Source organism: Hypanus sabinus, chromosome 6, assembly GCF_030144855.1.
Source record: "Hypanus sabinus isolate sHypSab1 chromosome 6, sHypSab1.hap1, whole genome shotgun sequence".
NCBI lineage: Eukaryota > Metazoa > Chordata > Chondrichthyes > Myliobatiformes > Dasyatidae > Hypanus > Hypanus sabinus.
Genome location: NC_082711.1, coordinates 38022221 through 38154209, shown reverse-complemented (window position 1 = coordinate 38154209; position 131989 = coordinate 38022221). Strand labels below are relative to the sequence as shown.

The window sequence follows — 131989 nt, the reverse complement described above, 5'->3', positions numbered from 1 at the left end:
TCTCACTCAGAAAAGTTTTGAGTTAAAAATTATCAGATTGACTTCTTCCATTTATACATTATGTTCACAGCTGAGCTTAACATTCAAGCAGTTCCATAAAATGAAACATCCCATTCCTTTTGTTTATGTACATTTAAAATATTTTCTTTATTTTGACAGTGAGTGTCAACAGCATAAATAGATGCATTGGAAAAAGAATTCAGGCCAAGAATGGCAAGGAGCTGCTTTAATATGCATAGTTAGGAACTTGAAAAAGCATAAATTTAGAATAATAGCATATCATTATTCCATCATATTTATTTTCCTTCGAGGCTAGGGACATGAACCTTGAATTTTGGCATAGTTCCAACTTGTTCTTGAAACCCCAGAGTGTAATACTGCAGTTGCAACAAAACTGAATTTAAAAATTAAAATGTTGGAAATACTCAGTATCCATGGAGAGGTTAAAAAAGAGGCTAATTTTTCAAGTTGATGAGCTTTTATCAAAATTGAGAAAACTCAAAGACAAAACAAGTTTAATTTTGTGGAGAATGTGGGCAGGATACTGAGAGCCAAAGAAAATGCATGTGATAAAATGGAAGATGGTCAAAACTAAGTTCCTGTTTTGGTCCAAGTCAAGTAAAAGATTTGTACAAATACTTATTCTGCTTGTCAGCATTTCAAATTCCTTCAACTTTCTTTAGTCAAAAAAGAAAACAAGTGTGAATTTCCTTTTATTTGTCATTTACAGTGAAGATAAGGACCTGTCAGAACTTTAGGAATTCTCTATCCTGGAGAGTTGTCAAGGTCAATTCATTGCATATATTGAGTGCTACGAAAGACAGGTTTCTTGTACTCCAGATGAGGTATGTCATGTACCCCATGACCGGGTTAAAGAACCAGCAGAAATGGAAAACACATTGGAGTCTGGTATTACTATAAACTAATAGTGTTTATTAGTAACTATGCAATACAATACCATAAATGCAGATATATTTGAACAGATTAGCAGTGATAGATATATATACATGTAAGTGTGGAACTAGGAACAAAACTAGGCTCTTTCAAACCTAGGGGTAAATGGATACAGTCTTACGATGATGAAGAGAGTTCAGTTTGTGGTATTTAGTTGAGTAACGTTGGAGGGGGAGAGAGAGAGAGGGAGAGGGAGAGGGAGAGGGAGAGGGAGAGGGAGAGGGAGAGGGAGAGGGAGAGGGAGAGGGAGAGGGAGAGAGAGAGAGAGAGGGAGAGAGAGAGAGAGAGAGAGAGAGAGAGAGAGAGAGAGAGAGAGAGAGAGAGAGGTGGTGCCGTCGATCTTCCCATTGTGGTCTTCCGAAATCCCCGTTGTTCTCCAAATTCCTGTAGAGGTCACCGACTGTGACTATAATATGTGACCATTCTTCAGTGATGGAATTATCACCCAGGCGAGGGTGGACACAGAAATAATTCCCCACTGGTCACACCTTTTTTACACTGTGAGCGTCACTGATCGATTTCCCCGAATCAATCCTCCAAAACCCCTACCTTCCTGTGGGTGCAACAAAGCTTCTTCAGTGTCCGAAACCGTGTGCCTGTCTGTGTAACAGCGGACCTGGTTTTTAACTCCACATGTTGGACACCAGCTGTCAATCAACCTGCTCCGCCCTCCTCTCTCTGCAGGAACTTTTACAAGCAGGCAAGCGTCCTTGTGGAAAGGTAAACAACTTGCAGAGAAATCATAATCTCTCTCTCTCCCCCCCCCCCCACCACACACACACACACACACACACACACACACACACACAGTACATAGAGTCAATTCTGGATTCCAACACAAACTAGGATCATCCATGACAGATAAAGATTTTGGAAAAGAAGCAGGGAGGTGGAGTTGAGGCCAAAATCATCAGCACCAATCTTCCTACATAGTTAAGTTTGCCTTCTCCTGCTCCAAGTAGCTTAGGTTCCTCTACATTGAAAATTAGTCTTCTCAGAAATTATCCTTAAGAAAAATAGGCAAAAAATAGTCAATACCATTTGCTGGCCATGTGACAATATGGTGTTCCCAGCTGTTAACATCTGCAAGGCAAAAACAATTGTCTTTTCAAGCAGAATTTTACTTCAGAACAAGTATGAATGTCAAAACGTTAATTGACAAGCAAGTAAGCTGCAACTTAAAGTGTGATTCTGAAATAAAAACAAATAATGCTGGGGATATTCAGCACATTGTCTCTTCAGAGATGCTGCTCAGAGTTAACGTCCCTGGAAAATAACTCTTCATCAGAACTAATGAATCTCAGTTAAATTGCATAGTACTGAACATCCAGAGGGTAAAGATGAAGCCCAATTCAGGTGATCCTGAAACAAGGGCATTTGATCAGAAGGCCAAGACAGATGTGTACCTTCAAGAACTGAATGCAACATACAGTGCAGATGTCAGAATTTCCAATCAGTGACAAACTTACCTTACTCACATCCCACAGATAGAACTTTATGCAAGAAGTCAACTAAACTATCTGCTATATGACCCAAATCATTAAAATAAAACTACTATTGATAAAACTATGGAGAATTATGATTACAGAAATTAAAACGTGAGTTATGACAGGATAGGCACAGGAATGAAAAATTTTTCACTTTGACATTTTCAAGAGAGAATTAGAATCAGTATTGGGTTTGTTATCATTGCCTTATATGTTGTGAAATTTGTTGTTTTACAGTAGCAGTATAGTGCAAAGACAAAAAATTATTGTAAATTACAGGATAAATAAATAGTGCAATAGGAGGTAGTGTTCATAGACATTTTAGAACATGATGGTAGAACAAGATTTTATTGAAGCCTTACATGTATGGGCGTCTTAATGTTTTGTATTTATACATAATCTATGGAGGCAATACTTTGAAATCCAAGGGAAAATGACAAAATTCTTGTGCATCATAAAGTATATAACAGCATAGAAGAAAAAATGCATTTGCTTGCAGTTGGTCAAGAGAGATAATAAAGTAGCAATAATATCAAATAAATACAACACTCCCAAAACAGACTAGCATAAAGGTAATGTATGTTGTTGAAGTGAGAAATTACTTTTTAAATGTTCCCCACCTTGTTAAAGCACATTTGTTTGTAGTTCCAAACAGAAGTGTTCACAAAACCTCAATAATCAGCAGTGTGAGATCTTCAAACATGAGATGGAGGAACTGTAACATAAACACATTTTTTAATATGAAATATCTGGTGTCAAAGAAAATAAATCCATTGAATAGAAACTGAAACTCATATTTAAAACAACTGCCAACATATTAAAGGAATTTCCTACGGAAGATTATGAAGTTGTTTCCATGACTTTATTAGATACTGATTTCAGTCACTTTTGAAAAAAAAATCTGTACTTGCTCTCTTTTTGATGGTCATCTCACCTTCTACCACCACAAACAGTTGTCCTTTTAAGGTCTCCCAAAACAACCACTGGTTTTCTTATCTCTCCACAAATTTTAGGTACCATGTTCTAGGTAAAATGGAACGGAGACAAGAATCACTCAAAGGGGATGCAAAAAAAAATTCTGTTTTGCAGCAACTTCATTTAAGACCTTAAGAGTTTCTCTCTTCCTTTTTCATACCCACAGAAGCTGTTAATGTAATTTTAAGTATATTATTTGACTTACTTTTGTAGGTGTGTTGTGGAGACTACTGACTGGCTGCATCACAGCCAAGTGTGGAAATACCAAAGCCTTTGAATGGAAAATCCTACATAAAGCAGTGGATATGGCCCAATCCATCAGGGGTAAAGCCCTCTCCACCACTGAGCACATCTACATGAAATCTTGTCGCAGGAAAGCAGAATCTATCATCAGGGACCCCCACCATCCAAGCCATACTCTCTTCTCACTGCTGCCATAAGGAAGAAGGCACAGGAGCCTCAGGACTCACACCACCAGGTTTAGGAACAATTATTACCCTTCAACCATCAAGCTCTTGAAGCAAATAGTAACTCAACTTCACTTGCCCCTTCTTTGAAATATTCCCACAACCTATGGACTCATTGTTAAGGACTCTCCATCTCACGTTCCTGATATTCATTGCTTATTTATTTATTTCCTTTTTTTTAATTTACACAGTTTGTTGTCTTTTGTACTCTGGTTGAATGCCCAATTTGGTGTGGTCTTTCATTGATTCTATTATGGTTATTATTTTATTATGGATTTATTAAGCATGCCTGCAAGAGAATGAATCTCAGGGTTATATCTGGTGACATAGGTACAGTATACTTTTGACAAAGTTACTTTGAACTTTAGTCTGTCTTCTTGCTCTTTTTAAATTTTTGAGTCATACTTTCCAAAAAAATCTCTAAATTTTCCAGACTGCTACTAAACTTTGCAACATTGTATGTCTTTTTTTTTCAAACTTAATAGCAACTTAAACTTTATTGTTATCCACGGATGTTATATCAATCTCAGAAAAACTTCCTGGAGTTTATATTTTTATGAAATATCTCCTTGGTGCCTGCTGCTGATGATCTTTTCCCATACCTTTGATTTCTTTTCCCAATCTTCTTTTATCCAACATCTTTGGAATGGTCCTTATTTAATTAGGAGACCAGTTACATATGCAAATTTTCCATTCTCAAACTGAATCTGAATCTACCATGCTATGTAAATTATTATTTTACCTCCAGCCTATCTTTCGTACTCAATGTCTGTGAATACAACATTACTTTGGCAAGAAAGTGAACTATGTCCTTCATCCTATCCTATCAGCCCTATTGTGAATGTATTATCGCCAGAAAGAAAGCAAGACCCGCTTCTAAGCTCTGGGCAGCATCAATTCCAAGAATCTGATCATTACTCATTTATTATTATTTTTTGAAATATAGGGCATACACCAGGTGTATGTTAACCAATAATTCCCTGAACAATTCATGCACATGGTACTTTTCAAGGTATATTTTAAGCCTAGCCCTTTGACTGCATTATTTGGTATTGTTGGAGGAAAATACTTTATTTTGGAGACACATGATTTGCATATTTTGGCTTTTATTTCTCTTATAGCTAGGAGGGCGCTCTTGCTTAAATGGAAGGATGCTGTTCCACCTACTCACCCTCAATGGTTACAGGATTTTATGTCATGCTTAAATTTAAGGAAGATCCGATGTTCAGTTTTTGAATCTAGCCAAGACTTTTATACATTGTGGGGACCATTTTTGAGTTATTTTCAAAACCTTTGATTTGTTATACAAGTACAGATGGTGGCTAATAATACATTTTATTATATGATAAGGGTTTCCCCCCCCCCCCTTTTTTCTTGCTATTCCTAACAGTAGTTTGGTAGTGGGTTTAGATTTTTTTTTCCTGTATAACAAGATTATTATATTTCAATATTACAACTTAACTTAATTTGTATGAATACAGGGTTTTGTGATTGTAACTGTATTTTTAATATAATGTATTTGGTACTATTTTATTTTTTTCTTTTGACATATATTTTCTTGTACTCTGTATTCCTCTATAACCATATAACAATTACAGCACGGAAACAGGCCATCTCGGCCCTTCTGGTCCGTGCCGACGCTTACATTCACCTAGTCCCACTGGCCTGCACTCAGCCCATAACCCTCCATTCCATTCCTGTCAATATACCCATCCAATTTTACTTTAAATGACAATACTGAACCTGCCTCTACCACTTCTACTGGAAGCTCATTCCATGCAGACACTAATAAAAATATTGAAAGAGAACAATTCACGCACATTGTTTTATAACTTCCCTGTGTTAGCCTTTTCGACTGTGTTTCAAAGCCAATCATGGCAAGTAAATGACAACATATTTACCTTGAGTTGAGTCACACCCTGAGCACTACTACTGTATGTGCATTGTTACTCCTCAACATTCTTCAAATAAGCACATTTTAAATGCAGGGCAGGCAAGTGGTCTAAACAGCACATTTGTTCAAGAAAAAAATCAACTTTGAGCAATTCACCTCACATAAACATTCTGAAGAAGTGGACAATGATAGTAAACATACATACAATATCTGGGAAGATGCCTCACAATTCTATTAAAACTCAGGTGTATGGAAGTGTGATTTTGAAGCCGGTTGAAAATGGACATCATGAGGAGTAGGCAGCAAGTTAAATTTTGTCATGTTTTGGAGAGGTGCAAACATGCATCAATTACTGATTAAATTTTGCACACTAATATAACCCCATAGGAAATATATATTTTGGATATTTATTGGGTGGTATACAATACACCTAAACACCTTCTACCTTATGTTTATCCCTAGATATCTTGGATTTCAGATAAATGGTATCAACATAGCCCAGACTGGATCCTCCTTTCTTTCTATCAATAACATACTCCCAAAGAGACTGATACTACCATTTAATACATCATGGTTGATCTATGACTCAAGTATACATTGTAGCCTGCTCCCCTCATTATTGGACTAATTTAATCTTCAAATGTATTTCACAACCACCTTGTATGTACTCAGAGAATACTTCAGATACAGTGGGGGTGGGGGGGGGGGGGGGGAGGCAGAGGAACTACCAGGGAGAAGCTACAGTAAGCAGATTTCTGCCAGAGTCCATCTCTGTGGCTGAGAAGGGAAGGGGGAGAAGAGAAGTGCAATGGTGATAAGGGGTTTCCATAATCGGGGCAGCAGACTAGAGATTCTGCAGGTATGAAAAAGATGCCCAGATGATATTTTGCCTCTTAGGTGCCCAGGTCAGGAATGTCTTGGATCGGCTTCACAACATTTTAACGGGGAAAGGTGAACAGCCAGAAGTCACAGTCCAGAAAGGCAGGAGAATGGGGTTGAGGGGGATAATAATTCAGACTTTATGGAATGGTGGAGCAGACTTGATGGGCTGAATTACCTAGTTTTGCTCCCATGCCTTATGGTCTTAACACCAATGCACAGTATAACACAGAAACTAATTAAACTAGTATTTAAATGCCTAATTGAACATGTCTTTTGCCTATAAAATAAACATATATTCTCTGCACATTCATGTTCTGATCTAAGAGTTTCTTAAATGCCTCTGTTACTACCATCCCTGCCAATACATTCCAGGCATTTGCCACTCTGTGTAAAAAATTTATTTCTCACACCTCCTTTGAACTTACCTATTCACACCTTAAATGCATGCCCTCTGTTATTAGGCTTTTTGACCATTGGGAAAAGATACCACCTGCCTGCACTATCTTCAAATCTTAAAAAAATCGGGTTTCTCTGAGCGTCCACCACCCTAGAAAAAGTAAATAAAGTTTGTCCAGCCTCTCCTTATAATCTGTACACTCTAATGCAGGCAGCATCCTGGTAAGCTTTTTATGCACCCTTATCTGAATACTCCAGATATGACCTAAGCAAGTTTAATAACTTGCAACATAACTAAATAACTCGAGCTCAAATCTTTGACTAATAAATGCAAACATATGCCTTCTTCACCACCACAGCAACCTGTGCAACCACTTTCAGGGAGCTATAGACCCCATGTTTCTTCTGTACATCAACACTGAAAAGAGACTTGCCGTGTGTACTCCTGAACTGCATTCTCTCTCATTTGTCTGGATAAAACTCCACCTGCCATTCCACTTCTCTGCCAAGATCTGCAACTGATCTACTGTATATCCCACTGATTCCTTTGGCAATCTTCTACATTCTTGATAACACCGCTAATCTTTGTATCATCTGCATATATACTAACCCATCGATTCACATTTTCGTCCTAATCATTTACATACTGTACATGACAAACAGCAGAGGTCCTGGTATGGATCCCTGCGGAACCCACTCATCATTAGAATAAGTCCTCTTGACCACTAATCTCTGGCTTTTATGAATTAGCTACTTTTTATCCAAATAGCTAAGTCACTTTGGATCCCATTCATCCTACTTGTCGAATTCCAGCACCAGCAGCTTTGTGTTCCTGCTAAACACCCTCCAACAGCTGCCTCCACCTTCCTCTTTTTTTTGTCTGCCTTCATCTGTCATCTACCTGTCTCTATTCCCAAGACCTCTTCTCTCCCTCCCCTATCTGACTCAATCTGTCTGTCATTCTCCAACAACCCCTCGGTCTCCCAATCAACTCTATCATTCATCTCCTGGCTATCTTCATTCTGGCTATCTCTTCTCTCTCCATTCATCCTTTTTCAGGGTTTCAATTTAACATAGCAACAGTTCTTTCCCCTTCCCCACACCCCACAAATGTTACTCAACCTCTAGAGTTTCTCCAGCAGGTTGTTTGTTGCTCCAGATTCCAGCATTCACTGTCTCCTTTGTCTCTTTTACATAGAGTAATCTCTGTTAATGGTTGTGTAATTGGGGAGCTCCTTAAAATTGATGTAATTCTTGGCATTGACATTGTGTCATCAGATGAACCCAAATAATTGGGAAATACTGTTTTGTAAGGACTATATTCTTGAGCATCAATCCGAGATAAATGTTGTTCCTCTGACCTTTGATATGGGTGAAGTGGGTTTAATGGTCAATTGGCTGATTTCAAACTCAAGACTTCAATTGTTCCCTGGAATAATTTATGGCATAAATGTTCAATATTGCCATTCTCTTGTTTGTCACTTCAAATTGGGCTTTTCACTGGACTCAGCGAAAGATATTTCTGCAGCAATGGAGACAAGTCATCTATGCATCTGCCAGAATTAATTTCTAAGATAGTCAGCTTGATAATCAACCAACACGAGAAAATCTGCAGATGCCGGAAATCGAAAGCAACACAAACAAAATGCTGGAAGAACTTGGCAGGTCAGGCAGCTTCCATGGAAAAGAGTGAACAGTCGACATTTCAGGACAATACCCTTCATCAGGACTAATCAGTAAGACAACCTTCTACATTCTGAATAGAAATGAAGGCAGGTACATAGAACATAGAACAATACAGCACAGCATCAGGCTCTTTGGCCCATAATGATTAGCCAAACCAATTAAATTAGTAATCAAATGGTAAAATCAATTGTACAAGCAGTTCCTACAGAAACTGCCCATTGGTAGATCAGAAGTTGTGGTTTGTTATTGTGACAAAAATAATCCTTCACTCCTTTGTCTTCTCCACTTGAACACACTTTCCTTCTCCAACAGATGTCAGATGTCTGCCGGGATGGTATTACACTCAGCTGATTCCACTCTTCTCTGACCAGTTATCAGCAATGTTTTCTCCATATCTGCATTGTTAGCTGATGCATCTCAGCTCTCATGCCTGAGTTTAAAAATTCTTACTGTTGCCTCGCAATTCCTATGGTGTCAGCTTTAAATTTTCTCTGTTGGCTCCTCCTATCTTCTGTAAAAGGTGTCTTTCTCCAAAGTTGGCCTCTTGAGACTCCCTGAATTTAATTGCTCTACTTCATCAGCAATATCTTATGGTTTAAGACATTCAGGTCTGAAATTCTATTCCTCAAGTTCTCTATGTGTTTGAAGCTGTTTAATCAGAATCAGATTTATTATCACCGGAATGTGTCATAACATTTGTTAACTTAGCAGCAGCAGTTCAATGTAATACACGATAATATAGGAAGGAAAAAATAATTAAGTAAATCAGTTACAGTAAGTATATATATGTATATAAAATAGTTAGATTAAAAATAGTGATAAAAAGAAATAATATAAAAATGTGAGATAGTGTTTATTGGTTCAATGTCCATTTAGGAATCGGATGGCAGAGTAAATGAAGGAAAACTCTTTGATTAAACTTTTGCTGGACTGTCCTAATGCCTTTGTGTCAGAGTCAGTATCCTATTTTGATGTCAAAGTATATCAACTGAGGATGAGATGTTATGACCATAAGATATAGGGGCAGAAGTAGGCCATTTGGCCCATCAGGTCTACTCTGCCATTCAATCATGGACTAATCCAATTCTTCTAGTCATCCCTACTCCCCTGCCTTCACCCCATACCCTTTGATGCTCTGGCTAATCAAGAACCTATCTAACTCTGCCTTAAATACACCCAATGACTTGGCCTCCACAGCTGTTCGTGGCAACGAATTCCACAGATTTTTCCACCCTCTGACTAAATAATTTCTCCGCATCTGTTATACATGGACATCCTTCAATCATGCCCTCCTGTCCTAGAATCCCTACCATGGGAAATAACTTTGCCTTCTCTAATCTGTTCAGGCCTTTTAACATTCGGAATGTCATTGAGGGAGATGAAGCTTGTGGGGGAGGGAAAGTTGGAGATAGCGACAGAGACTTGGAAGTGATACCATAGACAACAAAGGGCTGCAGAATAAAATCTGATAAGGAAGGAAAGTGGTGAAAATTATAGACACAAGGGTCACAAGCGCTTGTGAATATGTCAGCAAGACCAGAGTTTGAGGCCTAGTGTTTGGGTTTTATCATTCACAAGTCCATAGTTTGAGGCCAGGAGTTTGGGATCTTCATCCTGGAACCCCATTGATGAGTCCTGGGATTGGTACCGAAGATTGAAGACCAAACTTCCATCAGAAGTCAAGGCCCAATGGCTGAAGCCTAGATCTGTAAGTCTCTGTAGTCTGCTGGGAAAGTCAAAGGACAAATGTCTACAAGCCCGAATGCACTGGAGGTTGCCTGTCCTTGGGTCAGAGCATGGTTTGTGTGTGTGTGTGTGTGTGAGAGATGGAGGGAAGGGGCTTGCTTGTTCTGCGGTTTGTTTGTTGGTTTTTGCCAACATGGTGAACACACTATGTTGGCACCGCAATGTGCAGCAACACTTGCAGGCTGCCCTCAGCACATCCTTAGGTTGTGTTGGTTGTTATCACAAATGGCACACTTCATTGTACGTTTCAATGTGCATGTGATGAATTAATGAATCTGAGAGTTGGAGTCATAGAGCAATACAGCATGGGTATAGGCCCTTCAGCCAATCAGATCCACACCAAACAAGGGCCAACAAGCTAGTTACAATTTCCTGTGCTCAGCTCATATTCCTCTAAGCCTCTCCTCTCCAAGTGCTTCTTAAATCATACTATTGTACCTGCTTCAACCACTTCCTCTAGGAGTTAATTCCAGAAATTCATGAACCTCTATGTGAAAAAGTTACCTCCTAGATCCATTTAAATCTTTCCCCTCTCACCCCAAATCTCATTTTGGACTACTCTACCCTGGTGAAATCTACCTTACCTATACTTAACATAATATTAAACATTTGTATCAAGTTGCCTCTCACTCTCCTATGTACCAATAAATAAAGACCTAGCCTAGCCAGCCTCTTCTTCTCAGGCACTCTGATACTGGCAACGTTCTTGTAAGTCTTTTCTGTATTCTTTAGGGTTTAACCATATCTTTCCTCAAAACAAAGTGACTAAGATCTGTAAACAATCATCCAAGGGCAGCCTCATCAGTGACCCTATACAAGCAACATCATGTGGCAACTCCTATACTCAGTGCCCTGACTGATGAAGATTGGCATGCCAGGTGCCCTTTTCACTGCCCTGTTAACTTGTGATGCTGTGTTCAACAAACTATAGTATGCATTTGAACCCCTAAGTGCCAGACTATTTATAATATAGGTCTATAGGCTGGTTTGACTTTCCAAATTACATCACTTCATTCTTATTTATGTTGAAATCCATTTGCCACTCATTGCTGTACTGATAAAGATCTCTTTGTGATCAAAGACATCCTTCTTCAATATCAACAACACTTCTTCATTTCATACCATCAGCATACTTACCGAACAAGCCTTATTATTTGCAAATAATAAACAACAAAGATCACAACACAGACACACTCCCGCCCTCAATCTTGTTTCTTTCTTTTTCCTTCCTGGGTCTGCTTCCATCTATCTGACACAGGCCAGCCCCACTCACCTCTCCTACCTAGCACTACTTACCTCATGAACCTCTACGTGAAAAAGTTGCTCTTCAGTCCACCAATTGCTTGGAATCCTTTCTTGCAACTCCCCTTCTTCTCTGTACACTGGTCATCTTGAATCTCCACTCTCAGCCCTGATGCAGGGTTTTGAATTGAAATAATGACAATTTCTTTCCTCCTGCAGATGCTGCTCATTGTTTGTATTGTATTTCTTTGTTCTACTGTGAATGCCTGGAAGAAAATAAATCTCAGAGTAGTCTCAGGTAATATATACTTACTTTGATAATACATTTACTTTGAACTTTTTACATTATCTTAAAACTAATAGAATTACAGTCATTTGAGCCAAAGTGCTCCCTGACTGCCACTTATGTTTCTTGCCCTGTCTCAATCCCAAAGAGAAGGTCCAGAATTGCTCCTCTACGTATGACTCAGGAAACTTCTGCCCTGAACAGACCCTTTGGGTAGCTATTAATTACTGAGGAAATTAAAATCTCCCACAAAGCCCAAATTATTATTTCAGCAATGAGCAATTTCTCTACATTGCTGCTCCTCTAGTTCCTACCGACTATTGGTGGTTCTATGATACAGCAATATAACCCCAACTGAGTGCTCCACCCCCAACTTGTTTCTAAGTGCCACGCTCTCCTCACTTACTCTTAGCCATGTTTCTCTTTTGGTTATAACATCCCAGTCCACCATCAGCTGATTGGACCAGATGAGCAAGGAACACTTGGGAGAGGTGTGGAAGTAGAGTGGCTGAGTCTGCAAAGTGGATGATAGGCAAATGGAACTAGGTAGGGCAGGGGAAAAAAACGGGGAAGCAAGGTGCTTGGGGGTAGGGAGGGAGTGTTGGAAAGAAGGGCATGCACAAGAGAATTTGGGTGGATAAGGAGGAAAGAGAGAGAGAGAGAGAGGGAGAGAGAGGGAAAGAGAGGGAGGGAGGGGGAGATTGATTGATTGTGGCCTGCATGATCACCAATCTCATGTGCTCCAATACCTCATGACTCTTCATCACTTATTTCAGAAATCAGCACCTTCCATATCTCAACATTGTCCAATCTGCAAAAGCCTCAAGACCCTCTGGGAAATAATAGCTGGTATGTGCTTACTCCCATGCACTTCCTTTACATACATAGCTCTCTAATTAATCTCAGAGAAGCATTCAATTACTGCTTCGCCTGTAGAATGGGCCATGCAGGAGGCCTCTAATAAGTCGCACTCCTGAAAGGCACAATAAACTGCAAATTGTTTACTGTGTTACCCTCGTGGTTTTGACGCCTTGCTGCTTTTTAAAAAAAACAATTTTTGAAGACTCTAAAAAGTAAATGACATTGAATGAAATAATTCAAAAAAAGTTCTAAAATTCTTTTTCAGTTTTGGTGCATTTAATAATAACAGGGAAATAAATAGTTGAAATAAACTAAATACAACTTTTTCGTGAACATCACTGATCGATTCACTCCGAGGAGCTGATGCTTGCCAGCACCCAGGCGGCAGCAGCAAAGTGTAGCTGCCTCCTTGCCCAAATATTAGCCTTTCAAAAATTTCACTGCTGCATTGTTTGGAGGTGAGATGCCTAATGACTTTGTCACTTCGCAAGTAATTAGTACAGTAAAGGAAACAATTGCACATTCAAATACATTACTGCAGATTTTACGAATAAAATATTTTTGAAAAATGATTGAATTCATTAAAAACTCAGAGGTATATAATTCAGTATCACAAAAGATGCTGTTGCAAACCAGAGCAATACACACAAAGTACTGGAAGATCTCAGCAGGGCAGGCAGCATCGATGGAGACAATAATCAGTTCCGGCAGTAACCATTCATCTGAACTTCAGTCTATTTGGTAATTACAAGAAGGCAGTGAAATCATTGTTGGCATTAGAAGCGAGTCCTATGTTAGAGTCGGTACTTTCCACACTGTTACAGCGCACTGAAAGAAACTCGGAACAGCAGAGGGCAGAATATGGAGATACCACCCATTGAGTAGATCAGAACATATTTTGGACCAGGATTTCACGCAATCTGATGAAGAATTGCTCATATAGGAAGATGAAATACATTTCATAAATTAAACTGAAAATAAGAGGCATCGTGTGTCCGATGGTTGCAAGGTTACAATAAATTAAATTTCATGGAAGATGAGCTGCAAATAAGCAAGATATAAATGGAGTGTATTGAACAACCATTAATTTAGCATATGTTAAATGCACTCCATGACCACCAGATGGTGCAGGTCCAAAATGAGAAAAGCATACATCTAATCATCTTTGAAATTGTTTTTGTAATAATAAAGTATAAAGAACTTGCATGACATAACTGAGAAATTGTATAAATTATCTCCGATTAGGTCTGTGCCACAGGCTGGCCGGTTAGCTCAGTTGGTTAGAGCGTGGTGCTAATAACGCCAAGGTCGCGGGTTCGATCCCCGTACGGGCCACGAGGTATTCATTTTAAATCCGAACAGTTCGACAAACGAATATACATTTATTTCACACAATTCTTACATCCGCAGTAACTGAACGTAGAAAACCTACAGCACAATACGGGCTCTTCGGCCAACAAAATTGTGCCGAACATGTCCTTAATTTAGGAATTACCTAGGGTTACCCATAGCCCTCTATTTTTCCAAGTACCTTTTAAATGGCCCTATCGTATCCGCCTCCCCCACCGTTGCCGGCAGCCCATTCCATGCACTCTCTGCATAAAAAAACTTACGCATGACATCTCCTCTGTACCTACTGCCAAGTACCTTAAAACTGTACCCTCTTGTGCTAGGCATTTCAGACCTGGAAAAAAAGCCTCTGACAATCTGCACGATCAATGCCTCTCATCATCTTATACATCTCTATCAGGTCACCTCTCATCCTCCGTCTCACCAAAGAGAAAAGGCCGAGTTCACTAAACCTGTTCTCATAAGACATGCTCCCCAATCCAGGCAACATCATTGTAAATCTCCTCTGCACCTTTTCTATGGTTTCCACATCATTCCTGTAGTGGGGCAACCAGAACTGAGCACAGTACTCCAAGTGGGGTCTGACCAGGGTCCTATATATCTGCAACATTACCTCTCTGCTCCTAAACTCAATCCCACGATTGATGAAGGCCAATGCATGTATTCCTTCTTAACCATAGAGTCAACCTGCGCAGTAGTTTCGTGGACTCGGACCCCAAGATCCCTCCGATTCTCCACACTGCCAAGAGTCTTACCATTAATACTATATTCTGCCATTATATTTGACCTACCAAAATGAACCACTTCACACTTATCTGATTTGAACTCCATCTGCCACTTCTCAGCCCAGTTCTGCATCCTAGCAATGTATCTCTAACCTCAGTATAATAGAAACATATATCTGATTATTCATTCTGTGATACAGAGTTTACAATCTGGTGAAGAACAAAAAAGCAGCCATCCAGGCTTTTGATTTGTTTTATTTTATATTTTATCTTACAATGCTTGTAAAAGTATTCAGCCCCAACCCTTTGTTCACATGAATGAGTACCACAGCTGGGGATTTTGTTCAATTTAACCAAGAATTGTTATTTTATTTGTGAAACTAATCAATAAGGTCCAGGACCTTGGCCTCAATACCTCCTTGTGCAATTGGATCCTCGATTTCCTCACTTGTCAGTTTGGATTGGCTACAACTTCTCCTCCACGATCTCCATCAGCACAGATGCACCACAAAGCTGTGTGCTTGGACTCCTGCTCTACTTGATTTACACTTATGACTGTGTGGCTAAGTACAGTTCCAATGCCATATTCAAGTTTGCTGATGACACCAGTGTTGTAGGACAAATCAAAGGTGGTGGAAATTGAAAGTCTGGCTGAGTGGTGCTACAACAACAACCTCTTACTCAATGTTAGCAAGACCAAGGTGCTGGTTTTTGACTTCAGGAGAAGGAAACCAGAGGTCCATGAACCTGTTCTCATCGGAGGATCAGAGATGGAGAGGGTCCTCAATTTTAAATTCCTCTGTGTTGTTATTTCAGAGGACCTGCCCTGGGCCAGCATGTCAGTGCAATTACGAAGAAAGCACGACAGCGCTATATTTTCTGAGGAGTTTGTGAAGATTCGGCATGACATTTAAACCTTCGACAATCTTCTATAGATGTGTAGTGGAGATATATTGACTGGTTGCATCACAGCCTGGTATGGAAACACCAATACCCTTGAATGGAATATTGTACTGTTACGTACCCCGTAACTGGGTGTCTGACCAGCAAAGATAGAAGTATCCGTTGGAGTCTGGTGGTACCAAACTAAAGGTATTTATTAGTAAACTACACAATACAATATCAAAAATGCAAATATACATATAAAACAAGATAGCAGTAATAAACCTAAAAGTGTAGGAATAATAATAAGCAATAATAAACAAGCTCTATCGATGTCTAGGGGTAAATGAATTGTCATAGGAAAGTATAGAGTTCAGTTCATAAATGCTGAAGTAGTTATTGGTTGTTGTATTGAAATCGATGGAGAGGGAGAGAGAGTGAGGAGCGAGATGTAACAGCAACTGTTGTGGCAGGCAAACCTTTTTGTGGCTTTCTTAATCCGTCGTGTCGTTGTGGTCATTCAGTTATGACCCCTCTGGTCTTCAGCTAGACTGTTCTTCTGTGGTGGACTCATCACTCTGGCATGAGTGGACACACACACAAGTCCCCATGGCCCTCCTGTAACACTGTGAGCTTTACTGACCGATCTCCTGGTTCAGTCTCCGAAGCCCCCACCTTTCTGTGGGTTCCCAACACTCAGTCAGTGTCCACTGGTGTGTCTGAAGGGTGTCTCTCCAGACCTGTCTTTTTATCCCCACTCACTGGGTCTAGGCTATCCATCAACTCTGAATGACCATGTCCATCAAATCAGGCCACTCCTGCTATATCCTGAGGAATGTTAACGAGCCAAGTACAGTCCTTGTAGTAGAAAGTAAATAATCCTTGTAGAAGTCATAATACAGTAAATCAACAGTCTCTCTCCCCTTCTTATCTGTAGCAAATGTTCTTGTCTGGGCTTTATCTCTCTCTCTCATGAGTAGCATAACAACAGCAATAGTTCGTAGTTCTCAGGAGGGGGTTGGGAATGGTTAACTCTGCACCCCATTGTCCATCAAGTCTGTTCATCACTCATAACTGTACAAAAAGTAGTGAATACAGCCATTGAGCACATCTATGTGAAACGCTGTCGCAGGAAAATGGCATCCATCACCAGGGACCGCCACCACCCAGAACAAGCTCTCTTCTTGCTGCTGCCATCAGGAAGAAAGTATAGGAGCTTCAGGACTCATGCCTCCAGGTTCAAAGACAATTACTACCCTCAACCATCAGGCTCTTTAACCAGAGGGGATAATTCACTTAACTTCACTTGTCCCACCATTGGAAAGTTTCCACAACCAGTGATCTCACTTTCAAGGACTCTTCATCTCATATTCTTGATATTTATTATTCCTTTCTATTTGTATAGTTTGCTGTCTTCTGCACTGTGGTTGAATGTTGCAGTCTTTTGCTGAATCTGTTATATTTATTATTCTATGGATTTATTGAGTAAATCCACAAGAAAATGATTCTTGGGATTGTATATGGTGACATCATGTACTTTGAACTTTGTTTATTTCCCACAGTAGTGGAGCAAAAAAAAACACAGAAAATTGTAGAACATGAAAAACTAAATGTTCAAAAACTTAAATGTCAGCAGTTCAAGTATTCATGCCTCCCCCTTTGCTCAGTTCTTTGTTGAATCAACTCTTGCTGCTTTTACAAACAAGAGAAAATCTGCGGATGATGAAAATCCAAGCAACACACACAAAATGCTAGAAGAACTCAGCAGGCCAGGCAGCATCTGTGGGAAAGAGTACAGTCGACATTTTGGGCTGAGACCCTTCAGCGGGTCTGGAGAAAAAAGGATAAGGAGACAAAGTTAGGGGGGGGGGGGTGAGGAAGAAACACGAGCCGATAGGTGAAACTGAGAGGGGGAAGGGCGAAGTAAAGAGCTGGAAAGTTGGTTGGTGAAAGAAATACAGGGCTGGTTAAGGGGGAATTTTCCAGTGGAGGGCTGAAGGCCATGGAAGTAAGAAACAGGGGAAAGAATTCCAGAGGGAGGTGATTGGCAGGCAAGGAGAGGGTTATAATAATACTTTATATAAACAAAGGGGTTGGGGGCTGAATACTTTTACAAGGGACTGTATATTTCCGGATGTCATTCATCTTCCTCTATTTCACTCACCTTCATTTCCAAAGAAATTATTCCTGTTGGTGTCAAATATCCTCTTTTTCACTCTGAACCTCTGCTTGTCTCTGCAACTTATGAAGTTTTTTTGAAGTGATTTTCTGGTGAAACGTCATTAATCTGAAATGATAACTGTTTCACTTTCCACGGAGGGTGCTTATCTATCAATGTGTTTCTATCTCATATATTTAATATCCAGTTTTTTTGCTTTCACATTGAAGCTCATGGTAGTTTAGGAAGTTATCAGACTTCAGAATCAGGTTTATTATCATCGGCATGAGACCAGAAATTTGTTAACTTAGCAGCAGCAGTTCAATGCAATACATGATACAGAAGAAAAAAACACAAAATAAAATAATAATAATAAATAACTAAATTACCTCTGGAACACATCATCTTAGAAAAATCTAACCAAATCTACCACTATCACTTATAATCTTAGTAAACTAAGGATCACTTATTTTTTATAAAATGTCCAGAAGGAAAGTTCAAGTGAAAAACATTGATAAACAAATGTGTCAATAAAGTTACTTCTCTCCAGCTTTATTGAGTCCTGGAGGTAGAGAAGCAGGCCCTTCAGCCCATCTAGTCTGTGCCTAGCCATTTAAGCTGCTTACTCCCATCAACCTGCAACGGGACCTCAGCTCTCCGTACTCCTACCATCCACATATCTATCCAAACTTCTCCTAAACATTGAAATCTAGCTCGCACTATGAAAGTGGATCTAAATCTATGAAAATACTGGTGTGGAACCTGAAAAAAGAAGATAGCAGAAAATACAATTCATAGAATTAGGGATCCAAGAACAAAAGTGATAAAAAAAACCTAAATGAAATTCAAGAAGCTTTTGAAGTGTCTTACAAAACTCTATAGTTTAAAGTTCCAGGGGGAAGCAGAACCCAAATTGACACCTTCCTGAATTCTCTAGAGTTACCCACTTCAAGCGAAGAACAAAATAGAACAATGACTGCTGACATAACTGAAGTTGAACTAAAAGCTTCAATTAGTAGGCTTAAATTAAGTGAGTCACCAGGATCAGATGGGTATACGGCAGAGTGGTACAAAGAATTTAAAAATGAGTTCATTCCTGTCTTACTCCCCACACTGAACTGGGCTTTAAAAATGCGCAAATGCCACCCAGCTGGAAGGAGGGGATAATCTCAGCTATACTGAAAGAAGGCAAGGATAATATGGAATTTGGGTCATTTAGACCAATATCTGTTCTGAATGTGGATTATAGATTATTTATCTCTATCATGGCCAAACAATAAGAAGAGTTCCTACCCACACTGATACATAATGATCAAACAGGTTTTATACAAAACCACCAAACACAAGACAATATACGAAGGACACTTCACATTATGGATCATATACAAAAAATAAAATCGAAGCAATAGTGATTAGCGTGAACACTGAAAAGGCATTTGATTTGATTAATTGGAATTTTCTTTACAGAGTTTTACATAGATTTGGTTTACATGACACAATTATTAAAACTATACAGGAACTATATGACAATCCTACTGCTAGCATGAAAATCAATGGATATTTATCAAATAGTTTTACCCTAGAAAGGGGCATGAGACAGGGCTGTGCATGGTCACCGCGACTCTTCACATTACAGTATATCTGAAACCATTAGCTCAATACATCAGACAAAATGAAGATACCAGGGGAATGACTATTAAAGGGACAGAGCATAAATTGGCTTGTTATGTGGATGACATTTTGATCTATCTAGGGCAGGGGTCGGCAACCATTAGCACTGAAAGAGCCATTTGGACCCGTTTCCCACAGAAAAGAAAACACTGGGAGCCACAAAACCCGTTTGATATTTAAAATGAAATAACACTGAAATAATGAAATAACAATGTTTTTTTTTGCCTTTATGCTATGTATAAACAAACTATAATGTGTTGCATTTATGAAATCGATGAACACCTGCAGAGAAAACGAAATTACATTTCTGCATGCAGCAAAAACATTTTGAACTCCGAAAAAAAGACGTTGGGTTGAAAGTTACTTTTAAGTAAAATACTCAATGTCTATTTGAGTCCTTCTTGTATTTATGAAAAACGCCGAACTTAAATTGTCCGCCAGCAGCAAACCAAAAATAACGCCAGCCAGCTGTCAACCTGAAAAATAAAAGGACTATTTCACTGAACAATGAAAAAAATATGAATATACATAAAATAATAGGCAATTAAAATATTTATCATACTTGGTTAATGGGATTTCTGCTCCTGGACCTCAGCACACAGCGTCTGCACATCAGGGCTGTATGATGTCACCTTCATCTTTACACAGGATCGCAAGCTGTCATCTGTGAGGCGTGCGCGATGTTTGTTTTTAATAAAGTTCATGTTGGAGAACACCTGCTCACATACATATGTGGATCCAAAGATCGACAGGACTCCAAGTGCATACTTTTAATGTTTACAAAAATGTCGGGGATAGCATTCCATGTTTCGAACACAAGTTTGTCCGGTTTGGGGAGGTTTTCAATATCACTCCATTTGTGATTCTGAGCAAGAACGGCCTTCTGACGGGCAACATCTTCAAGGTCTGCTGTCAAGCGTCTAAACTTGGACACCCATATGTCTTTGTCGGCTATGTCGGCCAGTTCCATCTTAAGATCAGGTTGACTCACACCTGCCAATACAGTCGTATTCAGCAGGGATGGATCGATGCTTAGGGGAGTGACCGGGAAGGATAATGCGTTTTTTTCCTCTCTGAACTCACAGAAGTGTTTCCCAAATGATGTTTGCATTGCGATGATTGCAGAATGTAAATACTCCGAATTTATCATGTCGTGAGCTTGTTTGAACTCTCTGAAATTGGGGAAGTGAGACAATGTGCCTTTCTGTAAATCTCTGGCAAGCACTGTCAACTTGCGCTCGAATGCCAAAACATCCTCCAACATGTGCAGGGCTGTGCGTCCTTTCCCCTGAAGAGCTGTGTTCAGCCTACCTTGGATCGAAAAATTAAAGAAATCGCGTACTGGTGGGTGTCAGGCTTTGGCAGTGGTGATGTATATTAATAGCGACAAAAAACACATTTTATTTAGATTATACAAGATCACCATAATCTGCAAATTTAGAATTACATTTCAAAAACTAACAAACTAACATAAAATACATTTTAATTAAATACTCATCATTTATTTTCCAAAGCCACTGGGAGCCGCAGCACAGAGATGAAAGAGTCGCATGCGGCTCTGGAGCTGCGGGTTGCCGACCCCTGATCTAGGGCAATCAACATACTTTTTACCTAAATTGATGCAATACTTTGAACAATATGGTCAATTATCAGGATACAAGATAAAACCCAATTACTTTCATATAACTATAGCCCACCAAGAGAAATTGAAAGTAGATATCCCTGGGCATGGCAAACAGAGTCTTTCAAATGTTTGGGCATCATTATACCAAAAGATTTGGCAAAATTGTCAGAATGCAATTATTCACCTATATATAGAAAAATTAAGGAAGCTATAACAAGATGGAATTTAATTCCTTTTTAATAGTCTTATTTCAAGGATTGAATCCATTAAAATGAATATACCGCCCACACTATTATATCTCATTCAGACTGAACCAATAGAAATTAACCAAAATCAATTCAATGAATGGAATAAAATGTTATCAAGATATATATGGCAAGGTAAAAGGTCCAGAGTTCCTTTCAAAATGTTGCAATTAGCCAAGGAAAAGGGGGATGGGGCCTACCTTCTCTTAGACATTATTATTTTGCAGCCCAGTTGAGAGCTGTGATATGTTGGCGTAACCCATCATATGATAATGGAAAAACCTTGAAGAGAGGATACTTTCCATCCCCATACAGGCAATTTTGGCTGATAACAACCTACAAATTTACATAAATACTATTGATAACACATGGGTAAAATGTACTCTTAAAATATGGAAAACTATTATAAAAGAATATAAACTAGAGGGAGATATTGCAATTCTTAAATGGTGAGCATATGATTCAGATTTTACACCGAATAAACTGGATGCTAGATTTATGGACTGGACAGCTAAATGAATAACAGTTCTTTGTAATATAATGAAAGAAGGAACACTGTTCAGTTTTGAAATGCTTAAAGAAAAACACTTATTAGAAAAACAAGACTTTTATTGGTATTTACAGATGTGACAGTATGTTAATAGGATGGTTAAAAATGTAATCAAGGCAAGTACATGTTTCATAGAGCTATTTAGAAAAGCATATAATTCAGATAACAGTAGTAGAATCATTTCAAGCGTGTATAAGGGTTTGTCAAATCTTAAAACTCATTCGACTTCATACATTAAAACAAAATGGGAGAAGGAAGGAGGGATAATTATATCTGAGGAAGAATGGACAATAATATGGAGGTATCAATGGAAGTGTACCAATTCACAGAAATGGAAGGAGTTTGGATGGAAAAACTTGATAAGATATTTTATTAAACCCTCTCAGAAATCCCATTCTGATGGTAAACCCCACATTTGCTGGAGAAATTGTGGAAGTCAAAATGTAAACCATTATCATATTTTCTGGGAATGCCCCATTATCAAAGACTATTGGAGTGGGATACACAGTGCCCTACAAGACTTCTTTAAAAGTGAAGTACCCTTAGAAAGTAAGACCATATATTTTGGGTATATACCTCAAGAATGGTTGGAAAGAGATAAATATTTAATGAATATACTATTGGTGGCTGGTAAAAAGACTCTTACCAGGAAATAGTTATCACAGGAGAGCCCAACCTTAAACACATGGATGGAAATTACAATGGGCATTTATAAAATGGAGAAGATAACAGCATTTGTTAATTATAAGTTGGAACAATTTGATTCATACTGGGAAAATTGGTTTAATTACATAATACCTCATAGGCCTGATTTTATTCGCACAAATCAGTGAATATGTTGTAAAAAAAATCACTCCCTACTTGTACATAGTTCTCTCCTTTTGTTTGTTCTTTCTTTCCTATCTTTTCTATAAGTGTATACCTCAGATAAGTATTATGTGGAGATTTGTGGCAAATATGTCTATATGATATAAATGTATAGTATCTGAAATATATCTTATGGAAATGTTTGTTTGATGATGAACTTCAATAAAAAATAAATTACAAAACAAAAAGAAATTTAGCTTGCATGTACCACTTGTGCCGGCAGCTTGTTCCATACTCTCATGATGCACTGTGAAGAAGTTTCCCCTTAAGTTCTCCTTAAACTTTTCACCTTTCACTTTTAACCCATGACGTCTAGTTGAAGTTTCACTCAACTTCAGCAGTAAAAACCAAAAGAAAGCCAAAAGCTTTCTATACAACCCTATCACTTATGATGGCAATTTCAATGAATTATTGACCTGTATTTCTGGTTTCCTTTGTTCTACCGCACTCCTCAGTGCCCTACCGTACATTGTGTAAGAACTACCTTGATTGGTCCTACCAAAGTGCAACATTTTGCACTTGTCTGCATTAAATTCTATTTGTCATTTTTCTGCCCATTTTTCCAAGTGGTCCATATCTTGCTGGGAGAGTTGATCGTCTTTCTTGCTGTCCACTACACCCCTATTCTTGGTGTCGTCCTCAAATTTGCTGGTCCAGTTAACAATATTATCATCCTGATCATTGATACAGATGATAAACAACAACAAAATCAGCACCAATCCCTGTAGTCACAGGCCTCCAGTCAGAGGGACAACCATCTCCTACCACTCCCTGACTTTTCCCACAACGCCAATGTCTAATCCAATTTACTATTTCATCTTGAATGTGAAGTAACTGAACCTTCTTGACCAAATCCCATGCAGGACCCGGCCAAATCCTTTGCTGAAGTCCATGTAGAACACATGCACTGCCCTGACCTTCATCCACTTTCCTGGGAACTTCCTCAAAAAACTCAATGAGATTGGTTCGTCATGACCTACCACACATGAAGTCATGTTGACTACCCTTAATCAGTCCATGGTTGTCCAAATACTAATGCATCTGGTTCCTTAGAATACCTTCCAATGACTTTCCCGCTACTGATGTCAGGCTTACTGGCTTATAATTTTCTGGTTTATTTTTAGAGCCTCTCCTAAACAGTGCAACAACTTTGGCTATCCTCCAATACTCTGGTACTTCACTTGTCGCAAAAGTATCTCTGCGAGGGCTCTGGCAATTTCTGCACTTGCCTCCTGTAGGGTCCAAGGGAACACCTTATTAGGCTCTGGGGATTTATACATCCTAATTTATCCTGAAGAGAGCAAAGTCCTCCTCCTTTGTAATCTGTTTTGAGTCGACCAAGTTGGTGCCGCTTTGCCTTACTTCTATAGACCTTGTGCCTATCTCCTGAGTAAATAGAGATGCAAAAAATGCATTTAAAATCTCCCACTTCTCTTTTGGCTCCACACATTGATGACCAATCTGATCCGACAGAGGACTAATTTTGTACCTTGCAGTCCTTTTGCTCTTAACATAGATGTAGAGTCCCATAGAATTCTCCTTCACTTTGTCTGCTAAGGCAACCTCATGCCATCTTTTAGCCTTCCTGATTTCTTTCTTAAATATTCTCTTGCATTTCTTATACTTTATAAGCACCTCATTTGTTCCTACCTACCTTTACCTGTTTTGCATCTCCTTTTTTTTTATCCTAACCAGGGCCTAAATGTCTCTTGAAATCCAAGTTTCCCTACACCTCTTATCTTTACCTGTTATTCTGAAAAGCATATACAAGCTTTGTGCTCTCAAAATTTTGAAGGCCTCCCACTTACTAAGTAGTCATTTGCCTGTAAACAGCCTGGCAAGATTAAACAAGAAAGCAAGCACGCAAACAATTTCAAAGCGGACAGTGAAAGTGATGCACCATCAATAACCCACTCTGAGACGTAAAGGCGAGATATCGGCTTTTATTGACTGGAAGAAGGAACAAGCAATGAGTGACCACCATACTACATCCTGGAGACTGAGAGGCCGGGCTCAGGCCTCAATCGCCTTTATACAGGGGTCTGTGGGAGGAGTCATGGGAGCAGTCAGCAGGGGGCGTGTCCAGACAGGTATATGTAGTTCACCACAGAAAGCATTTTTAAGTATGTAAAAAAGTAAAAGAGAAATGAAATTCGATCTAGGATTGCTAGAAAATGAGGCCAGAGAAATAACAACAGGGGCCAAGGAGATGGCAGATGACCTAAAGAGTATTTTGCATCAGTCTTCACTGCGGAAGACACTAGCAGTGTGCCAGATGTTCAAGGGTGTGAGGGAAGAGAACCAGAGTCAGGTTTATTATCACCAGATTGAGTCATGAAATTTGTTAACTTAGCAGCAGCAGTTCAATGCAATACATAATAGAGAAGAAAAATATAAGTAAATCAGTTACAGTATATGTATATTGAATAGATTAAAAATTGCACAAAATCAGAAATAATATATATTGAAAAAGTGAGATAGTGTTCAAGGGTTCAATGTCCATTTAGGAATCAGGTGTCAGAGGGGAAGAAGCTGTTCCTGAATTGCTGAGTGTGTGCCTTCAGGCTTCTGTACCTCCTACCTGATGGTAACAATGAGAAAAGGGTCAGTGTCACAATTGGTCCAATTCTGCGTGAAGTATCTAGATACAACAGGCCAATTAAATAGTCATCTTCTTTAGCACCTTCAATCTCCATGAGTAAATCTCCGAGTTCTCATAATTTAGTGTGGTCCTTGGCTGACACCCTAGGAGAGTTGTCCAGCCATTGAAATAGCACCCTTTCAATAATTTCAGGGGCCACATAGCAGTCCCGAAGTCTCTCCCATGTTTTGTGTAAGGCTAGCTTGGGGTTGTTGACATACACATATGTGTTTCACCTGTTCACTTGATTCCTTTCCCAGCTATTTAGTCATAAGGTCCAACTCTTGGGTTTCTGTGAGCTGGACTCTGCCAGCTACAAAGTGAATGAGGAGTATCATGCACAGTAATTTTTAGGCTTATCATCAAACTGGTACAGTCTTGAATTGATGAGGTCTCATCGTGCTAGAAACTGTGCCAAGGGTTCTGCTGCAGGTGGCATGCTAGATGGAGGAATATGTTGGGGGACATATGACTGAACGTGTACGTTCATGATGGGATTTGAAGTTCTGACTTCAGCCTTTGTCGCTGCTCTTGCCAGATCTGGTAAGTTTGGCGTCAGGAAGTATTTGTAGTCAGCCCTTTCATACTTGAGTTTGTTGCAAGGTTGCAATTGTGAGTTGTCTTCCCCAGGTGGATGCGATGCAACGAAGGTTCCCTGAGATTTCACGTGAGATGGGACTCCAACAGGCAAGTATGGAGAGGGAGAAGAATCTGCAGGTCAATTTGAGATTGGACATACTCGCTGGTGCGTTCCAATTTGGCCCTTTCTGATATAGATTTTCCTATTTCAACTAGAACGTGCATTTCTTCAGCTTTTTCCAACACTTGTGCTTCCACCACGGCTGCGTCAGCTTCTTGTTGTAGCATCAGCACTTCTAACTCTGTATCTATCCTTGCCTTTTCCAACTGGTCTTGTGCGTCTTTTGTGATACTTTCTGCTTCTCTGGCGGCCTTTTCCACTTCCAGTTTTGCTTGTTGGTCAGCGTATGACGCTCGCACCTTGGCAGCTTCTACTTTAGCTCTTGCGAGGGCAGCCACACTTGCCGACGTCATACTGCTCTTGGTGCTGGATGCAAACGACTTGATGCTTGATCGCGAAGCCATTGTACCCACTTGTCGAAACATCTAATGATTCCGCCTTTTCACTGTGGTGACGTCACCTCTGGCTTCTTGGGTGCTGGAGGTCCTTAATAACGGACACTGCCTTTCTGAGACACTGCTCCTTGAAGATGTCCTGGGTGCTTTGTAGGCTAGTACCCAAGATGGAGCCGTCTAAATTTACAACCCTCTGGAGCTTCTTTCTGTCCTGTACTGTAGCCACCTCCCCCCCACCCAAATACCAGACAGTGATGCAGCCCATCAGAATGCTCTCCACAGTACATCTATAGAAGTTTTGAGTGTATTTGTTGATATGCCAAATCTTTTCAAACTCCTAATCAAGTATAGATGCTGTCTTGCCTTCTTTATAACTACATCAATATGTTGGGACCAGGTTAGGTCCTCAGAGATCTTGACACCCAGGAACTTGAAACTGCTCACCCTCTCCATTTCTGATCCCTCTATGAGGATTGGAGTGTGTTCCTTCATCTTACCCTTCCTGAAGTCCACAATCAACTCTTTCGTCTTACTGAATACAGTTACTATTACAAGGGAGAAGGTACTCAAAAAGGTGAAGGACCTAAGGGTAGATAAGTCACCTAGACCAGATGAACTTCACCCTAGGGTTCTGAAAGGGGTAGCGGTGAAATTGTGGTGGCATTAGTAATGATCTTTCAAAAATCATTGGGCTCTGTAAAAAAAAAGGAAATGTCACTTTTTAAGAGAGGAGGAAGGCAGCAAAAAGGAGATTGTAGACCAGTTAGCCTGACCTCAGTGTTTGGGAAGATGTTGGAGTCAATTGTTAAGGATGAGGTTGTGGAGTACTTGGAGACTCAGGACAAGATAGGACTAAATCAGCATGGTTTCCTTAAAGGGACAATTTGCCTGATAAATGTGTTGGACTTCTTTGAGAAGATTACACATAGCATAGATAAAGGAGATCCAGTGGATTTGTACACTTAGACTTTCAGAAGTCTTTTGACAAGGTGCCACACATGAGGCTGCTTATCAAGAGCCTATGGTATTACAGGAAAGTTACTAACATGGTTAAGAACTGATTGGTAGGAGGCAGTGAGTGGGAATAAAAATATTCTTGTCTGGTTGGCTGCCAGTGACTAGTGGTGTTCCACAGGGGTCGGTGCTTGGACTGCTTCTTTTTAAACTGTATATAAATGATTTACACGTTGGAACAGATGGCTCTGTTGTCAAGTTTGCAGATGATACGAAGATTGGTGGAAGGGTAGGTAGTGTTGAGGAAACAAGTAGGCTGCAGAAGGACTTACAGACTGGGAAAATGGACAAGAGAGTGGCAATTTAAATACAATGTTAGAAAATTCATGATCATGCAGTTTGATAGTAGATATAAATGTGCAGACTATTTTTTAAATGGGGAGAAAATCCAAAAATCTGAGATACAAAGGGACTTGGAAGTCCTTGTATAGAACACCCTTGAGGGTAACTTGCAGGGAGGGTCAGTGGTGAAGAAGGCAAATGCAGAGTTCACATTCATTTCAAGAGGTCTAGAATACAAGAGCAGGGATGTGATGCTGAGGCTTTATAAGGCACTGTTGAGGCCTCACCTTGAGTATTGTGAACAGTTTTGGGTTCCTCATCTAAGAACTGATGTGCCGGCATTGGAGAGGGTCTAGAGGAGGTTCACAAGGATGATTCCGAGAGTGAAAACGTTATACAAGGAATGTTAGATTGCTCTAGGTACTCGCTGGAATTTAGAAAGATGAAGGGGGATCTCATTGAAACCTTTCAAATGTTGAAAGGCCTAGACGGATAGGTATGGAAAGGATGTTTCCCATGGTGGGGGAGTCCAGGACAAGAGGGCATAGCCTTAGGATAAAGGGGCACCACAACCCTGGAAGTCCTGCCCTTTAGCTTGGCACCTAACTCCCTGAAGCCACTTTGCAGACCTCGTCATTCTTCCTACCTATGTCCTTTGTACTTTCATGGACCAAGAGCTCTGGCAGTCCACCCTTCAGGGCAGACTCAAATCCGAGATGTTCCAGACCTTGGCACCTGGGAGGCAACATACCATGTGGGAATCTTGTTCTTGTCCACAGAACTTCCTCCGTGTTGCCCTAACTAATGAACCCCCAATCAGCATATCTCGCCTCTTCTTGCCACTTCCCTTCTGAGTCACAGAGCCAGAGACCTGACCACAGTGACCTTCCTCTGCTCGGTCACCCCGCTCAACTCCTTACTGTTAGAAGCTGCAGCTGGATGCACTTATTGTAAGTTAAGTTATCAGGGACACAGGAGGTCTCCCTGCCTTCCCACATCCCACAAGAGGAATATTCCATAGTCCTGTTTGGCATCTCTACTGTTCCTAACTGAGCAACTATAAAGAGGAAATACAGTAAAGTGTGGGGGAGGGGGAACTCTACCTACAGGTTTTTAAAAATCTTCTCTGGCAAGTCTCAAAGAGCTAAAGCCTCAGTATCTCTGTGATAACTTCTACTTTGCAAAAGGACCACTCGACAATTTTATGGCCGAAAGAACATCTTTATCTGGGATGGCAAATGATATTTACAATACAGGTACCTCGTGCCACATGGGTGGTGGAACTATTTACAAAGCACACTGGAAGTAAAAACCTTGCCAAGCCCGGAACCAGCCTCTTGTTACCAACAGCTGCCCGCTTAGTATTAACTTACTTTTAATAATATTCACATTACAACAACCTCCACTCTAACTCTATCCACTCTAACAATAGTCGCTCTGCATTCTCCTGGCTTACTTTAATTTGCTCTTGTCAATTCATCCTGAATGCTGATTGGGTGTTGCTCAAAGCTCCAAACTGCCGCAAGTCACTGTCCTTTCTACTCAATCAGTGAACCTGAGGGAACTACATCTTCTCAGGCTTCCGATGTCCGATTGGGTGCTGCTCATATTTAATTATAATAAATAAATATTAATTATGATTTTTTTTGCAGGGTCCTTCAACCTAAGGGGCATGACACCCCAGATTAATGCACAGCTTTTCAGGGAATGCAAAACCTTTACCCACGTGCTTCACCATGCTTCGATGCATCTCATACTGGTTGACTGTTAGGGAAAATATATCTTTTCTCAATTCTTTAAGAATCAATAGGTGTGAGGTCAGTCTCATAGCACAGAAGCAGGTCCACCAAGTTTACACCAAGTACCCACGGGGTAGCCAACATTGTCAGACCACCCTGAAGAATATCTGAACGAAAGATGGAAGATGCTTTTGTTTCTGTGTTCTGGTCGGAAATGCAGTCCACTTTTTAGTTGAGCCATAGGCAGTTGTTTAGGTTAGCTTGAGAAAGAAATGAAGATTCTATTTCAAAAGTCAAACAGCAAATATCACAAAATCTGCTGCTGGATGGAATGTTGATTCCACATTGATAATGATAGGCCAGTTTTGAGAATTCGTTTGAGGAAAACCTTGACAAAACTTACTGTCCTCCATAACTAAGGAAATATTCCTGCTGATGTAATGTTTGGGGAAATACCATCAAGTACTGGAGTGAGAAGTATTTCACACATCATATATTATGTAGTTTGAATGTTTCATAGCAGCTGAAAAAGCCTCTGCCACCAAGGAAATAAAACCATGTAATCATCACTAATAACTAAACAGCAGCTGCAATGGAAATTCATGTTTGACTGTGAAGGGTGTGGCCTGTACCAAAATGGAAAAAGTGCAACTTAAATGCATCTCCTTGAGATGAATTGATCTCAGAACAAACTCATTGTAACTTTCAGGACAAATTTAACATATTTCTCTTCCCAAATCCAGAAAATGCAACCTATTTATGAATTTTTCAAGGGGATCCCAATTAGACTAACACGTTAGTCAAACTACTGAAAAACAGCCTGCTCAATGATTTGCTGGATGAAGTCACTTGCAGTTACTCTGAAGAAAACACAATTTGTACACTGATGATCAATCCGAAAAACCAAAAAGAAAAACAATCACAAAGGGATTGTCAGCTTTCTCTCAAAGTCAATTTTAGTAAGCAACTAACAATGATATGCTGAATTAATTAATTCTGACTATGCAAAGAACAGCAATTTTTCACAAAGTGCACTGCTTCACTTTAAAATACTCTTCCCTCCAAGTAAGAAATTATAGTATGTCCCACTTTAACAGGAGTGAAAAATCACTGTACTGTACTCTTGCATATATTTCAACGGTGATGTTAAACAACTGCTCTGCCAAGATTATATTGTACCATTTCAATAAGCAAGTTAGTTCTTCCCCAGGTATTACAGCTAGTACTGATCATATAATAAGCACTACAACATAATAACTTCTCTTTACTACAACGTTGTCATTTGCAATGTCTTGCTGCACCTAAATGGTAATCTGCACTGTAACAGTAATTAGATTTCAGTACAAATATGAGACAATCGGCAGATACTTGAAATCCAAGCAGATGCCCTCCTTCTTCAAAGAAAGGGGCTTTCCTTCCTCCACCATCAACACTGCCCTTGCCCGCACCTCTTCCATTTTGTGCACGTCTGCACTCATCCCATCCTCTCACCATCCCACCAGGGATAGGGTTCCTCTTGTCCTCGTCTACCATCCCAGTAGCCTCTGCATCCAGCAGATAATTCTCTGCAACTTCCGTCATTTACAACGAGATCCCACCACCTAGCACATTTTTCCTCCCCCCCCCCAGTTACCGCTGAGATCACCGATTCCCTTGTCCACTTGTCCTTCGCCCCACTGATTACCCTGCCAGTACTTAACCTTGGGAGTGTTACAAATGCCAAACCTGCCACTATACCGCTTCCCTCACTGCCATTCACAACACCAAACAGTCCTTCCAGGGGAGGAGACACTTCACCTGCGTTTCTGTTGGGGGTCATTTACTGTATCTTGTGCTTCCGGTGTGGCCTACTGTATATTGGTGAGACCCAAAGTAGGTATGAAGACCGCTTCACCAAGCACCTACACTCTGTCCGCCAGAAAAAGCACCATCTCCCAGTAGCAACCCGCTTCAATTCTACTTCTCATTTCCATTCCGACATGTCAGTCCGTGGCCTCCTCTCGTGCCGCAATGAGTCAACACTCAGGTTGAAGGAGAAACACTTTATATTCCATCTGGGTAGCCTCCAACCTGATGGCATGAACATCAATTTCTCAGATTTCTGGCAATTGCCCCCCACTTTCACTATTCCCCATTTCCCTCTCTCACCTTACCTCTTTACCTGCCCATCACCACCCTCTGGTGCTCCTCCCCTTTCCCTTTCTTCCTGTAGCCTTCTGTTCTCTCCTATCCTATCAGATTCCCCTTTCTCCAGCCCTTTATCTCTTTTGACTACCAACTTCTCAGCTCTTTACTTCACCCCTCCCCCTCTCCCGGTTTCACCTATCCCCTTGTACTTCTTCCTCCCCTCTCCCACCTTCTCAGTCTAACTTTTCATCTGTTTTTCTAGTACTGATGAAGGGTCTCGGCCCAAAATGTCAACTGTTTACTCTTTTCCACAGATGCTGCTGGCCTGCTGAGTTCCTTCAGCATTTTTTGTGTGTGTTGATTAGACTTAGGTTTTGTATTGGCCAAAAGTGTATGAACATGCATTATGTGCAGAATTATGTCCAGACAAGTATGAGATTTCACTTTGGGAGGTCAACCACAAGAGAAAAATATAGTGACTGCAGAGTCTTTGGATCATTTCTGTACATAAGCACCTTGGGTTGTACGTCAGTAACTCCCTGGAAGTGCCAGGTTGTAAAGAAGGCATTTGGTCTTCATTGTTTGTCACATTTGGAGCATTATGAGCAATCCTGGTCTCCACATTACAGGAAGGACATTGAGAGACTGCAGGAGAGGTTTATCAGCATGCTGCATGGCTGAGAGAATATTTGTTATAAGGAGAGTTTGGAGAAGCTTGGTTTATTTTCTTGGGAACATCAGAGGGCGAGTGGAGGTGTGAAAGGTTTATATAAAATTATTTAAAGCTGAGATCAGGCAAGTAGTCTTTTACCCACCAAGTGGAAATGTCAGAGGCAGAACTTTTAAGGGACAATTTAAAGCAAATTTCCAAGGCATGTTTCTTTAAAAAAAATCAGAGGTGCTCAGACCACATTGTTAAGGGAGGCAGTTGAAGTTGATAATGAATGAAACAATGCTTAAAGGCCTCCAGAAAGGCACATTAACAGACCACGTGTATGCACGGCTTGTTCCTATGCTGTATCAATCAAAAATTTTTAATGTAATTTTTACATGTAACATAGCAGCTCATAACAATCTTACATTGGTTTAATTCCATATTTACAGTGTTTTGATTTCCCTGAACATGACAAGGATATATTAAAAAAAATTTGGATGGCAAAAAGGTACAGCATATTGAGATAGGTGGTTTATTGCAGGCAAGGTTAAATACACTTGACCTACTGTATTTAATTAAAAGTCAAGTGATCAGATAGAAACATATGAGGTTTACAAGTACAGCACCTTATTCAGCAGTCTAGCATCAAGGACAACACCCTGCTTTTTTGGGTCTTGAGATATCTGATGAAGTCAATGTAGGACAGCAAATTCTTTAACAGATATGACAGGTATGGGCAGGTAAAAGGTTTTGAAGTGCAACACTCCTATTGCTGCTGCCCACAGAACTCGTATACTCCCAATGCAGGGCCTCCTGGTTTTCAACACCATTTAAAGATAAATGCAGATGTTTGCAGTTTCTGCCAACTTCTGACAAAAGATTTATGTCATGTTTCGAATAAGCCTTTTCTCTGATTTTGTCTTTGGTGTAGTTGAAATAGGAATTCTGAAACATAATTGTCTATCTCCACCCCACCTTCCCTACCGCCAAAAGAAAAAAAATGGGAAGGGAAAAGAGTTTAATTCTGGCTTAATTCAGTAACTGCAGCAACTTCACTAACACCCAGTTACCGCGTGGAGGCGTCTACATTTCGAAGCGTGTCAGTGTTATGCGAGGTTCAATGTCACGCTTTAAAATACCAAGTTTCAACAAAGGGGAACTCCAATCTCTCCATTCAGCTGAAGCAGAACCAGAAACGCTGAACAGTCAAATTAACGCACGCCACTCAAAACACGACATAAAGGATTGCAAAAATCGACGACTTGGTATTGCAAACATAAATTCTTATGAACACTTATTCTGCGTGGGGAGGAAAATTTGTACCACGGCCACGAGCAATTAGGCAGAAACAAAAACAGATGCTTCAAGCAGCGCCGACATTACGACGACTCATCAGCGTCCCTAAACTCACGGCGACCAGAACACCGACATCAAATCACTAAATTTTAAAGCACACTTGAATAAACGCATTAAAAATGAATTTTCTTTTTGGCTTTCTCGCTAAATCTTCGATTGAACCCCACCCCACCCCCCCCCCCCCAACGTCGCACTGTTTTCCCCCGCAATGGAAACGGTGCCAAAGGAAGAGAGAAATGAGATCCGGGCTCGGCGCAGGGGGAAGGCGGACTAGAAGGCAAGACCGCGAGAAGCAGGCGGCGCGGACCAATGGCGACAGGGGGCGGATCTCGCGAGGTTTGGAAGGCCGGGCCGTTGGGGGCCGGATCCAATCGGGCGTCGAGTTGGGGCGGCGGCGGCGCAGCGATCGCGGGTGCGCGTGAGCCGAGTGCTGCGGCCCCGGCTGGTTTGAGGGGACTGTAGGTGACGCTCTCAGTGTATATTTTTGACGTGGCGGCTACGTATCAGCACGGCCATCCACTCCTAGCGCACCGTAATCTGTGACGAGTAAAACTACGTAAGTGGTAAGTGAGAGAGAGAGAGAGAGAGAGAGACGGAGGGAGAAGTCAATTGAGAGATGGCGGCACTAACAGCACACGCACGGCATGCACGCAGCATTAATGCAAAGAAGAGAAAGCCGGGCTGGGAATAGAGAGATAGAAAGAGAGGGAAAAAATTAAGGTGGCAATTGCACCGCTCCCCACCCCCCATCCCTCCTTTCTGCTTCCTCTTTTTTGCAGGGTTAATTTGAGGAGATCGGGGATGGGGGGGGGGGGGGTGACTGGTGATGAGATCAGACTTTGCAGCCGATCGGTGCTCTCAGCTCTGCGTTCTGATGGAGGAAATAGGCTTTTTAAAACTATCTTATTAAAATTAATAAAACTAGTCTCCAGTGCATCTTGAGTCAAAGGGTGGTACAGTGAGAACCGTGTTCGTCACTTTTCTCTCCTTTCAATCCCCCCCCCCCCCACCATCCTGCAAGTTTGTTTTGATGTGAGTTATATGATTGTTAGGCTTATATCATAAATACAGAAGCAGACTTTTTTTATATTGCTTTCTTTGTGGAGAATTAGAAGCAAAGGCTCCCACTGCTGGAGTGGTTTTATTTTGGTGGCATTTTAACAGATGTCTTTAAAAAAACGTTGCCAATTCTAACTTAATTCTTCCTAGCTTGAGGTTGCAATTTTCAAGGGAGAAATTAGAAGACGCAGTCTGGTGGTTTTTTAAAAAAAAATTCCTCGAATAGCCGGAGTTAACGACAGCTATCGGGGGGGGGGGGGAGGCTCACCGACCCATTTGTATTTGTATGTATTTTTGCAAAACTACACGCATATTTTTTGTTTGAATTTTATGTTTCCCTAATTATTTGCAGCCCCGAAATGCACTAACTTGATTAAATATGAGCAGAAGAAATGTTTAACGGGGTTTCTTTCTTAGTTGCGTGAGATGGCGAATCGCTCTATCACCCGCGCTTTGAATTAACCCCCGTTTGTGTCGTTCTCAGAGTCTGGTAATTTTATGAATATCTGTGAGTATTTCTCCCACCTCCAAACACTGTAAAGATGACAGAAGAGGTGCTCGCCGTGTCTCCTTTTACTTTAGCCGCCCATTTTTTGTATGTAAGCTCCTGACGTTTGTCCACTTGCGACAACATGATCTGCTACAGTGTAACAACATGACGTTATCCTGGTTAGACTTTGTCACAGAAAATACGATCGAGAGTGTCGGTGTGTGCGTGTGAGAGGGAGAGTGAGTGAGGAGAGAGACGTGGAAATTTATTTAAAGGGATTTTGATAGGGAGACACTCGGAGTCTCTGCCGTCTTTCCCGCTTTGCCATAAAAAGGAGATTCGGGTCTGGGAGTCACATCGTGGCCAAACAAAACATGTCGGGAAAGGGACAGCACGAAAGTATTCGGCGCCTGGACACAGATTCTTTCAGCAAACTTCACTTCGGGATTGTTTTAAACTATAAAATATCTCGTTTTAAAAATCGAATCTAAAATTAGATCAACGCGTTCTTGATGGAATATAACACCTATTAATGTGCCAGAATTTTTTTTTGTGTGTCTGTTCGGCTTAGCGTAGGGGAGGGGTTTACTAGTTAATCTATGTGTTTTATTTTTAAAACTGGAGTTGGAGCTTTCGACAGTCTTGCTTGATGCTTTTGAAACGATTTTCTCCAGTTTCAGTTCCGTTCAATTGAAACGTTTAACTGAGTGGATCCTTTTTTTAAAAAAAAATCTAAGACGGATCCTTGCGATTCATCTGCCTTGGTCGGAGTATTCATGCGTGAAGCAGTTTCGTGTTTTAGGGTAAAAACCAACCGTCGTTAGTCCAAAATACCAGGCTGCGGTTGTCGGAGCAATTTAAAAAAAAATTCGGAAACCTCACTGCAACCGCAATAGGACGGCGAATTTTGTGTTTTTTAAAACAATGAAAGTGAAATGTTGACACTTGGACTCGTCTTAATTACTTAAACGTCGTGGTGTTTTTTTTTCCTTGGTAGGAGGATGAGAATAAGATAAAATAAGTATTTCTGGAGGTTCCCCTCAATTAAAATGGCGGCGGCTTGATCTGCAATGGAAGGTTCTAGAAATGGCGCAGTGTCTTCTCGAGTTCGCCAGCACCCTTTTCCTAGCTAGTCTCTGAAATTGCAGTGGAAATGTACTGATGCGGCTCGGATGTAATTATGCAGTTGAACTGCAGGCGCTCTATCGCCTTCCATGTCTTCCATCCTCCCAAGCCCCTTGTGAATTGTGCTTATAAATGGGAACAAGAGACCGTTTAACGCCAGAAAGTGATAGCTTTAGGTAATATTTACTCCACTTACCCAAGCAAAGAACTGCCCAGTTGTTTTTTTTGTTGTTCGCAACTAAATCGCAGGCAATTGTTTTTACCCAAAAGCAATTTAAAATGTTGGCGTACTCAAGTGTTGTCATCATCCAACTATAAATAATAAGAAAAAAGTATTTTGCTATTTATCCTCAAGAAATTCAGGGGTGATTTCCTGCAAGTATATAAATGTTAGATGTTTGGGAGAGAGGAAAAAGTATTTAAATTTGCAGCAGAGTGTTATTTGGAAATGGATTGCTTAAAAGGATAATGGAACAAAAATGGTCCTAACTTTTGAAATGGCAGCAGATACGTATCAGAAGAAGGAAAAAGATAAATCCATTGGCCATGGGATGAAAAGTTTTTCAAATGGTGTCAGTTAGTTCCCACTGTGCTCCTTCATGCAATACATTAGTGTGAATATGGTGAAGGTACTGCTCTGAGTACTTGACCTTAAATTGGCATAGCTTGTTTTTGAAGTGAAAATGGTGACTGATTACTTAACTATCATTGAATAGACACGCAATTCCTAACATTTCTATCTTCCAATTTTTTTTTAAAAAAAGGTGGACTAGCATAAATAGAGACAAGGAGTTATGGAATTAGTTTATGCTGAACCTTAAGTCGATTTGTCGTTTGCAGCCTTTAAGTAAAAAAGAAATGCTAATTCTGATATAGCAATTGTTCATTTTGAATCAGTTTTGTTAATTTAGTGCTGATATTTTATGGGCAGTAGGAGAAATTTGTTAAGATTTAACTGACTGCTACCTTGGAATAATTTTGAGGTGATTGGAGGGATGTATGGGACAATGTCACAGTTTTTTTTAAATGTAGTGTTGAGTATGAGGAACACCCTGCTAGGGTGGCACATGGCATTATGGACATTTATAAAAACTCACAGATAGGCACCTGGATGATAGAAACACACAAAATGCTGGAGGAATTCAGTAGACTAGGCTGCATCTATGGAGAAGAGTACAGTGGGTATTTCTGGGCGAGACCTTTCAGAGGCATTTCCTTCAGCATTTTGTGCATGTTGTTTGGATTTCCTGCATCTGCAGATTTTCTCTTGTTTGTGATTAGACCATTCTTGATCTATTCACTCTTAACAGTACAAGGCCCTGTATGATCTTCATGAGAGAGTGCGGTTCAGTTGGATAGCAGTAATTGATCTTAGGTTAAAATAGGCTAATAGGTTCGCGTAACATTGTTGGTGGAATGGCCTGGACTGTGCTGTAGTGTTCTATGTTTGTACCAATGCATCACATTTGCTGTCAGGTGTTAATTTTACAGATCCGTTCCAATACTTCCAATACACAGTGAATTAAAATTTTAAGTCATTGAAATGCAGTGTTTAATGAAAATTTAGTTGGACCTTCATGAAATGGGGTTGTGTGTGTTTACAGATGGCGAGAGCTGTTCATGACTAAATGGGACTACATTGCAACTGGGAGGAATGTGAAATAGCTTCTCAAATATTCTGGAAGGGGCCAAATTAGTTGGATTTGTGTTTCTAGCAATATTTGCTTTTTTATATATATGCATACATCCCAAATTGTTCTGATAGTCATTGTCAAATTGGCTGCCTTTTTGGGTCACAAAACAATCATGAAATGGCTCGTGTATTAAAAACTAGCCAGTTAGGATTACCAAAATGGTTTACTGTCTAGTTTTATAATGGGAGAGGATGGATGGGGGAAAATATAACTCATTAAGATCAGGGCCATAAATTTATTGTTTAATGTTAAAGTCTTTATCACCATTTGTCAAATTCACCATCGGTTTCCTACTCTGAGAGGCTAGTTTATTTTGCCTGGGAATGTTGCTTATTGAACTATGGTGGCCAGTTCACTGGATTTTTGAGGTCTTTAAATACAGCTATATTTTGAAACATTTGTGTGACAAAATGAATGATCAAAGATATTGGATGAATTCTTGCCTCTTCATTTTAACTTAAAAATTCATTTTCCAGTTTTAGGTTGGCTGCAATCAAATTAGACAAATTGGATTCTGTTGTTTTGAGGTGCCAACTCTGTATACAAAATACCCATTGAAAGGATTAGTTTGCTGAGTTCTAACTAATCAGATTAACCTATTAACTTCTCAATTGTAAAATGCCAAGTAGCAGCATTTAAAGAGTAAGAAATGATCACGGATTGCCTATTACAATGGCATTACATTTGCAATTGACAGTAAATTTACATTTTTGATTGGTTTTGCCAAATATAAACTGGTAAGGTGAATTTTGGGTCTGAATCTAGGTAAGAAGTTAGTCAGCTACACCATAAATTAAAGCATTTACTCTTAATATTAAAAGTATTATTTATAAAAGTAAATTCTTAAAAGGGTACCAAAGGAAGAAGCAATCAATTCAACTAATCCATGGAAGTGTTATTCTCCCCTGCTGCCTTCCTGTTTCCTCCCCTTCCAGCATTTTGTTGTGTGTTGCTTGGGTTTCCAGCATCTGCAGATTTTCTCTCGTTGTTAGAGCATGCTTGATCGATTTACTCTCGCAGTACATGGCCCTGTATGATCTTCATGAGAGAGAGTGCAGATCAGTTGGATAGCAATAATCGATTTGTATGCTCTCAGCACAGATATGTGGCACGTGGGTAAATGTATCTTTTTCAACCAGTTGTTCATCTGGATTGGATTATTTCTGGTCAATATAACCACATAATCTTTAATAACCTTTATGCTGGAGAAGCACTGTCATATCTTTATAGACAAGTGGCTAAATGAAGAAAACCTGAAATAAAAAGCTATCTTGAAGCTAATATTGAATTTCAGTGCTTAAAATATTTTCACTTTTTATACGTAAAGCTGGGCGTTTGAACCCAAATCTTTATTTTAAGCCCCTCCCCCACCCCAGCCAAGTCATGTTCAAGTATTAATGTCATTGTTTCTTTTCATTCAGTCATTGTTGGGGGAAGCTACTTAATGCTGATGCTGTCAAGGGAAGATGTGTCATTTTAAGGAACTTTTTTTCATTGGATCTTGGGTGAAGAAAGATAGGCTTGTATGAGCCTAAGTAATGTGCATTTACCACAGAGCAGTCAACTATGAACAACAGAAAATCAAGGTTCCAGAGTGATAAACAGATGGACTTGTGGTTTATTTAACAACTTTGTTTCGGGGCTAGAAGCATATGCAGAATCTAATATAAATATGCTTGGAATTCTGTTTTAAAAAAAAGGAATAAAACTTAACTTTGAATCATGAAAAATGCTTTTAAATGCTCAGATACTGATTGAATTATCTACTTGATAAATTTCTCTTGTTTTTTTCCGACATTATGGAAATCATTTTGTTGTCCACCTTGTGTTTTCAACCCCCCAGCCAAGTGGAACATATTTGGATTAAATGCTCTCAGAACTCTTTATGCACCTCTGTTAATTTTTAATTTTCACTTTTTCTGCTGCTTTATGGATAACAAGAACAGCTTGTCAAATTACTGAATCATTGTTTTGATTCCTGGTAAACCTTTGTATGCTGTAAGGTTTTGTTCCTAAAATTAGTTAATCAGAACAGCTAGGCTGAGTCAGAGTGATACATAATGGTCAGTCATGACTTTGATTTTTTTTTCTTACACAGCTTGCCCTATCCATTGCCTTGCTATTTTCAAAGATGTGTATATCTTTTATAAAGTGAGCATTCAAGACTTGTTCTCAGAATTGTGATTATGCTGTGTAAATTTTTTTCCCCTTCAAAATGCATAACTGTCTTGTTGTCTATGCTTATATAATCAGTAGACTAGCTAGTAATTAATCACTGTTATTTGCTTCCTTTACCCATTTCTGGATAATTATACATTTCAATAAATATTTGTGCTGCTTTCTCCCTTACAGTCAGGCACATAGCTATTCCAACGTCAACCTCTGCCGCTGTGGTGAACTACCAGTTTCCCTGTTTGATATGGTGGGGGGAGGGGGCTACTGTACAAGATTGAAGGAAGCTTCAGAAAGTTGTAAAATTAGTCAGCTCTATCTTGTGTACTAGCCTGTGTAGTATCCAAGACATCTTCAAGGAACAGTGCCTCCAAAAGGCAGCATCCACTATTTAAAACTCCGCCCAGGACAAGCCTCCCTTTCATTGTTACAGTCAGGAAGGAGATACAGAAGTCTGAAGTCACACACTCAGCGATTCAGGAACTGTTTCTTTGCCTCTGCCATCCAATTACAAAATGAACGTTGAGCCCACTTTTTAAAAAATACATATTTTTGCACTATTTTAAATTTATTTATTAGATATTCTGTAATTGATTTACTTTTAAAATATGTATTGCATTGTGCTGCTGCCGCTAAGTTAACAAATTTCACGACTTGCTGGCGATATTAAAACTGATTCTGATTATGTTTCATTGATATGAAGTTTTTATTTCTTCCCCATGGAAGCATTACCTGGTTTCTTAAAATAGCTGGTCATTTTTTCAGAATGGTCATCTAAGCATTTTATATGTGCAGCAGTTGATGTCCATTCATTTGGTTCATCAAAGATCATCATTCCTTCAGTTACACATGACATTCCTTTCACAGTTCTGTGCTGATTGATTATTAACTAAATCTGCTACATCAATGAACACTCTCAATTTTGTGCAGAGAGGCTATGGGGCACTTGTGCTGCCAAGGTGAACCTAAGTGCAAGAGAATGAAGCAAAGGAAACAATTTAAAAGACATCTACATTGTATTAAGGACCAGATTGAATGTTTGATACTGAGTTAAAGTGCTATTAATGGCCAGCTGGGTAAGATGAAAAACTGGACAATTAATGGACCTTTTAATTGTACCCTGTGGCAATTCTTATGAAGATTCTTGGAATGTGTCATGGATGATTGCAAATATTTGAAATTCCTTCTAATTTCTCAAATAAAATTTCTTGGAGATGCAGCTGCTATTGTAGAGTATTATTACAAAGGGCTCGTTTTTTTTTGAAAATTCAAAGCTGTCCCTTTATAGTTGAGATTGGAAGCATTTTAAAGTGGGTGGCCTCTTGTGGTTAATGGGTTCATGAAAGGCTGGTGTGATATAATGCACCATGGACTTGGTGGTGGGGGGGGGGGGGGAGGGAGTGGAGAACAACACCTCCATAAAATGAATGGAGAGGGATCCAGTGAAATTTTGAGGTTTGGTGAGAATGGGTTGAGTGAGTCTGCCTCTCAATTATAGATGCTTGTATTCAAAGGGCCTAAAGAAGTATTATCTTTTAGGTCTCAAGGACAGGAGCGCGAACACAAACTATTTAAATCCCTGGTTGGGCCAGACCTTGAATAGAATGATTTTTTTTAAGGAGAGTTCCAGTTAAGAAACATCTGCTTTCAATAGAGGGAGTGCACAATATCGTGAGGAGAGTGATACCTGGTCTTTGAGGATATTGCTACAAAGGGAGGTGACATGGTTCAAGTGTGGTATTCAGAGAAAATAATTCAGTAGTTTTCAAGTTAGGGGAATAAAGCTATTTTTTAAGTGGTTGTGGAGCATAAGATTAGGGGACATAGTATTTTGTACAGGGTCACTAAATTTACAAGACTTAAGAGTTTTTGAAGTTGGAAATTAACCCTCTCATCTATAAGTAGGCAGTAATCACTTGATTTCTTTTAATTCTAAGACTTCAGAAAATTATTGTGAAATGGAGGAAAACAATATATTAACCAATCATATTCTCTTGAATATAATTGAATAGAGACAAATTGATGAACATGTTCCTTTGCTGCCAACAAAATAAAGAATGCAAGCAAGTGGCAAATATTTAGTTGATACCTATTGTAAGCTTTTTCCAGGAAATGATTTGCAAACTTCATAAATGGTTTAAACAAAAAATTATAAATTAAGTGAGAGTGACTGTCCTTAATGTTAAACTAACCTTTAAGTATAAGGTGGAGCATAGGCAAAGAAAAATAGTGGAAGCTCAAAGTGAAGATGCCTTTTATTGGACTAAAGTAATTACCAACGACGTGATTGTGGGAGCCTAGTTACATCACTTTGGATTTTGTTGCTGTGATGCCCAAGGCAGGGTTTTCAGGTTGATATTCATACATGGCTGCTCACTGGGAAGTAAGATTTCTGCTGCATAGGTGCTAGGTAATTATCTCCAATAAATAGTGCGGCTAGTTTCTCGTCAATTTCATTAGAAACACGGCTGAGTTCTTTCCTCAATGATACCTGATTAGAAACATCAGTGAACCTAGTGAATCAATACCCTTACTAGAAAAGATTTTTTAAGTGTCACTGCCTGGGTCCTCAAAGTCTTTCCACCATTTGCAACGCACAAATTGAAAGCAAAATGACTTAATGAATGCAAGTCTAAAAATATTTGTTCAGCACTGCCAAGGATGAGGCACCACTTGTTTCAGTCATTCGCTTCACTATTTGATAGGTTCTATTTTATAAAATATACTACAGGAACTTGTCAAAGCTTCCTTAATGATATTTATTTGAAACTTTGTCCAATTAGAGTCAAGGGGACAGTGGGTGTATGTGAATGCCACTGCTTGCAGATTCTCTGGTTACAATGTGATTTCAAAGCTTATCTTTGCCCATCATTGGATGAAAATCTTTTTCACTCATTACACTATAGAATGCCATCAGTGCATCAAATGCAAAGGTTGATAACTGACACCTTCACAAGTCATATAATGTGGATTTTGTGCAGGCTTTGTTAGTGATATAACCTTATTTCTTTTAATTTTCTGTCTAAAAGGATCCAGTCGCTTAAAACTATTCAAAACTGAGCTGGATTGAGAGGTGAAGTCTAGTGGTGCTGGTCTACTTGCTCTTTTTCCTGGTGGTTCAGACTTTGGGATTTGCAGTCCAAGGATAAATGTATTTCACAGTAAATCCATGGTCAATTGGTGGTGGAGATATAGAAGTGATCAGGTGGTGATGGATGACCTATCAATAAATGGATTTTTTTGTCCTCTATTGTCATAGTTTTAGTGTTGCTTTTTGGTCATTCAGCCCATTGAGTTTGCTGTGCTATTCCATTGTGACTGATACATTATTCCTCTCAACCCTATTTGCCTGCTTTCTCTCTGTAACGTTTTGATGCCTGGACTAATCAAGAACCATCAACCTCCACTTTAAATGTACTCATTGATTTCTTGGCCCTCACATTGTCTGTGGCAATGAATTCACAGGTTCACCACACCGGCTAAAGAAATTCCTCCACATCTTTGTTTTAAATGGACATTCCTCTATTCTGAGGCTGTGCCTTCTGGTCCTGGACTTGCCCATTATGGGAAACATCCTCTACATATCCACTATGTCTAGGCCTTTTAACATTCAATAGTGTTATGTTTTGTCATTTAAAAACATTAAACTAATTCAAAGGAGGACAAGGGATCCCAAAATGTGAGTCGAACTTTGTGTTTAAATGAGGTGAGGACTTATCACATGGTAATGTGATGACATACAATTTCTGCATTTGTACATATAGCTCATTGAATTTTTTTAAACAAACAAGGATGCTTAATCTATATGTACGTGTGTATTTTATACACACTCGTACCCACTCACTCACTCTCACACAAATATTAAATATGCAACAGATCGGTTTCAATGAGATCCTACCTCATTCTTCCAAACTCCAGCAAGTGAGGCCCAGAGCCTTCAAACAGTCCTCATTAACCATTTAATTCCCAGAATAATTCTCGTGACCCTCTTCCAATGCTAGCATGCCTTTTATTTGGTAAGGGGTCTATAACTGTTCACAATGCTACAAGGGTGTATTACTTCAAGGACTCAGCATTACGTTCTTGCTTTTATATTCTAGCCATCTCAAAATGAATTCATTTGTCTTCTTACCATCAACTCGACCTGCAGGGATTCTTGTCATTTTACACCTCTGACTTTAGAATTTTCTCCCTGTTAGAACATAGTTTATGCTTTGATTCTTCTACCAAAGTGCATGACCATACACTTGGTAAACTTGTATTCCATCTGCCACTTCTCTGCCCATTTTCCCAATCTGTTGAAGCCCTCCTTCAATATTATGTGCTTGTACACCTATCCTCGTCTCATCTGTAAACTTGGCCACAAAACCATCAATTCTGTCATCCAAATCATTGACTAATAACATGAAAAGAAACTCCCAATACTAAACCCTGTGGAACACCTAATCACTGGCAGCCTACCAGAAAAGGCCCTTTTATTCCCACTCTTTGTCTCCAGCCAGTCAGCCCATTTTCCCTCCATGCTAATATCTTTTCTGTAATACCAAGAGCTCATGTTGTGCCTCATGAGTGACACCTTGTCAAAGGCCTTCTGAAGATCCAAATAAACAACATCCACTGACTCTCCTTTGCCTATTTATCAAAGAATTCCAACATAATTTGTCAGGCAAGATTTCCCCTTGAGGAAACTACTCTCTTTGACCTACTTTATGTGCCTCCAAGTACTCTAAAACCACGTTCTTAACAATCGACTCTGGCCCATAATGTCCTTTCTACTGCCTCCTTACCTTCTTAGAGTGCATTGGCATCTGCAGTTTTCCAGAACCATTCCAGAGTCTAGTGGTTCTTGAAAGATCATTACTAATGTCTCTGATTTCTTCAGGTACCTCTTTCAAAACCTTGGAGTGTTGTCCATCTGGTCCCGATGACTTTTCTACATTCAGACCTTTCAGCTTCCCAAACGCCTTCTCCCTAGTCATTGCAACTACGCTCACTTCTGTCTCCTGGCATTTTGTATCTCTAGCATGCTACCAGTGTTTTCTACTGTGAAGACTGATTCTGGCTAATTGGGACACATAGAGACTGGTACATTTTGGCCCAATAAGTAGCTGCCCCAATTAGCTGAAGTTCCTTAGAAATAGTAAATAAAGTATAAAAATGACAGTCCATTGTTTAACTGAGTAATGTATTAGGTGTTTACATGAAATGCAGAACAAATTGGAGCATCACCAAGATTACTGGTGGTTGTTTGTCATATCCAATGATGACAAGAAATCTGTGCTGGAGAATTTATGAAGTGGAAAAGCTGTTATACTGGGTCTGTTCCACTCTCTCAACCTTGGATGTTTGGGTTTAGTGAGGTGAGTAGACTGGTGTCTTACCTGGTTGTAGTGGATGACCATGACTACTACTATGTATCATCATGCCCTTTGTTATGTGGTAGAATTGCTGTCCTCACCATTAGATCTTACTGTAGGTCTCACCTGCTCAGTCCACCAGAGTTGACTTCTCATGCTAGGACAGGCCACAGTTGAGAGCTGAGTGTTGGGACCAAAGGTAACATTCAGGATGACTGTTGACACCTTAATTCTTGGTAATTTTTTAACTTGCCGAAGTAGTGAAATGGTTTCATTTTCACTCCAGGCTGTTTCTGACATATCCAAACTTGAATGTTTGAAATTGTAGTAAACGAAACAGTTCCAAATTGTCTTACTGCTTACTTCTTGCCAACTATCAGCAACAAATATCACTGCATTTTGAACACAAATTTACAGAATTGACGTTATTTAAAAAGCCGATTGCTGTAAGCACAGTGTCATGTCTAATGGCCATGCAAATGCATGTGACTGATGCTAATTAGAAGCTTTTGGGCAACGGTCTCCTGTCCCAATTAAGTGGCATAGTGTCCCAAATAAACAAAGGGAATCCCAGCTGTTTCCTTGTTTTCATTTTTGTTTCTTAAGAGTTGTCCCAAATAAATGACTGCCCTGATTCACTGCTGACCCAATTAACCAGATTGAGTTAAGTTTGCCTGCCATTCCTTTCTTCCCCATTACTACCTCTCCAGCATCTTCTTCCAGTATCCACCCTCACTTTTTTTTTACTTTTTATATTATCTGCAAACACTTTTAGTATCCACTTTTATATTATTGGCTAGATTATTTTATGTAGGTAAGTGAAGAGTGTATTCATCACAGTCTTAATTTGTTACTTGTTGATGTTTTGTAAAGTTCAGATGTTATCCACTTCTGATATCCAGCTCATACAGCACAGTAGTTATATGATTTGTTTTTTAAGCTTCTGGTCAGTTGTGTTCCCTGGATATTTGACTGTGGGAATACATTCATTAGGCCACAATCAGATATTGTACTGTGTGTGCTTGAGATTATCTCTTGGTAAATCTTGAGTTATTAGAAAATGTTGTTACCGTTTCTTTCACCTGATGGTAACTGTTATGAAGATTTGAATGCTAGAATTCTTTTGACACAGAAATGCCATTCAGCCCATTGAGTCTCAATTTAGAACTGTATTTGCTGTGGCAGAGAAGATTCAAAGAAATGTTGTAAATTTGACAATAATTTGAATCTGCTTACTTTAAAAGCTTCAGAAAGTTCCAAGGTGCTAGCGAAGTGCTTAAGAAATAAAAATCAACTTCAGGCCTTGTGATATTAGAGGACTTAGCCAAAAGCAAGTTGTGGAAGAGTTCACCTTCCCTAATATTGATTGGTATCTCCTGAGTACAAAAGATTTGGATGGGGCAGGAAGGATTCCTGACTCAATATGTAGATAGGCTGACCAGAGGAGAGTCCATATTGTATTTGGTACAAGGCAATGAACCATGCCAGGTGTCAGATCTCTTAGTTGGAGACAGAGATCAAAACTCTGACATTTACTATAGCCTTGGATAGGGATAGGAGCAGATATTTTTGGTAAATATTTAATGGGGAGGGGGAGGAATTATGACGTTAGTAGGGAGGAACTGTGGAGCATAAATCAACAACAGATGTACTCTGGGAAATGCACATCAAAAATGTGTAAGTTGATCAGGGAGCACTTGAGGGGGGTGGGTCTGGATAAGCTTGTCCCATTGAGTAAGGAAAAAATGGTAGGCTGAAGGAACCATAGTTGGCAAGAGAAGTGCAACACCTAGTCAAGAGGAAGAAAGAATCACACTGAAGGTTTAGGAAGCAAGAATGGAGTTGGTGAGCCAGAGTAAGGGATAAGAAGACCTAGGCAGAAGGAGGTAGAGGTGCTATTTAATGAATACTTTGCTTCAGTATTCACCAGTGAGAAGGATATTAAAGTTCACACTGGCCTCATAAAACATTCTGATATACTTGAACTGTTAATGTTAAAAGGATGTCCTAAAACCTCTGGTAAGTATTTGCACAGATAAGTCCCCTGGCTCGGATGGGATATGCCCCAGGCTACTACAGAAAGCAAAGGAACAGATTGTTAGGCCTTTGGTGATGATCTTTGTGTCCTCACTGTCACAGGATTAGTCCCAGATCAGAATACTGCAGATGTTATTCCTTTGTTCAAGAAAAGGAGTAGGAATAACCCAGGGAATTATAGACCGGTGAGTCTTAAACAGTCATGAGCAAATTTTTGGAGAAGTTTCTAATAGGCATGATTATGAGTATTTGGAGAAACCTAGTCTGATTAGGGACAGTCAACATAGCTTTGTGAGGGGAAGACATTCCTCATGAGCCTGATTGAATTCTTTGAGGATGTAACAAAATGTGTTGGTGAAGGTAGAGCGGTGGATATGGCATATATGGATTTTAGTAAGGAGTTTGATAATGTTTCCCTTGGTAAGCTCATTTAGAAAGTCACAAGGCATGGGGTACAGGGAAATTTGTGTGGATACAGGATTCTTGGGCAGTGAGGAACAGAGGGATCTTGGGGTCTTGAGATCCCTTAAAGTTGCCACATAAGTTGATAGGGTTGTTGAGAAGGTGTATAGTGAATTGGCTTTCATTAGTCAGGGAATTGAGTTCAAGAGCTACAAGGTAATGTTGCAGGTCTATAAAACCCTGGTTAGACCAAACATGGAATATTGTGTTCATTTCTGCTTGCCTCGATAGGAAGTATGGAGAAGCTTTTGAGAAGGTAAATCTCTGCACCAGGATACTTCCTAGATTAGTAGGCATGTTTTAGGAGTTAAGTTTAGTGAGCCAGAGCTTTTCTCTTTTGAGGGAAGAAAGATGAGAGATGACTTGATAGAGGCATACAAGATAAGAGGTATGGATAGAGTGAATAGCCAGAGACTTTTTCCAGAGCAAATATGGCTATACTACAAACAGATATAATTTTAATATGATTGGAGGAAAGGATGAGGGAGATGTCAGAGATAAATTCTTTACCAAGAGTTGTGGGTGCTTGGAATGTCCTTCTAGAGGTGGTGGTAGAGGCAGATACATTAAGGGCATATAAGAGACTGTTAGGCAAATGAATGATGGAAAAATGGAGGGCTATGTTGGAGAGAATGGTTAGGTTGATCTTAGAAAAAGTTAAAAGGTTGGTACAACATTGTGGATCAAAGGACTTGTACTGTGTTGTTATGTTCTCTGTTCTAAATTTTAATCTGGTTGTAGTCCAGAAGGAAAGGTATATGGTAGAGAATTGCAGAGCTCTGTCAGAAGCAGAATCAGGTTTCATATCACTGGCATATGTTGTGAAATTTGTTATGTGGCAGCAGTACATTGCAATACATAATAGAAGCTAAGTTGTAGTAAGAAATATATGTAGTTACTAGAAAAGTAGTGCCACTGATTTAGCAACTAAAAACAGTCATCAAATACGGAGCAATTAACTATTCAGATTGTCAAAAAAGAAGTGGAATGCATTTGTCTTGGAGTTGTGTAATTAGTACAGACTACAGGAATATGGAGAAGGTGGGACTTGAGTTGGAATTTGAATAAAAGGAAATTGTTATCAAACTTGTCTGACTACAGTAAAAAAAAGCATGGGTAAGTATATAACACTTCAAACCTTCTCCATTGTGTAACAAAATATGCCAATGTTTGCAATTTATTTTTCCATCCCAACTATCTGCAGATCTCTTGCGGTCTTCAGAACCCAAAGATGGACTGCTCAGTTGGAAACAGCTTGTATAGCACCCTGATCCCGAAGTCAAGAATTAGTTCTGAGCTTTACAGGTTTTCTCCCTCTATCATTCTCATGCCGAATTGTGGTGAACTACGTATACCTGTCTGGACACGCCCCTGCTGACTGCTCCTGTGGCTCCTCCCACAGACCCCTGTATAAAGGCAATTGAGGTCTTTATATCATCAATGGTGCATCAATTTTATTTACTAGAAGAAGGAACAAGCAGTGGTTGACCACCATACTACATCCTGGAGACAGAGAGGCCGGGCTCAGACCTCAATCGCCTTTATACAGGGGTCTGTGGGAGGAGCCACAGGAGCAGTCAGCAGGGGCGTGTCCAGACAGGTATATGTAGTTCACCACAAGAATCTTGTGTGTTTCAAAGAGCATTATTTGTTCACTAACTTGCAGTAAGAACCAGCTGAGTCTTGATTTCTCTTTATAGATCAGTTGATCATCTTTGGAATAAATCATGAATCCATGTTTCACTGCCTTCAAGGCAGAGTAATAGGCTTAGGTGCAGAATCCAGATCTGCATGCAATACTTTCTGTTTGACCTTGCCTAAGCAAATTACAAACAAGACGTCCTCACTGTTGTAATTGCGGTGATATGCCATTTGCTGCCTTGTTTGCTAATTATTAACCTTCTGTGAGTAAAGGCCCCAAATTTGCTGATTACTAGTAATTATAGTTGCTTAATTTATTTCTTTCCCTGTTTTGTGAATAACCTATTTACTCACTTTATACTCTTGTTTACTACATGGTTGGCTCTCAGCTTTGTCTTAACTCCTTGAAACATTTTTATTTCTTCATAACATTTCTAAAATCTGAATGTATACTTTGGTAAATATGGATGCATTATGCACTTACCTAACAAATTGACATAAATGGTCATTATTTATATTCTATCTATTTCTTTTCTCTAAGCAACACACAAAATGCTGGAGGAACTCAGCAAGCCAGGCAGCTTCTCTGGAAAAGAATAAACAGTTGACGTTTCAGGCCAAGACCTTTCTTCAAAATACCTCCAGTGCTTTGCGTGTGTTGCTTTGGATTTCCAGCATCTGCAGATTTTCTCCTTTTTTTTTCTGTGGTGAAAGTGATTTTTTTGTCATGTTTTTTCTATAATGGTAGCTGAGCCTTTGTCATGGCTGCAGAACCAAACTTTTGTTCATTGAGTATAATTAGTTAAACATGAAAACATACCATCAGACCCAGAAGCAGAACAAGGCCATTTGGCCCATCAGGTGGATTCTGCCATTCCATTATGGCTGATATATTATCCCTCTCAACATTCTCCTGTCTTCTCCCTGTAACCTTTGATGTCCTGACTAACATAATGCTTATCAACCTCCACTTTAAATATATCCAGCAACTTGGTCTCCACAGCCGTCTATGGCAATAAATTTCACAGATTCACCATTTTTTGGCTGAAGAAATTTCCTTCTCATCTTTTTTTTATATATATTCTTTATATCCATACTTTTATATTCTTGTACTCTTGAAATTAGTAAGAGACTCAACCTGCAAGTTCACTTTCAGGGAATCCTAAATTATAATGTAATTTTAAATAATATAATTTACCATTTATATTAGGGAACTGTTGAATATCAGCGTGGAATAAAGTATTGTATGTATTTATAGAAATAAAATGTGTTAAATTCAGCATCTTAATCTTGAATTTTTAATGTATGAATTTTGAAATTGTTCTTTGATTTTGCAATGACACATTTGATCACAAAGTTAAAATGCCAGAGTGTTCTTAATCTGTTTTGTGTTCTTTACAGTGTGATTAGTTTCTTTATAATCAACTGGGCCTCAACATTTCAAAAAATCAATTTTCAATAAATCATTGTTTGTTCAGTAACTCAGTTTCTTACAATCTGGCAAAAGTCACCAAATATAGAGCATAGAAGGAGGCCATTGGTCTTGTTGGGTCCAGTCTGGATCTGTGCAAGAACAATCCAGTCTCACTTTCCTCCCTTTCTCCACAACCTTTTTAAGTTTCTCCCTTTCAAGTCCTTCTCTAGTTCTTTGAACATAGTAATTGAATTTGCTTCCATCTCTTGTAACAGAGTGCATTCCAGATTCTTGCCACCTATTTTGTTTAAGTTTTCCCTCCTGTCATTGTTTTTGTTCTTTGATTATTAAATTTGTGTTTTCACTTCTGATTCTTTATCCTTCCTACCTTTAGAATTTTTTAACCCACTCCATGTAGTGACCTTACTTGATATCAAATACCTTTATCAGAGCCGCTTTTAATCACCTCTGTTTAGAGGAGACAATTATAACTTATCCAGTCTGTCCATGTAACTGAAGTCTCTTACTCCTTGAATAATGCTCTGCTTTATTTTTTCTTTTTTAAAGGAAACAGCTGAATGCATCTGAAGCTCGAAAATGACAGGATGTCATTGCTGTCTACATAGCTGAGTTTAAAAAAAAGTCTGTAGAAATTCAAAGTGGAAATAGTAAATAGTTGGCGATCAATTGAAACCGCTTCAATTTTGGAAGCACAGGGTGAGTTTCTAAAGTTTGTTTTGACAAGTACTATGCATATGGAAATGTTTGGAACATTGATGAAATAATAACTTACTTTTATTTTAGCACATTAATTAGTTTGAGGCCAAATGCCTTTTTAAGAGGCCCTATTAAATCTCTGCAATTGCTCATTGCTTTCATTTCTTCAGTACTTTAAGTAGCCTCTTTGCTGTACACTCCATGGGGATTTAATGTAAATTATTCAACCATAGACCCATTCATAGATGTGTGGTTGTTGCACAAAAATCCTCCCTGCCACTCTGGTCTTGGCCCTTAAACTCGACAGTTAGTAGAAGCAAAGGTTTGACTCTGGATGGTAAGCCTTATCGTCATGCCACATCTACCCTCTATTATCTGGAAAATTCTATTTTAAGCCCGTAGTTGAAAATATGGTGGCAATTAATTTTTTTGTGTAGTTGATTCATGATGCAGTCAATAGAAAGTTCATTTTTGTTGTGTGGAATCGACTTCCTTGTGAATTTTGCAAAACATTTCCAGTGACACTTTGGTATACATAAAAGACGGATTACCTTTGGAAAGTCCATCAGCTAATTTCTTTGGGAAATATGGGATGAGCTTAAACTAGGTGATGTGGAAGGAGCATTAAGCCAAAATAAATGTTTGTTGAATATTGGATTTTGGAATGAGAGAGCAGAATACCTGTATACAAGGGTAAATTTCAAAACTGGGTTTCATATCTTAGAAGTATTCTGCGATTCAGTATGTACACCCAATATTAACCAGATTGTGCCTGGTTGTGCAAATATATAAATAAAGAACTTGAGAAAAAAAGTTATTTTCATTAGAACATAACATTTTAAAGCAGGGGTTCCCAACCTGGAGTTCATGGATCCCCGTTTAATGTTAAGTGTCCGTAACATAAAAAAGGTTGGGAACCCCTGTTTTAAAGCAATGTTGATGAAAGTATAACTTCCAGTAGTTGTGGACTGTAGTATAAGGTTATATATTTTCAAACTAAGGGTTAAAACTACATATTTATAACCTATTAGCAAATTAATAATTCAAATGAGATTATTTATAAAACTGAAAATCATTGTTAAATAAAATGTCTATGGGATTCAGGAGAAAATAATTAAATCTAAAACTAACTTTCAAGAAGCAAAAGTAAACAGTGCTCTCAAGCAGTGGAACAGTGATCTCATTGCCAAATGACTTGATGTGATGTGAAGTCCTCAAACAGTGCATCTTTGAGGGCCAGCGTTGGCTGACTAGGAAGAGCAGTGCAGCAGTTCATTGCTGGGATATAGAAGTTGGGAATGCACTGACTGGTATGTTGAGCGGGGGTTGCTGATGAAGACTGCCAGCTGCTGCTCCACTTGGTCACTGGCCATTGACAAACCACCATTATCTTGGATGTGATGTAAGCTGTTGTTATCCCTCTCTTTATGACTGTATGGCTTTGTTGAGCTGGTGGGGGGGGGGGGGGGGTGTCCTGCCTAGAAATGTCCACGCTCACTGTGACTGCCTGCATAGAACCGGGAGACCCATATGTCAACACTGAGAGCACTTCTGCTCGTCTTGGTCTGTCCAGTGCCAGTTTTTGTACATAGACTCACTCCACATGGAAGCAGATGACAGTAAGATGAACTGTTTCCTAGTTGAGGGAGTGCCAACAGATTATAGAAATGCCAGCAAGGAGAGCAGGAAACCCACACCAGGTTCCCAACACAGCAGCTGTCATTAACACATGGATATATAAAATGTTAAATTTTCTTTTTTTTTCCAATGCTAATTCCATTCGTTCTCTCATGCTTGGATATGGGTTTTCTCTGATAATGGATGTGCTGCTATATGCAAATGTAACTGGCTTCTAAGAACCATTTGCAACTTACAGAGGATAAAGTGCATAATTGGATTGTTTCACGTCCTCCTTTCCTATCAGACTCCATTTTCTCCAGCCCCTTGCCTTTTCTATCTACCATCACCCAGCTTCTTACTACTTCCCCCATCCCTCCCTCACCCACCTATCACCTTCTAGCTTGTCTTTCTTCCCTGGCCCCACCTTATTCTACCTTCTTCCCCTTTCCTTTCCAATCCTGGTGAAGGGTTTCTGTTTGAAACATCAACTGTTTATTCATTTCTATTGATGCTGCCAGACTTGCCGAGATCCTCCAGCATTTTGTATGTGTTGTTTAGGGTCCCTAAGGCAGTTTGATGTTGTTTACAACTTCACTCTGGTAACCTCTGCGACAAAACTGGTGCCAAGCTGTATCAGTGCTTACCTTCATCAGTGACACAGAGACACAGAGAGAGGGAACCAGCTGTATGGGCAACAGCTGGTTCTTTAAATTTTCCTGCTCGTTTGTGCCCTGGAGAGGGCACAATCCACCAGAGACACAAACCTGTGATTTCCTGGGATTGGTGGCTGTTTCAGAAGACCATAAAATGTAGGAGCAGAATTAGGCCATTTGGCCCATCAAGTCTGCTGAGCCATTTCATCGTGGCTGATCGAAGTTTCCTCCCAGCTCCATTCTCTTGCCTTATCCCAATATTCCTTCATGAGATGTGTCCTGTGGTCTTAGACTCTCCCACCATAGGAAACACCCTATTCACATCTACTTTATCAAGGCCTTTGAACATTTAATAGGTTTCAATGAGGTCACCCCTCATTCTTCTGAATTCTAGTGAATACAGACCCAGAGCCATCAAATGCTCATCAAATGAAAACCATTCAATCCTGGAATCATTTTCATGAACCCCCTTTAAACCTCTCCAGTTTCAGCACATCCTTTCAAAGATAAGGGGCCTAAACTTCAATACTTCAAGTGAGGCCTCATCAGTGTTTTATGAAAGTTTCAACATTAATGTCCTTGCTTTTATATTCTAGTCCTCTTGAAATGAATGCAAACATTACATTTGCCTTCCTTACCACAGACTCAACCTGCAAATTGACCTTGGGTATCCTACACAAGGACTCCCAAGTCCCTTTGCACCTCAGTTTTTTTGTATTTTCCCTCAATTTAGAAAATAGTCAACCCTTTCATTTCTTCTACCAAAGTGCATGACTATACACTTCCAAATGCTGTATTCCATCTGCCATTTCTTTGCCCATTCTCCTAATCTCCTAATCTAAGTCCTTCTGTAGCCATTCTACTTCAGCAAAGCTGCCTATCGTCGGCAAACTTTGCAACAAAGCTATAAAATCCATCATCCAAATAATTGACATATAATGTAAAAAATACTTGTCCCAACATGGACCCCCGTGGAACACCACGTCACCTGTAGCCAGCCTGAAAAGACTCCCTTTATTCTCATTCTTTGCCTCCTGTTCATCCAGGCTAGAATCTTTCCTGCAATACCATGGGCTTGTGGCTTGTTAAGCAGCTTTGTGTGGCACCTTGTCAAAGGGCTTCTGAAAATAAGTACACAACATCAACAAATTCTCCTTTGTCTATCCTGCTTGTTATTTCTTTAGAGTTCCAACAGGTTTGTCGGAAGATTTTCTCTTGAGGAAACCGTACTAACTATGGCCTATTTTGTCATGTTCTCCAAGAATCCTGAGACCTCATCTTTAATAATCCAACATCTTCCCAAACACTGAAGTCAGCCTCCACAATCTCTTCAGCTACCTCTTTCAGAACCCTGGGGTGACTTATCTACCCGCAGACCTTTCAGTTTCCCAAGAACCTTTTCTGTCATTATGGTAACTTCACACTTCATACCCCCTAACACCTGGAACTTCCACCATTCTGCTAGTGTCTTTCACAGTGAAGACTGATGCAAAATACTTAGGTCATCCACTGTTTTGTTGTCCCTCATTACTCTGTAGCATTGTATTCCAGCAGTCTGATATTCACTATCACCTCTCTTTTGCACTTTATGTATCTGAGCAAACTTTAGGATCTTCTTTAATATTACTGGCTTGCTTACTTTTGTATTCCATCTTTACCTGAATGAAGTTGCCTTCTGTTGGTTTTTAAAAGCTTCCCAATCCTCTAACTTCCCAGTAATTTTTGCTCTATTATATGCTGTTCTTCGACTTTTATGTTGGCTTTGATTTTTCTTGTTGGCCATGGTTGTGTCCTCTTTCCTTTAGGATATTTCTTCCTCTTTCGGATGTATATATCCTGTGCCTTGCAAATCGCTTCCAGAAATTCTAACGTTTGCTGCTCTGCCATCATCTCTGCCAGTGTTCTTTTCCAATTAATTCTAGCCAACTCCTCTCATATGCCTCTGTAATTCCCTTTACTCCACTGTAATGCTAATACATCTGACTTTAGCTTCCCTTTCTCAAACTTCAGGTGAATTTGATCATATTATGATCACTGTCTCTGAACCGTTCTTTTTCCTTAAGCTCTCTTAAGGTAAAAGGGATTTCTTTGATTTTTTCCCCCCATTTTTGAGGTTTGAAGGAATTAAAAATACAGTGCAAGGTTGAAGTGAACTGTATTTATCAGAAAGTAATTTTGTCATCTCTTTTTACCCCCTATCAATTTTCTTGTCACTGTTATTTTCACCCCCAAATGGATTATACAGGACTAAGATACATAAGTCATAGTACAATATTTGCACGTATGTTTAATTTGTAAATCAAGTATTATTTCTGTCTTTTGTTTTCCTCCACCCCTTTTCAGGCAAATGACCATGGAATCAGTTGTTGAATCTCATCAAGATGGCAGTGTGACAGATTCAGTGACAGATAGTGAATCTATCCAGTTACAAGCTCAGAATTCCCAGACACAGATCCCCACCATTGCACAGGTAATATTGCAAGAATTATTTAACATACAAGAAGATTGATCTGGGGACTTAGAGTCAAAATAGGATGATCATGTATTGGATGTCAAGCCATCTGGTTGATAGATTGATAAAGAGAAAATCAACAGAGATACGTGTGGTGGAAAAAAAATAACAAAATGCAGGTCAGAACTGTTATAGAGATTTGCAATCAAAATGTGAATTCTCCAAATGCTTGGGAGACCAGGCATTGTCTCTGGAGAAAAGGAAAACTGAGTTAATGTTGCAGATGAGTACTCTTGCAGCAGAATTGACCAGTTTTGATGAAAAGATGGTGAGCTACCTGAAATGGTGGAATTCAGCATTGAATCCTGAAAGCTACAACATGCCCAAATGAAAGATTAAGTTCTGCCTCAATGGAACAGTTCATGAAGCCAGAAACAGAGGTGAGAGTGGCAGGGAATGGAGCATTCAAATAACAGGCAATTGGAAGTTATTTGGAGCTCTAAAGACTGATAGAGTTGCACTAATTAGTGTTTTCAGCAATTTTTGATACACTCTTTTTCCGTTAACTGCTTGTTTGGAAGAATTTAACTGCTGATTGTAAAGCCTGGATGACACAGAAGCATTATAAGCAATGTTGGTTGACTCTTTTTTAAACTGACCTTTATGAAGGGAAAAGGCTTGTTTTTTATCCCCCATTTTTCAAAAGAAGTTCATAATAGATTTTTAATGTGAACTGGTAAAATGAATTTTGTATTTATGACCCATTGAAACGGCTACTTCTGAAAAGTCAATGACTCAATGCAGATTGTTTCACAGTTCACAGAAGTGTTTGACCTAGTGAATGTTGCCATCATTTTCTCTCTTGCAGTATTCTGCATATCAATTTAACTTTTGTCCTGCAGTTCTCTATTTGATCAATTGAAATTTATTGCTTAGCTGTCTTGGCTCATGTTTCACGACAGAAATAATTGTAATATGTTCCTGTAATATTGTTATTGGGAATTTGAGTTATAGAGAGATACCGTATAGAAACATCTAACCGTGAACCCGCTGAGTGCGAGTTAAATGAAGTCCATGTGGTTGCAAAGGCAATGTGTAAACGCTGCACAGATGTTTCCTAAAGTCAGTATTGCTGCTATGAGGAAATGCCTCTACTTGCTGCACTGAAATGAAGGAAGCGTTTGTCTGAAGTATATAAACTTAATCCTTTTTAATTAAAAAAAAGGTAATAAACAGGGATCAAATATTTTAAAGTGTATTAGACAATAGGCAATAGACAATAGGTGCAGGTGTAGGCCATTTGGCCTTTCTAGCCAGCACCGCCATTCACTGTGATCATGGCTGATCATACACAATCAGTACCCCGTTCCTGCCCTTTCCCTATATCCCTCGACCTCGCTATCTATGGGGTCAGTAATTAAATGCAGAACTAAACTAATCCTTTTTGCCTACACAATGTCCACATTTCCCCATTCCTAGCACATTTATATGCCTATCTAAAAGCCTCTTAAATGTCACTATCATGTTTGCCTCCACCACCATGCTAGGGTACACATACTATAGACAATAGACAATAGGTGCAGAAGTAGACCATTCGGCCCCTCGAGTCTGCACCGCCATTCTGAGATCATGGCTGATCATTCACTATCAATACCCAGTCCCTGCCTTGTCCCCATATCCCTTGATTCCCCTATCTAGGCACATATCTAATTGACAGATCCAGTGAGCAGGATTTGTAAAAGGAAACTGGACATGATAGTGTTTCTCTCTTAACACTGTTAAGAGTTTACAGTGTTAGTTTTGTACATGGTTTAAAATGTAATTTTTATTAAGGAATGCTTATGGAATAGTTACTCTACATATATATTCTCATTTGCAGGTATCTGTGGCTGGTAGTCAAGTTGCATCAGGATCTCCAGCTGTAACGGTTGTCCAGTTGCCTTCTGGTCAGACTGTCCAGGTCCAAGGAGTAATTCAAACTGCTCAGCCCTCTGTGATTCAGTCACCACAGATACAAACTGTTCAGGTTGGCTCTGACTTTATACCACATCTATGCTAATAAGACAAATTAGAGTAAAGTAAATTCACCAATAATGCACAATAATAATGTGCAAGGCAAAGTATTAAGGAAAGAAAGAATTTTTATTTGGTTGTTAAAACTGTTATTTTGCCAACTTCCCATCTCCAAAAATAAAAAGCTGTTGCATGTTTTTTTTTTGCACTGATGACTTGCCCCTGTAAGTTTCTCGCTGTTGAATAAGGTAAATATAACCTTCCTGAATATGGATTTGGAGGAACCATTTTCATATTTACTTGCTTGGAAGTTTACTGAGAAGATAGTCCCGTCTGAGATTAATTAACTGTAAGTTAATCTGTTAACTGGAATTAGTGATCATTTAATGATGTATTATCAAGTATGAAATGAACCCTCATCACATGGAGTGCATCTCTTGTAGCAGTCTGGGCCATGAGTTCTGTATGTTTCTACTTAAATTATGATCTACCTTTTTGGTTTCTTATCTCTTGTGTGCCTAAGGATATTTAGATTTATTGAAAATTTGAGTGTCTTGCATGTGGTTTATGATGACAAAAAGCTTGCATGTTCAAAATCTGTCACATTTCCTTCAAATTTTTGTGATAGAGCAGTGCAGCCCAAAAATAAGGCCCTTGATCCATAATATTTTGCCAGACAAATGAGGTCAGTAATTAAATGCAGAACTAAACTAATCCTTTCTGCCTACACAATGTCCACATTTCCCCATTCCTTGCACATTTATATGCCTATCTAAAAGCCTCTTAAATGCCACTATCATGTTTGCCTCCACCACCATGCTAGGGTACACATACCAGGCACATATACTAATTGACAGATCCAGTGAGCAGGATTTGTAAAAGAAAACTGGACATGATAGTTTTTATCACAATAAATTAAAAAATATATATTTTTCTATTAATAACATGTACAGCAACTCGTGCTCAGAGGTGGAATGCTTTGCTTGTGTTGTGGTTTAACTTGGAACCTGGTTCTTGTTAATGTCATTCTTTTTAAAGTAATATACTCCTCACTGTTAGTATATTGGTGGGTTAAAATTGTGTTACACATTAGAATGCAAAAAAAAATCTTGCTCATGCTCAGAACTGGTCTCAACCACACAGCTTAAAGCTGTGTTAAATATTTACTAACAGCTTAAAGGACCGTATGCTGTTAGGTCATTAGAATTCAACTAGCAGTCATTAGAATTAACTTTTAGCCCTGTGGGCCCCCTCTGCCACTTACTGAGGTCATGGTTGCTGTTTTACATCAGCATCATTTCCCTGCAGTAATCCATTTTTCTCCATTACATTTAGAAGTCTTATCACCTCTGTGTTGAAACCGTTCAGTGACAACTCTCTTCAATTGCAATTTCAAAAAGGTTCCACAGCTGAGCAAGTGGCTTTCTTTTCATCTTGTCTTTCTACATCTACCTTCCATGTTCCTCCGTGAAATTGTAAGAATTTCAATGGAAACATGTTTCATTGTTCTTGAAGAGGATACAGTCAGTCAGTTTAATCTTTTGTTTGACAAAGCAGAAATCCCAGGAATTGAACTGGTGAAATTTTGCAGCATTCCTACGCCTGATACCGTATTTCTTTGATGGGGAGAACACGTCTTTAGAATATTCCAGAAACAGTGTCCCTGCAATAGTCTATGTAATTAGAGCATGATCACTCTATTCTTGTATTTGTATACTTTTGCAATAAAGGCCAGTGAACCAATTGTCTTTAATGACCGCTAATTTTCAGTGATTGGTGGACATTTAGTTTGTGTCGCTTACCGTATCCCCAGTGCTCAAATATACGTTGGTTGGTCTCATTCTTCAACACAAATAGTGAGTGAGCATCCACAATTCTTTGGAGCTGAGGATTGAAGGAAATATTCTAATTTTCTGTCAATTCTTCAATTTAAAAAGATGGGCTTGTCTGACTGATTTAATAGAAATAATTTCCTCCACTTGCTGATGAAGACAATGTGAACATTAACAGGAATCGCTATCTTCAATTTCATGTAAGCAAAAGGAAAGGAAACAAAGTGACAAGGCCAGGAGACCTTGACAACTTTAATTAAAGGAAAATTTACATAATCCTAATATATGTTTTTTTTTGCGTAGTCACAGTGGTTTAAAAGGAAAGATCATAGCTGAGGATGCTGAACTTTTTTTTCCATTTGGAGTGGAAAAAGAGGCTGGGATTTGGCATGATTAGGAAGAAGAAGCTAGTAGTAATGTCAGAAGTTTGGGTGAAGGAGGTGGTGGGGCTGGAGCAATATCTGCTTTGTTTCAGATTGATGATGTAACTAAGCTCAAGGTTCGTGAAATAAAGAATCTTAACACAATCCAGAAACACAGAAGAAACTTAAGGTTTGGAAGCAGAGGTAATAAAATAATGCCAAACACAAAAGAAGTGACCTAAATTGGAAACCTTCCAGAAGTGCAACCTTTTATTTTACTGCATTAAACAAAATTTCCCAAATTTTTACTCTTGACAAACTGATTCATTTAAGCAATAAGCACAGTAAACTGTTGAGAATAATCTCGGTGTTCTTCTTGCTTGGCTTTCATATTGTGCTGTAACCTACCAAAAGGCAACATGGCAGTGCTTTTAGTTCTTGTCTTGTTTTAACCCTGTTTTGTATTTCAATCAAGAGGTATTCTACCTTGTGGTCTCCTGCATTCTTATCATTACTTGCTACACATAATCAACTTCTTTAATTAATAGCATTTCCTTCCCTTTTTTGCCTGTTCTTTTGGAATGTTGAATATTCTGAAATCTTGATCTTGCGTTGTTGTTCACTCTGTCAAAGCTGTTAATGCAAATTCATTTATTTCTGCTTTCCCCTTGAATTTCTCTGTCATTTTGAAAATGCTGCTGAACTCAAATTGGAAAAACCTTAGCTTTTAATTTTTTTTAAAAAAATTATTCCTCATTAGAATTACTGCTGCAGATTTTGTTCCTATTTTCTGCTTCTTGCCATAGTTTGATTTCCCTCAGTGCTTCCCAATCCCATGCCCTTACTCTTTATTAAGATTACCTGTCTTTTGAACCCTTCCTTCTCAACTGTCTTTGCCATTTAAAGAATATTTTGTAACTCAAGTTAAATAACATGCCAAGACAGGGGTCCCGGCACAGTTCAAATGAAGCTGATTTCAATTGATCAGTTCTCTCTTTCCCCACTGCTGATTCCACTGCTCTATGAATCAGAATCCATTTCTTCCACACTAATCTTTGAGCCATTAATTTTACTTTGCTTAATTTTATTTCCTATTTGCCAGTTTGCACATACTTGGGTAAAATATGAAGGCTATTATCATTTGTATTTCTTCAAGGTTGCCCTCAGCTGCTCATAATCTTTCTGCAAAAGGAAAATCCTACGTGTGTAATAATTGTCTACATGGACCTGGACAAGTGGATCCATGCCCTTTACTCTCCAGGTTCTTAATGCTGACTTTGTCTTTGCTGCAGAGAACGGTGTCAGTTTTTCCTTGGTTGTGCTGTCCCCTCTGCCTAATTTTTTTTTCTCCTCCCACTGGTCCTCTATTCTAAACATAATAAGCTGCTCAATCAATAAACTTCTATCCACAATTAAGCAAGAATTAAGGGTATTTCCTAATGTTTGCACAGCATTGGATACCAATCAGGTCCTCAGTCAATGAATTGGTCCAGGGCTACCAAGGCAGTTTATGATACTGGATTAATAAGTCTATAGAATAACTTGTATTACTCATGTGGCAAATAGCAAAAGTCTCCAACAAGGAAATGTATAATGGATTTTGTTGCTGCACCCACTTTCAAAATATTGGCATTTAGTGTTGAAGAGTTTATTGGGATCAACAACATGTAAATACTGTTAACAATAGTGGGATGAAAAGTAATCTGTCATCACCTGATTAAACAAAGCCTTCCCATCATCTATGTGGCCTATCAGAAGTGTGACAGAATACTTCCACTTCTATTTTATCATTTTACTGTGTTTTTTTACAAGCCACCTTAAACAGATTTTTTATGTATTTTTTTTCTCTGGCTCTGAAACGCATAACTCAAAGTCATAATCTTGATAGTAGATGCAAATATTTGTGTGTAGAATTGGCAGTAGATTTGTGGATAAAGATCAAATACAGCATTGCTGATTTTTGAAGCTGAGTTACAGTGATTTCCCAGTTGTCCTGAGTCATTGAACCCTAAAGAGCAGAAGAAATGAATTCCTACTATTTAAGCTATGGAATGTGTTTGCAGAATCTCTACCTTAAACATGGTGGTGTATTATTTGAATGGAGAGGAATGCCTGCAAGAGAAGGTTGTAACTTAAGATTATATTTAATTTCATTTGCTCTAATGTTTATAACTTTTAATTTCTCTGTATTTTAAAGCTTTTTGAAAACGTGACAACTGGTAGAGTTGGGCTTTTTTGTAGGTGAGACTTTCTGCTCAATACTTTGAATCTGGACTTAATATTAGGCATTCATGTTGGATCCACATAAAATAAGTGGATGATCATTGCATGGTGGGTTACCCCTGGCGTTTTGTTTTGGGTTATTGGGTCATTGTTGCTGTAATAGACCTGGGATGTTGATTAATTTCTAATGTGAAATGAAAATTGTTGCTATTAACCAAAGATGATCCTGTTGAAACATTTTGCCTGCTCCATGCCTGGATTTACTCTCTATGTAGATCTCTTAGCCCCTCTTCATTCAATTTTCTCAGTACATCCTTGTTTCTTTTCTCCTCCTGCGTGCAGCTGAGGTTTCTTTAATTGCATCAATGTTTTTACCTTTATCACTGCTTGCAATATACAAGTTCCATTTTGTTACCATTCTGCTGTGTAGTTGGATCTTAACTTGTCTACATTTTTTAGTTATCAAGTGAACTATATTTACCATTATCAAAGCTTTTATCATCTCTCAGTTCTCACCTCATTCTTTTTTTTTAAAAAAGGAGAGAGAAAACAGGGAATTATAGACCAGTTAGTCTGACATCGGTGGTGGGGAAAATGCTAGAGTCGGTTATCAAAGATGTGATAACAGGACAGTTGGAAAGAGGTGAAATCATCGGACAAAGTCAGCATGGATTTGTGAAAGGAAAATCATGTCTGATGAATCTTATAGAAATTTTTGAAGATGTAACTAGTAGAGTGGATAGAGGAGAGCCAGTAGATGTGGTATATTTAGATTTTCAAAAGGCTTTTGACGAGGTCCCACACAGGAGATTAGTGTGCAAGCTTAAAGCACACAGTATTGGGGGTATGGTATTGATGTGGATAGAGAATTGGTTGGCAGACAGGAAGCAAAGAGTGGGAGTAAACGGGACCTTTTCAGAATGGCAGGCAGTGACTAGTGGGGTACCGCAAGGCTCAGTGCTGGGACCCCAGTTGTTTACAATATATATTAATGATTTAGACGAGGGAATTAAATGCAGCATCTCCAAGTTTGCAGATGACACGAAGCTGGGCGGCGGTGTTAGCTGTGAGGAGGATGCTAAAAGGATGCAGGGTGATTTGGATAGGTTAAATGAGTGGGCAAATTCATGGCAGATGCAATTTAATGTGGATAAATGTGAGGTTATCCACTTTGGTTGCAAGAACAGGAAAACAGATTATTATCTGAACGGTTGGCCGATTAGGAAAAGGGGAGATGCAACGAGACCTGGGTGTACACCAGTCATTGAAGGTGGGCATGCAGGTACAGCAGGCGGTGAAAAAGGCAAATAGTATGTTGGCATTCATAGCAAAAGGATTTGAGTACAGGAGCAGGGAGGTTCTACTGCAGTTGTACAAGGCCTTGGTGAGACCTCACCTAGAATATTGTGTGCAGTTTTGGTCCCCTAATCTGAGGAAAGACATTCTTGCCATAGAGGGAGTACAGAGAAGGTTCACCAGATTGATTCCTGGGATGGCAGGGCTTTCATATGAAGAAAGACTGGATCGACCAGGCTTATACTCACTGGAATTTAGAAGATTGAGGGGGGGATCTTATTGAAACGTATAAAATTAAAAAGGGATTGGACAGGCTAGATGCAGGAAGATTGTTTCCGATGTTGGGGAAGTCCAGAACGAGGGGTCACAGTTTAAGGATAATGGGGAAGCCTTTTAGGAGCGAGATGAGGAAAAACTTCTTCACACAGAGAGTAGTGAATCCGTGGAATTCTCTGCCACAGGAAACAGTTGAGGCCGGTTCATTGGCTAAATTTAAGAGGAAGTTAGATATGGCCCTTGTGGCTAAAGGGATCAGGGGGTATGGAGAGAAAGCAGGTACAGGGTTCTGAGTTGGATGATCAGCCATGATCATACTGAATGGTGGTGCAGGGTCAAAGGGCCGAATGGCCTACTCCTGCACCTACTTTCTATGTTTCTATATTCTCTTTATTAAAGATAATTTCAGCTTGTTTGGTTTCACAATGAATAATTAGTTCCTTCTACTTTAGTATTTCATTCACAAATCAGTGGCAGTTTTAGTTTATTTGAATAATTTCTGCTGGAAAACTGCTTAATCGAATCAACATTTGTTTTGCAAATTGAGGGACATGAGAATAGTGCAGTAAAGTGGAAATCTTACTGAAAAGCATTGTAGACACAATGTGTTGAATAGTTGACTATGGTGTTCAGCAAGGTTATTTTGATATCTAATAACACATACATCAAAACTTTAAAAAAATATATTACATACTGTCAGTCTTCCATGCAGTTAAGCCTTGTTAATATAAAATTGAAAGTGCCAGTTGAGCAATATTGCTCAGAATTAGGTGAACCAGGAGTCTTCCATTGAGCAGGACTTGAGGTTCCACCAAAATTTGGCTGTATTATTTATGTCATTTTCATTGTTCATTTGTATGCTTTTATTCATAGGTAGCTACAATAGCAGAAACGGATGAATCTGGAGATTCTGCTGAGGTTGTAACTGACTCCCAAAAACGAAGAGAAATCCTATCCAGACGACCATCTTATCGGTACGATGTAATTATTTTTTTACAAATAACTGCAGGGTGAAAGGCCTTTCCACCCCAAAAAGCTTGTGCTGCCCAGTTACACTCATGTGACCAATTAACCTACTAGCTCTTTGGAATATCAGATGAAACTGGGGCACCTTGAGGAAAAACCACACTCTTGTGGAGAGAGTGTACAAACTCCTTACAGTGTCAGAATTGAACTTGGTTTGCTGGTGCTGTAATTACATGTTGCCATGCCTTGAAAGCAGAGCTATTAATAGTGAAATAATTTCAAAATTAGATTTGAATTTTAAGCCAGAATTGGTGGAGTGCTTTGATCTTGGATGTGGGGTTGATGAATTTAGCTAAATTGAAAACCAAGACCATTGGGAGATATGAAAATGAAATTAACTTCCCAGTAGGTGGATGGTAAAATCTAGGGGAGTTGGTCAGAAGGAGACGCAACATGGAAACATACTCTTCAGGCCACTGACTCCACACCAACCACCAATTGCCTATTTACACTCATCATATGTTATTCTTATCTTTATTCTCACCTCTATATTCTACCAGTCACCTACACTATAGGGATAATATAAATGGCTAGTTAACTGCGACTTGCTCATTTTAGTATATGGGAGAAACCAGAACACCTGGAGAAAACCAAGTCACTAAGAATGTGCAAACTCCACTCAGATAGCATACAAGATCATGATTGAATTTGTGTCTCTCAGAGACTGTGGATCTTCTAGCTGTGCCTCTGCTGCCCACTGACTTGATGGGAATGTGGGGACAACTTATAAATGAGGCTGACGTAGGCTGATGTATAACTTGTTGAAGGTGGTGCACACTCTGGACTGAGGCCTGTTTCAATGTTTGACTCTGACATTGTTTCTGGATTGGGAATTGAAGGCAATAAGTATATTCGAGAATAGATATTCGTGACTGAAGTAAAGAGTAAAAGAGTCAATTGGAGCAACCTGATCTCAGATCGGGTGCAGGTTATTCTCGAGAGGGAGGGCAAGAACCCAGATGTTGTGGTCCATGTAGGGACCAACGACGTGGGTAGGATGAGTGAGGGGGTCCTGCGTAGTGAGTTCAGGGAGTTAGGTGCGAAGCTGAAGGGCAGGACCTCCAGGGTAACAATTTCAGGATTGCTACCTGTGCCACGTGCGAGTGAGGCAAGGAACAGAAGGATTATACAGATTAATACTTGGCTGAGAGAATGGTGCAGGAGGGAGGGCTTCAGGTTTTTAGATAATTGGGCTTTGTTCCAGTGAAGGTGGGATCTGTTCCGACAGGACGGTTTACACCTGAACTGGAGCGGTACTAACATTCTTGCAGGAAAGTTTGCTAGTGCTTCTCGGCAGGGGGGGGGGGGGGGGGTTAAAACTAAATTTGCAGGGGGCAGGGACCCAGAATGCGAGAGAGGATAGTGAGATGAAGAATAAAGGACAGGTGGGGACTACATGGTTCCGGAATATTAAGTGTGTAGTAGAGAAAGGTGAGGCGGAACAAGTGATAAGGAGGACACATGTACAGAGGGATGGTCTGACGGAACATGGAGTTAAATGTGCTGAAAGAATAAGTCAATTTAGAAAGGACAACAAAATTCAAGGGGCGTATAGCCCGAAGGGAGTTCGGGGAGCTGGGTTAAGCACATTAGGCAGCGATTTAAACAGAGAGAGGGGAGAAATGGGCTAAAAATTCTATATCTGAATGCACGAAGTGTCAGAAATAAGGCGGATGAGCTTGAAGCTCAGGTGCAAATGGGTAACTATGATGTTATTGGGATAACGGAGAAATGGCTGCAGGGAGATCAGACCTGGGAAAGGAATGTACAAGGGTATACGTGCTATCGTAGGGACAGAAATGTGGGCAGAGGGGGTGGTGTGGCCCTGTTGGTGAGGAATGAGATTCAGTCCTTTGCAAGTGGGGACATAGGATCAGGAGAAGTAGAGCCTGTGTGGATGGAACTGAGGAACAGTAAGGGCAAAAAGACCCTAATGGGTGTTATCTACAGGCCACCAAACAGTAGCATGGATATTGGGTGCAAGTTGAATAGGGAGTTAACATTGGCATGTGGCAAAGGTAATGTCGCAGTAGTTATGGGGTATTTCAACATGCAGGTGAACTGGGAGAATCAGGTTGGTGCTGGACCCCAGGATAAGGAGTTTGTAGAGTGCCTAAGGGATGCATTCTTGGAACAGCTTGTACAAGAGCCAACCAGGGGCAAGGCTATTCTGGATTTAGTCTTGTGTAATGAACAGGATTTGATAAGCGATCTTGAAGTAAAGGAACCATTAGGAGGTAGTGACCATAATATGATGTTTTTATCTGCAATTTGAGAAGGAAAAGGGCAGATCGGAGGTGTCAGTGTTGCAGTTGAACAGGGGAAACTATGGAGCCACGAGGGAGGAGCTGGCCAAAGTTAACTGGACGAATATATCCCAGCAAAAATGACAGTGGAACAGCAATGGCAGGTATTCTTGGGAATAATGCACAAGGTGCAAAATCAGTTCATCCCCCGGAGAAGGAAGGATTCAAAGCGGGGGAAAGGGGCCACAGTGGTTGACAAAGGAAGTCAGAGATTGCATAGCATTACAAAAAAGGAAATATGACAGAGCTAAGGTGAGTGGGAGGACAGATGATTGGGAAATTTTTAAGGAACAACAGAACTTAACTAAAAAGGCAATATGGGGAGAAAAAATGAGGTACGAACGCAATCTAGCCAGGAATATAAAGGAGGATAGCAAAAGCTTTTTTAGGTATGTGAAGAGAAAGAAGATAGTTAAGAACAATGTTGGGCTCTTAAAGAATGAATTGGGTGAAATTGTTATGGGAAACAGAGAAATTTCAGAAGAATTTAATAAGTACTTTAGATCTGTCTTCACTAGGGAAGACACAAGCAATCTCCCAGATGTATGGATAGGCCAAGGACATAGGGTAACAGAGGAAATGAAACAGATTGACATTAGGAAGGAAACGTTGATGAGCAGATTGATGGGACTGAAGGCTAACAAATCCCCAGGTCCAGATGGTCTGCATCCTAGGTGGCCCCAGAAATTGCAGATGCATTGGTAATCATTTTCCAATGTTCCTTGGATTCAGGATCAGTTCCTGAGGATTAGAGAATGGCTAATGTTATCCCACTTTTTAAGAAAGGAGGGAGGGAGAAAACAGAGAACTATCGTCCTGTCAGCCTAACATCAGTAGTTGGGAAGATGCTGGAGTCCATTATTAAAGATGAAATAGTGGCATATCTAGATAGCAGTGATAGGATTGGGCTGAGCCAGCATGGATTTACCAAGGGCAAATCATGCTTGACTAATCTATTGGAGTTTTTCGAGGATGTAACCAGGAAGTTAGACAAGCGAGAACCAGTGGATGTAGTATACCTCGATTTTCAGAAGGCATTTGATAAGGTCCCACATAGGAGATTGGTGGGTAAAATCAGAGCTCATGGCATTGGGGGGAAGATATTGACATGGATAGAAAACTGGTTGGCAGATAGAAAGCAAAGGGTAACGGTGAATGGGTGTTTCTTGGAATGGCAGGTGGTGACTAGTGGGGTGCCACAGGGCTCGGTATTGGGACCACAGCTGTTTACGATTTACATCAACGATTTAGATGAAGGCATTGAGAAGAACATCAGCAAGTTTACTGATGATACTAAACTGGGTAGCAGTGTGACATGTGATGAGGATGTTAGGAGAATTCAGGGTGACTTGGATAGGCTGAGTGAGTGGGCAGATACTTGGCAGATGATGTTTAATGTGAATAAGTGTGAGGTTATCCACTTTGGGAGTAAGAACAGGAAGGCAGATTATTATCTGAACGGTGTAGAGTTAGGTAAGGGAGAAATACAAAGAGATCTAGGAGTCCTTGTTCATCAGTCACTGAAGGTGAATGAGCAAGTGCAGCAGGCAGTGAAGAAGGCTAATGGAATGTTGGCCTTTATTACAAAGGGAATTGAGTACAAGAGCAAGGAAATCCTCTTGCATTTGTACAGGGCCCTGGTGAGACCACACCTGGAGTATTGTGTACAGTTTTGGTCTTCAGGGTTAAGGAAGGACATCCTGGCTGTAGAGAAAGTGCAGTTTAGATTCACGAGGTTAAATGCTGGGATGTCGGGACTGTCTTATGCAGAGAGGTTAGCAGCTTGTACACGCTGGGATTAAGGAGATTGAGAGGGGATCTGATTGCAACATTTAAGATTATTAAGGGATTGGACAAGATAGAGGCAGGAAATATGTTCCAGATGCTGGGAGAGTCCAGTACCAGAGGGCATGGTTTGAGAATAAGGGGTAGGTCATTTAGGACAGAGTTAAGGAAAAACTTCTTCTCCCAGAGAGTTGTGGGGGTCTGGAATGCACTGCCTCGGAAGGCAGTGGAGGCCAATTCTCTGGATGCTTTCAAGAAGGAGCTAGATAGGTATCTTATGGAAAGGGGAATCAAGGGATATGGGGACAAGGCAGGAACCGGGTATTGATAGTAGATGATTAGCCATGATCTCAGAATGGCGGTGCAGGCTCGAAGGGCCGAATGGTCTACTTCTGCACCTATTGTCTATAACTGCTAACTTTGCAGTTAAGAGATCCTCAAGATGCATCCTGTGACTTAGCATTTGCAGTTTGGAGAGATTTCTAGTAATCCATAAACGGTAATATTAACCAATATGAAATAATTTGTTTTCTGAGTCACCTCTTTTGTATTCTCAGGATTTATTTACAATGGATATAAAACTGAGTATTTTAATGTTGATTGTGCATATGCACATGTATTTGTTTATATGATTATGCAGTGCATACGTCAAAAGCTTTTTGACTTGAAAGTAAAATTATGTAGATTTCAAAAACAAAAACTCATTCAAAACCCATGTGGACTGATACAAACGTCTTTGATCTTATCAAGTCAATACTTGAATTAATGGTAAAATTAATTCTGGAAAAGGACTATGTGATACTATATGATTACATAGAGGACTGATCACTTAAAACACAGTTGTGTGGAAATTTCTGCTCACTTCGTGGTACTTCTCTGGATCTCTCTGAGGGATCACTGGAAATATTTAAGGTGGAGGTAGGTAAATATTTGAAGAATTGATGATTTGAGGGACATGAGCAGCACAGCTTAACAATGGTCAAATTGATTGGAGGTACTGGCTTGAGGGGCAGTTGGCCACCTTCCATTTTCTTGTTTTGTGCTTATGACCACTCAGACAAAGCTATTTGGATGAAATTGGTTCATTCTTTGCAAGGTGCTCCTTCTAGTATTATAAAAACTAGCCAAGTTTGGGTGTTAGATTCAACATGCTTTGATTCAATTCTGCTTCCACATCATTTAATTGGACTATTCTTATTTCTTTGTGTTCTTGCCATGTCAGAAATCAAAAGGATGATTAGGGAATGAGATTTAATGTGATTTAGGATATATGCAATAGTTTTTGATATTGGCAAGTGGAATGAAGAAGGCTAGCCAGAGTACATTGGATTGGGCAGGTTTGGAGGTAATTAAGACAGATCAGGTTTTGAACAGCAAGTGATCTAATGCATAAGAGGAACAGGTCAATGCTAAGCTTGGTGATTTTGTAGATATTTAGTCTGAAATTTGCTCTGAATAAAAAATGACAAAAGTTGGCACAATCGTACACAATCACACTTCCTTTTCCAGTTTCTGATGCAGACAGTGTTAACAGCATGGTATTTGCAATGATTTGTCATTTGAGTGGGTGTTACCGATACTGTCAGGGCACACACTATTTATTATTAAATTTCCATGGATCTTTTGTAGTTGTGAACAGTATTTGCTAAATCTGATCAATAAGCTGCAAGACTGTGGCCTTAATACCTCCTTGTGCAATTGGATCATCTATTTCCTCACCTCAGTCAGTTCAACATCTCCTCCACAATCTCCATCAGCAAAGGTGGCCCACAAGGCTATGTGCTCAGTCCCCTACTCTACTTGTTTTACATTAATGACTGTTGCATAGCACAGCTCCAATGCCTTATTTAAATTTGCTGACAACATGACTGTTGTATGCCAAATCAATGGTGGTGACAAGTCAGCAAATGGGGGTGGGTGAGAGATTGAAAATCTGGCTGAGTGGTGCCATAATAGTGTCTCACTCTGACAGGAGGACCAAGGAACTGAATATTAGTTTCAGGAGGAAGAAACAAGTGGTTCATGAGTCAGTCATCATCGGGGGACCAGAGGTAGATTCCTTGGTGTGATCATTTCAGTGGACCTGTCCTGGGCTCAGCACGTAAGTGCAATTATGAAGAAAGCGCAGCAGTGCCTCTACTTAGGAGTTTGCAAAGATTTGGCATGACAAACTTCTGTAGGTGTTTGATGGAGAGTTTCTTGACTGGCTGCATCACAACCTGGTATGGAAATATCATCGTGCTTGGATGGAAAATACTATGAAAAGTAGTGGATGTGGCCCACTTCATCATGGGTAAATCCTCCCCACCATTGAGCATATCTTCATGGAGCATTGTTGCAGGAAAGCAGCATCCATCATCAGGGCAGGTTTAGTAACAGTTACTAACCCTCAACCATCAGGCTCTTGAATTAAAGGGGATAACCTCACTGAACTTCACTTGCCCCATCATTGAATGGTTCCCAAAACCTATAAACCCACATTCAAGGAATCTTCATTGATATTTATTGCTTACTTATTTATTAACATTATTTCTTTTTTTTCCTTTTGGTATTTGCAGTTTGTTGTCTTTTGCACAGTGGTTGTCTGCCCTCTTGGTGCGGTCTTTCATTGATTCTTTTATGGATATTGAATTTTTAGAGTGTGCTTGCAAAAAATATCTCAGGGTTGTATATGGTGACATGGTGACAATTTGATGATTAACTTTGAACTTTAAGCTGTGTAAGAGATAACGTTAACAACACAATACCATCATTGACTAAAAATAAATGTTAAGGTTTTACAAAGTTTATTTTACTATAGAATGCAAGGATATCTTTCCATTGTTTTAATTTTCCCATTGTCCACCATGATCCAGAAGCTCAAAACCATTATAAATTACATGTATCTACAATTCTGTGAATGTTTGTTTGGTACCTTAATTATCTATGTCATTGTTTGCTCAGTTTGGAAATATTGCTAGTTGATCAATGTATGAACATGCTTCAAGAGTGAGTTCAGAAGAAAAAAAAGGTTATATTTTAGCTTTTGATATGGTATTAATAGTAAGTAGAGCCTTTTATTCTTCTTCTGTTGTTTTATGGCGGTTGGCAAACCAGCTTTAAGGTGCATTACCGCCACCTACTAGACTGGAATGTGGATCATTTGATATACAGGAGGAATGAGAAGACTTGCATTCCCTAAATTCTATATAATAAACCAGAGTCTTTCAGATACTTCATGATATAGGTCCGTATTTCTCTTGAACTCTCACTTAAAATGTCTTCTCTACCCACAGCAGTTTTTTTGTTTATCTGAAGCGCTCCTATCATCTTCACTTTTTCTCGTTTATACTTTTTACATTTTATCAATACATGTTCAACTGTTTCTGGTTGATTATAGTATTCACACAACTCAGTTGGATGTTTCCCTATTTTGTATAATGTGTAATTAAGACTTGTGTGACCAATTCTTAAATGACTGATGATGACTTCTATCTTTCTATGCCCACTTGATATTCTTTGGTATCTGACTTGCCTTTGTATTTTGTACAGTTGTCTCCCTGTTTCACTCTCATCCCAATGCTTCTGCCATGTCTCCTCAATACGTGTTTTCATAATGCTTTTGACTTCTGCTTTGCTTAGAGGGATCTGGACCTGTATTATAGATGATTTGAGTGATTGTTTAGCTATAATGTCCACTTTTTCATTACCTTCCACACCACAATGAGCAGGAACCCAAAGGAAGCTTACTTCTACCCCATTTTCATTCAGTATATACAACTTGCACAGAATCTCTAATAAAATATCCTGTCTACTTTCTGATTTTCTTGATTTGATATAGATTAATGCAGACAAACTGTCTGAACAAATTACAGCCTTTTTGACTTTAATTTCTTCTATCCAAGATAATGCACTCAGTATTGCTATTAATTCTGTTGTATGCAAGTTTTGCACTGAGGAATGTAGACTGCAATACCTGTGTGGCCAGACCTAGGGTCTTTTGATCCATCTGTAAATATTACTAATTTATTTCTAAAATGCTGGTTGTACTATCAGTTTGATTCCACATTTAGACTTTTTAAAAAGTTGTTGCAGGTTTATATTCACTATATGTATTGTAAAGAGCCATGGAGGAACATCAGATTATGGAACTGTAGGGCTATATTCCAGCTCGTGTAGACCATATTTTTGTGCGTCTGCATCCCCGATCCATCCAAAGTTATTATAATTTGAATTATTATGTTCCCAGCAGTCTTTTAGTATAGCTTTAGCTGGATGTGAATTGTTATGTCCCATGATGTCAACCCAGTAATGTGGCATTAACTTTATTCTTCTAAATCTTAATGACATTTCCCCTGTTTCGACTTGAAGAGCTGATACAGGTGATGTTCTGAATGCACCACTACATATCCTGAGGGCCTGAGCTTGCTCAACATCCAGCATTTTTTTTTGCTGAAAGGGATAATTTAACATATTGGCCATGATTTAAGAATGCTTTGGGTGACCTCATAATAACATCAACCCTATACTGATGATGTTAAACAATTGATTATTTAAACCATGTTAGAGGTTCTTAACAGTCAAACTGCAGTATTTCAGGATCATACTGGGATGAAAAGAAAGTTATCTCTGTTACATGAGGTGTGGTGCCACAACTAATGTTTTTTTAATCTTTTTTTTGTGAGATGACAAGTTATTAATAGTCCCCATTGAAGTGAAGCCTGCTTACTTTAGATTTTGTGTTGTAATTAATAAACCTTCCAGATTTCCAATACCATTTTTTATTTTAAAAAATAAAATGAGAATTGTTGCATTTCGTCATATGCTTAATAGGAGCAACTTACTTTAGGAATGAGCTTACTTGCAACAAAATATGGAGCCAATGATCTGTTGTTCCAGAAGCCTGAGCATTTGTGCCTTGTGCAGTTTTTGGACATTGGTAGCTTATAGGGCGTTAGGGTGAGCAATTTGGGAAGATGGTTACCTTTCTCTGATTTAGATAGTTATTGCCCAGTGCTTGTAAGCCAATGATATTGTTTTGTATTTAGCTGTTAATAATTGTTGCTTTTGGCTTGTATCTTGAATGTTTTGTGAACTAGCATTATCCAAATCTGTGCTGCCCATTTTGTAAGTAAATATAGTCCTTTTCTGATCAAACATTACTCACTGAATTTTATGGTTTCAGTATTCAAACACTTAAAAGTCTATTAGCCTCCTTATTTTTATAACTTCCTCCTGCCATTTACTGTTTCTATACTTAACTATTTTGCTATGTGCATTCCTGATTTTTCACAGCTTAATATTGAAGCCCATGCATTTGGCTCTGTAGTCCCTAACTTTTGAATTGCTTTCCATTTTTCTCAGTGTTTTAAATTTCACTTAAAATTTCAACTTGGACCACCAGCTTTTTGACCACCTCCCCTAATATCTGTTTGCATAGCTCAGTGTCATATTTTGGATGTCATTGTATATATGAAATGTAAAATAAAGGCTCTATGTAAATGCAAGCTTTTGTTGTATAGTTTCAAATTGTAGCATAAAACATCAGTAATAGCTCTATGTGAATTGAACCTGAGGAGGGGTTAACCTTGGGACAGTTTATTTGAAAGTTATTTCTGAAAGATCTGTATTTCTAATCCATGAAGTTCAAATATCTTTTCCTTAGTTAATTTTGGAAAGTAACTTCATGTGCCATCTTTTCTATCTTGGCAAGATTCAGAAATTATACTGTTTATTTAAGAATAATACCAGACAGTTGATTAGCTGGTAAGAGAGTGTACTTACCATTCCCATTTTAATTTATAACAGAATGTAACATGAATGCCTGCACTAAAGTTGATGTATTAACACTCAAAATTACTAAATACTTACTCTCTCATGTTGTACTTTCCTAAATTGTCTAGACAAGCCAATATAGTTCTTTTCCAGCTGTTGGAAGTAGTTGTGCTTTTATAAGCATTAAAGGGTTTTTATTCTATGAAGAAAATTATTTTCAAGCAATTCATTGATGAAAGTATTTGGTTTATTTCTGCATTCTGGTCACACAAAAGCTAACATGTTGAGAATTGTTGAGTTTGCCTTATTTTATAATATTGGACATTTGTTCGTAGTTTTAGCTTCTAGTTATATGGATAAAGAAATAGATTTGACAGGGTTTGTGATTTTTTTTTACATTACAAATTACATTGGCAATTGTTCATTTATCATAGTTAACTGAACATTGGCAATGTTATTTCAGAAAAATCCTAAATGAATTGTCTTCTGATGCGCCCGGTGTTCCAAAGATTGATGAAGAAAAATCTGAGGAGGAAGGAGCAACAGCTGCTATCACTACAATGGCAGTACCAACTTCTATCTACCAGACAAGTACTGGCCAATACAGTATGTATTAATTTTACCTCATGGTATTTTTTGACATCTTGAGATTTCTGTAGATAGCATTGAATAGTGCTGTTATTACTTTTGTAATCCACTTATCTGTAATTCATTACTGTTTCATTAGCATCATTAAGGTATTAGCTACAGTCAATGTTGAAGCATGAGGGAGTTTCCACAATGATTCAATAAGCAAAAAAAAATTGTTTTCAGAATGCTGTCCCGTAGTCTCCCATTACCACTCTTCCACTCTCCACCCTGCCCATCAACCTCTGTCCCAACAATCACTTTGGGCTCCTGTCTCTCGATTTCCCCTACTCTTTATACAGGTCTTCTTCCCCCTCCACTATCAGTTCTAATGCATGGCTTCGACTCAAGTTATCAACAGTTCCTTTCTCCTACAGAGCCTACTTGACTTTGAGTTACTCTAGCAGATTTTCTTTTGCTGCAGATGTCAGTATCTGTAGTCTTTTAAATCTGTTTGAAGAGAATGCTACCCAACTTAGAAATAAAATCAGTGTGTTTCATGTGTTATTATAAGTTCTAATGAGTTATCATGGTTCTAATGTTTTGCATTGAAGTATATTGTATTGTAACAATATATTTCACCCTTTGACTACTTTATAACTTTTACTGAACAATGTTTCTCTCACAGCTTTTGTCTTTCTCGAATAGAATTTTGATACATAAAACAATCTTTTCAAGTATATATTTGGTGACTTTAAACTTTATGAACACGCGTTGATTTTTTCCCCAGTAAATTTTCAGTAAGATGGCAAATAACAAATTGTTCGTCGATCAACATACTTGGAGAGAAAAGGAACTTTCTGGGTTGACCTTTTATCTGAGGGGAAAAAAGAGCACAACTGCTATCACTACAATGGCAATATTAATGACCATTTCCAAGATGAGTACTGGCCAATACAGTGCTTAGTTCTTGACCAATACCTTGTCCAGATTCGAACTTTTTCCAGCTCTTGTCTTAATTATTTTCAATAGTTGATATATGATTGTTTCATTTTTATATTGGAAGCAGAAATAAATCTGCACATATCATTGCAAATATGAAAATTGCCTTTGTAGTATTTTTCTTTGTCAATAGCATGCACAATATATATTTTTAGCAGAAACTTTAGTAGATCAGAATTCCATTTTGCCAAAGAGATATCTCAATACTTAACTTGCCATTAAGTTTTTCAACATCCCTACTTGTTTTGAACTGCAGTCGCAATCGCTCAAGGTGGAACTATTCAGATTGCAAATCCAGGAGCTGACGGCGTGCAAGGATTACAGACACTTACCATGACAAATGCAGGAACACCTCAGCCTGGGGCAACCATTGTACAATATGCTACACAGTCAAGTGATGGGACACAACAGTTCTTTGTTCCAGGCAGCCAAGTCGTTGTTCAAGGTATGAAAAAATGACTAATTTGATAAAATGGTGGTTAAGTGGTGGGTTTCTGAGGAATAAGTGAAGATTTTATCCAAAATTTATGCTCTCGTGAATGGGAAGATTTAACCTGCATTAACCAAATTGAGCTTGACATGATATAACCTTGCACAACCATGACTGGTGTAAGTGCATTCAATCAACCAGTGCAGTCTTTGGTCACTTGGGAAAGAAGTACTTAAAACAGGTGCAAAACATGTGGTTTAGAGTCTTGGATACAGACCCTTCAAAATAGTCTCTGCTGATTATGAAGCACAATAATCCCTTTTTATTCTCCATTCATTCCTTAAAAACTTTGTCCAGATCATTTTACTAACCTGGAATCTAGGGGCACTTTACGCTGTTTTGTATGCATTTACCAACAGTTTTATATGTGGGAGCACCTAGAGGGCACAATTAATTAGCAGGGAGAACATGCAAAATCTATAATAGTCTGGATTGAACTTGGGTTGTTGTTTGTGAGACAGCAATAGACAGCAATAATTCTTGCTGCTTAAGTTAGGGCAATTAAATGCTTTTTTAAAAAAAATCTAGCATTGGTAATAATGACCATAAAAAGATACCCAGTTAATGTATTTCAGGAAAGGAAATGTATTATTCTTACCATTTTGACTGATGTATGACTACATTTTTATTGTCTTTGAATCATAGTTATGCAGCATGTTTAGTGTTAGCTACTGATTAACCTGTTGAAGGTGTGAAGTCATAGTTGAATTTTAGTTTTTGCAGCAGTTTGCTCCTTGCTCTAGATTCCAGCAACTGGACTCTCTTGTGCCACCAGTATGTATCCGTGCTACCCTCTTTCTTTTTTTTAAACTCTCATCTTGCAGCCTTTCATGCCATGATGTTTCAAGTGCTCATCTAATAATTTTGAGAATATCTGCTTCCAACAACCTTTTGGGCAGTGCCTAGGATTTCAGTCACCCTCTGGTGTCTGAAATAATTTTTCCAGTTTCTCTAAATCTCCAACCTCTGCTTAAATATTTGCACACTGATGATGAACACCTTATATTATCTATGCCCCATATATGTCTCAGTCGTGTCCACTCTCTAATCCAAGGAAATGGAGTGAGCTGATCTAAAATCTCTTGAATTAAATGCTCCATTCATGGTGAATCTCTGCATCCTCTCCAGCAGAATCAGAGTCTACTTGTTGTGATCAAATTGTCCATGTTATTCAAGCTATGTTTTAACAAATGATAGAGTCATAGAGAGTTAATCAAATTATTAGAGGATGTTCCAATTTATGAACAGTTTTATTTCACCCAAAATATGATACTTATCTAGTGCATCAAAAATGGATGAAATCCAATTTCACACTTTTTTTGTACTTCCTCTTTGTCTATTTTTACCCTATCCAATATTGTTATTACCTTGGCCATATTTCCATAGGAGAAGGCAGATTCAAAAATACTAATTTGCTGCCTTGAGTCATATATTCTGCCTTCAAGAAAGTGTAATTTTATTGACCTCTGGTTTGTCTTGCTATTATTTTTGGCAAGCATTCTACGGTAATTGTGTGATAAACTTCTGGGTTCCCTTTTACATTAGATACTTAACTGTTCTCATGCTTTTGTCAAATCACTATTTTTTTAGTCTGATTTTCCACTGCATTATCCTTTTTTGTTGGCATAGCATGAAAATTAGAAGCTTACTGTGGTTGTCTGTGTTTGAAAATGGGTGAGGTCTTAAATTAATTTTTCTCGTCTGCATTTACCATGGAGAAGTCTATAGGAATTAAGAAATATGAATAGTTATGTCTTACAATGTTATCCACATTACAAAAGATAAAATGCTGGCAGTTCTAAAACATATTAAGGTAGGTGGTGCCTGATCAAGGATATCCTGTGACCTTGTGGGAAGCTAGGTATGAAATAAACGGCAACCAGAACAGAAATATCTTTGGAATCATTAGTCACAGGTGTGATACAGGGTGAACGGAGGATGGCTGAGGTTGTTCCTTCAGTTAAAGACTGCAAGGACAAGCCAGGAAACTAAGACTGGTCAGTTTAATATCAGTGATGGAAACTTACTGGAGATGATTCTGAAAGACATAATTTGCCTGAATTTGGAAAGGTAAGGAATGATTAGGGAAAGCATGGTTTTATGTTGTGAGAAATCATGTCTCACAAATTTGATCTTGTTTTTGAAGAAGACTTCAAGAGATTTAGGGGCAGCATGGATTTGATCAAGGCCTTTGACAAAGTTATGCTTGGTAGATCATGTGGTTCCAATGTGGCTAACCAATTAAATATACTATTAATTTGGTGGCAAGAGGCAAAGAGTGTTTGTAGAAAGCTGTTTTTCAGGTTGGAAGCCTCTTTATAGTGGTGTGGCATGGTGGAAGTGTTGTGTTCCTGTTTGTTATTATACGGTGGATTCTAGTTAAATGGGATACATCAGGACCAGTAAACTTTGGTCCAATTAAGAAGCTGCCCAACTTTTGATGAAATTTGTTTAAAAAAAGTATAAGAAAGTTAAATTGGGTATGAAATTATGCATTTAAATGAAATACAGAACAAATTAGAACTATCAATACTACTGTGCTAGTACTGTGTATTATTTCTTAATACTTATCAATAGGGGAATTTATTCATGTCACCTTTTGACTGTAAATGAACAAAATCAGTGCAGATGCAGAGTGTAGATTAGTGGTCGCCAATCCATCGATCGCGATCGACTGGTCGATCTTTGAGACTTTCCCAGTAGATCCCAAAAAAAAAGAAAAATAAATACACAAATACTATTGAGAGATTGTTTCCGGTTTGCGGCGTTTTAGTTCCGTTCTTTCTGCTCAGTGCGCATGCGTGTAGCTCCCCTGCCACGCGCTACACTGTGTACTTCAGTGGTCCCCAAACACCGGGCCGCGAGGAAATGATATAAGTCTGCTGCACCTTTCCTCATTCCCTGTCACGTCCACTATTGAACTTGAATACACGCGAGGTCATCATCTCGCCTAACCGCAGTGATAACGTCGCGCCAGGGATCACTGGCCACTTTGTGCGGCGGGTGGGAAATGCTGTTGCTACTGGCCTGGAGCGCGGACAGATGGGCGCCACCTCTAAACCTGTTTAGCACACCGAATGTTCATAGGGAATCCAGTGCTAAAATATTCACAGATGACCTAATTCGGGCTCAGGGTTTCGTCAGTAGCAGAGCAGCTACCTCGCTGCGATCTACTGAAACAAACTTTTGTCGGCCAGTAGATCCTATGGTGGAGGGGGAGGATGGGCGGGCGGGCGTGTGCCCTGATGCACTCCTCACTTGCTCAGTTGGTCACTCTCACCGGACTGCAACCGCTGCAGTCCCGGCACGGGGACCTCCAGCCCTGACCTTGTCCTCTCACCCCACCCACGACCAGCTGCACCCGGCTAAGTTGTCTGGTGGCGGGCGGGTGGAAGGCTAGAGTTCGGGCCCAGAGGCTGTCTAATGAGGCAATGAAGCCCTCAAAACTGCTTCGGCACCTTGAGTCCAAGCACCCTGCACTTAAAGACAAACACGTTGAGATTTTTCAGCAGAAAAAACGTGAGCAAGCAGGACAGAAGCTAAGTACCGGGAGCTGCTGAAACTAAATTGCAGAATAGACTGGACATAAGGAACCTGCTTCCAGTATCGCTGTATTCTGGTCATGTTTAACAACCCCCCCGGTCAGCTGGTCCATAAGAATATTGTCAAAATTAAACCAGTCTGCGGTGTAAAAAAGGGTGGGTACCCCTGGTGTTTATACATTATTTCTACTTCTGGGTTGCAGGGTTTTACTTCTGGTCTTTTCTGTCCTGGTGTGCATGCGTGTAACTAATTGATCTGGTGTCTATCTTGGCTTTCACTAAGGCCGAGATGGGGGATCTTGGGCTTAAAAAAACTGGTGACCACTAGTGTAGATAATGGACTGCCTGCGGACAATGCTGTAGATGATTGCATCCTGCAAATCTTCATTTTCATTGTAACATTCAAATTCTTCATAGTTTCTAACTTGTTGAAGCAATGAAATTTTATTTTCACTGCCGGCCGTTTCTGGCATCTGCAAGTCTAAACGCTTGAAACCGCATGAGCAAAACAGTTCTGAATTGTCTTACTGCTTTTTTCTTGTCAACTATTAGTGACCAAAATCACTGCTCAAGTAAATGAGGGAATCCCGGTTATTTTCTCAATTAGTTTTTGTTCTTCAAGAGATCTCCCAAATAAACTGCAGCCCTGAATTCACTATATATTAATATTTTGGTTGAGGTTTTTAGTGGCACAATTAGTAAGTTAGTGGATGACACTAAAATCTGTGGGTTTTCTTGTGGCTAGTGAAGTGGGTTATTTAAAATTACAACAGGATTGAGCTCAATTGGGTAAGTGAGAAGAATGGCAGATGTGATTTAACTTGAACAATTGCAATTTTGGCGCTTAGCTGACACAGTGACGTCCGTGTCTTCAGCAAATCTTTTTTTGAAAAAGAACATTCTCTTAAAAATGCCTCAGAAAACATTGAACACTTAAGAAACATAACAACAGCCAGAAAAATACATCAGCTATCTCTTCAAAAAGGGATGAGGAGATGGAATATGAGAAATCCTTCTTGCTTTTGAATATGTGCTTAGTCATGATTATGTTGTTAGGAATATTGAAATTAAAAATGGCAGTATTGGCTTTAAATTATCATCTATCTTCTCTGGATTCCACTTTGTTCTTGCCGTTACCAATATGTCATTATCCACAGCTCCTACAAATATATACATGTGCAATTGTTGATGCCCATTTGGGCCTTGAAATGCTTTTGAGCACAAAAACCTTGATCCCAACTTCCAGCTCTTTAAATTTTTTTAATGTGAATGCTTTTGGAACATCACCCGTCTTTTACCTGATTGTCCTCTTTTGTCTTCTATAGTCTCAGTTGTCATGAGGCTTCAAAATGTTTTTTAAACCTTATATATATCTACTAGTCTCATACCATGTTTCATGAATGCCTTAAAGATAAAAAAAAACTGGAACTTTTCAGCAAATGTTCCCCTTGTAACTCTATTAATAAATTATAAGAGACTGTAAAACCTGTGTATCCTTTTTTTTAAAAAAAGAAAATAGGAAGTCGTTTTTCCAGTAAATGCTTTGAATAGTTCCATTGATTATAAATAGGATTTTTAACCCACAATTTTTTGTTACATAGCAATGTATTATTGTACGTAGAGAATAAGTCATTTATGTTTATTCTTTAACTATATATATTGTTCAGTGAAACAGCTCTAACAAATCTAAAAGCATTACAATTTAAAATGAAACTCACAGTTACGTAGGGAACTTATTATTTTTGACCTTTATAGCATAGGAGAAATTTAGTTAGGAACCTGCTGTTGACGGGCAGTGATGTCACTTTGATGTCATTGTTTCTTATTTTAATCCTATAAGTACAAGTTGATTGAGAACCTTTTATGTAGAATGAATAGGAGATAAGCACCAGACTCCAAAGTAAGGTTTCAGCATGGCTGTGATACAAGATGAGACAGAAACAGGTAAAGAAACATTAAGATCTTGATGCTTTTAATGTAATGGAAGCACTTAATTTTCAAATACTTAGTTAATAGGTGAACTGCTTTTTAAACTTCCAGCATTACAATCTTAACTTTTGATCATAATGTTTATTAATCTGTGTTGTAAAGCCGGTTAGCAAAAAATCTGCAAGAACTGAAGTGCTTCTGTTTTGGAGGGCACTGCTAATTTTTCAAAGTGATTTTTATTTCACTTGCAGTTTTGTCTAACTGTCCTCGGCTTTAATTTAAATTATTTTATTGTATGTCATTTTGCATTACTGGGTTTGTGTTTTCCATTTTTAATGTTAAATTGTAGAAAGGAAATAATCTTATAAAGCAGATGTATACACTTGTTTTTGATCAGTCAAAGTAACCATGATCTCAGTCAAAGTAATCTTGATTTGTATTTCTTGTGGAGAAGTGTCAATTGTGTGAAAACTCTAGAAGCATTGGCTCGAAACAAAGATCTCATTTTTGTGCTTACCCTCTTTTGTATTTTAGATGGTAGATTCCACACAGCCTATTCAGTTTAGCTTTCAGGTGTCATTAGATTTCCTGGAGTTTGTTGGTAGCAGGGAAATGTAAATGTTAAATAGAAAAGGGGAAGATTATTGATGTCAAAATGAAATCTTCAAATTTGGAGGTGTTATGGTATTATCAAAGTCTGTTTAGATTCAGTTTTTACAATGTAAACAATTAGATTCTGTTATACACGAGATGAAACAATTATCAGTCAAGTTGCACTAGATTGTGTATTTGCATAATTAACCTATAATTTCATTCTTCAGTTACATTAAATTACATATGGTTTTCATCTGTGGTAATGCATGCATACATTTTCTTAAATACATGTATTGGTGTGGTTGCTTCTTGTTCAGCTTGCAGAAAGGATATTATATCTGTTCTACTTATTCCAATGGAGCTTAATTGGAATGTTTTTGCCCTTAATTTTTATCTAATTCTATATTAAATTCCTCTAGGCCCCTGGCCAAGCCTGGTGGTGCACTGACCAGGGTGAGTGGTGTGAGGCCTGGCTGCACACAACAATTCCATCCAGATCCTAAGCTCTCTCATCATCTATCATGATTGTGATGGAAACTGCAGTCTCACCTCCCAGTCCCCCACAACCTTCTTTTTGCTTAGCCGCATGACCTTCCTGGACCAGGAGATTTCTCAATGGTGATTGTTCTTACAGTTGGGCAGTTTGTTATGCTTGGCAAATAGACTGCAGACATTCACTTATCTATGGTTCCTCATGATTTTATCAACCTCCTCAACCTCCTTTGCTCCAAGGAAAACAGTCCCAACCTATCCAGTCTTGTAACTCCCTCCAGCATCCTTGTGAATTATTTTGGCAACCTCTAGTTTAATTACTTCCTTCCTCTAAAGTGGCAAGCAGAACTGCAGATGCTGGTCTCAGTGCCCCTCTGAATGCCATTTCCTCATCTTATTTATCTGTGTCTCCACTTTCAGGAACCGTGCACCCATCCTCCTTGGTTCTACAATACCCATCAGGGCACTGCCATTCAGTGAATAAAATTTGCCCTTATTTAACTGCCCACAATGTTTGGAATGTACTGCCAGGGGAAGTGATGGAAACAGTATCAATTTTTAAGAGGAATTTGGACAGGTACGAACAGGCAAGGAATGAAAGGATATAGTGAATGTGCAGATGGATGGGAATACTTTGGATTGGCATCATGGTCTGTACAGACATCATGGACCAAAGGGTCTGTTCCAGAAAGCATCATCTATCACTTTTATGTAACACTAATGTAAAACTCATGGGTCTGAATTTAGCAGGTTAGGCAGCATCTATAGGGAGAAGCGCTGTCGACGTTTCAGGCCAAGACCCTTCGTCAGGACTAACCAAAAGGAAAGATAGTAAGAGATTTGAAAGTAGTGGGGGGAGGGGGAAATGCGAAATGCTAGGAGAAGACTGGAGGGGGTGGGATGAAGCTAAGAGCTGGAAAGGTGATTGGGGAAAGTGATACAGAACTGGAGAAGGGAAAGGATCATGGGACGGGAGGCCTCAGGAGAAAGAAAGGGTGGGGGGAGCACCAGAGGGAGATGGAGAACAGGCAAACAACTAAATATGTCAGGGATGGGGTAAGAAGGGGAGGAGGGGCATTAACAGAAGTCAGAGAAGTCAATGTTCCTGCCATCAGGTTCGAGGCTACTCAGCCGGTATATAAGGTGTTGTTCCTCCAACCTGAGTTTGGATTCATTTTGACAATAGAGGAGGCCATGGATAGACATTATCAGAATGGGAATGGGACATGGAATTAAAATGTGTGGCCACTGGGAGATCCTGTTTTTTCTGGCAGACCTTTCTCCTGAGGCCTCCCGTCCCATGATCCCTTCCCTTCTCTAGTTCTGTAACACTTTAGCCAATCACCTTTCTAGCTCTTAGCTTCAGCCCACTCTCTCCGGTCTTCTCCTATCATTTCGCATTTCCCCCTCTCCCCCCCCCCCCCCCCACAACTTTCAAATCTCTTACTATCTTTCCTTTCGGTTAGTCCTGACGAAGGGTCTTGGCCCGAAATGTCGACAGCGCTTCTCCCTATAGATGCTGCCTAGCCTGCTGTGTTCTATCAGCATTTTGTGTGTGGTGTTGTTTGAATTTGCAGCATCTGCAGATTTCCTCGTGTTGGGTCTGAATTTGCTGGATTATCCTTAAAACAAAGGAACAGCAATGATGTAATTAAGCTGGAAAGGGTACAGAAGACTATAATACAGACTTTGCCTAAACTGGAATGTTTAAGTTATAGGGGAGACTAAGTAGGTTGGTACTGTTTTCCCTGGAGTGTAGGATACTGAAGGCTAACTTTACAGAGGTGTATAAAATCATGATGAAGGACATAGTTAAGGTGGATAGTCACAGTCTTTATCCCAGTACATAGGATACTAAAACTGAAGGATATAGATTTAAGCTGAGAGGGGAAATATTTAAGAGATTCGAGCGGAAACTTTTTTTGTGCAAAGGGTGGTGGGTATATGGAATGAGCTACCAGAGAAAAGCTGACTAGGCAGGTGTAATTACAATACAAAAAGGTATTTGGAGAAGTGCATGGATAGGGTAGGAGGTTATGGGCCAAAAGCAGCTAAATAGGACCTGCTCAAACAGACATCTTGTTTGGCATGGATGAGATGTGCTGAAGGCCTTGTTTTGTGCTGTTTCTTTCTTTGACTGTGATTGAGGTGTTTGACTTTTAAGGGAGCTTGACATTTCAGGCTGGACCAACACTTAGTTGCCCTTAATGGTGAGCTGCCACCTTGAACCAATGTTGTCCTTGAGGTATACCAAGTATTCTGGGGACCTCCATTTGTTGAGTCATAAAGTACTGCAGTATGGAAATGGGCTGTTCTGCCCATCTAGTCCATGCTAACCTGGTATTTTGCCTCATCCGTCTATATGAACTCAGACCGATTCCCTCCACACCTTTCCCATCCAAGTACGTAATCCATATTTGTCTTAACTTTTACAATTGAACTCGGATCTATCACCTCTGCTGGCAGCTCGTTCCACACTCACACCACTATCTCCATGAAGATGTTCCCCCTCACACTCCCCTTAATTTTTTTTACTTTTCACCTGAAACCTATGACCTTCAGTTCTAGTCTCAGCTCACCTCAGTGGAAAAGACTTCATGTATTCATGCCATCTGTATCCTTTATAATTTTGTATGGCTTTCAAATCTCCCTTCATTCTCCTATGCTCCATGGAATAAAGTTGTAAACTATTAATCCTTTCCCTATAACTTGGGTCCTCAAGTTCCAGCAACATCCTTATAAATTTTCCTTGTGCTTCTTCAGTCTTATTGATACCAGAACTGTACACAATATTCCAAATTAGGCTTCACCAACATCTTATGTGCATCTTGTATATTTCCTCACCACTTTTTCTTCTCATCCCCAAAAGGAAATGATAGAAGTTGACTTAGATTTATTGTGTCTGTAACCTAAACTCGACTTGCTGATCTCTCCTTTCTTAAAATGTAAATTGAAAGTGTTTAGAGGTATCAGTAATCTTCTTGAGAGAGATACCAATTCATTACTAAAATGTTTCCATGAGGTTGAAAAATGCAGTAGGTAAGATGGCTTCTGGCAAATATAATTGGCAAGTAATTTTAAGTGCCTTGTTCATGGCCCAGAAGGAGCAGGAATATTTACATACAGCTTTTGAGGAAATCCTATGTTGTAGATGTCCACGAATAACGTCTACCACAGTGACTCTCTTTCCTTGCCACCGTATTTAATAGAGGGGTCTAGTTTTGCCTCCACCCCTCACACTTCTTGTTCAATTGTTGGAGATTCTCCAGTTATCTGTCTGCACCCTCTTATTTTCAGAGTTCACTCTTGGCTCTTTGCTAGCCTTTTGATTAGTTAAGTTCCTTGATGGAAAATATTTTCTCAGTTATAAAGAAATTTTCATAATACATTCCATAGTACTTGACCTTCTTGAGGCGAAGTGTGCATCTGAGAATCATTACTCATGTTCATTGCCTAGATCTGGAAGTTCAGTCAACAGGCCTCATGTTTGAGGAAGGGTGTCATTGAGAATAATTCCTACTCAGTTATTGCCTTTGATATGGTTGTCCATCTTCTTGAATTATATCTTTTAACGTGCCATTTTTAGATTAATATTTTGAATAATATATGTTAATTGCCTTCAATTAATGATCCAATTTATATAAAACATACTAGTGAACCTTAAGAGCCTGAATTTTAGTTTACAGTAGACTGCCTAACTTTGATACAATTTGTATTAAAAATGGAGGTGAAGAATGTGTTGAATTAGCTTTTAAATATCACAGTGATGTGGGGTGATGGATCCTTCCTTGTATATCTTGTTAAAATAATTTTACTTTATCCTCCATTCCTTCCCTTTCACTGAGACTTTGAACTAAAACGAAGATGAACTGATTTAAAAATATTAATTACAAGATTAAGCACGACAATATTTATCAGTTAGTATACATTAATCAGTGTTTTATAAATATTACAATGTGATGAAGCACTAATGCAAGCTTCCAGTGAGGAGTTGGATGCAAGTTTAATTTTCACACTGTATTAAATTCTCAGTATTTGATCGAACACTTCTCTAGTAGATGACATTCACAGGCAGCCCAGTTGAAAGGCAGTCAAGTTCTGTATTAGTCTTCTTCCTTTCCACAGTTCTTTTTTAATGTTTTCATTGCCATTATTATGTTCACTTCTGTAATTCATGTTTTTGAATCCTCTGGAACCCACTTGTTTTGCCTTACCTGTAGAGTCAACATGGGATCAGTTATCAGTTAAATAACCTGGAAGTGATAACATTGCTTGTCCTATGTCACTAATTTGACACTATCTTCCAGTACGTCTTCAACGTCATCTTCACAGTCCTTTAGCAAATTGCCCTTCTGTTGCTCTTCCACTTCAACATGTTACGCTCCTTTGATTTTACATTTGAAGCACAATTATATCATTATTTCTACAATTTTAACTTTTGTTCCCATTTTCTTGAAATTAACTTTTCATGTTGTATAACATCAAGTAACTGTTTTAAACTGGGCGTTGGTCATGGTAAATTGGCACTAGCATTGTTATAGAAGAGAAGTCTAGGGTTTTGAACTGAGTTAATAAACATATTCTCTGAGCAATGTTACCTTGGCTATGAGTTATTTATACATGTTGTTTGATTGCACGTACCTTTATTCTCTGAATTACTACTCTTCACAAGTCCTCTATAAAGTCATAATAATTTTGTGCCTGAGCTAGAATATCATTATTAAGCTTTTGTCATAAACTCATAACCATTATCCTGACTCTATTTTGCCCCTACTCAATGAGTGTCCTAGATTGAAGTGGGTGACTTTCATCCCAAATATTGTATTTGATTTTCAGTTCTGAACGGTTGGTCAGGTGGCAGAATAGTGAAGCTATTAAGTTGTTGCCTCACAACTCCAGCATCCTGCCCTCTAGTGCTGTTGGTGTGGAGATAACCCATTCTCTCTGCAACTGCTTGGGTTTTCCCCAGGTACACTGGTTTCTTCCCACTTAACAAATATGTGCAGGTTGGTAGGTTCATTTGCTATCTTAAGTTGTGCCTAGTCAGTGGGTGAGCATTACAAACTGGATAGTGTTGTTGAAAAAAAGTGGTGAAAAGTTTGCAGTAAAAACTAATTGAGGAGGGGGAATTGGGGAACGGAATAGCTCAGTGAGCTACATTGATTTGTTATGTTGATAATAACTGATGGTTATGTTACTAGCTTACATAATACTAAAATTGTAAATTTTCATATATCCATTATTTATTCTCTCATGCAGCTGCAGCTGGAGATATGCCAACCTACCAAATCCGGACTCCAACTACCACCCTACCTCAGGGAGTAGTGATGGCAACTTCACCAGGAACATTGCATAGTCCACAACAACTTGCAGAAGAGGCAACCCGTAAACGGGAACTAAGGCTAATGAAAAACAGGTAAGGTTTGAGAAATCATTTAAAAATGATGTTTCGGGGAAAAGCATAAGCTACAAATTTAGAAAAATAAATGTTCTTGATGTTTGAGAAATTTCTAATGTGCTTCAGTCGTGGACTCTGTTTTTAATGTGCTACTAAATTCTTTGATGCTACGTTAATGAATTTAATTCTTGCTTCAAAATTTACTGTGCTGAATTTAAAATAAAAAACTTGCTATGACATATACCTTTTTTCTCTAGTAATGTTTCCACTTTAGACATGGATATGATCATGCTTTTGACGTGAATATATTTCTTACTCCCTTGTATAGAAATAGAAGAATAATTTATTTAACACCTCCCTCAGAAGTGCAGGATATTTATTTTGGAGTTAGGGGAGAAATTTGTTCTCTCTTATGCTGGATGCATATAAGAAGACTAGCTAAGGTTTTGAAGATTGTTCTATCCTCAAGCTCACTTTAATTGACTTCAGCAGAATTGAATATTTGGAAGCTGAGTGCAATTGATATCCAGTATCCTTCTCTGCATTTAGTTGAGATGAATTTTTCTTTTTGACATTCCAATTTATGGAACTATTTTTTAAAAAATAAATTGTTTATTTACTGACTATAACTTTTATTGAAGCAGTTTTGCACAGTGAGTAAATTTGAAGTTAGAGTATTGATGACCATTTGCAACAGCCTTCCAGCTGTGATATCTTTGTGCTTATTTTGGTAATGCATCCTACTTTACAATGATGGTATTTCTTGAAAATTTGAACAATTTTTTATTCCATTTGAAAGCCTGTGAACCAATAGTCTTTATAAGTATGTTAAATGCATTAAGTTTGAGTATTATTCTTCTAAAGGCATCAGTAACATCAAAAGCTTTTTTATTGTACTATTTTAATGCACCATTGAAGATTCAGATATCTGTTCTACTTTGTGAAAAACAAATATTTCACATCCTTTTTTGACAATCTGTATTTGATTAAAATGTACTAATATAGCAATGATAAATGTATTTTAGAAAAAAATAACTAGTGCAGGTAAATTTGCATCAGTAGGAATTTTGTAGGTGTAGTTTGGTTTCTCATTTTCATGTCTGATTTTTCAAATCTTGCCATGTGCTTACTACATGTAGTCTAGCTGTGGGTCAGTAGCATGCCCTCCCCCTGGTATATCCCTGGTTTTGCTTTATCCTCATGCGTAGATAACTGCCTGCTAATGGCTATCTCTATTTGATTTTTCACTTTTTTTTTTGCCTCCTGCATGATTTTTTCAAAAAGTGTGGTTATATTGATCTGTTCTGACTGAAGTGTCTTGAACTCTTTAAGTCATTGCTGTTCACATAAGTACATAAGGAAAAATATTGAGCTTATTCTTCGAAGTGAAATGCAAGAAACTTCTTTCTGGACTGACTTTAAGTTTCCTGCTGGAACATCAGAGATCTCCATCATGCAAGAAATACATCTTGAACATACAGCTTGACAAATGGAATGGGAAGCTTACTAATATTTTATATAAACAAAAGTTGATTAAATTAAAGTTAAATTGCTTGATAAAGTTATAATTGTAGAAAATTAGTAGTAAATAGGTACGTCAAAGCACCAGTATGAAATATTTTAACAGTTCATAGATATTATGTTGGAAAAGCATCTGAGCCTGGAGAAATTAGTTAAAGATGATCATTGTCTATGTGTGTTTATCTTCTGGCATGTACGTTTTGTATTGCCTTACAAGCAGCAAGGGGAACAATGTTCTGCAAATCTAAAATTACATTTTAACTTATTGAACATGGTATTGTTGGTATTGATTTATAATGTGGCTAATAATATCTTTAAAAGTATGTTATGGGTGTATTAATTCAATGCAGTTGATTTTAATATGTTAAATGTTTTATGCTTGCATTTATAAGGATTACATTATGATTGCAGCTGAGAAGTATTTTCATTGTAAAATGACTGCTGTCATTTTCTTACAAATATATATTTTCACAAGATTTGTATTGAACTTCAGTCACTAATTATCATCTTGCTAATTTTAGAGAAAAATAAACAAGAGAATCAGTGAGGATTAGAAAAGTACAGAGCAGCTTCAAGTTTTAAAGTGCTACTTTGCCATAGATAACTTTATTAATAGAGATGGGACAGGAACATTTGTTTTCTAAAATTAGCAATTAGTCAAATTATTTTAAAAAAAGTGATGAGATTCCAAATATTTTGGTTTTAACTTTTAGTACATTTAATATTTTTATGAAAGGTAGAGTTAGAGGAAATAACAAATACTGAATAATGAGCCAAAGTTATATTAGAATTGGTATGGAAAATTTGTTGCGAGATTTTTGACATTTATTGATTGTCTTAAATAAGTATCTGCTTGAACATCTTTTTTTAAAAAATAGAATGGTCTTTGGTTCACAAGTTTGAACTGGTAGAAATTTCAATGTAGCTTTTCATTTTCTTGCATGATACGTACAAAAACAAAATGATTCTTCCTGGATCTGTGGTCCAAATAAATGCTTCAATCCTGAGTCTAAGTACTTCAAGCGAGACAGAGAATTACATCTGACTGCAGCACTTCAATTTGATGTGGTGTGTCACCTTTCAAAAGTCGTTCGATGGGGGTGAATCAACTGAATTCCGTTCCTGAGGTTGACACTGGTTGGCTGCAAATAATCCCATAAGTATGATTAAGTGTTGGAGGGTTTTAAGGGATTCAGCAAGGCCAGCAGCTTCTGATTTGGTTGGTGCAAGCCGTAGCCCAAGAACAGGGGATGCGCAAGTGGCACTCTAAGGATGGCATTACAAAGACAAAATATACAGATTTGTCGGTTTCTTCCCTTTTTCGGCTGTCGCTATGATGTGCCTTCTGTTAATTCCAGGGAGGCTGCTCGTGAATGTCGCAAAAAGAAGAAGGAATATGTCAAGTGTCTTGAAAATCGAGTCGCTGTGCTTGAAAATCAAAACAAGACTCTTATCGAGGAACTCAAGGCCCTAAAAGACTTGTACTGCCATAAAACAGATTAACAGCTTCAAACTGCCACTTTCATACTTTTTGAACTCTGATCCAGGCATGAGATGTTGCAGTTCCATGGAATACCAGGTGGAGTTGGGACAGGGACACTTTTGAGTATGCTGGACTCCAATTTGCTTTGAATTTTAACCTAGCCTGAGCTTGGGAGGGTGGGAAGAAATCATGTTGGCCTATAATGCTGGATTTGTTCCAGAAGCCCTGATGTTGCATAGCATATCAAGTATTTCTCGTTCCTTTTTTTTGCTTCTGCTGTTTGTAGGGAGGCTGCCAAAGAATGTCGACGTCGAAAAAAAGAATATGTAAAGTGTCTGGAAAGCCGTGTTGCAGTGCTGGAAACCCAAAACAAGCAGCTAATCGAGGAACTCAAAACTTTGAAAGAACTTTATTGTGATAAATCAGAGTAGTATTTGTAATATGAGTCCTGACCAGTTTGATGTCTACAGCATCTTTCTTTGAAGATAAAGCCTCTGCAGCTTCAGACTGCTTTTTTTATTTTTTGCTTTGCAAAACGACGTAGAAAACATTGGAACCTTTAACATGTAACATTTCTCAAAAGTTATTCACAGTAATATATTTTGTTAAGTGTTTGTTGTATAACTGAAATTTGTGGGGAAAAATGAACAAAAAAACTTTTGTAAAAACAATTAGTTCAATGTATATACATGTACTGTACCCTGTTACAATGTAATGCAGTACTTGCTAAGTTCTATTTGTTAAGCATTTGCATTTAAGATTTTTATGTGTTGCTCATATGCTATCCTGGACACATGTAATATTATTTTTACACGTGTTTATTGCTTTTAGTACCCTATTAAATATGAAATTAAAATAGAAAAGTATGCAAAGCAATTGAATTAAATAATTCAGAAATTTGACATATATAGAAAACATCTACCTTTGAAAGAGGGAATTTAGAAAGGAAAATGTATGTTATTGATTAATTATATGTAAAGAGAGTGTTATATTCAGTAGCATTGCAAAACAAATGGAATTTATAGTTAATTTCTGACTTTCTTTTATACATTTTTGTGAAATGTAGCACTGTACTACTGTCAGTCTATGCTTAATGTAGTTCGAGAATCAAAAATGAATTTTAATAGAACCACATTGGTTAAAAAACACACATTTCTTGTTGTTGTATTTAAAAAATGTTCAACTTTAGTTGCCTTAATAAGTTAGCCATCTTTTGAAGAAACCATTTTGATTCTGGTAATCACCTATCAAGAATGAAATGTGTGTATTAAACTTAATCTGTCTCTCTCCCCCCCCCCCCCCCATGATCTTACACCTAATAACATGGAATTTATTTTAATTGGCTGTGAAATTTATTCTACTGTAAGATTTTTGTAATGTACATGGTGCTTAAAAGATTTCAATATTTTTTCAATGTAGCTTTCCTGACCAGATATAAATTTTTAGTTTCTCCGTGGACTATTATGTAAATTTGGTTGTTTAAATTCTTTGTAGTAATAGAATTAATTCCCATGTAGAGGAAAATTATACTTGGGGGCCCTGTTTTATGAAATACTCAATTGGTATTGGATTATATTCATAAATTACAATGTTACTTTTCTTTCTGTAAATAGGAAGTTTGCAGTTCCTGTTACTAGATGATATTATTTTAAAATTGCTGTATCATTCTTTCCACTACTTCATTTGGACATTGTTATCCTTTAAACTGCTAAGTCAATGCTGCAGCCTTCCAGATGTTTTTCTATCATCCTGAAGATTCCGATGATATTTTGAAGTAGCCTTTACATTTATTATATGCCCCTTGGAACACCAACATTTTCTGATGTTGAACATGCACCAGTGTCTGCTGGATTCTTCTATTTAGAATTGACAGTAAGTTCAGAAAAAAATTACTTTCTACTCTTTGTCTTACTCATTGAATTCTGCTTCTTGGTAAACTATTCTGTTCAGCGGCTCACTCATATTCTGGAAAAAGAGGGGGCATATTCAAGTGCTAAACATAACTGTGTGTCTTGTTTTGCAGACCTATATTTAAAAATTTGTAAATATTGTGCATTTGAATTTATCTTATTTGTTAAGGTGCATCCTCACTATTACCAAATGAAATACTGTATTCAAAAAGCAAGTTCAGGCAAGGTGATCATCTTTTTATTCATGAAAATGAATGTGATTACAATTTCTTGAGTTCTAAAATTGTGAGCATGGCAAAAGACCGAAGTTCCTCTTGTAAGGACTCTCTTTTTCAAACAAAGATCTTTGTCCACTGATTTTATATTTCTTTTGACAGAAACTTGTTGCTTTGGCTGTGGTTAGTACATTTCTCTAACAATTTGTCAATAATGAAAAATATGGTTGTTGACAGCCAATCATCTCACAACTCAGACACCAATGCAAAAAATTCCTGAAGTAATATCTTGAATATAAACAAATTTTAGATAGAGGACAAAACCAAAGGAGATATGAAGAAGCACAGTTCAGAAATCATTAACCTAAGTTACTAGCCTTTGTGTTTCTTACTCCAAATGATGTTTGGCCTGCTGTTTTTGACTGTTTAAAAAAAAAATCTCTAAGGAACTTTCATGAAGGAAGGTATGAACCAAAGTCTAAAGAGTGATGAAGACATATTAAGTTGTGATTCTGAAAATTAAATGGATAAATATTTGAACTGAAAAAAGTAGAGTTCTGGGGAAAGTATAGGAGAAAAGATCTAATTGCAGAGAGCTGAAGATTAAATGACGACACAATGCTGTATTCTTCTGTCAAGTGATCTGAGGAAGAGTTCTTGTTTTAAAAAAAACTAGAAAATATTATACAGCACAGCACATTACATGTGAAGCAGGTTTATTGGTATTGGAACTCTCAGCACATTCCAAATTCTCAACATCTACTAGCTAAAAGGACAAGGGCAGCAAAAGCATGGGAACACCACACCTCAAAGCTGCCATACATTCTATATACTATCCTGACTCTGCTGTTACTGAGTTAAACCCTCTCTATTGACATTATGGGTATACCCATGCCGCAAGCACTGCACTGGTTCAAGAAAGAAACTCATCACCACCCTCTCAAGGGGAATTAGAGATGGATATTATGAGTTGGCTCAGCCTGGTAAGTGACTGTCCCATTATTTTAAAATAGTCTTGGTCTTTGTCATGTAGTCTTTTCCAGTGATCAAATGGTAACTGAGTTGGTGATATGAAAGGCAAATGGAATGTTGGCATTCATTTCAAAAGGACTAGAATGTAAAAGCAAGGCTGTAATGCTGTGGCTTAATAAAATGTTGGTCAGACTACGCATGGAGTAATCAGGTCAGTTTTGGACCCTTTAAGAAAATGTGCTGGCAGTGGAGAAGGTATAGATGTGATTAATGAAAATGATTCTGGGAATTAAAGTGTTAAACATATAAAGAGTGTTCTCTCTAGAGTTTAGAAGAATGGTAGGTGATGGGATCTTATTGAAACCTATTGAGTTTTGAAAAGTCTAGATAGAGTGGGTGTGAAGAGGATGTTTCCTATCATAGGGGAGTCTGGGACTAGAGGGAACAGCCTCAGAATAGAGGGATACCCATTTAGAATAGATATGTGGAGGAACACATACAAAATGGTGGAGGAACTCAGCAGGCCAGGCAGCATCTATGGAAAAGAGTAAACAGTTGATGTTTTGGGCCGAGACCCTTCATCTGGACTAGAAAAAAAGGTGAGACCAAGGGGGGGAAGGGATGAAGAAGTACAGGGTGGTAGATTATAAGTAAAACTGGGAGAGAGGGGTGAAGTAAAGAGCTGAGATATTGATTGGTGAAAGAGATAAGGGGCTGGATCAGAGGGTGGAAGACCATGGAAGAAAAGGAAGGGGGAGGAGCACCAGAATGAGCTGATGGGCAGGTAAAGAGATAAGTTGAGAGGAATGTGGAATGAGGGGTGGGACAATTATCTTACTGAAAATCCATGAAATCTACGTTCATGTCATCAGGTTGCAAGCGACCCAGACAGAACATAAGGTCTTGCTCCACCAAACTGAGTGTTACCTTATCACGGCAATAGAGAAGGTTATGGACTGACATGTTGGAGTGGGACTGGGAAGTAGAATTGAAAAGAGTACCCACCGGGAAATCCCAACCAGGCACACTGGTAAAGTGTTGCCTCACCAGGAATGACTGTTTGGGGCCCTGAGTGGTAGTGAGGGAGAAGGTGTCGGGGTAGGTATGACATTTGTTCTGTTTGCAAGGAAAAGTACCAGGAGGGAGATCACTGGGGAGGGACAAATCAACAAGGGAGTCAGGTAGGGAGAGATCCCTGCAGAAAGTGAGGGGTGGGAGGGAAGTATGGGCTTGGTGGTGGGATCCCTTTAGAGAAGGCATTGTCTGATTTTCACTATGGACATCCAGTCCCTCTGGACCTCTGTTTTATTCCCCCCCCCCAATCTGGAGGGCTTAAAAGCTCTCCCCCTCTCTGGAAAACAGACCCAACCTGTTCCCCTTGTCACCACTTTCCTCTGTCTGGTGAAACTGGTCCTCACTCTCTAAATAATTTCTCCTTTGGCTCCTCCCATCTTGTTCAAACCAAAGGTGCAGGCATGTACACTCTCATGGGTTCCAGTTATGCCTTCCTTTTTGTTGGCTATGTGGAACAGTATGTTCTATGCCTACAGTGATATCACTCCGCAACTTTTCTTACATTACATTGACTGCATTGGTGCTGCTTCCTTCTCTCATGCTGAGCTCGTCTACTTCATCAGCTTTGCCTCTAGCTTTCACCCTGCCCTCAAATTTACCTGGTCCATTTCTGACACCTCACTTTCCTTGATCTCTATGTCTATCTCTGGAGACAGTTTATTTACTGATTGATTCTCACAACTAACCTGGGCTATACCTCTTCCCACCCTGTCATTTGTAAAAATGCTACCCCTTTCTCTCAGCTCTAATGTCTCCACTGCTTCTGCTCTCAGTTGGAGCCTTTTCATCCCAGAACTAATGAGATGCCCTCCTTCAAAGAAGGGGGATTTCCTCCTTCCACCGTCACTGCTGCTCTCACCTGCTTCTCTTCCATTTTGTACATGTCTGCCCTCACCTGATTCTCCCACCCTACTAGCCTCCACATCCAAAGCATAATTCTCTGTAACTTGCACCAGGATCCCACCACCAATCACTTCTTCACCCCCTCCCCAACTCTCTGTTTTCTGCAGGGATTGCTCCTTACGTGACTCCCTTGTCCATTCGTCCCTCCCCACTGATCTCCCTCAGGACTTGTCCTTGCAAGCTGAATAAAATACTGTACTTGTCCCTACACCTTCCTCACTATCATTCAGGGCCCCAAACAGTCCTTCAAGGTGAGGTGCCACTTCACCTGAGAGTCTTTTGGAGTCAACTACTGTATCTGGTACTCCCGGTGTGGCCTTGTAAGAAGGTAAGATCCGAAGTAGATTGGGAGCCTGCCTCTCTGAACACCTACATTCTGTTCTGTCCACCAGAAAAAGCGGGATCTGTCAGTGGCCACCCATTTCAATCCTACTTCCCTCTATCATACAGACATGTCAGTTCATGGCTTCCTCTACTGCTGCGATGAGCCCACAGATTGGAGGAGCAACACCTTGTATTCCTTCTGGGCAGCTTCCAACCTGATGGCATGTACGTCATTTTCTCGAACTTCTGATAATTGCCCCCCACTCCCATCACTATTCCCCCATTCCAGTTTCCCTCTCTCACCTTGTCTCTTTAACTGCATTCACCTCTCCCTGGTTCCTATCCCCCTTTCTTCCTTGGTCTTCTACACTCTCCTATGGCTCCCTTTATCCAGCCCTTTATCTCATTCATCAATCAAATTCACAGCTCTTTATTTTACCCCTCTCCCTCTCCCAGTTTCACCTAACACCTGCCACCTTCCTCCTCTCTTCCTACCCCCACCTTCTGGCTCTTGACTTCTCATCCTTTTTAACCAGTACCATTGAAGGGTCTGGGCCCAAAATGCCACCTGTTTAGTCTTTTCCATCGAGGCCTGCTGAGTTCCTCCAGCATTTTGTGTGTGCTGCTCTTGGATTTTCCAGCATCTGCAGATTTTTTTCATGTGAGATGAGGAGGAATTTCTTGGGCCAGAGGATAATGAATCTGGAAAGTATTACCACAGATGGCTGTGGAGCACAAGTCATAGAGTATATTCAAAGCGGAGGTTGATATCTTACTCATTAGGTCATGAAAGATTATAGAGTTGTAGGGAAGTACAGCACAGAAACTGGCCATTTGGCCCATGTAGTTCACGCTGAAACCATTTAAACTGCCTACTCCTGTTGACTGTAGCCCTCCATATCCCTACCATCCATGTACCTATCCAAACTTCTCAAAAGTTGAAATTGAGCTCACATGCACCGCTTGTGCTGGCAGCTCATTCCACACTCACACGTCCCTCTGAGTGAAGTTTTCCTTCGAGTTCCCCTTAAACTTTTCACCTTTCACCCCTAATGTATTAGTTCTGGTTGTAGTCCCATCCAGCCCTAGTGGAAAAAGTATGCTTGCGTTAACTTATCTATTACCCTCATAATTTTGTATACCTCTATCAAATCTCCTATCTTATGTTTTAAGGAATACAGTCCTAACCTATTCAATCTTATAACTCAAGTCCTCTAAATTTACAACATTCTTGTAAATTTTCTCTCCATTCTTTCAATCTTACTTACATCTTTCCTGTAGATATGTGACCAAAACTGTACATGATACTCCAAATTAAGCTTCATCAATGTCTTATTCAACTTCAACATAACATCCCATCTCCTGTACTCAGTATCTTGTCTAATGAAGGTTGTTGTGCCAAAAGCTTTCTTTACAATCCTACCATCTGTGCCACCACCTTCAATGAATTATGGACCTGTATTCCCAGATCCCTTTGTTCTACCACACCCGTTGGTGCCTTACCGTCGCCGTGTAAGACCTACCTTGGTTGGTCCTACCAAAGTGCAAAATCATAAGACATAGGAGCAGAAACAGGCCCATTGAGTCTGTTCCACCATTTAATCATGGTGATCCTTTTTTGCCCTTGTCAGCCCCACTCCCTGGCCTTCCCATGTAACCTTCTTTTGTCATGTCTAATCAAGAACCTATCAAGCTCTGCCTTAAATGCACCCAATAACCTGGCCTCCACAGCTACCTGTGGTAACGATTATCACAATTCACCACCCTCTGGTTAAAGGAACTTCTCCACATCTGTGTTTTAAATGGATGCTCCTCTATCCTGAGGTTGTACTTTCTTGTCCAAGTCTCTCCCACCATGGGAAACATCCTTTCCACATTACTCTGTACATGGCCTTTCAACTTCCGAAAGATTCCACTGAGATCCCCCTCGTCCTTCTAAATTCCAGTGAGTACAGGCCCAGAGACATCAAATGTGCCTCAAATGATAACCCTTTCATTTCTGAAACTTCCTTGGGAACCTCCCCTGAACCTTCTCCAATGTCAGTGCATCTTTTCTTAGATAAGAAGCCCAAAACAATGTTCAGAATACTCAAGGTGAGGTCTTACAAGTGCCTTATAAATCCTCAGTGTCACATCCCTGCTCTTGTATTCCAGACCTCTTGAAATGAATGCAAACATTGCATTTACCTCCCTCACCACTGACACAGCCTGCAAGTTAATCTTTAGGGTGTTCTGCACAAGGACTCCCAAATCCCTTTGCATCTCAGATTTTTGGATTTTCTCGCCATTTAGAAAATAGTCTGCATTTTTATTTCTACTACCAATGTGCATGACCATGCATTTTCCAATGTTGTATTTCATTTGCCACTTCCTTTTCTATTCTCCTAATCTAAGTCCTTCTGCAGCCTTCCTGTTTCATCAACACTACCTGCCCCTCCACCAATCTTAATATATGCAAAAAAGCTATCTATTCCATTATCTAAATCATTGGTATACAACATAAAAAGAAGCAATCCCAACACAGATCCCTGCAGAAAACCACTAGTCACTGACAGCCAACCAGAAAAGGATCCTTCTACTCTCACTTATTGCCTCCTACCAATCAACCAATGCTCTTACCATGAGAGTGACTTTCCTATGAGACCATGGGCTCTTAACTTGGTAAGCAGCCCCATGTGTGGCACCTTGTTAAAGGCCTTGTGAAAATCCAATTTTACAGCATCCAGTGCATCTCCTTTATCTTTACCTACTTGTAATCTCCTGAAAGAAATCCAGCAGGTTCATCAGGCAGGATTTTCCCTGAAGGGAACCAATCAGAGAAATTATACATGATGTATATACATGTATAATATGATCTCTACGGTTAGGATGGGGTTCCCAATACAGTTGGTTGCAATGTTAGGCATATAGAGATTCAGCTTCAACTCTTCAAAAGGCTTTGTTGTAATTGATTGTTCTTTATGCTTTGAACAAAGTACTAGTTGAACTAATGAGTTTTTAGCAATACTGTACTGAAGTTGCAGTTTCAGGAATGTCTAACTTGTATTATTATTTTCATAATATGTGGTGTTAGACACCACCTATTGGTGGTAAACAATATAACAGTTTATAATGGTTATCATCTTTCAATTATTCATTGGCTAAGTGTTATGTCTGTGCATCTTCTAATAGGCCCTTTGCTTATCTCAGGAATTTGCCTTAACTTAGTACAAAAGTACCTGTCTCTTCAAAAATTGATCCTGTCTTTACCTTTGCCTTAGTTCTTTGCTCTTTAGTTTCATGTACTCTATGCCTGTTCCTTTGTTTAAGCTTTCAATAAACGATTGTGAAGCAACAAGTTTTCAACTTATGTTTGGGCCCCTAAAAGAACCTGCAGATCAAAAATCACCAGGTACAACAGCTTAATCCAGGAACTAGAGCACAGAAAATGATCTAGTAATCTGCTTTGACAGATTGCTGAAGGGCTTCCTTAAGAAATTGGTAGTAGCTACAATATTATTTTGTGATCCCCTCTAGATGACTGTTGGGATATTTTGGGAAATGTTGGGAAAGCTTTCACTGCTAATGTAATGATCTTTCTGTAGAAGCAGTGGGTAGAGATAACAGTTGTGTTGAAATGTGAGCCGTCCAGTGAAGGGAGTGTATTTTCGTGTTATGTGCCTGACAATGGGGTGGGCTGGGTCTTTGGTTCAGTGGGAGATGAAAGGAGAAGCCGGAGAGAAGAGGTCGTGTGACTTGACCCAGAGCGGGGCCATGTTCTGACGAAGGCCGGGTAGATTGAAGGAGGATCGGCGAAGGGGAAACAGTGTGCCCCAACTTGTGCACCTTAGACTGTTTCATTAAAATGGACTCTTTTCTTTTTGCTTTTTTGTTACTAACCCTTTAGTCAAATTTAGGAATTATAAAGCTAAATCGTTTAAGGAGCTGGTGGTGGACCTGAGGAGGGCTAAGGCACTGGTGACCCCTGTTTCCATCCAAGGGGTCAGTGTGGACATGGTGGAGGATTACAAATACCTGGGGATACGAATTGACAATAAACTGGACTGGTCAGAGAACACTGAGGCTGTCTACAAAAAGGGTCAGAGACGTCCCTACTTCCTGAGGAGACTGAGGTCCTTTAACATATGCTGAATGATGCTGAGGATGTTCTACGAGTGTGTGGTGGCCAGTGCTATCATGTTTGCTGTTGTGTCCTGGGGCAACAGGCTGAGGGTAGCAGACACCAACAGAGTCAACAAACTCATTCGTAAGGCCGGTGATGTCGTTGGGGTGGAACTGGACTCTCTGATGGTGGTGTCTGAAAAGAGGATGCTGTCCAAGTTGCATGCCATCTTGGACAATGTCTCCCATCCACTCCATAATGTACTGGTTAGGCACAGGAGTACATTCAGCCAGAGACTTATTCCACTGAGATGCATCATAGGAAGTCATTCCTCCCCGTGGCCATCAAACTTTACAACTCCTTCCTCGGAGTGTCAGACTCCCTGAGCCAATAGGCTGGTCCTGGATTTAATTCCACTTGGCGTAATTTACTTATTATTTATGATTTTATATTGCTATATTTCTACACTATTCTTGGTTGGTGCGACTGTAATGAAACCTAATTTCCCTCAGGATCAATAAAGTATGTCTGTCTGTCTGTCTGTATGTGGTGTACTATCTGTTACTTTATGGTACTGATTTGTGTCGGGAACAAATCATGCAGCATCCACACAAACGGAGGTTCTGTGGTGGGCTCGCACCTCAATCTCACACGTTTGGCAGGGCCAGAGGTTGTCCTCCTCAGACTTCCGCAGCTGACAAAACCAGTGCTTCAATTGTAGGGGCTTGTCTTGAATTAATTTCGTTGGATGCTGTGTGATTGCCCTGAGCATTGATCCAGTGGGTTGTGTGTTTAAGTCTGTGCTAAACTATTGTCCGATAAAGTGATTATGGTACGTGGTTGTGGATGCTGCCAGGGTTGAGCAGGCTGAGTCGCAAGTTGAGTTTCCTGCAGCTGGGGGCGGAGACTTCAAAGACAGAGTGCTCTCATTTCTGCAGAGTGAGGAAAAAGGGTGCTCTGATTTGGAATATCTAATGAGTTTAGTGGTTTATTGCGCTGGACTTGAGGAGTGGGTATTACCAGATCCCGATGAGTGGGGCTGACAAAGAGAAGATGGCATTTATATGTTCCCTGGGATTCTTCCAGTTTGAAAGGATGCCCCATGGCATATCTGGAGCTACTGCAACCTTCCAGTGTGTCAAAGAGAAAACAGTGGGGGATATGAGCTTGCTTGAGGTATTGGTGTATCTGGATGACCTCATAGAGTTTGGTCCACCTTGGAGGACCATGAAGCAAGACTACTGAAGGTGCTGGGCTGCCTGAAAGCTGAAGGGTTAAAGCTTTCCCTGGACATGTGCCTCTTCTGCAAGATGTCTGTCAGCTATGTTGGGCACATAGTCTCAAGGGATAGAGTGGCCAACACCAGTTTGCCTACCGGGCAAACTGCTGCACAGAGAATGCAATCATAACAGTCCTCCATATTGCTCTGACTCACTTACAGCAACTGAACACCTATGCGAGGATGCTATTTGTGGACTTCAGTTCTGCATTTAACACAGTCATCCCCCGTAAACTGGTCAGCAAACTGAACACTCTTGGCCTTGGTTCCTCCCTGTGCTCATGGGTCATGGATCTTCTCACAGACCGACCACAGCAAGTCAGAGTTAGTAAGCACACTTCCACCACCCTCATCTTACAAACAGGCACCCCGCAGGGCTGTGTTCTGAGCCCTATGCTCGACACACTCTTCACACATGACTGCACCCCCATCTACACCTCCAACTCCATAATTAAATTTGTGGACGATACCACAGTGGTTGGCCTGATGTCGGATGAGGATGAAACAGCCTACAGGCTCGAGGTGGATCATCTGATGGAGTGGTGTAAGGACAACGACCTGGTCCTTAACACTTCTAAAACAAAAGAAATAATCATTGGCTTCAGGAGATCAAAGGACAGTACACACCCCCCTCAATATACATAGAGAGGTAATGGAAAGTGTGGAAAACCTAAAGTTCCTTGGAATTAAGTTGTCAAAACATTTGGCATGGACCACCAACACCTCGCTGCTTGTAAAAAAAAAGGCACAACAAATAATCTTCTTCCTCAGAAAGCTGAAACAGGCCAAACTTCCACGAAAGCTGTTGCTTAACTTCTACAGAAGCGCAATTGAAACCATCCTGACCAACAGCGCCACAGCCAGCTGAGTGACAAGACCTGCATCGTGTGGTGAAGGTGGCCCAGCGAATTGTCAGGATGGAGCTCCCAGGACTGGTCACCATCTATTCCAGCAGACTCAGGAGGAAAGCATAACCTGAGACACCTCCCTGTTTGACCCACCGACATCCAGCAAAAAATTCAGGCCAGAAAAAGCCAGAACAAATAGACTGAGGAACAGCTTCTACCCCAGAGCTGTGACCTCCATCACACCACGCCCACAGAACAATGACTGAAACTGTGAGCACACACAAGGACTCAAATATTTGCACTAACGGCATTTTGTGCATTACTATGATATTCTGATGCTGCTGCAACTTATTTTTTGCTACTTATCTATTTAATACTGTTTTTTTATTACTGTCTTGTTTTTATCTACCGCTTTATTTAATTGACTGAGAGGAAGCTAAACAGAGTTTCACTGTACCTATGTAAAATGACAAAGATCATTCAATTCAATTCAATTCAACCTATCGCCTTGGTGAGCTGTCACTGCCATTTATACCTGGATTGGACTTTGTGCTTTGTATGAAGGGATGGTAGATTATCTCAATATCATGAGGACATGACTAATTTTGGTGGGGGAGAGTGTAACACCCTGGGAAAGGTTTCACTGTTTATGTAATGGTCTTTCTGTAGAAACAGTGTTTAGGTTCTGGCTACAGATAAAGGATGTTTTGGAATGTGAGCTGTCCAATTAAGGGAGTGTGTTTTTGTGTTGTGTGCCTGACATGGGGATGAGCTGGGTCTTTTGTTTAGCGGGAGATGAAGGAAGAAGATGCCGGACAGAGTAGGACTCGACCTGGGACCGTGATCTGTGGGGCGATCAAAGAAGGATCAGTGAAGGAAAAACTTGTGCACATTAGATTGTTTCATTAAAATGGGCTGTTTTTTTCCCTTTTTTTGTAATTTTTTAAAATTGAAGTTCATCATCAAACAAACATTTCCATAAGATGTATTTCAGACATTGTACATATATATCATAATCATATATGTCACAAATCTCCACATAGTATTTATCTGAGGTATACACTTATAGAAAAGAATGGAAAGAAAAAACAAGCAAAAGGAAAAAAACTATATACAAGTAGGGAGTGATCTTTTTATTACAACATTTTCACTGTTTTGTGAGAATAAAATCAGGCCTCTGAGGCATTATGTAGTTAAACCATTTTCCCAGTATGAATCAAATTGTTCCAGTTTATGATTAACTTTTTCTTTACTAACCCTTTAGTCAAATTAAGAATTATAAAACTAAATCGTAACATGGTTACAAATCATGCAGCATCCACCCAAACAGGGGGTTCCGGGCTGGGTTCATACCTCAAGCTCACACATTTGGCAGGGCCAGAGATGGTCTTCCCTAGACTTACGCAGCCAATGAAACCAGAGTGTTTCAACGGTATTAGTAATCCCACATAGTCACTGCTCTAGTCTTTCCCATCAACTATGAGCCACCTTATATCTACTGGGTAAATCGTAAACGCAAGCGAGTCTGCAGATTCTGAAAATCCAGTGTACCACATACAAAATATTGGAGGAACTCAGCAGGTCAGGCAGCATCCATGAAAATAAATAAACAGTTGGCATTAGGGGTTGAGAATATTCTTCAGGACTGGAAAGGTAAGGGGAAGAAGTCAAAGTAAGGAGGTGCAGGGAGGGAAAGGAATATAAGCTAGAAGGTGATGGCTGAAGTAAAATGGAGGGGGAGAAGTGTGATGGAGTGAGAAGCTGGGCAGTATAGATGGCAAAGGTATAAGGCTGAAGAAGGACGAATCTGATACAGGAGAGATGGAAGGCACTTGGTAGGTTGAGGAGTAAAGCAGAGGTAAGAGGGGAATCAGAATGGAGGATGAAAGAAAAGGGAGGGGGCAAAAATGACAGGGTATTCATGGAAAAAGTTGAAGAATGCATACAACAAAGGGATAGATTTTTTGCTGTATTACTGAAGGGTTGCATTCTCAGACAAGCACCTCTAGCTAAACATTTCCAGTATGTTACAGCAAATGACCCCTTTTTAACAGCTACACAGACCAGCCATTGTTCTGAGCAGGAAATCTTTACATGACCTGAAAACTGGGTGGGCACTTTATATCAACATTATATGGAAAAAAAATCCTTTAGGGCAGCAACAAAGGCCATATGAGCATTTCAGTTACTGTGGAGCCATACGCACATGTGACTTAGAGGAAACAGTAGTTACAACACTGGCATTCACCTGACTGCGGAAAAGTGCCCAGTATCATCTTATCCATAAAGAGCAAGACAAGTAAAATCCAGCCTATACTGCATTAGCAGTCTGTCTTGAACTATTAGTATGATGGTGGAGATGTAGTTGATAATACTATCAACTGGCACTAATGGATCATTTTTGCACCTATGTTCAATTAGATTTTCACCAGGATCACTTATCTTCGGATCTCAATACGACCTTAGAGCATAAGATGTTTAATAATAGATGCTGCTCTTGATATTGGCAAGATTTGACTGAAGTGCCATCAGGAAGTTCTGATAGAACTGAAGTAAATGGAAATGAAGGAAAAAAAATCTTGGTTTCTTACATTACACAAAGGAAGATCATTCTAGTTGTCAGAGGCTAATTATATTAGCTTTGGGGCACTGGTGGAGGAGTTCCAGACATACAGTATCCCAGGTCAAGTAAACTTCTGTTCCCTTTATCATTAGATCAGAAGTGGTGATTTCTGTGGAATTTGCTGCCGCAGCCAGCTGTGGAGGCCAAGCCATTAGGTATGTTTAAGACTATAGACCATAAGACTCCTAAGTCCCTTGGCACCTCAGTTTTTCTGCATTTTCTCTCCATTTAGAAAATAGTCAACTCTTTCATTTCTTCTACCAAAGTGCATGACCATACACTTCCCAACACTGTATGCCATCTGTCATTCTTCTAATCTGTCAAAGTCCTCCTGTAGCCTCTCTACTTCCTCAGAACTTCCTACCCTCCACCTATCTTCACATTGTCTTCAAACTTTGCAATAAAGCCATCAAATCCATCATCCAAATCACTGACATACAGTATAACATAAAAAAGTCCAAACACAGACCCCTGTGGAACACCACTGCACTGGCAGCCAGCCAGAAAAGTCTCCCTTTATTCCTACACTTTGATTCCTGCCAATCAGTCACTGCTTTATCCATGCTAGAATCTTTCCTATAATACCTAGGGCTCTTATCTTGTTGAGCAGGCTCGTGTGTGGCACCTTGTCAAAGGCCTTCTGAAAATCAAAGTACACAACATCGATCGATTATCCACTGTCTATCCTGCTTGTTATTTCTTCAAAGAATTCCAAGATCTTTTAGGCAATATTTTCCCTTGAGAAAACAATACTGACTATGGCCTATTTTATCATTGCCTCCAAGTACCCTGAGACCTCATCCTTAATAATTGACTCCAACATCTTCCAACCACAGAGGTTGGATTAACTGGCCTATGGTTTCCTTTCTTCTGCCTCTCTCCGTTCTTGAAGAGTGGAGTGACATTTGCAACTTTCCAGTCTTCTGGAACCATTCCAGAATCTGGAGATTCTTGAAAGGTCATTAGTAATGCCTCCAAGATCTCTTCAGCCACTTCCTTCAGACATCTTTCCATCTGATCCAGGAGACTTATCTACTTTCAGACCTTTCAGTTCCCCAAGAATCTTCTCTCTGGTTATGGTAACTTCACACGCTTCATAACTCCTGACACCTGGAACTTCTGCTATCTTCCTCCTTGAAGATGGATGGAAAATACTTATTCAGTTTGTCCACCATTTCATTGTCCCCCATTACTACCTCTCTCCAGCATTGTTTTCCAGTGGTCCGATATCCACTCTCCCCTCTCATTTACATTTTATGTATCTGAAGAAATTTTGGTATTTCTTTAATATTATTGGCTAGCTTACTTTTTGTTCCATCTTTTCCTTCTTAATACTTTTTAGTTGCCTTCTGTTGGCTTTTAGAAGCTTCCAATCCTCTAACTTCCCAATAAGTTTTGCTCTATTGTATGTCCTCTCTTTGGCTTTGACTTCTCTCGTTAGCCACGGTTATGTTATCTTTCCTTTAGAATACTTCTTCCTCTTTGGGATGCATATATCTTGTGCCTTTCAAATTGCTCTCAGAAATTCTAGCCACTGCTGCTCTGCTGTCATCCCTGCCAGTGTTCTTTTCCAATCAGTTCTAGCCAACTCCTCTCTCATGCCTCTGCAATTCCTTTTACTCCCACTTTAATACTGATACATCTGACTTTAGTTTCTCCTTCTCAAATTTCACGGTGAATTCTATCATTTTATGATCACTGGCCCCTTAGGTTTCTTTTACCTTAAGCTCTCTAATCAATTCTGGTTCATTGCACAACACCCAATCCAGAATAATGGATTCTCTAGTAGGCTCACCATGAGCTGCTCTAAAAAGCCATCTCTAAAAAGGCACTCTAGAAATTCCCCCTTCTGGAATCCAGCACCAACCTGACTTACACAACCTACCTGCATATTAAAGTCCCCCATGACCATTGTAACATTACCCTTTTGGCAAGCATTTTTAAATTTCCCATTGTAACTCCCATCAGCTCCCATTAATTCCCAACAGGGTATTTTTACCCTTACAGTTCCTTAGCTCTATCCTTAATGATTTGATTTCATTTTGTACCAACGCAGCAATGCCACCTCCTCTGCCTTCCTGGTTGTCCTTTCAATGCAATGTGTACCTTGGACATTTTAGCTCCATGCTATAATCTTCTTTCAGCCATGACTCAGGATGCCTACAATATCATACCTGCCTATTTGCAACTGTGCTGCAAGTTCATCTATCTGTACACTGTGCGCATTCAAATACAATACCTTCAGTCCTGCATTCACCCTTTTCGATTTTGTCTGCCTTTTTCGTTGCAACACATCCTGTTGACTGCAATTTTGCCCCATCAACAGCCCCTACTCACTACACATTGCCTCTGTTTGTAAACCAGCTACCACATCTTCAGCTCTATTATCCACCTTTCCTACAATACTTCTTGCATTGAAATAAATGCAGCTCAGGACACTGGTCACACCATGCTCAAACTTTTGATTCCTAACTTTGTTTGAGGTCTTATCTGCCTCTACTACCTCTCCACTCACTGTCCTGGCACTCTGGTTTCATCCCCCTGCAACTCCAGTTTAAACCCCACAGTGCAGCATCAACAAACCTTCCCACTAGGATATTAATTCCACTTCTGTACACGTCCCACCTTCCCTGGAAGAGAGCCCAATGATCCAAAAATCTTATGTCCTCTCTCCTACACCAACTCCTTAGCCACGTACTAAATGATATAATCTTCTTAGTGCCTTCTTCACTAGCATGTGACATGGGTATCAGTCTGGAGATCACAACCCTGGAAGTCCTGCCCTTTAACATAGCACCTAACTCCCTATGCAGAACCTTGTCACTTATCCTACCCATGTCATTGATACCTATGTGGACCACGACTTCTGGCTGTTCACCCTCCCACTTAAGAATGCTAGGACTCGACCTGAAATGAGATATCCTGGACCCCGGCACCCAGGAAGCAATGTATCATCTTGGAATCTCGTTCTCACCCATAGAACCTCCTTTCCATTCCCCTAACTATCAAACCCCCTGTCACCACAGCATGTCTCTTCCCGCCCTTCCCTTCTGAGTCACAGGGTAGGTCACCCCTGCCCGGACAGTATCCAAATATTCCTGTTGTTGCGGGGGATGGCGACAGGAGTACCCTGCACTGCTCCTGAACCCCATTCCCCTTCCTGACTGTCACTCAGTTTCCTGTGTCCTGTGCCTTGGGTGTAACCACCTCTCTTTATATCCTATCTATCACACTCTCAGCCTCCTGAATGATTCGGAGTTCATGCAGTTCCAACAACTCATTATCGTGGTTTGTTAGAATCTGCAGCTGGGTGCATCTCTTGCAGTTGTAGTCATCAGGGACACTGGAGATTTCCCTGCCTTCCCACATCCTACAAGAGGAGCTCTCCACTATCCTGCCTGTCATCCCTGCTGTCCTAGCTCAGCAGATATAATGAAGAGAACAAAAACACTTGAGCTTTTCTTTCCTTAGCTTTCTCTGACTGAAGCTTCTCTTCGTGGAAACCTCGAAGAGCTCTAAAGCCTCAAGGTCACCACTCAGACTCTGTCCACTCAGATGATGGCTGCTGCAATGTCTTAAGGCAGAGGTTGATAGATTCTTGATTAGACAGGGCATGAGAGCATATGGAGAGAAGGCAGGAGATTGTAGCCAAGAGGAAAAATGAACCAGCCATGATGAAATGGCTGATCTGACTTAATGGGCCAAATGGCCAAATTCTGCTACTATATCTTATGAACTTCTTGTTGATTATTGAATAATGTTTAATTCCAATCACAGCCTCTCAGTGAAGCAGCAAAAGCAAAACAGCATTTGGAGGTGGGCTGTTTGGTGATGAGTGACATTGCTCAACACAAGAGGTGTGCAAAGATCATCAGCGTGAGAATGTCCAACCAACTGACTTTGATGATTAATGGTGAAATCTTTTACCATTGACCAAGGATAAAGGGAAAAGAGCCCCTGATGGGAGTTATATACAAGCCTCTAAATAGTAGATGGGATGTTGACTACAGATTACAATGGGAAATAGAAAAGGCATGCCAAAAGGGTAATATTATGATAGTCATAGGAGATTTTAGAATGCAAGGTAGATTGAGAAAATTAGGTTGGTAATGGATCTCAAGAGGGTGAATTTGTTGAGTGCCTATGAGATGGCTTTTTAGAGTAGTTTGTTGTTGAGCCTACTAAGGGATCAGCTATTCTGGATTGGCTGTTATGTAATGAACAAGAGGTGATTGGGGAGCTTAAGGTAAAGGAACCATTAGGAAACAATGATCACAATATGATTGAGTTCAACTTGAAATTTGATAGGGAGAAAGTAAAGTGACATTGCAATATTACAGTGGTAGAAGAGAGGAGTTGGCTAAAGTAAATTGGAAGGAGATGCTGGCAGGGTTGACAGCAAGCAGCAATGGCTTGACTTTTTGGAAAAAATGAGGAAGGTGCAGGATAGATGTAGTCCAAAAACAAATAAATACTCAAATAGCAAAATAGTACAATTGTGGCTGACAAGGGAAGTCAAAGCTAATGTAAAAGCAAAAGAGAGGCATACAACAAAGCAAGAAGACAGAAGATTGGGAAACTTTAAAAAACCTATAGAAAGAATCATTAGGAGGAAAAAGATGAAATAGGAAAGCAAGCTAGCAAACAATATCAAGGTGGATAGAAAAAGCTTTCTCATGTATATAAAAATGTTGCAGCCCGGGGAAAAGTACACACTCAGGACAACAACTACTTTTTCGGGTTTTAATTCCTTTATCTGTTTTAGATGTTTAAGTGCCAGAAGAGAAACAAAACGAACGACTTTACAATCAGGACCTGCCATTACAATCTCCGTTTAACCTTCGATCCACACACTTGTGTATCCACCAATTGTGTATGCAGTGTAAAAATACAAAGAAAATCGCATAAAATTAATACAGTACTAATATGGAACTAATACGGTAGTAGCAATTCTGAAGGAACACAATACAAACAACATTAGAATCCCCCCAACCCTGTACCTTATACATAGCAGTGAAAAATGTAAGCAAATACACCTCATCTAAGATGACTACTATTTTTTAGTAAACACGTGCTGAACCCCCGATCGGAGACTAAACATTCACGTTACGCGGTTACATGCACAATCAGTCATGATACAATAAAGATAGACAAAAGGTACACTTTGGCACAATTTTTACAAGATATTAAGACATACAAAAAAGCTGGATGAACTTAGCAGGTCGGGCAGCATCCGTTGAAAGGAGCGGTCAAAGTTGCCTAGCCTTTTACAAGATATTGCCTGGTAGTGAAATTACAGGAAGACTGACCTACTTGGCCGGTGAGGAACTTCGTGAGCCATGCTGTCCAGCGTTGATTTCTTTACTCATGAAAATCTAAAGCATCCACATGTAAAACATGTCAAATTACTGATATTCTCAAGTTGCCGACAAGCATAAATGAATTCACATGGATATTGTAAATTAATGCTCACCTTTCCTCACCATACCTAGCATCTCTGGGGGAACTTGATTCCAACGCCCCAACAGCTTTGGCAGCAGAAAACAAAATAGTCTCCCCACTATCCCGCGCGTGTGTAATGATGTCACCATTTCCACTTAAAAGGCACAGACGCCTATTCTAGCATTACCCGGATGAATGCCCAAGTACACTTTTCACGATACTGAATAGCATTTGATAGTCACCTGGTTACATTCTCCCCTGCATTCAAGTAATTGTCCTCGATTACTCGCTCACTACAAGGGTACTTTTAAACTCCTTAACTGCTTCTCTAAAGAGAACTGAACTAAGACTAGCCAGCATCTCAGACACTGCAGCCGGACTTATGGAGGCCTCAGCCAGGATTGACCTTGGTTGGCGATGTGGGTTAGGGTGCTGTCCAGCACTTACTCGTTTACTCCTGCGGGGTGCTGCCCCAGGAGGGCTACTGACCTCCACTCCTGCATTAGCAGTCGTCGGCTCCCCAGTCTCAGTCCAAGAAGGTGTCGCGTTTTCAGAAGATATGCTGTCTAGGCTAGGGTCAAGGCTCTGTACACCCTGTTATGACATATCTTCTAACACTATCACACCATTTTCTGAATCCTCAGAATCTGATTCCTGCCCCAGGGGCGAGCTGGCCTGGGTTACTGGAGTTTGCAGTCTCCTTTGGGGAATTGGATTGGGATGGTTCTCACAGGGCCTGATGTCTACCCTGTTCACCATCTTGTTAGGCCCACCCTCCCAAGGTTCCACAGTGTATGTGTTGCCCAGTACCTCTACCCCCTGTAGACAGTTGGGTTTCACGCATCCTGTATCTTATTACGGCCTAATGGTCTGTTCCTCAGGTAAACCAGCGCATTCACCTCAACTTTGGGACAGTACACTTTGTCCTCCTGCCAAGCAATGCGTGCTACTGCCTTCTGTTCAGAGTATTCTTTTGCTCTGGCATGCGCATCCCTCAATCGGCCCTGGTGTACAGCTAGCGTTGGAGTGTTCCGGTGCATTGGACCACTTACATCACTAGTACCAGCTTCCCAAGCTCAAATCTGCTTAACCCTACAGCTGTTAAGACCTGCTGTTAACCAGTGCCGGGTCAAGAGTGGTGGCCACGACTGATCAAACTACAGATCACCACAGACCCATCAAACTCTGCATCCTCTGAGACAGGCTCAGGTTCCCCTGCAAAGGGCTGCCTAGAGAGAGCATCAGCCACGGTATTGCTCCAGCCCGGACGATACTGGACATCGAAGTCAAACCCTGACAATTGAGAGATCCATCTCTGCTTCACTGTGCCCAACTTGGCAGTTTTCAAGTGGGATAGGGGGTTATTGTCAGTGATTACAGATCCAGCAGGTATGTGCTCAGTATCTTTTCCCCATACAGTAGTGTGCACCTGCACTTTCTGGAAAACATCTCTCCGATCAGAGTCCAGCTTTCCTTCTAGGACGGTGTCAAACTCTGTGTAGACAAGTTTGCCCACACTGGCTGATAATGTTCATGCCTACAATACAGTGCCACCAGGATCCCTGACTACTAGGAAGCCTCAATTTGGTATCTTTATGCCCGTTGCTCGAACCTCTAGCTCTAGATACCCCAGGTAAGGAATATCAAGACCATTTGCAGCTGTCAGCCTAAGCCAGCCAGCAGTGGACAACATATCCTCGTCCTCTCCATTCAAATGTTTGCAAAAGAACTTCTCAGTCAGGGTGCTTACTGGACTACCTGTGTCCAACAGACAACGGACAGGGACACCTGATATTTCAAGCTCAACAACTGGACATGTTCTTATTGCGTGTTGCAGCGTGTTGCAGGAGGATAGCGGTACCTCCTCCGTATCTATGAGGTCTGTCAAATTCCCCGACTCCCAATCTCTTGAGGGCAGAAGGATGCAGACTCCACTTCCCTTGCACCCCGCTTCTGTGGGCAATTCTTGGCCAAATGCCCTCCCACCTGACACTTGAAACATATTGGTGTCCTATCTTCTGTGAAGCTAGGCTGTAAATTACGTCTGCTGCGAGTAGCGTGTGTAAAATCCCTCTGTACAGCGAGATCTTTCACTGCTTGAGTCAATTCACAAAGGGTTTTGCCCTGCTCTGCGACTACCTTAAGGACGTCATCTAGTGTGACAGACTCAGGCTCCTGAGCTTTAACAATCGAGCACTGTGCCTGGCTACTGCTAGACTTTGACCTTCCAGACATCGTATTTCCCAGGGGCTCCTCTGCGAGCCACAGGCGAGCCTCCTCTCTCACTTCTATCATTGAGGACTCAGGGTGGTTCTGCACGAACCTGTGGAGCTCCCTTCTGAGGGAAGGATCCCTGATCCCCTCTATAAATTGATCTCTTAGTACCACCCTCTTATTGGTCACGGCGTCAGGTCAGTGCTTCAGTATCAAGTTAAGAGGTTGGGCTAGGGCATGTGAAAACTCTCTTACATCTTCACCTTCACGCTGTTTGCGACAGTAGAAGCTATGCCACCTCTGGGGTGCACTACGCTTGTCTCTAAAAGCTTCCCTGAGATAGGTGAACAAGTCTTTTCTTTTTCAATCTTTTTATTAAGTTTCCAATAAACAATATTAATACTAATGTGTAGAGATCAGGAATACATTAATAACGGTTAACATGCAGAAACACGTATTCCAGGTAACAAATGAAGTCTAACCTCCCAATCTCTAGTAATAAACCATGAAAAAGATAATTATAATTATAAAAAAAGAGAAAAAGAGAAAAAAAGCCCAAACTAAAACAAACTAACCCAAAAAAAACAAAGATTGGGCTGCCATAATTCATCGGTTAAAATTATATTTTGTCATTTAACTCTGCTCCTCTATCCATAAAAAATTACTGATAAAAGGATTCAGAAAGGGTCAACTTATATCATATGAAAATATTGAATAAATGGCTTCTAAGTTTCTTCGAATTTAACCGAGGGGTCCATAGTACTGCTCCTAATCTTTTCCAAATTTAAACGTGCAATCGTTTGGGAAAACCATTGAAATGTGGTAGGTGGATTGGAATCTTCCCATTTAAATAAAATCCATCTTCTGGCTATTAATGTCATGAAAGCAATTAAACTACAAGCTGATGAGGATAAATGACTAGAATCTATCACTGGTAGTCCAAAGATTGCAGTAATAGGATGAGGTTTTAAGTCAACACAAAGATCTGCTGAAATAATACCAAAAATATCTTTCCAATATTTTCTTAACAGAGGGCACGACCAGAACATATGTGTCAAAGAAGCTACTTCAGAATTACATCTATCACAAACAGGGTTTATATGATGGTAGAAACGTACTAACTTATCCTTGGATATATGAGCCCTATGAACCACCTTAAATTGTATCAAAGCGTGTCTGGCACACATTGATGAAGTATTAACTAGTTTAAGAATTTTCTCCCATTCCTCTGTAGATAAAGATATTTGAATTTCTCTTTCCCACTCATTCTTAATTTTATCAGAAGTACCTAGACGTATTTTCATAATCAAATCATAAATAATTGCTATTAAACTCTTCTGAAAGGGGTTTAAACCCAAGATTTTCTCTGTAACTTCGATTGGATGTGATATCCGAAAGGTAGGTAAAGTAGCATTCAGAAAGTTTCTAATCTGTAGATATCTGAAAAAGTGTGATCTAGACAAATTATATTCATTAGACAACTGTTCAAAAGAGATAAAACAATCATCCATAAATAAATCACGAAAATGTTATTCCTTTTGTTTTCAATAACAAAAAGGCTTGATCAATTCTAGAAGTTTGGAAAGAAAAGTTAGCTATAACAGAGCTTGACAGGATAAAATTATTCAATCCAAAAAAATTATGGAATTGAAACCATATTCATATTGTATTTTTAACTATTGGATTTATAATTTGTTTATTCAATTTAGTAAATCCAAAGGGAAGCCCAGCTCCTAGAATAGGAGCCAATGAAAACCCCTGGGCAGACTCCTGCTCGAGGTTCATCCATCACGGAGATTCAGTTTCATCCATCTCTTGTGTCCAAAATGTTAAATATCAAATATTAATTGCCCAGTAATAAAATCTAAGATTCGGCAGAGCCAAACCGCCTTCCTTTTTTGATTTCTGTAAATATTTCTTTCTTAACCTTGGATTTCTATATTGCCACATATATGAAGAAATTTTAGAATCGACAGTATCAAAAAAGGATTTAGGAATAAAAATTGATACTGCCTGAAATAGATACAGAAATTTAGGTAAAATAAACATATTAATAGCATTAATTCTACCGATCAAAGATAAGGACAGTGGGGACCATTTAGTAAGCAGTTTTTTAACATGATCAATTAAAGGTAAAAATTAACTTTAAATATATCCTTAGTAATTTTAACCCCTAAATAAGTAAAATAATCAGTAGCCTGTGGCGACCCACTTTCTGCGCAGGCGAACCGGCTCACGAATAGCCAGCGCGAGGGGAGACTTTGGTAATGCACCTCTGACATCATTTCCGCCTGGAAAGGGCGGGCGCTAGGGATTTAAATGCCAGTGCCGCGAAGTTTGAATAAACTAGTCTCCAAACGACTTACTGGCTGCGTGTCATTATTTCAGCGCTGTGTGTAGCACATCGCTACATTGGTGACCCCGACGGTCCAAGCGGGATTTGGACGAAAGATGACTGGCTCTTCGCCTGTTCACGCAGTTTCGCTCAAACTGCCGACTCTCTGGACGCTGCGACCACGCATGTGGTTTAGCCAAGCAGAAGCCCAGTTCCAGATTCGGCAGATACCCTCCGATTCCACATGTTACTACCACGTGGTGAGTGCCCTTGACCAGGAGATGGCCGCCCAGGTTGCAGATTTCATACAGTCGCTCCCGGAAGAAGGCAAATATGAATCATTCAAAGCGTTGCTCATTGGGACCTTTGGCCTCTCACGGCGTGAGCGAGGTGCCCACCTGCTTCACCTGGACAGTTTGGGAGACAGACTGCCGTCAGCATTGATGAACGAGATGCTGTCCCCGGCTGATGGACACAAGCCCTGCCTCATGTTTGAGCAGGCATTCCTAGAGCGACTGCCCCAGGACATACGTCTGCTGCTGGCTGACGCAGATTTCAGCAACCCCCGGAAGGTGGAGGCCCGGGGAGACGTGCTGTGGAAAGCCAAGAGGGAGAGCGTGGCGTCCGTCGGTCAGATTACCAGGCCACGCGCCCAACAGCGGACCAGACCAGGCCTGGCAGGGGGGTGCACACAACACAGAGGCAGGAGTGAGGAGGCCAGTGAACAGTGGTGTTTCTACCACCAGCGATGGGGCACAAAAGCCCGCTGTTGTCGCCCGTCCTGCAAGGGCCAGGGCCAGGGCCAGTAGCCGCTAATGACTATGGCGGCTGGCCACCAGGACAGCCTCTTGTACGTCTGGGACAAACAGTCAGAATGCCGCTTCTTGGTCGACACCGGAGTGGAGATCAGCGTCTTGCCCCCGACGGGGTACGACACCTGCAACAGGAAGCCAGGACCCACCCTGAGGGCCGCAAACGGCAGCACGATACGGACCTATGGCACCCGAACAGTGCAGCTGCAGTTCGGTGTCAGCCGGGTCACGTGGGACTTCACACTGGCCGTGGTGGCCCAACCACTTCCGGGGGTGGACTTCTTGTGAGCTCACAGCCTGCTGGTCGACTTGCAAGGGAAAAGACTGGTACATGCCGAGACTTTCCAGATGTTCTCTCTGGGTGAAGCCAAGTTGCTGGCCACACACCTGGACTCCATCATGCTGTAAGACAACAAATTCACCAGAATCCTGGTGGAATTTCCATCGATTCTGGCACCGCAGTTCATGGCAGCCATGCCCAGACATGGGGTACAGCACCACATTCTGACCCATGTACCCAAAGAGCTGCAGAGCTGTAAGTTTGTGTTTGTACGGAGGGGCGGACACTGGACACCTCTACAGCGGCCGTCCGAAGGGCCGTTCAAGGTGATCAACAACAACGGGTCCACGTACGTTCTGGACATTGGGGGGAGAGAGGAGGTTTTCACAGTGGACCGACTCAAACCAGCCCATGTGGACTTGGCACAGCCGGTCGAGGTTCGGGCACCGCGGCGCAGAGGCAGACCTCCCAAACAGAGGCTGATCTAGACTATGGACATTGGGGGGGTGTATCACCGGTTCTGGGGGAGCGGTTATGTGGCGACCCACTTTCTGCGCAGGCGAACCGACTCACAAATAGCCAGTGTGCTGGAGGAGACTTTGGTAATGCACCTCTGACGTCACTTCCGCCCAGAGAGGGCGGGCGCTAGGGATTTAAATGCCAGCGCCGCGAAGTTTGAATAAACTAGTCTCCAAACGACTTACCGACTGCATGTCGTTATTTCAGCACTGTGTGTAGCACATCGCTACAAACCAATCTAAATGTTGATTGTCTATAAATAGGGATTTACATATTTAATGGGAAAAGCACACTCTTATCAAGATTCAATTTATACCCAGAAAAACTACTAAACTGGGCAAGTAGAGTTATTACCGCAGGAATGGATTTCTCTGGGTGAGAAATATATAACAACAGATCACCTGCATATAATGATATTTTATGCGTCCCGTTCCCACGAATAATGCCAAATATATTAGGTGAATCACGAATAGCAGTTGCCAATGGCTCCAGGGCAATGTCAAATAATAAAGGACTTAAAGGACAGCCCTAGATGAACAAGTCATCGGCCCAGTCTTCCCCAGCATCACTGCGCATACGTGCTTCCTCTAAGGCTGCACCCCTGAGCAGGGACATGACAAAGTCATACTGACCCTGGTCAGACTGATTTCTACTATGAAGTGCACGTTGTACTTCTTCAATAAAGTCGTCAACAGACCTCCCATCTTTCTCAACATCCCCTGTAAATGGAACAATGTGACTTTCCCTTGGGACATACACATAGGACCTTTTGCTTAACGTATCTATGGTTGCCATGGCTTCATCTTACCTACTACGCAATTCCCTAATTTGCTCATTCAAATAAAGTTCAACTGGGTTGGCCTCTGAGCGTGACACAGTAAAAGCTCAAGTCTTTAAAGTTTACACAAGCTTGCAAACAGAGTTGCTGCCGTCCTTTGTTGCAAACGTGATGGCTTCACGGCCCACCGTTCCCTGGATCCATGTCACCGCTCTGTGTCCTGACGTCAGTCGCTGATGTCCCGGCCTGGTCCTGAGGCTCCATCACGCTCTCCACGAGGCAACAGGCGCTTTCTCCTTCCACCCAACGGGAACACGGTCCTCTCTTCACCACTACTGTGTTAGGTATTGTAGATTATACTACATACCCACTACACTGGGTTGGAAATAAGCCCCATTCCTGGTACCAAAGGTTGTAGCCTGGGAAAAAGTACACACTCAGGACAACACCTACTTTTTTGTGTTTTAATTCCTTTATCTGTTTTAGATGTTTAAGTGCCAGAAGAGGGTCTTAAAGCAAAACGAACGACTTTACAATCAGGACCTGCCATTACAATTTCTGCTTAACCTTCGATCCACACACTTGTGTATCCACCAATTGTGTATGTAGTATAAAAATGCAAAGAAAATCGCACAAAACTGATACAGTACTAATACGGTAGTAGCAATTCTGAAGGAACACAATACAAACAACATTAGAATCCCCCCAGCCCTGTACCTTATACATAGCAGCGAAAAATGTAAGCAGATATATCTCATCTAAGATGTCTACTACTTTTTAGTACACACGTGCTGAACCCCCGAATGGAGACCAAACATTCATGTTACGCGGTTACGTTCACAATCAGTCATGATACAATAAGGTTAGACAAAAGGGACACTTAGGCACAACTTTTACAAGATATTGCCTGGTAGTGAAATTACAGGAAGACTGACCTACTTGGCCGGTGAGGAAATTTGCAAGCCACGCTATCCAGCGTCGAGTTCTTTACTCATGAAAATCTAAAGCACCTATATGTAAAATGTGTCAAATTACCGATATTCTCGAATTGCCGACAAGCATAAACAAATTCACATGGATATCGTAAATTAATGCTCACCTTTCCTTAGCAAGCTCAGTACCTCTGGGGAACTCGATTCCAATGCCCTACCAGCTTTGCCCTGATGAATGCACAAGTACACTTTTAACGACATTGAATAGCATTTGATAGTCACCCAGTTACAAAAATAAAAGAGGTGAGAGTGGATTTAGGACTTCTAGAAAATGAGGCCAGAGAAATAATAACGGGGAGCAAGGAGATGGCAGATGAAATAAATGAGTATTTTGCATCAGTCTTCACTGTGGAAAACATTAATAGTGTGTCAGGTGTTGAAGGGTGTGAAGGAAGAGAAGTGAGTACAGTTAATATTACAAAGAAAAGGTGCTCAAAAAGCTGAAGGACTTAAAGGTACGTAGGTCACTTGGACCATATGAACTGCACCCTAGTGTTTTGAAAGAGGTACCGGTAGAGATTGTGGAGGCATTAGATCTTTCAAGAAGTATTGGAGTTTGACATTGTTCTGGAGGATTGGAAAATTGCAAATATTGGTCCACTCTTTAAGAAAGGAGGGAAGCAGCAGAAAGGAAATTATAGACCAGTTAGCCTGACCTCAATGGTTGGGAAGATGTTGGAGGTTTTGGAGTACTTGGTGACACAACACAAGAAAGGGCAAAGTCAGCATGGTTCCCTTCAGGGAAAATCTTGTCTGACAAACCTGTTGGAATTTTTGAGGAGATTACAAGTAGATAAAGATAAAGGGGATGCAGTGGATTTTGTATATTTGGACTTTCAGAAAGGCTTTGACAAGGTGCTACACATGGGGCTACTTACTGAGTTAAGAGCCCATGGTATTACAGGAAAGTTACTTGCATGGTTAGAGCATTGGTTGATTCATAGGAGGCAGCGAGTGGGAATAAAAGGATCCTTTTCTGGCTGGCTGCCAGTGACTAGTGGTGTTCCGCAGGGATCCATGTTGGAATTGCTTCTTCTTATGCTGTATATCAATGATTTAGGTAATGGAATAGATGGCTTTGTTGCCAGGATTGCAGATGATGTGAAGATTGGTGGAGGGGCAGGTAGTGTTAAGGAAACAGGAAGGCTGCAGAAGGACTTGGATTAGGAAAATGGTCAAGAAAGTGGCAAATGAAACCTGTTGGACATTGCTAAAATAGAACACTGCAAGTTCACTGGTTTATTGGCGAGACCGATTGTGAAGCAGCTGCATTGCTTCAGTTATGGCAGGGACAAGGCCTAAGCGGCGGGGTCGTCTGTTGGAGTTGTTCAGTGGGAGGTGCTGAGGCAGTGTGGCAGACACCTCTGTGGGTGCACTGCAATCTCTTTTGGGCTGGCCCCTCCCTTTGGTGCTGCTCTTGTTACTTGCTCACTAGAAGAACAAGCTGAGCGCTCAGGGACTTGCGATATATAATGTTTGTGACTGTATGTTTTTCTGAAATTGTAACCATATGTGTTATTTGTACTTTGTGCTGTGTATTGTTGTTAATGTGATTTGTAAGTTGGCCCTTGAGGAAATTGGGGCTAAGAGGAAAATTGAATCAGCCATGATGAAATGGCAGAACAGACTCAATGGGCCGAATGGACTAATGGTGCTCCTATATCGTGTGGTCTTATTCCTTTTTGTGGCTTGCTGTTGGCTCTGGAGCTCCTTATTCAGGGCATTATAAGAACACTTCAGAAAGACTAAAGGGTTCAAGAAGTGCCTCACCACCAGCTTCTCAAGAACAAATGGGCATGGTCAATTAAGACAAACAATGGTTACAAACAAATATAAATTTAAAAAAAATCTTGTGGTGTGGTCAACAGAAGTGGATACTGAACTTCATTTGAGAATTAGTCCTTGATATGCTCAAGCATGTTCCCCCTGTTCTTTTATTGTTCTTTTCACAGTGACCAGTCAATAAAGTAGCCTGTATATCTTCTTATCGGTTAGTCCTGACAAAGGTTCTTGGCCCGAAACGTCGACAGCGCTTCTCCCTATGGATGCTGCCTGGCTGCTGTGTTCCACCAGCATTTTGTGTGTGTTGTTGTTTGAATTTCCAGCATCTGCAGATTTCCTCGTGTGTATCTTCTTATTCACTTTATATCCTGCCACCTTTCAGGATCTGTGGCTTCTAAGGCTACTTTGCTCTTCTGCTCTACATTTTATTGTACCAGTTATTATTTAGTCCCTTATCTTGACAGGTTTCCTCTTATGTTATACTTTATATTATTCTGAATTGATTTCCACTTGCCATGTTTCATTGCCTTTCAGTATTCTTGAACTTTCTTCTCTGTTATGCCAGTTTTAATGCCATCTGCACTCCTCTAGTCTTAGCACCTGCATTTACCCTAATCACAAACAACTGGAGTTGTTTCATTGAACACTCCAAAATCTCATAGCCAAGAGCCTTCCAGTCACTGATCTTCCATTCAATATTCCAGTTCTCTGCCAGTTTTGAAATTAATGTGTCACTTTTCTCAGATCCTGAGGGCTTTTATTTTTCCGATCAGCCAGCCAATTCTAACTTTAGGCTTTGAATTTGGCTGTGCTCATATCTTTGTTTTGTCTTCTCTGAAAAACTTCAAAGTACTTTCCAAGAAGTGTTATAGATTCTGGCCAACCAAGGACTCAGGAAAAACAGGACACCTAAGACCTGAAAACAGGAGATGACTGTGCATTAATGTGGGATTGTGATCACCACGTATTTGGATTTGGCTACTGTTACGAACCCCGTAACTGGGTCACTTTCCAGCAAAGATAGAGAGGTCCGTTGAAGTCTGATGGTACTATTTTTAACAGTATTTATTAGTAAAAATACACAAAAATAATATCAATGCAAACATACAGATAATTTACGTCATCAATACTAAATCTAAAAGTGCTGGTATAATAATAATAAGAAATATGCTCTATTGTTGTCTAGGGGATAATGTATTGTCCGATGGAAATATAAAAGTCACTCAGTTCATTCAGGCTGCAGCCTTTGGTTGGAGTCAAGAGAGAGATTTTTAGAAACTTGCCAGCTTTTCCTTTTTATGATTTCGATCCTTTGAGAGTTCCGTTGGTGTGGCCGGTCACTTGTGGCCTCTCCTTTAGCTAAGCCGTTCTTCCGTGGTAAGGCCCCAATCCCAAGCAAAGGGAAAGGACGCACGTGAGCCCCACCGGCTGTCGCTATTAAACGCTGTCACAGGATTTCTAGCTGGTGCGACTTAAGGGGTTGTTCCCCAGACCCTCTTTTATCCTTACTCACGGGGTCTCAGATGTCAATCAGGTTGGGATGATGCAATCCCTCAACCAGCCCACTCTGGTCATCCCCTGAGGGCTTCAATGAATAGTACAGTACTCAATACACAATTCCGTCTCCAAGAGACAATAGCCGTTATCCATGGCTTTGTCTTGCTGAGGCCAGGACACATTCCAAAACCTTGAGGATTCTCTCTCATTTCCTGGGTCCCAGACCTGAATTAATAGCGATCTTGCGATTCTCAAAAAGGAGGGGGCTACTTTGTACCCTTCGACCCCTCAGAGTTGTGGCACAATTGTAACACTACCTACATTAATACATTCCTATACTTAAGAGGCATTCCTCATTTAATGTGTGAAAATATGCATCTACGGTGTATTCAAGCCTGTAAACTCATATCCTAGCTACGTAACCATGGAAGAATATAAACAGTAATCTGCACACATTTTTCATTCCAATAGCCTGGAAGAAATGCTGCTTGATTTGCCTATTATGGAACAGCAATGTGTTTGTGGACAGACGACACCTGTTTTCTCATTTGTGGAAGAAGTTGATGCTATAAATCTTGGTCCATCTTATGTAAAGAACTTTCTCTATAGTCGAAGTACCATGACTGGCTGTTTTGTATTAGGAATGAAAATTGAGTTACCATGCCAACTAGCCCTGAATCTACTTTACAAAGTTCAACATGCCACTCTTCTCTTCCCTCTGAATATGACACTCTCCCTTAGATTTAACCATATCTAAACAAACATACTAATCTGCTGGAGGAACTCAGCAGGCCAGGCAGCATCTATGGAAAAGAGTAAACAGTCAACCTTTTGCGCTGAGACCCAACATGCCATCTGTTTACCCTGTTCCATAGATGCTGCCTGGCCTGCTGAGTTCCTCCAGCATTTTGTGTGTGCTGCTTGGATTTCCAACATCTGCAGATTTTCTCTTATTTGTGATACGTACTAATTGATCTGGTTCGGCATAACATTGTGGGTTAAAGTGCCTGTCCCTGAGCCAGAATGTTCAATGTTCTATACCCTTTCTATTAACAGAATATTAAATGTTTGAACTGGCCCAAAATACTGTATCAAGGTAGTTTGTATTTGATTTATGAAGATTGTTGTTACTGTGATAACTACGACTGTGACATAAACACTATTTTGCTTTGGAACGTATCAAACTGCTTTTTAGAAATCAACCCTTCCCTTTGCTATTCATTTTCTATTTGGTCTTTTGAATCTTAATGTTCTTAGAAAGCATTTTGAAACATACCACATATTTTATACGTAATCACCACAGAGAGAATATTAGTACAGATCTGTCACGGTTTCACAACACATCCCTCAGAAACTATAATCAATTTTTTGTGCTGATTTTTAATCAGGATTTTGAAAAGTCAGAACAGTGAAAACATTGGGTGTACAGGCCAGATGTGCAGCCTGAACTGTGGATCAAGTATGTGGGCTAAAGCACGGCAACAGGCCCTTCCAGTCCAACAAACCAATGTCGTCCAATTACACCCATGTGACCCAATTAATCTAGTAACCATCTAGAAACATAGAATACCTACAGCACAATACAGGCCCTTTGACCCACAAAGCTGTGCTGAATTTGTCTTTATCTTAGAAATTACCAAAGGTTACCCATAGCCCTCTATTTTTCTGAGCTCCATGTACCTGTCCAGGAGTCTCTTGAAAGACCCTATCGTATCCACCTCCATCACCGTCACCAGCAGCCCATTCCACACACTCGCCAATCTCTGAGTAAAAAACTTACCCTGACATCTCCTCTGTACCTACTTCTAAGCACCTTAAAACTGTCCCCTCTCGTGTTAGCCATCTCAGCCGTAGGAAATAGCTTCTGAGTATCCACACAATCAATGCCTTTCATCATCTTATACACCTCTATCAGGTCTCCTCTATCTGTTAGTCTTTAGAATGTGGGAGGAACCCTGAGCACCCAGTGGAGATGCATGCAGTTATGAGGGAGGGGGAGCACACACACTCCTTACAGATAGCAGTGGGAAAATATGAAAATCTTGAAAATTTCTGTCCACATCCTAGACTTATTTCCTTCCAAATGCATCAAACCATGGGTGGGAAGAGTCAAAACCCTCTGGCAAGGTGGGAGTAGAGAAGATTAACCAGGAAGGTCCTTCTCTTGAAAGGTTGTTTGGAGCATGGCCTTGTCATAAAAAGTACTTGTTCCAAACACTGGCTGATGTTATTGTCCAAGTAAAGAGTTGTAAAGATATCCTCATGGCATGGCATGCAGCAGTGACTGTTGGACTGACCACCACCTCATCAACACTATTAACAATGTGGTCCCAAATCAATAGCATCAACAAAAACGTTGTCAACAGAAGATTGGTGTTGAACTTCAACTGATCATCACCAAGGTAGCTCATCGTCATGCTGTATGTCTTCATGGCTCAGATAATTTCCATGGAAACACCCAGTCTACAGAAGCTGCTTACCACACAAAACTGACTTGAAATCTAACGTAATAGCCAGAGGTAAAGAGATTTGTGACTTCTTTTCTAAGCAGACCTAGTTTGATGAAAATGACAAAGAGCTTGAGGAGTTAATCAAGTACAAGGGATTAATTCACTTCAGGAAGCTCCACCATAAGTCAAGAGAAAAGAAACAGTACTGCAGGCTGGTGAAGACAAGAGTTCCAGCAGAAAGCCGGTAGTGTAATGAAGGGATAGAGAATGCAGAGAGTCCAGGAAGCTCAGCAACTTGCTGACAGCCATGACTTGCATAGGTCCTTCAGTGCTGTAAAAACCATTTCAGTACAAAAACCCAATGCCTCACCACAGTGAGTGCCAGGAACATGGAACACAGAATGTTGTGCAGCAGAGCACTAGCAAGTCTCTTCAGCCCAAAATGCTGAGCCAAACTAATTACACAAGTGTGAGGTCCGCTCCCGCTGACACCACCCATGCAGGCACATACTCCCACCCAGTCTCCACCCCGATAACAGGATTTTCCTGCCGTTCATACCAGACTCATCACCTGTAGTCTATTTAACACTAGTTCTCATCTGCAGTCCTTGTTCACTCATCAAACAGGCACTCCAGCTTCAACCAGTTGCTCCTAGCTTTTACTCTCCCTACCTAAGGTTAACCTTGTTGCATTTAGATTCTGTTCTCACATGTTTTGTGGTTCCTCTTGGCTTGTTATTTTCCGGTTTATTATCAAAGTTATTGTCCTCCATGGAATCGTCTCCACTGCTTTGCTTTTGGGTCAAGCCTTCTCAACATTTCCTGACAGGGTGAATATGCTCAACTGAAGGAAGTCATCCGCTGACACATGCACATGATCCAGAAGGAGCAGAAAGCTATTGACCATCTGCCTGTCACTTTCAACCAACTCTCCTCCTCCACAGCACTCAATCGCCTCCCTCTGAACCCCAGATTCCTGTATCTGGACACTTCAATGGATCTCCAATCGGATGCCCCAGCTTCCTGTCCCGGTGCGTCTTATACTTGGAGATCCAGCTGTCTCTGTATTCTATTGACCAAGCAAGGTCACCTTCCTCATATCTCTCGTGACTGGCTGAGCTCTGAACTGGGATAATGAAGCCATCATCTGCAATGACAATAAGGATTTCACTGAGATATACCAGGCTTTTGACTATCCAGGAAGTGGATCTGATACTTCAGCTATGCCAAAGCTCACAATCTGCTAGATCACACTGTAGAACTCAGGACCTTTGTGACAGAGTGCAGCTGGAATGCAGAGGTGCTGCTGGACCAGTACCACCCGGCCTCTCAGAGCACTTGAAAGATGAGCTGCCTACCCAGGAGATGGTTACCAAGGTCGAAAGCCTCATCACTCTGGCTCTCTGTATTCACAAGCGTCTTACGGACAATGCATTGGATCATCACCAATGCCCCAAGAAGCCAGGCAGTTATGGAGAGTTTCCTTAAATACCCCTCCACCCACCCCCACCACCACCAAGAGTGTAAGCATTGGTGAAGAAACAACTTGTGCACCTAACCTACTCTGGAGCAGCCGATCACCAGTGCATCGAATGCCCACCGCATTGGGACAACAGTACCTTCAGGTAGACACAAGGGGCCTCCTATCTGTCAGGCTTTACCCGTCCCCTCATTCCAGCACCAGAACTCATTTCACTCTCTCTGTCTTCATTCACACTCAATCGGCCTGCCACACACAGGAGGCTCTGGCGGATTCCGGTGCAGCAGACAACTTTCTGGATTGGACTTTGTGTGCAGCTTGGCCTCTCTGCTGAACCTGTCTCTCAACCATTTAACATCATGGCCATCGAATGAGATCCAAAGGGATCAGGTACAGTCAGAGTGTGGACAGACCCTGTTGACGTGAGTGTCGGAGAACACATCCAGTTCCTCCCTATGGGCTCCTGTGGCACCTGAGGTCCCACATTGCCATGGAATTCATCACGAGCTTGTCACCTTCCGATGGAACCATCATGATTATGAGTAGCAGACATGTTCTCCAATGCGGCCCACTTCACTGCCCTCCCCAAAGTTCCAACAGTCGCTGAGAGGGCGGGTTTGGTTATATTCTAGTCCTCTTGAATGAATGCTAATGTTACATTTGCTTTCCTCAGCACTGACACAAGCTGCAAGTTAACCATTTGTGAATCCTGCATGAAGACTCCCAAGTCCCCTTGCAACTTTGATTGTTTAGAAAATAGTGTACACCTTTATTCCTTCTACCAAAGTGCATGTCGATGCACTTCCTGACGCTGTATTCCTTCTGACACATCTTTGCCCATGCTCTGAATCTAAGTCCTTCCGCACCCTCCCTGCTTCCACATATCTTTGTATCGTCCACAAACCTGGCCACAAGACCATCAATTTAATCATCCAAATCATTGATATACAACATAAACAGAAGGTGACCCAACAAAGACACTGTGGAACACCACTAGTCACTGGCAGCCAATCAGGAAAGGCTCTCTTTTCTCTCCACTCTGTCACCTCCTGCCAATCAGCCAATTCTCTGTCCATGTTAGTATCTTCCCTGTATTACCAGGAGCTCTTATCTTGTTAAGCAGCCTCATGTGTGGCACTTTTTCAAAGGCCTTCTGAAAATCCAAGTACATAACAGCCACCAATTCTCTTTTGACCATCCTACTTGTTATTTATAGTCATACAGACGTACAGCACAGAAGCAGGCCCTTCAGTCCATCTGGTCAATGCCAAAACCATTTAAACTGCCTACTCCCATTGACCTGCAGCAGGACAATAGCCCTACATATCCCTACGGTCCATGTACCTATCCAAACTTCTCTTAAACTTCTCTCATGGTCTGCACACCATTGTGGGCTAAAGGGCCTGTGGTGTGCTATAGATTTCTATGTAAGCAGTGAAATCGACCTCACATGCACATGTCACATTTCCTCAAAGAATTCCAACAGATTTGTCAAGCAAGAGTTTCCCTGAGGAAAACCATGCTGACAGGCTCATTTTATCACGTTCCTCCAAGTACCCCGAAACCTCATCCTTATCAATCGCCTCCAACGTCTTCCCAACCACTGAGGTAAGGCTAGCTGGCCTATAATTTCTTTACTTTTGCTTCCCTTCCTTGAAGAGTGGAGTGATATTTGCAGTCTTCCAGTCCGCTGGAGCTATGCAGGTTCTAGTGCTTCTGGAAAGATCATTACGAATGCCTCCACAATCTCTTCAGTTATCTCTTTCAGTGACCTTGGTGTAGTCTATCCGGTCCAGATGACTTATCTACATTTAGACCTTTCAGTTTCTCTAGGACCTTCTCCTCAGTAATAGGCACTGCACTCATTTCTGTCCTGACTCTGGAACATCCAACATACTGATCTTGTCTTCCACAGTGAAGATTGATGCAAAATACTTATTCAGTCCATTCACTGTGTATCCTTAGATGTTAAACTGCTAACTATAATTTTCTTTCAGCCACAATTCAATGATGCCCACAATGTCATACCCGCCAATCTCTAAATGAGCTACAAGATCATTACCTTATTTTTTATATAATGTGTATTCAAATATAGCACCTTCAGCCCTGTATTCATCACCCTTTTTTCAATTTTGTCCACCTGTTGCACTGCAACTTACTCCACTGGCTTTAATTTTGCCCCCTCATCTGCCTGTCCTTCCTGACGGTCTCACTACACACTGCCTCAGCTATTTACCAACTGCCCCATTCTCTTCCTGATCCCATCCCCCTGCCAAATCAGTTTAAAACCTTCTAAACAGTTCAAACAAACCTGCTGGCAAGGATATTGGACCCTCTTGGGTTCAGATGTAAGCCATCCCTTCTGTACAGGTCATACCTTCCCCAGAAGAAACCTGAAACCCTGCCCCCTGCACCAGTTCCTCAGCCACACACTCATCCAGCAAATAATTCTATTCTTACCCTCACTGTTGTGTGGCACATGCAGCGATCTAGAGATTTCTACGCTGGACGTCCTGCTTTTCAGCTCCCTATATACTCTCTTCAGGACCTCCTCCCTTTTACTACCTATGATGTTGGTACAAATATGTATCACCACTTTTGTCTGCTCACCCTCCCACTTTAGAATGCTGTGGACCCAATCTGAGCCGTCCTTGACCCTGACACCTGGGATGCAAAATACCATCTGGATGACTTCCTTATGTCCACAGAATCTCTTGTCTGCTCCTCTAACTATGGAATCCCCCATCCCTATGGCACTCTTCTTCTCCCCCTCCCCTCGCCCTTCTGAACCTCAGTTCCAGACATCTGCTCACTGTGGCTTCTTCCTGGTAGGTCGTCCCCCCAACAGTATCCAAAGCATTATTGAGAGGAGTGGCCACAGGGGTACCCTGCACTGGCTGTCTATTCCCCTTCTTGCTCCTGACAGTCACCCAGCTACCTGCCTCCTGCAACTTAGGAGTGACCACCTCATGTAGATTCTATCTCCTCAGTTTCCCATATGAGCCGAAGCTCACTGAGCTGCAGCTTCAGTTCCTTCACACGCTTCTTGTCATTCATCACTGATTCATTTCTGCTGCTCTGCTTTTGAGTCAAGCCTCCTCTCCATTTCCTGACAGCTGGTAATTAAATGCCAAAGTCAACTCATCCAAAGAGATCCAGGGTGAACTCTTCAGGAGCAGAGAGCACAGAGAAGCCGTGCACATTAGAACAAACAGTTGTCCTATTAACTGAGCCCTGCATCACTTGTGGAAATGTTGTTCCAACACTAGTCTCATTAGCCACTTCAGATTGCACATATCTAGAGGAAGAAAGCTATCTTTGACCCTGGGGACAGCCTAGAAAGAAGACAGCAAATACTGAAGCACCCACAAAATGCTGGATGAATGCAAGCCTGTAAAGTCGACTGTTTATTAGTCTCCACAGATGCTGCCTGACCTCCTGGATTGATCTCCAGCATTTTGTATGCGTTACTCCCAGCATCTAGAGTATTACCTGTGTTTATGAATAATACAGCACTCCAGGTTTAGTCAAACCATGCTGTGTCTACTGGAGAATTACCTGCACTTAATTTTGCAAAGTTCCATTCATTTTGTTTCTTGGCACTTTGTATTGTGGGTGGTGAGTCAACAACCAGACCAGTCATTCTGTATATGATTTTTATTTATGATACTTTGAACTTGAGGTTGAAAGGAGGGTGAAAGGAAAATAAAAACAGAATATAACAGGGCTGTTTGGTGGAGACAAATAAGCGTAATATGTCGGGGGGAGAGCGTGTCGTTGCCTTGTAGGAGAGAGGTAAGTGTGCAAAACATGGTTTTGAATGTGTCTGAAATCCATGATGACTCAGCTAGAAGCCACATCTCTATGTAGTGCTTTGCTTTCCTTCCAGGCCTATCAGAGGTATTCCAGAAGCAGCATTTTTGCACCACTTTGCCCAAAGGGCTAGTGACTGTTTGGACCTCACTGCCACCAACCCATTTAAGTATAGAGATGTGAGGACCATGGGCGGCAATTCCATTCAACAAGTAGAAACTAGTTTCTTTGCATTTTTATTTTTTTAAAAATATGCTGGTGTGTATTGTTGTCTTCAATATCCTGGCAAATGACAGATAAGGTAAATAGCAGAATGGTAAATATGAAAAATGTCATAGTTGAAGGTGGATGGACCAGAATGCCTTGAGAAAACAAAGCCTTTAAAGCTAGTATTCCCCAAAGATAGCATGAGTGTGTGTTATCCACTCCAATATAAATGGGGCATCCATGGAGAACTGGGATCTTGTGGCTTAGTGTGAGAATACTTAGAGAACGCATTGCTAATTTTTACCTGACTGCACAGGGATAGAGAGAGCTGGATATTTTAAAGTGTTCATATAACAAAAGTTATTAGTTCAAGCAAGGTTAACTTTCCTGGTTATTTTATGATGGCTATTTTCAGCACATGGCCGTCATTGCTCTGCTCTTGTAAGATTTCTTGCAACTATTGATTTAAGTTAGTTGCTTTGGTTTTGGAATTTATT

The 131989-nt window shown here is 40.2% G+C and overlaps 1 protein-coding gene and 1 non-coding gene across 9 annotated transcripts; both read left to right on the top strand.

Moving 5' to 3' along the window:
- The first annotated feature begins 14137 nt into the window (after positions 1-14137).
- trnai-aau (transfer RNA isoleucine (anticodon AAU)) lies at positions 14138-14211 on the top strand. The gene has a single exon. It is a non-coding gene; the product is annotated as a tRNA-Ile (tRNA).
- A 20095-nt stretch (positions 14212-34306) lies between these two features.
- LOC132395403 (cAMP-responsive element modulator-like) lies at positions 34307-94099 on the top strand. 8 transcript variants are annotated; one of them, XM_059971931.1, is made up of 9 exons: positions 34307-34413; positions 51876-52025; positions 56642-56768; positions 58630-58776; positions 65626-65726; positions 76087-76229; positions 77449-77637; positions 89499-89655; positions 92517-93070. In XM_059971931.1, the coding sequence occupies exons 3-9, from the start codon at positions 56646-56648 to the stop codon at positions 92659-92661; spliced, it is 1005 nt and encodes a 334-aa protein (XP_059827914.1). In that variant the 5' UTR covers positions 34307-34413; positions 51876-52025; positions 56642-56645; the 3' UTR covers positions 92662-93070. The 8 variants fall into 8 exon arrangements, with proteins under 8 accessions (XP_059827914.1, XP_059827910.1, XP_059827912.1 ...); XM_059971927.1 differs by having other exon boundaries at positions 34314-34420; XM_059971929.1 differs by lacking the exon at positions 34307-34413 and adding an exon at positions 35235-35424.
- Positions 94100-131989: the final 37890 nt, after the last annotated feature.

Bases quoted from the DNA above. Each gene is read 5' to 3' on its own strand.
- LOC132395403 (XM_059971926.1), top strand. From the start codon at position 56,646: ATGACCATGGAATCAGTTGTTGAATCTCATCAAGATGGCAGTGTGACA. The intron at 56,769-58,629 runs GTAATATTGCAA...TCTCATTTGCAG, and splicing joins AGATCCCCACCATTGCACAG to GTATCTGTGGCTGGTAGTCA. The intron at 89,656-92,927 runs GTAAGGTTTGAG...TGCTGTTTGTAG, and splicing joins CTAAGGCTAATGAAAAACAG to GGAGGCTGCCAAAGAATGTC.